The following is a 109,845-nucleotide window of genomic DNA, read 5'->3' as shown; positions in this document are numbered from 1 at the left end:
AGGGAGGGGTCAGGTTGCTGCCCATTTCCTGGGGCTGCCGTCAGAAGCTGGCACAGGTGGTGGCTTCCAGCAGCAGACTAGCACTGTCGCTGTCCTGGAGGCCAGAAGTCCCAAACTAAGGGAACCTTTGCCCTGAGAATCCTTCTCTTTTACTTCCCGGGTCTGCTTCTGGAGCTCCTGGGCTCCCATCCCTGCCTCTGTCTTCGCTGTGTCTCCAAGTCCTCTCCTCTGTGTGTTAAGGACACCAGCCCTGGGGTCAGGATGACCTCAAGACCCTTCACTTTCTTGTCCCTGCAAAGACCCTTTTGGCCACAGTGACAGGCAGTGGAGGGTAGGATGCACCTATCTTGTGAGAGGACATTGCTCGACCTCCAGCAGCCTCTTTCCTCCCACTCTGCAGGCCCAGACTCTTCCCCTTGGAGTCCCAGGCTTCGTCACCTCCTGTCTAGGGTTCCTCTCAGCTGCTGGACAGAGCTTCCTATGGCATCACCTCCTGAAGAGGCCAGAGCATCTGGGGACCCAATGGGGAGCCGCCTCTCTCTGTTCCTACCACCTCCTCAGCCTGCTCTGATGGCAGTCAGACACCACTGTAGGGACAGAGGACAAAGAAACTTTCTTCTAAGATGGGGACTTTATAAAAGCAGTCTTTCCTAAAAACTGTGACTCTTGGCCAGGCATATAATCCTAGCACTCGGGAGGCTGAGGCAGGAGGATTGCTGTGAGTTTGAGGCCCATTTGGGCTACATAGTGAGTTCGAGGCCAGCCTGTAGTGCATAGGAAGACCCTGTCTCATTTTTAAAAGAAAAGATCCTCTGGGACACTGATGTGCACCCGGGGTGGAACCTCCTCCTTCTCTGTGCTCAGCGCCAAGCTACCATCCCCGCCCCTCCCCCTTGTCATCTCCCTGGTGCCCCGAGCCCAGCTCACAGCAAGGAGACGAACAAATAACTAAGTGGGGCTGAGGGGGCGCAGGTCTTTCCCGGTAGCAATGCAGTCACACTTCCTGCATTTCAGGCCATGGATGCCTCGAGCTCCCTCTCGCTGCCCGACCCTGTGGTCAGTGCTGCAGTGAACCCGGGAGGATGGGCAGGAGGCGACTCCCTGAGCAGCCTCTCCCTCTGCTTCGCAGGAAGCCGCTGCCTTGCCCAAGGTTCACAGCCTTTCAGGACCACCCCAGGCAGAACTTGGCCACCTCCTCTGACCCTGGGCCCTCTTGGCTACTTCAGGGCTCGCTATCTGCAAGCCCCGGGCAAACCTGCACTCACTTCTCCCCAGCAATCCCACACCTGAGCACGGAAAGGCCTCAAAAAACCAGAAGAGGCCTTTGAGCAGTTCCAGCATGGTCCCTCATGGCAGGAAGCATGCAGCAGCCTGCATGTCTGGCTGTCAGCTGTGCCTAGCAAGGCCACACGACATAGGGAGACACCGTGGTGTCGGTATAAAAGTGCACTGGCCAGGAAGGAGCCCCGCTGGGGAAAGGTGTGTGCGTGTGTGTGTGTGTGTGTGTGTGTGTGTGCGCACAGAGCTGGAGGGAAACCAGGAAAGAAACAAAAAGAAAAGAAAACCAAAATGCTCACTTCATGGTTGCGGGGAGTGTGAGTGATTTTTGGTTTTGCTGGGATATTGTCTGTGCAATAAATATTTGATATGAGTGCATCATAATAATTAGTGTGATTAGGCCCATGTTCAGCGCTGGCCTTTGTTTTTGTTTTTGTTTTTGTGGTGCCAGGGATCAAAACAAGGGGCTCTCTAGTACTGGGCTACATCCCCAGGATGTTTTGTTTGAAGACAGGGTCTCATTAAGTTGCCCAGGCTGGGCTTGAACTGAGATCCTCTGGCCTCAGCCGACCACTAGCTGCCTCTCTGGGGAATTTGCATGTGAAAGAAGCCCAAGCTGCAGACACACAGGGTGGGGTGGCAGAACTATTGAGGGGAGCACCCCTTCTCCACCCCACACACCCCGTCAGCCCTCTTAGAGGGGTGCACTGTCCTTGTGGGGAGGCTCAGGCTCCAAGCCCCACATTTGCTGGAGTTGCCTTGTTCCATAATAAGAATATCTGTGGTTGGGCCCAAGCTGCTACTCAGTAACCAAGGGAGGATTCTTGCTACAACGCACTCTGGATCTAAGGGCACTGCTGCCTTGATGGCCGTCAAACCGGAAGAACCATGAAAGGAGCAGAAAGAGCCGGCGTGGCCAGGGGCCTCTCCCTGCAGCCTTCAGCTCCCCTGCCACCCGTACTCCCTTCAGTGGCAGGCTGCATGCGGAACACTTCCGGGCTGGGACAGAGCTGACCCACAGGCACCCCACTATCCTGCAGCCCGGGTGTAGGTGTTTCAAAGTTGTGGTCTCAGGAAAGACCTGTCCTCACCTGGCCCGGGAGCTGGCAGAGCTGGGAGCAGGAAGTGTCCCTGCAGGGCCGCCCTCCTGGAGCTCAGCCTGGCTCACCAGGGAGCAGCTTAGGTGGCCCATGAACCCTGTGACAAGTCTGGTCTGCTTAGGCGTGGAAGTCCTGTTTACACAAACATGTGCAGGGGTGAGGGTGCCCTTCACTTCAGCCAGAGGGTTTAAAGCATAACAGTAGGTCAAGTGTGGTGTTACACACTTATAATCCCAGCATTCAGGACGCTGAGTCAGGAGAGCAGCCTTGAGTTCAAGCCCAGCCTGGGGTACATACTGAGACCTTGTCTTACTAACTCAGGAAAAAAAAAAGCCATAAAAACCAATGCTTTCCAAGCTCTTGCCACAGGCCAGCTGCCAAGCTTCAGGGGCTCAATATCTCACCGAATGCTCAATGAACCCTGTGTGTACCACAGTCCCATTCACAGATGAGGTGAGACTTGTACCGGGTTGCATAGCTGGAATTCAAATCAGGACTGTTCCAAAGTTTGTGCTGTCAAGTGCAGCACTGAGTTGCTCATCTTAGAAATCAGAGGGAACCATCTGATTGTTCCTAAGTTAAAAATACATATGTGCAATTTTTCCCTGGGACCCATCTGCTCTGAGCTATCCTTTAGCTAGCATTCGAGACAGGATTCCTATTCACCTTCCCTAGTCAATTTGCAAGCTTCCATGGGCAAAAAATGATGATTATTGAGATAGCATTAGTAGCAGGCTTTTGTTGTTGTCGTCACTGAGGCAGGGTATCACCATGTAGCCCAGACTGCCCTCAAACTTGTGGTGATCCTCCTGCGTCAGCCTCCCCAGTGCTGGGATTACAGGCACGGACTACCACGCCCAGCAGGATCAGTTATGTTGTTGTCAAATTTGTTTTCCGATCAAGGCTGAGTGCCTCTGGTCCATTTCATACATTAGAGTGCATTAGGTTGGAAGGGGCCTGGGAATGTATTAGCCATTCTGAGTGTCAGAACTGAGAGGGCAGGTGGCTGCCTGCGGTCTCTCCATGAATCGCAGGCGCGGTCTGCATTCAGTGCCGCCTGCGCTCCTGGGCTTTCCTCCTCTTCACAGTTTTTGTGCAACTATCTTGGTTTCTGACACTTCTACTAGCAACTTCCTTCAGGTGCAGCCCATCTCCTGCCTACCCTGCAAGTTCTCCTGTGCTTTCCTACCCATACAGCTTGTTCCTAACCCTCCCCAATCCTCAGGCATTAATGATCTGGCCTCAGAGGAAACAGTGGAGGCTGAGAATCTGCCAACAGCAGTGGCCATGAACTTGCGTGCTGTTCAGGAACTTTTCAGAGCAAAATTGGGTTTGAGGGTACTCCTGAAATCCCTGCTGAATATTTTAGCTTGGGTGCGAGCTGCTACTGACAGGGAAGAGATTGTCGAGAGCTGTGTAAACCTCTCAGCCCCATGCAGGTGTCCTTGGTCACATCAAGTCCTTACCCTAGATCCTGGAGTCTGGTGACAAACAGCTTTCTCAACACCCCTGGATCAGGAGACACCCTGACCACAGCTTCTTCTACCTCCTTGAACACTGCACTCCCCTGTCCTTCCCTCCTTCCTTTCTGCCAACCTAGAGCCCCCAGGCAGGTCCCAGTCACCGGGGCCAAGTGCACTGTGGGACTGATGGCCAAAGATGGATACTTATGGCTGAAGGGTCTGGCAGCTGTTAAGTGCGGGAAGCCGGGACCCTCATTCACATCCGGTGCATTTTCAGCCCTACCTTCAGGTCTGCAGTGGGCCCCTAATGTCCCCCACTTTCCATGAGCTCAGTCCCCTCTGATTGCAGAGAGGGGACGCTGCAAGTCCTGCAGAGAAAAGGGCCAGGTAAGACCCAGAGCCCAGTTCAAGTCTGGACTTGTCTGGGCGGGTCCTGGGCCTCAGGGTCAGGCAGACAGGGCGGCAGCCGGCTCTGAGCTTGCTCTCCACCTCCTGCCCAGGCCCAGGCCACCTGCAGAGGCGCAGGAGGCTCAGAGCTGCTAAGCCACTTGTTCAAGCTCACACGCTTGACAAACAGCCGAGTCAGGACTTGGGCCCAGCGTCCGGTTCCCTTGGTGACCCTCACAGCCGGTGACTGTCTGATTGCTGGCCTGGCTGCCCCAGGGCCTGCAGAGGGCTCGGTCCTGCCCCACGGAGCCGGGATTAAGCTTCACCCGCCCACCCACACCACACCTGTGCATTTGCCGTGAAGGGCTAAGGTGCTGGGGACACTTGTGGGGTCTTGTCACCCCCAGACAGGGTCAGATGCCCACAGGTTGGGAGCAAGGCCTCCTCTGGCCCCTGGTTGCCTTATTTCTTTTTCCTCTTCTCTTCTCTTCTCTTCTCTTCTCTTCTCTTCTCTTTCTCTTTCTCTTTCTCTTTCTCTTTCTCTTTCTCTTTCTCTTTCTCTTTCTGTTTTTTTGCCCCAGACAGGTTCTCACTATGTAGTTCAGGCTGGCCTCGAACTCCAGTGATCCTCCTGCCTCAGCCTCCCAAGTGCTGGGATTTCAAGTGTGCGCCACCATGCCTGGTTTTCCCTTTTCTTTCACTCACTCATCCATTTTTATGCAGATCTTGCAGAGCACCTTCTTGGTGACAGGCTCCGTGATAAGTGACACAGACAGCCCCCAATTTCCTGGGCTCAGATTTATAATTGTTCTACCTTATGACGGTGTGAAAGTGACACTCACTCAGTAGGAACTGTGCTTTCAATTTTAAATTCTGATTTTCCCCGGTGACAATACGCAGTACATACCCTTGCTGGGTGGCAGCTTGGAGTCAGGCAAAACCATAGACCTTCTACAGGGTGCTGTGTGCTGAGCTCCGAGGTCCAAGTGCATCTTTTCATTAAAGACTGTTTCAACTTTCCATGGGTTTATCCAGACGTAACCCCATCGTACATCCTGTGGGTAGGGGGTCCAGTGGTCCCTCAGGTCTAATCCCCCGATGTGTGCAGATAAGATGGAGTTAAGAATCTTGAGTGGGAAGATTATCCCAGGTTATCAGAGAGAGCCGCTATATCCCCAAGGGTAACACCCTCACCCCTGAGCTCCCGTCCTGCCAGACCAGCGTGATTTCGATTCTCAGCAGCAGGGCCCCTCTGTGACCTGTGCAGGTGAGGCGCCTAGGGTGCATGCCTCCAGATAACCCCGAAACTACCAGCCCACTCCAGCCCGTCTGTGGTCTGTGAGGAAGTGAGAAAGCTGTCTTCCACAAAACCACTGTTCTGGGAGGCCCGAGTCCCTGGTGGGGACCACACTTCGAGAACCGCTGAAGTGGACCTGTTCGTTCCTGTGCTGACGTGTTTCCACCCGACTCCTCTTAGAAGGGCAGGTGCCTGAATGTAGGAAAAACAAATACATGAAGAAAACCAAGGAGACAAAAGGGGATGGGGAGAGCACCGTGGGTTTGATCCCCCATACCACACACAAAACGTTTAAGAAGTGTAAAGAAAACACCTGAAATTCATATAGCATCAGAGCCAGAAATGAGCCCTATTTGTATTTTAAAGTGATTTAGTATTTATTCGATATGCATATATAACACACACAGTTTGCCTTCAAATTTGGGGTAATACTGTTCATATATTTAAATGTCTTTATTTTACTTAATATGTTGTATTTACATAATTTGTGTATTTTTCATGTTATTTTGAAATGTAAAATGTAATGTTTTGAATTCTGGATAATATACTTTTGCATACATGCACCATAATTTATTGAATCAATTTCTTCTTACTGAGTATTGCTTCATTGAGGTTTTCATTCACATTCCCCTAATGCTGAGGATGCTCAGCCTCTTTCTGTGGTTAGTACTTATTCTCATGTCCTCAGTGAACTATCTGTTCAAGGCTTTTCCCTATCAAAAAACTTGAGGGGAGGCCGGGGATTTAGCTCAGTGGTTCCACTGCCTGCCTCAGAAGCGCAAGGTCCCAAGTTCGATCCCCGGTACAAAAAACCAAAAAACTTGAGGAATTTGTTTTCTTACTATTGAGTCCTTCATATATTCTGGATATAAGTCCTTTCTCAAATATATGATTTGTAAATATTTTCTCCCAGCCTGTGTAGATTATGCCTTATTTTCAGTGTCTTTTAATATTGATGGAGTCTAATTTAACATTTTTTCCCTTTATAGATTATGCTTTAGGTGTGGAAGAACTCTGCCTACCCCAAGGTCATAAGGATTCCCTCCCGCACCGGAAGTCTTCTAGATCTGCATCACACGTGCAGCCCTGGGGTCCACTGAGTTCCCCGTCATGTAAGGTTCGGGGCACATGAGGACCGCATTTCTGCTTCACTTTGAAGACAGTGTCCGCTTGTCCCACATCTGAGGATGTCACACGCAACTTGGTAACAGGATTGAGGAGACACACAGGAGCACACGCTTGTGTGCATGCTCACACACATCCACACAAGGTATGCACACACGTACGCACACGTGCACTCGCGTGCAACTTTCCTGTGCCGTGGGAAGGGCTCTCATTGCACTCTGGGGCTCCGTGATAACATCGGAAGGCGCTGTCCCTCAGCCAGGGTCGAAGAGGGCAGGTGGCCGAGGAGACAAGTGGGGGCTGCGGAGCTCCGCTCCCTGCGCTAGCGGCTCATGGGTCCCCGCCGGCCAGCAGGTGGCGCTCGCGCGCGGGCAGACAGCTCTGTAGCTGATCCCCTCTGGCCCCCACCCCAGCAACCCCTGGGTCTTTCTGCCTCCCATCTGAGACTAGGAAGCAGGCATTGAATGTCATCAGCAAACAGTGCGACCGGGAATCAGGGCAGTGACTCCACCTCTTCGTGGCCGGTTATGTGGGGGTGACTGTTAGACTCGCACGTGGTTTTTATTTTTATTTATTTAAAAAAATTTTTGGTACCAGGGATCGAACGAACCCGGGTCCCGTTTGCGAGGCAGGCAGCGGGAACACTGAGCTAAATCCCTGGCCCACGTGGTTTATATTTTTTACAAAACATCTGGTAAGATTTAATTAATTTTAAGTTTTGATCATTACTACTTATGATTTGTACTCTGCCTTCATGTAGTAGACAAAATTTAATACTCTAGGAGAAATAAAATGTACACTTTCAGAGTTTATTTTTACCATTGATTTGATTGAATTTACATTTCCATGGTGAAGATGTATTCTAACTTTATACTCAGAGCATAATGAATTTTATTTACTTATTTGTTTGTTGGTTTATTTTTGGAGACAGGGTCTCACTATTATGTAGTTCAGGCTGGACTTGAACTTACTGTGTACTTGAACTCAAGGTGATCCTCCCACCTCAGCCTCCCAAGTGCTGAAATCACAGGTATGCACCACCACACCTGGCTCATTTATTTACATTTTTAAATTACATTTTTATATTGACTGATAAAATTGTATATATTAACCATGTACAACTCAATGCTTTGAAATATATATATATATGACTAAATCTAGCTATTGAACATATGCATTACCTCACATAGTTATCATTTTTGTGGAGAACACACATACTCACTCTTGGCCTTTTTGTAGAATACAAACATGACCTGTAGTCACTAAGCTGTGCAATGTATCCCAGGGACACATTCCTCCCGTCTAACTGAACTTTGGGATCTTCTGACCAGCACCTCTTCATCCCTCCAACCATCTACCCTTCCACTGTCTGCTTCTGTTTGAGCAAGCTTCTTAGATGCCACATACAAGGGAGGTCCCCTGGTGTCTGTGACCTCACCATTAGCCAGTGAGGTCATTGCCTTCACCGTTTTATTTCCCTGTTTCAGAGAAGACGAGGCTGGCTCATTTCATGCAACACAATGTCCTCCAGGCCCAGCCCTGCTGTCATAATAGACAGAACTTGTCCGTTTTAGGGATGAATAATATTCCACACATACCACCTTTTCTCTGCTGAAGGACACATACGTGGAGCCCATATCTTGGCTACTGGGTACAATGCCGCATTGAACACGGACAAGCAGGTGTCCTTAACACACTAGTTTCATTTTCCTCGGAGGCACCCAGGGTGGGGTTGCTGGGTCTAAATATTTAGGCACGTGGTATGCGAGCTTCCATGATGGGACCCAGGGCCTTGTGCTGGTAGGCAGGCACCCTGCTGCTGGGCTGCACCCCAGTATCTCTACTTGTGCTCCTGTTCTAGGCCCCGGCAAACCTAGGAGCCAACCGGAGAGCATCAGGCCCCTCACTGCCTGCCCCAAGAGGCTGTGAGGCACCATGGGAAACTCCCTGGCCAGGAGACGCAGGGCCCGCCTCGACGCCTTATTTCCCCCCAGTGCCCATGAATCAGAAGAGGCCCTGCCTGCCACACAGCACTGCTTAGCAACCAAGTGATGCCAAGTGCACAGAAGGCCTCTTCATCACAGAGGGGACCACTGTCCCCCTGCCCAGGACCCCCATTTCCCTGCCTTTCCTGTACCCTAAGGGTCACCAGCTCACTCTGCTTCATTCAGTGGGCAGCAGGTGTGGGCAGCACATTTCATACCACAGACATCTCTTCACCCATAGTGGATCCAGAGGTGACCAAGAGACCAGTGACCTAGACTTCGTACACAGAGGTGAGCTGGTTTTGCAAATGGGAAAGGGACCAACAGACAGGGGTGGGAAGGGGAGAGAACAGGAAGTGAAAAGAGTTACGATGTACCAACTCCACAGTATGAATGTGATTGTTATATACTGCAAACACGGACTAATAAAAATTAAAAAACAAAACAAAACAAAAAAACCAAGCCAGATGTGGTGGTGCAGATCTATAAGTCCAGCACTCAGGTGGCTGAATCAGGAGGATTGCTGGCAGTGTGAGGCCAGCCTGGGATATATACTGAGATCTTGCCTTAAAAAAACCAATCAATCAATCAGAACAAGGATGAGCTGGAATAGAAAGGACATTTTATTTTTATTTATTTATTTTTTTGCAGAATACCTACTCTTTAATGTAAAGACTGATGTTTACTTTTTCAGTGGTTCAATCTCACTAAGCTCTTAGCAGACCCCAAGTAAAAGACCAGTTTGTAAAACTGGGCCATTTTAATGTTCTTACAATTTAATAAATAATTCTCTTGATGACTGCAGTTATAAAAGCTGTGGTAGTATTCACAGTAATGGTGGTTTTCCTCATTGGTCTGCAGTCTTCAATAAGTGTAAGAAGTTATTGTATGAAACATCTTTCAAACCAGTCAGACTGCACTGATGCATCCATCATTCACAGAATTGTTGGTTACCTGGGCATATTTACCCCAAATAACCTTGCCTCCTTGTGTCACAAGACCCACCTCGCTCACGTTCACTTCAATCACTGTACCTTTGGTAATAACACCCAAAATTGTATACAGTGGTGATGAAGGATTTTTTTTTCACACCAAGTATTGGCAGGCAAAAGGTGGCTTTCAGTTCAGGGTGTGTTACATGGGCCTTCTTGAAACGTAAGCCCATTGGCCTAATGGACGTTTCGTATTTTGGTGGATCTCTTGTAAAGCCGTCTCCAACAAGGCAGACTTTAGTAACCATCCTCTTCCATGCCTTCTTTTTTCTCTTTCCAGTTCGAATAACTTTCAATACTTCTGTCTCTCCCTGTGCACGAACTTTGGGCAGAGGGACTTCCCATTTTCCTTCCAGAAAGGACATTTTAATAGCACTACTTGTCTTCTCCCTTCCTTGGACACCCTGACCCACGTGCACTGAACAACTCAGTAGCACAGTGGGGCTCCCCTTCTGCACTGACCCCTCCCCATCACCCCATCTTTGTACTTGAGTCACCAGTTTCCTCATGGTTTAAACTCAGAAATAGCCACAAACTCTAACATCTTTTTCTTTCTTTTTTTTTTTTTTTTTTGGTACTGGGGATCGAACTTGGGCCCTTGCGCTTGCGCAGCAGGTGGCGAAACCACTGAGCTAAATCCCTGGCCCTCTAACGTCTTTGATCCAGTGCTTGGAGAAACAAATAGCAGGTTATTATCTGCTAGACATCATGAAAGAATCAAATATCCTTGACAAAATTCACAACAAAATGTGTGACCTTGGAGAGTGGATGTGGTCACCAAGGTCACCCAGGAAGACAGAAGTTGTCACTGGTGAAATTTGATAGTGACAGAAATGTGACGCGTAAACCAAATTTCTGATACAAAATGTAAGTGGAAAAGAACTGGTCCCAGTGAAAAGAGCACCAGTCGACTGGAAATGAAAAGGAGGAACATTGGAAATAGCTTAACTGACCTTATGAGATTGATCAAGGAATTAAATTGACTTAACAGAGTCCATTCCAGAAAACCCATTCCCAAAGAAAATCTATCAAAGTCACAATGCTTCTGAGTTATGTGTTTGTGTTAAAGATGGAGCCATGTGTGGTGATGCATGCTTGTAGTCCCGGCACTTGGGAGGCTGAGTCAGGAGGATTTCAGGGTGTTGGAGAGCAGCCTCGGCTACTTAGTGAGTCTCAAAAAACCAAACCAAACCAAAATAACCAAAATGGCTCTGTGGCTATTCTGCAGGGTCATCACCAAGAAAGCAAGAAGCTGCTCTTTGTGGAACTGAACCTGGAAGACAGAAAAAGTTGTATCATATGACAATCCAGGCTGGGTTTTATTATTAGATTGTTATTATTATTAATTTGATTTGGGGGCTCACTCTGGTCCCCAGGCTGGTGTAGAACTCGTGACCTCCAGGGTTTCTCCAGCTTCAGTCTCCCAAGTAGCTGAGCCTACAAGTGCCCCTGTTTCATTATTTTACTCGTTATGATTGTATACTTTTTTCTTCTGATTTGAAAGGGAATTAAAACATGTTTGAGGGCTCTTAAAAAGCACCCTGGGCCCTGAGCAATGCTATTAATAGATACATGGGCCCTCATGGGGACCCGGGTCAAGGCAAGGAAGAAAAGTTGGGGTGAACCTGGGGGCGGGGCTGCAGCTGGTTCCCCGCGTGGGAGGTGCAGCCTGTCCGCCCTCCCCAAGGCCCAGGCTTCAGGCATGGAGCCCTTTCCTGGGTGCATCCTGTTCTTGCAGCCTACAGCCCTCCTGTACAGACCCTAGCTCTGCTGGCCCCAGAACATAAGAGCCCCACTTCCGGGAGGGTGGACCCCACACCACTGCCTGCTGGAAGCGAGGAGGGGCAGCCTCAGCTCTGAGCCCTGGTGCTGAGACTGTTGATCTCTTCTGGTGCAGCTCCTGCTAGTGACCCTGTCCTGTGTCGAGCGCCTACTGCCGTCTAGCCCGCGTCCAGGGTGTCACCTGCCTCCGGCCCTGTAGGATGTTCAGCAGCTTCCCAGGCCTCTAACCTCCATGCCAGTAATGACCCCTCCCTCCAAATGGTGACCATCAAACATGTTTCTAGATTTTGCCAAGTGTCCTCCAGAGACAAGATATCCAGTGAGAACCACTGCTTGGGGAATGGGTGTTGACAAACCAGACAGAAGACTTGGAGTGGCTGTATTCTGGATACTGTGGAGCTGCTCCAGAAGACGAAGGATACAGAAGGATTAGTGTGTCCAAGATGCTTCAGAGCAGTGTGGTGAGTCACGTGTAGGACTGTCTGCCGGTGACTCCTGCTCCTGGGGAGGCTGAGGCAGGGGGATTGCAACCTGGAGCCCAGATGGGGCAACCCTGCCTCAAAATAAAAATAGTCAAAGAACTGGGGATGTAGCCCAGTGATGGAGCACTTGCCTAGTATACGAAAGGCCCTGGGTTCGATCCCGTGGGGTGGGGTGGGGGGAGAAGGGGGGGTGGGGAGGAGGAGGAGGGAGGAGAGGAAAAGGGGGAAGAGGAGGAGAAGGAGCACGAGGAGGATGAGGAGGAAGAGGAGGAGGAGACAGAAGAGGAGGGAGGAGAAAAAGGAGGAGACTAAATCTAGTCTCATATGCATTCTGTCTGGTCTATCTAGTAATAATTTAACTTTTGAAATGATCTCAGATGCTTCATATCATCATGGTTCTCACCATTTCTCATTATCCAGTGACATAATTATTCACTTACCACATTTCACCTTCCTGGTTTCTGAGGCGCTGGGTGCTGATGCATTCATATTTCTAATACACAGAAGATAATGATATTTCACTGGGGGTTTGGCCTCCCTCCAGGTGTTTGGATGAAGTTCAGAGCCTCTAGCAGCCCAGCATTCCTGGGCACAGACAGCACGGCTGGAAAGTCTCTGGAACTCCCTGACTAGGTCCCAGCAGAGCCCGGGTTCTGGGTCCTCCGAGGCCTCTGCTCCTCTGGGAAGAGCCCAGCAGGTGACCAGGGAATCAGGGGAATCAGGTGCAGGCCTGCTCTAGGGGATCAGGTACAGCCTGCAAAGTAGAGGCCTGGGTGAGCACTGAGCATCTTTTCCTCTTGGTCCCCTCTCACCCAGTGAGTTAAAATTTCTCGGGCCTTGAGATCTGCTCACAGCACCGGGAGGACTGCGGCTGTACCCAGGCTGAGCAGAGTGGGTGACTCCGGGAACCCCACCGGAAGCCCTCAGTTAGTGATTCCTTCCAACTGAGGACTCTGCAGGGCGGGATGCCATCCTCAGACCCAAACCCCTTTCCCTCCCTGGGCACTGGAATTGTCCTTTGAGACCCGAGGACACTAGGGCACTTCTAGACAATTCTAGCACCAGCACTGCCTGAACAGACCAGGGCAGACTAGGTTTTCTGCTAGCATCTCCTCACTACCATGTCTGCCCACCCCACTGATGCTCTGGAGTTTTTATTTTTTTCTAACTTTCTGAGACAGGGTCTCCCTATATAGTTCAGGCTGACCTTGAACTCACTACATAGTCCAGGCTGGCCTGGAACTCTCAGCAATCTTCCTGCCTCAGCCTCTCAAGTGCTGGGATTATAGATGTGCACCACTGCATCTGGCCAGAGCATCATAAACATAAAAATTGTAAAAAACCAATCAAAATCATGCACATTTGCCATGTGTTTGCTCATAAATGAGACCTCAGCCTAATCTCACTCCAGAGAATGACTTCTTTCTCTGGTCCTTGGAGACGAGTCCCAGATTTCCCTAACTGTTATGGTGGCAATTTGCCTAGGTGCTCTGAAGAAGGAAGCTCAGGCACACACAGCTCTTCCTGACTGGGCTCTGGCCACCCCCAAAGCCCCATCTAAACTGGGGGTTCACATCAGTTAGCAGGCAGTCCAAGTCGTCTTCCATGGGACGTTTTTTTCTGCACTTCCACCGTTCTTTCTGCTATCGCTCCTCAATGGCTTGCTTTGTAAGCCTGTCATTTTGCAAAACCTTTCTACTTCTGGAAAAGGATTAGCAAAACTACACTGCGTAGCTGCTATTTAACATTCAGGAAATGCAGCAATGCATATGCGAGTTATCAATCATCTTTACCAGATGGCAAAGGGATCTCTTTTCACCAGAAATTGAGCAGCAAACATCTGAATTCGTCACCAACACAACATCTAAATTCATATCTCTTTTCAATCTGATACCCTTAATGAGTTGGTATAATGGAAATCAGTGTCTTGGCCCTAACAGTTCTAAGAATGCAGATCTGGGATTGAAAAAATTGTCATAAAACAAAACCTCACAACTTCCGATTTCTTTCTTTCTTTTTTTCTTTTTTTTGTCGTACTGGGGGTTTGGACTCAAGGATTTTGCATTGAGCTATATTCCCAGATCTTTCTTTAGTTTTTGCTTTTGAGATAGGGTCTTGCTAAGTCACTGACTTGTCCAGGTTAGACTCGAAATTGCAATCTTTCTGTCGCAGCTTCCCAGAGGGCTGGGATTACAGGTGTGTGCCACCATGCCCAGCATGATTTGCAGTTTTCATGTACTCTTTATACTTTTTAAAAACATTTTTAATTTATTTTTTTAGTACCAGGGGTCAAACTCGGGTCCTTGTGCTTGTGAGGCAGGTAGTGGAACCACTGAGCTAAATTCCTGGCCCCTTTTTTTCTGCTTTTAATTCTTGAGAGTTCTATATTCAGAATGGGCTAATGGGTGAGAATAAAAATCTAGCAGTTTGTTGCTGTCTGTTAGCATCACCATTTAAATTTAGTGTTACCTTTCCTTTGTCTACACAAAGATCTTAAAATCAATGAGTTCTCTATTAGAATTTTTAATTTTTTTTGAGACGAGGTCTATTTCAGGCTGGGCTTAAACTCACTATGTAGCCCAGGCTGGTCTCAAACTCAAGGCGATCTGCCTGACTCAGCCTCTGGAGTGCTGGGATTATAGATGTGTATTACCATGCCCAGCTGTGCATTAAAGCTCATGAGGTAAAAGAATACATTTTTGATATTCCAGTGCCAAATTGTAGATTTCTGCCCAATTAATGTTTCCCAAAGATCTCTGAGATTTGGCCTTTGCCAGTAATCATCAAATTAAATGGCAACCCTGGCTGGTCCAGTTTGTGCACACTCAGGGCAAAGAGCAGTTGTTATGGGCTGAATTGTGATCCCCCCTCACACGTTCAGGTCCTAATCCCCATGGCTTCAGGCTCAAGTGTATTTGGGGAAGGGGCCTTTAAAGACGTGACTGAGGTAGAATGAGGTCACAGGAACAAAGCCGAATCCAATGTGTCCCGAGTGTCCTTCCCGGACTCAGTCGTCAGGAGAGCAACCTCGTGGGACACAGCCAGGCTGCCCCTGCAAGCCACGGCAGAGTGGCTTCAGGAGAAACCAACCCTGCGGATCTCTTGGTTTGACTTTTGGCCTGCAGAACTGTGAGAAACACTTGTGGCTTAGGCCACACCACTCTGGTTTCTTATTACAGCAGCCCTAGCAAAACTACAGTGGTGCAGACTCCAGAACCAGAGTTTAACTACATTCTTCTCACTAATACTAGCGAGCAATCAACTATTGATAATTATCCCTGTGGACAGAGGCAAGGGGAGCTCAGCATGGAGGGCTTGCCTCCTGTCCAGGCAATGGGGAGACAAGCCCAGGACTGCTGCACTCTTATGGCTACTTCCCCCTAAGCGGGTGGAGACCACCTGACCAGAGTGCTGACCAGAGCCTGCTGAAATCTGTACACCATCAGCTAGGTCCGTGATCCAATGGAATTCTGCCACATGAATGGAGGGAATGTGTGTGAGCCACATGATAACATCAGTGAAACAGAGAGAGAAGCCACAGCTGGTTCGAAGGGCCTGGGAACCGGAATCAGTCCTCTGAAAAGGAGGGGTAACGCGAATAATGCCTGCCTATCATTCGAAGGGGGAAATACAGAAAACACAGGAGGTGCGAACTCTCAAGAAATCGACACTGAAGAGTCGATGCTCCTTTCCTCCCCACCTTGTCCCATCCTGGAGCCCCAGTTTACGCTGTCTCTTCCATGACACCTCCCTGACGGCCACACAGCCCAGCACCATCATCGTTCCTGGCCCCGGCAGAATGACACTGTCACTCCTCACGGCCCCTCTCACACACCTTTGCTGTCCACTTTGCACACCTCAAGCAAACACCATTTGTTGCCTGAGTAGCGATCGCGAGTTAAACCAGAATGATGGTTAGAAATCCGCTTGCTGGGCTCAAATAACCTCAGAATAATTAAAGAAACGTGCAGCCAAATTCCTCTTCAGATAAAAACTTTATTGTACAATTTTATAAAGCAGCTTTACATTAAGCACAAACAATCCATTTACTTTGTATAGAAACAAAATACCTTTCCATCTGCAAAAATCAAGTTTTGCTGTATAGAAAACTAACATGTGCACATTGTGCTTAAACTGCAAAGTCTGTACAGCTTTACAAAGGACTACCCTTCAGAAGGGCATCCGGTAAACACTTTATTGCATATTTAACACATGGTGTAGATCCCACATGTACAATGGAGGAGGAACAAGAAAAACAGCTAGAGGAGGATGGAAATAGCAGCTTTCAGTGAAAGTGTGCATACAACAAAGAAAGGGACCACTGCATCTGGAGTGTTGTGCTTGGGTCAGTCCTGCAGGTGCTCCCGTACACTGGGGGGCTCTCAATGAAGCCTTTATGTACAGTGACGCCTGAAGGGTCAACCTGACCTTCTGGAAACTTTTGGCTGGTTTTGCAACTGAAGTGGCTACAGATTTAATATTAAAGCTAACTCAAGCAAAAAACCCCTCAATACCTATAATCTTAAAGAAACATTGAAAGAAACACAACTTTAAAATACCCTCCTTATTCTCTAAACGCAGAATAAGTAAACATTTTACAGGATTTGGAACCCCAGGAAAGGCTCTCCGTGTCTCGAGGCCACCATGCGGGGCATGATCCCAGGCAGGGTTCAGCCCGCCCATGGCAGTCTCCTGCATGCTGGTATAACAGGTTCTCCTGCTTGCTGGGCTCAAGTAAGGCCAGAATAATTAAAGAAGAAACAGGCAGACTCACTGGGGGTTGGGAGCTGCATCTGACAAGTTCACAGGGAACTCTGAGGTGTCCTGCAGCTTGACAAGCCCTGCTCCGTACTGATAATGTCGCGATGGGTTCAACTCATCCTCTCTGAAAATTCCAGATCAAAAGACAAACTGAGCTGCTGTTGCCATGTGGAAGGCAGTGTAAATCCATCAGCAATGCGCCGTTTCTGGGTCTAAAGCCTTTCCCTATTTGGTGGAAAAGGACAGCCGTACTGTTAAGGCACTGGAACCTGTCCCAGGAGCAGGACCACGCTGTCCCTACTGATTCCCCTCATCTGAAGACCAGCGCACAAACACAAAGCAGAAGTCTGCACTGTTCTAAGCAGTGACATACATGAAATCTAAAAGGTTCCAGGATTGGAGAGTTTACTTTTAATATCAATATTGAAAAGTGAGGGAGTCCTCATTTTTATAGTTGAGACAATAAAACGTGGACATTCAAATGCTGAGACATCTACTGTGTAAGAACTACAAAGCTCAATGGCTAGGGGAAACCTAACAACCCACAGCTGCTTGTGTTACAGGCAGAATTAAGAGTCATCACATAAACTGGGAGTTTAAGCTTATTTTTCTATGGCCAGCTTAGTACTGTCTTCAGTGTAGGGCTGTTTCTTCTTCACTCCTGCCCCTCTGGATGCTAATAAATATGTTTAACATATATACCACATACGTCTCTATGTATGTATTTTCTAGTTTCTAAGTAGTGCTTGGCAGGCTGAATTCAGTCATGATACAGTGTGTAGCAGGTAACTCTCCTGGCCCTTACAGGTACATCTGAGAGAGGTCACACTGTTGTTTCAGTCCCTTGAAAATGTGGGGTCTCATATTTCCAAACTGTATGTGACAGGATCAGTTCAGGTTTCTATTAGACCCTAAAACAAAAACCAGAGCAAATTCAGCCCCTGCTGGTTTGAACTTAATGGCTGAGGCCCGATAGCAGACACTGCCCATGGTGTAAGGGTTAGGAAACCTACTCACGTGAGGTTCAGTAGGATCCATAGCCTCAACAAAGATCTGATTATAAATGGACAGCAAATTAAGTAGCATTTCTTATTTAACAGCTGGAATAAATTAAAATTAAATTTCAAAGAAAAACAACAGAACCAGTGATGTGGAAAGTGATAGTCAAGAATAAGCTAGGCAGGAAAAACCTATGACTCATGTATGTGATATTTAACCCACTATTTTTCCTCAAAGGGGGAAAGTCCTGTCAGGGTGGCCTTAAAATTCGTAGCTCCTTCCCAAAATCAGGAGGGTAATAAACAATCCACGTAACAACCCCCCAAACGTTGGGGTTTTATCCCCTAAAGTGGATAAAACTCTCAACGCATAGTCTGAAATTAAATACAAAATCCTCAATAGTGAAAATCATCACTTTGGGGACAGACTGATTATCAAACTTTTACTGATTATAGATCAAGTTTCACAAAACAGATAACATTTTTGTAATTTCTTGTGCAGTCAACAAGTTTCATTTTAAGTTGTGCTTACGTTTATAGAACTGTGAAGCCTGAACACTGTGTTTTTAATTTACACATTTAAAAAAAAAACAAAAAACCCAACAATCACAATTCAAAATATTCTCTGTATATAACAAATTGAACAAATACTCATTTGCTCCCAAGAAACAAGTCTACAGGAAAGAAATATGTTTTTCCATAGTTCTACACAGTCCTCTATCCAGGCTACAAGTACGTATTTACTGTATTACAGCACATCATTGTTTTGAAGTCTGCTTTCAACATAAACATAAATAGTCACATTTTAAAAGAGCTCCATACTAGGTTTTCAGGTAAGTGCCGGCCAAGGAGAGCTACTTGCCCCCCACCCCTACCCCCAATCTGATCTCAGAGTAGTGACTGGACAGCGGGTAGGACCGAGAAGGGGAGGAGAAGGTGAAGACCAGACTAAACACTCTGTTCTAAATGCCACCTGCACTCTTAAACATCCAGCCACAGAATGCAAGTATTTCAGAAGAGTGTCTTTAAGGGTCACTTATCACTCTGCTATCATTCATAAAACCTAGCACACAACCTTTTAAAATGTGCCTGTGCTCCGCTGAGATAGAGCCCGCAGTTTCCACTCAGAGGAGGCTGAATGTGGTTTTGGTTGTGAGCTCTAGTTGTGCTTTGCCCTGCTGCCTTTAAGGTAGCTCTTCCACCTCTTGACAAATTCTTTGAAGATGGGGGACTCATCGATGGTACTGAGCAGCTGCAGCTGGTTGATGTGTGTGGTGTGGTAGTCCCAGCGAGCCAGGTTGGGTGCGATGCCCAGCATGAAGTGTCGGAGGTCGTAGATGGTTCCTGAGCCAGTGTCGTACAAAGGAAGCATGGCTTTGAGGGACTCCATGCCACGCTCATACAAGGACCTCGCTTCTTTGCCAAGCTTTTCCCCTGCAGTTTCTTTTAAGTCATACAGTCCAATTAAGGAATACATAAAGCCATTTAAAACGAAAGAGCTGGGAGTGGTTGGATATTCTTCATACCAGTCGTGTTTATTCATAAACACAGCTTTGACTCCATGCTGCTCGGATAGGAGCTTGTAAGGGGCTGTTGCCCGTAAAGCTGAATTGAGGAATGTGTGGTCTTTTGTTAACAGATAGGCCCTTACCAGTGTGGACATGGCTTGCCCTTGGGCCATTGCAGAGTACCACCCTGGCTCTAAGGACTTAAAGCCTTCCCCTAACTTTCGGGTCACCATAATGGGCCAGCCCCCCTTCTCATCCTGGTTCCTCACCAGCCAATCACTAGCAGCGAAGAATGCGGCCATGTGGGCTGTGGTAGAGATGGTGATGTTGTCCAGGAATCCCTTCCCCTTTGCAATCAACCTTACCACCTTTTTGGGCATTATTTTGGTAGGCTTGACAGCTTTTGTGTTGGAGAGACCCACTCCTTTCCTGAGGTCAGTGACCAGATCCCTAGTCACCGTGCTCCACGAAGTTCTGGGCCCAATGCCATAGTACACATCTCTTTCTTTAAAAGCAATCAGCTGCGTGTTTGAGACATAATGTACAGTGAAGAGCTGATTCCTTTCTGTGGTCTCCAGAACCAGGGACACACTCCCATTTGTCAGGAACTTGAGGTCAAAGGAAATAATAAAATCTTTCGTGTTTCCCAGTTGCAAGGATACACCCTCGCTGGTTTCTGCAGAGGGGAATATATCAAGGAGTCGTTAGAATCAAGCACTTTTGCATTCAATATAATTGCAATTTATCCCTGACAACACTGACTGTATGAAATTATAACGCTGGCAAGTTATATAAGTTCTCTAACTGGTTACTTTGTATATCAGATTATTTTTGCTAAATTATTCATAAACAAATGATAGAACTGGTGAGTTCATGATGGTTTCTTTTTTAAAAATTTTTATTTTATTGGTACATTTTAGGTGTACAATATAATGACATTCATCATTAGAAATGTGCGCCTTTACATAATCTCTCTTGGTTCTTATTTTTCCCCATTTCCCTGCCTTCCCTTCACCCCCTCCATCCTTCCCTATTTACAAAGACTTTGTTTCCATTTTTCATTTTCTCATATTAATTCCATTCCCTTCTTTCCTTTTCCCCTACCCCTCCCACTTCCCCTTCCACTTTGCCCCTTTTCTTCCTATTTCACCTTATCTATTATACCTTTTAGTCCTTATTTACACTTTCAGTTTCTCACACTAGAGAAACTATTCAGTACTTACACATATCCATCCTATTTATTTCACTTAAGAGGATCGCCTCAATGTGCATTCATTTAGCAATAAATGTCTCTAATTTCTTTTTTATTTTTATTTATTTATTTTTGGTACCGGGGATTGAACTTGGGTCCTTGCACTTGTGCAGCAGGTGGCGAAACCACTGAACTAAATCCCCGGCCCCTATTTCTCCTTTTTTATGGCTGAGTAGTACTCCATTTTATAAAAAACCCACATCTTCTTTATCAAGTTTCCAGTTGATGGGCACTAGGGCTGCTTCCAAGTTTTAGCTATTACAAACTGTGGGTGCAGATATATCACTGTGGTATGATTCTTCTAATTCTTTGGGGAAGATCCCCAGCAGGGGAATAGCTGCGTCAAATGGGACTTCCAGTCCTAGTTCTTTGAGGTATCTCCATACGGATTTCCACAGTGGTTGCACCAGTCTACACTCCCACCAGCAGTGGAGCAGGGTTCCTTTCTCTCCACATCCCCGCCAGCATTTGTTATTGGTTGATTTCTTGATAGCAGCCATTCTTCCTGGGGTGAGGTGGAATCTCAGTGTTGCTTTCATTTGCATCTCTCGAATGACCTGTGATGCTGAACATTTTTCATATGTTTATTTGCTATTTCTACTTCTTTGTCTGAGAAACTTCTGTTCATTTCAGATGCCCATTTTGGGATTGGGTCTTTAAATTTGGGAGGTCTGATTTTATTAAGTTCTTTATAGATTCGAGATAGTAGACCTTTGTCTGAGGAACAGCAGGTGAAAATTTTTTCCCCACATTGTGGGTTGTCTCTTCACACTGTTGGTTTCTCTTGCTGTGCAGAAGCTTTTTAATAAGAAGAGATCCCACTTGTTGATTGTTTGTGCTAGTTCACGGGCAACTGAGGTTTTGTTCATAAAATCTTTTCCTACACCAATGTCTTCAAGAGTTCTACCTAACCTCTGTTCCAGCTGGTTTAGCGTTTCTATTTTAACATTTAGATCTTTAATCCATTTCGATTTTAGTTTAGTGCATGGTGAGAGATACAGGTCTAGATTTAATCTCTGGCAGGTTGAAACCCAATTTTTCCAGCACCATTTATTAAAGAGGCTATCTTTCCTCCAGTGAGGGTGTTTGGCTCCTTTGTCAAAGATGAGGTGGCTGAGTGTGTCTGGAGTTGTTTCTGCGTCTTCTAATCTGTTCCACTGGTCCTCAGGTCTGTTTCTTTGACAGTACCATGCTGTTTTTATCACAGCAGCTTTGTAGTATAGTTTCAAGTTGGGGATTGTGATACCCTCTGCCATGTCTCCGTTACCTAGAATTGCTTTTGCTAATTCTGCGTCTCTTCTTGTTCCAAATGAATTTTTGGATGGTTTTCTCAAGGTCCATGAAGTATGCTGCTGGGATTTCAACTGGGATTGCACTGAATCTATATAGCAGTTTTGGAAGTATGGCCATTTTCACTATGTTGATCCTTCCTACCCAGGAGCAAGGGATGTCTTTCCATTTTCTGATATCATCTTCAGTCTCTCTTTTCAGAGTGCTATAGTGTTCAGAGAAGAGGTCTTTGATTTCTTTTGTTAGGTTTATTCCTAGGTATTTCAGTTTTTTGGATGCTATTGTGAAAGAGACTGTCTGCCCTATTTCTCTCTCTGTGAGTCTGTTGTTTGTGTAGAGGAAAGCTATTGATTTTTGTGTGTTGACCTTGTATCCAGCTACTCTACTGAATTTGGTGATTAAGTCTAGAAGACTTTTGGTGGCGTTCTTGGGGTCTTCTATATAAAGTATCATGTCATCTGCAAATAATGACAATTTGACTTCTTCATTTCCTATCTTTATTCCTTTTCTTTCTCTTGTCTAATTGCCATGGCTAATGTTTCCAGAACTACATTGAACAGGAGTGGTGATAGTGGACATCCTTGTCTTGTTCCTGATTTTAGTGTGAAGGATTTCAGTTTTTGACCATTTAGTGTGATATTGGCTGTTGGTTTTTCATAGATGGATTTTATCAGATTGAGGCAGACTGTCTATTCCAATTTTTTGTAGGGTTTTTATCATAAATGCCTGTTGGATTTTGTAGTTCATGATGGTTTCTGAGCATCAGACTGAGAATTCTTGAGACTGCCTCAAGAACATCGTGATGCATGGAATAAAAACTCTTCTGCCCTGCTGGTTTACACTAAAGGATTCAGAGAAAAGAACTAGGGTACCTATGATCAAACGTTTCTTCTCTGGATCTAAGGCCAGCCAATCAGTAAAATAGTCAGTGACTATTCCATCATTTCCATTCTGCACAAAGAAGGAAAAAGAGCCAAAAGCTGACTCGCACATAACATTATGAGAGACCAGAAGTTTTAGAATGTAAAGCTACATGTAGATTTTCACTTTATAATCTAATTCATATTTAATATGTGCTTATAACATGCTCTAACTCCTCCAAATGATCTTCACCACCAGGGCTGCTGATGCCACTCCCACCCAGAGGATGAGGATGAAGACACACAGAAGTAACTTGCCCAAGGTACAAAGAGCCGAACCAGGCTGCTGCGTCTGGCTCCACAATACATGTTCTTAATTTGATGCTGAAAATAAGTTTGTTTTTGATATTCCCTGGAATTATGAAAAAACTACTGGAAATGAAGTGAAGGGCTCATGTATACAATAAAAAGTAAGGAGGGGAAGGGGGAAGCACAGGCTATGTAGTAAAAAGCCTTAGACTTGGTTTCCTATTCTGCTACTAGTTTTTTTTTTTTTTTTTTGGGGTACTGGGGATGGAACTCGGGTCCATGCACTTGCGCAGCAGGTGGCAAAACCACTGAGCTAAATCCCTGGCCCTCTATACCAGTTTTGAGAACAGAACATACACTTCTTTGAGTCTCAGTTTCTTCACATATGAGAGAGAATATTACTCTGTAGGGAAATTGTGAGAATTTAAAAAAATACAATGGCTTGAAATACAGTAATAAATGACAGTGATTATTATCACTAACTATTTCATGCTAATAAAATAGCAAAAGCTGTTTTACCTGACAAGTTATTAAACAGGAAATTTTTCTTGCATAGCTAGATAGTACAATGATGGCTAACTCTCAGAAAAATGATTTTCTGAATTTTACTCATCTATAGCTACTAAGAAAAGAAACTGAACATATTAAAACCAAACAGCAGCAAGAACAATAACAAAATAGATAATACAAATCTGAAATATTAAGAAGTGTGAACACCAATCTTTATATAGCTTAAATTTCAAAAACATATACATACAGATTATCTCATTTGATCCTTAAAATCTGAGGCTGATAATCCCCGGTAACAACAACAACAACAAAAATCTGAGGCAGATAAAGCTGAAATTATTCTATCCAGTTTACAAGTGGAGATATCCAAGTGCTGCAAGGTTAAATGGTTTTCCCAAGGCCAAAAGCTAGAGCAGGGTCTAAAATCCAACTTTCCTGAATCTAAGTTCAAAGACTGTGGGAAAGATAACTGATACTGGGAGTGGCAACCTTAACATCAGCCGATGAAATGGTTACTTCTTAGCACGGCCATAAAACTGGACTTCAAGTTTGGACAGTTTTTGAGGAAGCCTTCAGTGAGTCACCTGGACTGTGTGACAGTGTGTGCACAGCATGCAGAGTGCCAGTGCGCTGAGCTGACCATTTAACTCTTACCACACTGGACTCCACACCTGTGGCCTAAGGCTCTTAATTTAGAATTACTTCATTTGACAAAGAGACAGTTATGAAAGCTGCCTCAAGAATGAGAATATTGTGATGCACTGAATAATGCTTTCAGTGACTTTTAAAAAATTGATTTCAGAAGAAAACTTTTAATTCAGTATCAACTCACTTTATCTGGCAAAATGTCAACATGAACTCTCTCTTAACTGGCATTTTCCTGCTTCTACAGTGAATGGAATCTGAAGTTCAGTACAGCATCCCTGAAACACTAAAGGATTCTGCACTGACTTATGAATCACTCCAGATGAAGTTCTATGCAGCAGAGCACACTGCCTCGAGTCTTCATTAAGGTAATGCCTCATTCATCAGACAGCATCATTAACAATGACATCTATTCTGACGAAACCGGATAACAATGACCCATCTTTAAAAGTCCAAATGAGATAATGTTGGAGAAGAACCCATTTCCTCCCAGAGTTCTGTCCTAATTCTCACTTTATTTATAAAAATTTAATGAAATGACATGGTTCAATCATCGTATTATGTCTTAATATATCAGATCAGTCCAAAGAATTCAGTAACAAATGATGTCCTAGGAGATAGCCTTAAAAACAAAACAAAACAAAACAAAAACCATTTAATTTTCCTACAACCTTAACACCAGCAGAGGGGGTTACTGAGTCACACAGCAGTGATGACAGAAGTCACAATCCTCAATTTAAATTAAGCAATCAACAATGGTAGTCTTCACACCAGTGTTTAATTCTTAATTTACAGATGTACATATGAGGTTAAGCGACCTGCCGACATTGTTCAGGAGGATGTGAAGAGTAGCAAATGGGATGGTCGACAACAGCTTGGAAACACCCGGCAAGGCTCTGTGCTCTCTGGAAACACGATGTTCTCTGGGGACCGCTGTTTCAAATCTACTAATACAGAACTTACATTTTTCTATTGTTTGAAACTCACAACCCCCTATCCTGCCTGAACAGTCATTCCCAGGAGTTACTATAGCTGTTTATTTTTGGTAAGTGTGGTATATACCTTAGGCAACAAAGGATGATAAACATTTAAAGGCAGTCTTGACACTGGTCTTGTCAATGAGTTTTTAATTTGACACTAAAAGCAGAAGTAGCAAAAGCAAAAACAAGTAAGTGGAACTACAGCAAAGTTCAAAGCTTCTGCAGAGAAAAGTAATCAACAAATGAAAAGATAACCCTCAGAATGGGAGAAAATATTTGCAAATCATTTATGTGATAAGGGTTTAATGTCCAGAATAGGGCCGGGGATTTAGCTCAATGGTTCCACCGCCTGCCTCGCAAGTGCAAGGTCCTGAGTTCGATCCCCGGTACCAAAACAAACAAACAAACAAACAAACAAACAAACAAAATTTGGGCCGGGGATTTAGCTCAGTGGTTTCACTGCCTGCTACGCAAGCGCAAAGACCCTAGTTCGATCCCCGGTACCAAAAAAAAAAAAAAAAAAAAAAGATAATATCCAGAATATATCCTACAACTCATACAACTCAATGGAAAAAAAATCAACTAAGAAGTGGGCAAAGGATCTGAATAGACACTTTTTCAGAGAAGACATACAAAAGGCCAAAAGGTGCCTGACATTCCCAATCACCAAGGTACTGCAAATCAAAACCACAATGAAATTTCATCTCACATTTGTTTGAAAGGACATCAACGAAAGCCAAAAGCTAGGGCTGGGGATTTAGCTCAGTGCTACCACACCTGCCTTGCAAGCGCAAGGTTCTGAGTTTGATCCCTGCTACCATGAAAAAAAAAAAAGCTAACAAAACACTGCTGAGGACATGGAGAAAAGGGAACCCTGTGCACTGTGGGAGACACCGGAAGTTGGCACAGCCATTACGAAAAACAGCATGGAGGTTGCTCAAAAACTAAAAACTACCAGCATTTCTGGGTATAAACTCAGAAGAAATGAAATCTGAGCTCCCCTGTTCATTGCAGCATTATTCACAATATCCAGGACATGGAAATAATCTAAGAATCTGTTCATAGAATGACTATATAATATGTGAATTATATACACAGTGGGATATTCAGTCATAAACAAGGAAGTCCTGCCATTTGCAATAGCCTGGATAAACTCTGAGCACATAATGACAGTGAAATAAGTCAGAGAAAGATACTGCATGTGGGATCCAAGGAAGGTGAAAAGTGAACTCAGACTGTAGAATGGTGATTGACAGGGTAGGGAGGTGGGGACAATTTTAAGTCTAAGGACATAGAACAATTCAGTTAAAACTGATTAGTTTTGGGGATCTAAAGTATAGCATGGTGACTATAGATAAGACTCCTGTACTGTATTTGACTCTTAAAATGGGATGAGAGACAAGATCTTCAGTGTTCTCACCACCACCACCCCCACCACACACACACACAGTGTAATTATATGAGGTGATGGATGTGTTGACTAACTTGATTGCGGTAATCAATTCAATATATATATATTATGAAGAAAATCTCAGTCGCACTGGAACTAGCACAAAGAATCAACAACTGGGATCTCATCTTATTAAAAAGCTTCTGGCACACCAAGGGAAACCACCAACAGTATGAAGAGACACCCCACAATGTGGGAAAAAATTTTTACCAGCTGTTCCTCAGACAAGGGTCTACAATCTAGAATACATAAAGAACTTAAAAAAATCAGACCTACCAAATTTAAAGACCCAATTCAAAAATGGGCATCTGAAATGAACAGACATTTGTCAGACAAAAATAGAAACAGCAAATAAACATATGAAAAAATGTTCAACATCATCGATTATCTGAGAGATGGAAATGAAAACAACACTGAGATTCCACCTCACCCCAGAAAGAATGGCTGCTATCAAGAAATCAACAAATAACAAATGCTGCCAAGGCTGTGGGGAAAACGGAACTCTTCTCCATTGTTGGTGGGAGTGCAGACTTGTGCAACTACTGTGGAAATCAGTTTGGAGATATCTCAAAAAACTAGGGTTAGAGGTCTCACTTGACCCAGCTATTCCCCTGCTGGGTATCTTCCCAAAAGAATTAAAATCATCATACCACAGTGATATATGTGCACCCATGTTTATAGCAGCACAGTTTGTGATAGCTAAAGCTTGGAAACAGCCCAAGTGCCCATCAAGTGGTGACTGGATAAAGATGTGTTTCTTTAAAAAATAAAATGGAGTACTACTCAGCTATAAATAATGAGAAACTAAAAAAAAAAAAAAAAAAGAATGAGAAACTAGAGACATTTATAGCTAAATGGATGTACATCGAGGCCATCCTCTTAAGTGAAATAAATAGGACACACATGTGTAGGTACCAAAATTTCTCTGGTGTGAGAAACAAAGTGCAAATGAGGACAAAAATGTATAATAGATAATGTGTAATAGGAAGAAAAGGTCCAAAGGGGAAAGGAAAAGGGAAAGGAAAGAAGGGAAAGGAAAAAATGGAAAACAAAGTCTTTGTAAGTAGGCAGGGGCAGAAGGGTTGAAGGGAGGGCAGGGGAATGAGGAAAAAATAAGAACCAAGATAGATTATGTACAGGTAAAAATTCCCAATGATCAACATCATCATATTGTATACCTAAAACGTACCAATAAACTTAATGAGTAAAAAATACATATATAAAAGCACTGCATTGTACGTAAAATTGTACATAAAATTTTGTTGATTATATCTCAATAAAGCTAGAAAAGCCGTTCAATCTGTGTTTTCACCTGTGACACAAATGGTCAGCACCCACTCACTAAGTGACAGTCTACGCTGCTGAGAGAGGAGGCCTGCACTCAGCCTCGCAGAGAACAGAGACGCGGCAGGCAGAAGAGAAGCACACAAGGAGCCTTCGAAAGAACAGCGGCTAGACAGAGAAGTAAGGTCACAGAAAGGAAACAGTGCTCTGGGAGAGGAAAGCTGATGTAATCTAATAGAGTAGGACTAGCATCATAATTTTTTAATTCATTCAATCTTACAAGCAGGAAGAGAAAACATTATTTAACAAAATAATAAAAAAATATGCTACAGACTCATATAATGGTTCTTTAGATGAGTTTTTTTCCTTTCAGGGAAAAAAACTCAACACAAAGAAATAAAAGAATAAAAGGGCAACAGCATTCAGCCCATGGTCCTCCAGAGCCTCACCTCACTAAGCCCATGCTTTTATGCACACGTCCTCATTTCTTTGGCAATTCAGAGTGGTGCCCTGAGCCCATCTCCAGGGAGTCTACTTTCTGAAAGCCTCAGCTTTCATGCCTGCTTCAGTAAAGCAGCCTGGCCTCTTCATGCCCTCTCCTGCTCTGCGGAGGGAAACCTCGGGGGACTCCCGCCCATTCTCCCTCCTGCCTTGTAGCAGGTGACATGAGCACACTCAGGATGTCAAAGCAAGTGGCCCTCTCCCGGCTAGCACACTTACAACACAAATCCAACCTTGGTTAGGTGTGGCCCACTGGCCAAGGGCTGCCACACAGGCCTCTCCTCTCTATGCTTCAAACCATCTTAGGCAGTTTTCTCTTCAGCTACTGGCCACAGTTCAATGAAGGGCTAACGTGAGGATCTCTCATGTAGGATGTGGGAATCTATCTTCTGTATAACCCAGGGCAACTAAGAGTCTACCATGAATACCACTGCTCTGAATAGGACAGTGTCCAAAAGATTGTTCTAAGAAAACCTCTCCCACTTGAGGAGATCAGGATGAGGGCTGCTATTTTCTACCCTAATCTAGGCCACATATTAATTAATATAAACTAAGCTTTTTGGGTGAACCCAAAATTCAAAGTTCTTTGGCTTGGTGTTAACAATTTCCTGCTGCAATAACCTCTTCGGTATCACAAGCTAAATATTCTTAAATGTTTCCTTGTAATTTCTCACTAGCCAAGCCTGTTGTTTTACAATAAGCAAAGATGCCCTATGTACTGGAATATCAGAATGCCACGGGGGAAAAAGAAGTTCTAGTCACAGAATAAAAACTAAAGGTCATCCATTATTTGTACTGCATTAAAAACTCATAAATTCTTTACTTAAAGCCATCTAAAATGAGTAGATTTGTATTGTGGTTTGCAAGGTCTGTAAGTTACACAGCCATCAATGAAGGATAAGGAGAGAATACAGAAAAGGTCTTGTAGCTTTTCTTCTTTTCTATTTACTGAATGTAGGGTTGGCGGAGAGGAGGGGATGAGTTCTGATCTCGACAACATTTCACCCAAATAGAATTAAACCTGAGGTGCTAAGATGATTTCACTGTCTTTTTAAGTAATGGAGTCATTAACTCTCATGGCTACTGATCAGCACAGAAAATACATTACATCCTAATTAATGAGACTGTCTCAGTAAAAGGGGAAATGTTGCATAAAGTTAATTTGATTTTATAAATGATCTTATTAATGAAAATGGTTTTATATGAAGTTTGAGATAATTTAGTACATTAGCAAAACTCAATATGCAAGCAGGCCTATTTGCTAATGTTACATTTTCTTGAAAAAGTAAAAAGCTTTTGGTATAAGATGTGCAAAGAAAAGGATAGCTCTCCATAAAAAATGTTCTACTTTGGTGCAGAACATTAAACATTAAACATTAACTACAATGGTACCTCGGGACCTGTCTATGGTTCTGAGAGGCATGACCAGTACCAAAGATCATGAGTACCAAAGAAAATAAAACAAAATAAAATAAAAGTGCTGGGACAAAGTTTTTGTCAAAATGTTTACAGTACCAAATTTGAGTCTATGGATATACCACCCTAAATGCACCCTACCTCTCTCGTCTGATCTCCAAATGTGACAAGTTTCAAATCAGCAGAGTACCAAAGTATGACTGTATCCTGTGCTGAAATATGACAATAAACAGAGCTGGGGGCAATGGTAGAATACCTGCCTCACATATGCATTGCCTTGAGTTTGATCCCCAGCACTGCAAAACAAAACAAGACAAAAACCATGGACTTACTCCTTTGGGATATGGATCCCTCACTCAGTAACCTGGATCATAAGATTCAATCTAAAGTGAGGCTCTTCACACAGTAAAGACTCCTGTTTTCTCCCTTTTTACAACCTTCATCTTTTAGCTGTTTCTTCTTTAGGGATTTCACTTGGGTGACACCATTTATTATGAATATAAAATAAATGGTCTGTTAACATGTTTTTAAAAACTGTATTAAAATTTTAAGGGAGTATCAGATGCCATAAATCAACAGAAAATTAGTAGCCACATATGGTATATTACTTACCTGGGGCAATGAACTGCTTAACATTGGTGAATCTAGACTTATCAGCCACACTGGCCATAAAACAGCCCTTGGGCACAGTCCAGTCATTAGTTTTGCTGTTTTTGTCCCTGTCTTCTGCTGTTTCATACACCTCGATATGAGGGGGTTTCTCAGTCAGATTTTTGCTGTAATGACTTAACCCATACTGTGCAATCTGGATTGGGTAGAAATAGCCTTGAGGTCCCCATTGTGTAGATAATGGCACACCTATAAAAACAAAAACAAAACAAATAGTCCTACTCAGACATTTACAAGCCTCATCTGAATACTACTTCTTACAATTTTACTACTGAGTTTTAGGGTTACCAGCAACTTCTGAGCTAGAAATTATTACCAAATTAACCAGAGGTTAGGTATTCACTCGTTCTCATCATTTGTTCAGAGCAATGCCACGTTATAAATTACCTTTCATAGATTCTCTATGTATGTTACTGTTGCTATTAGTTATAGTTCTTTCATATTCCTCTTTCATAGACTTAAATTTTGTATAATTTAGAAGCACATACAGGTCACGTTTTAGTCTAAATATTAATCCTGAATTTTTCTTTAACATTTGTACTTAACAATCATGGTAACTACTTACCTGACTCTCCCTCCAAGGTCAAGGTATGATCTAATAATGAAGTATAGCATTTGACGGTTAAAATATTTGCTTAAGTCAACAGTTATACCCAGTCAACCTAAAATATAAATATAGTTTGAAATTCTTTTTCATATCCTTTCTATCAAAATTTAGTTCTTGGATAGATATAGTGGCAAATGCCTGTAATGCCAGCACTCTGGAGGCTGAGGCAGGACGACTGCCATGGGTTCAAGGCCAGCTTGGTCCACATAGTGAATTTAAGGCCAGCCTGAACTACACAGTGAGACCCTGTCTCACAAAAACAAAAACAACCCAAAACAAAACCTTATGAACAAGGAGTGTTTTTTAAAAAAATTGAATTAAAGTTTTACATTTGACCATAGATTCATAATCCATTAATGGATTATCTGAAGATGAAAAGCAAAAATTTCAGGGTCTGGTATTACTGTTTTAGTAATTTCCTACTTGGGACTTACATCACTGAGCTGCACAGAGTAGTGGACTGCTGAATCATGTTGTCTGCTTTGAGGGATGAACTCTTATTGTAGTTCTACATAGAATTAACAAGTAACTGATAGGCACAATGGAGAATGGGATCTACAAAATTATAGGTGGTTTAATGCAACTTCAAGGAACTAGGGACAGCCATGGTTCTGGTATGGTGTAAGCCTATCCTCCAATGCCTCGTGTGTTGGAAGAGTGGTCCCCACCATGCTGGTGTGGGAGGTGAGGGAATCTTTAAGGCGGGATTCTCCCAGAAGGAGTTAGTGCAACTCTCCTGGGATCTCGGTCAGTTCTCTCAAAGGGTTGTTATAAAAGGAAGACCGGCTGTCCCTGTGCCCTGGCACTGTCTCACCCTGTGACTGCTCCCTCTCATGGCAGGCCCCATGCCACCTGGGATGTCTAGCCATGGGGATAGCTGAAGTCTCTACCAAACTACTACCAAACCTCGGTTCATGAACACTTGTTTGCAAGCAATTTGGTTTGCAAATGAAAGTGTTCAGCAAAATTTTGCTTCTGTTTGCAAATTCCACATTGGGTGACAAACATGACTATGGATGGCCGTCTTCCCCACACAAACACAAATGCAGTCATCTTCCCCAAAATTTTAAGACAAATTAAATTTATAAAGTGAGGTACCACTGCACTCTCCCAAGTCCTTGTGTGGGAAATAGTGTTAAAAGCAGGATAAGGAAAATACAAAAATGGTAATAATTATCTTGAGGAAGAGAGAATATAAGTGAATTTGTCCCCTTCCCCCTTCTAAACATTTCATAAATGTTTAAAAATCTGTATAAATAATAAAAACAAAGGGGAAACCCTGCATCAGAATATACAGACTTCAGTTTTCCAATGCATAAACATAGCTAACTTCAGACACACGCTGTATACCTTGGACCTGGGGGAGTCTGAAAACAGCCACATTTACCTGGTGAGGTAAGCAAACTTTATTCCAAAGGGAAAATATATAATTAACAGAAAGCTTGTTTTGACATGGATTTTATAAATAAATATTAAATCAAGCTTAGTATTAAAATGAAATTGAAATTAAAATCACTTGATAACAAAATAAGAAAAATGAAATAATTTCCCTGGTTTAATTGATGTCTTTTAAAGGCAAATTTAATTTTTTTTTCCTGGTCAATCCTATGTTTGAAAAGCAAATTCCAAAGTATACTAACTATATCCACAAGAAGCTCCAAATGTCTCAGGTTTTCAAAGATAATGAAAGACAGTATGTATAGACTATAGGAGGGTGGTATAAGTTCAGAAAAAAGTGCCTACATTTTGCCTGTCCTGAGGACTAGAAATCCTGTCCCAGGGATGACACTCATCTACCAGGGAACAAGAGAGCGCTGGGACATTAACTGTTCAGTGTGGTCTCTATACCTTTCCCTTCGCCTCTACAAGGGTAATGTGTTAGCTCTTTGTCACTGTGACCTAATGCCTGAGGAAATCAACTTAAATGAGGAAAGACTTACTTTGGCTCATGGTTTCAGAGGTTTCAGTCCATGGCAGGCTGGCTGGCTCCACTGCTGTGGGCAGCACATCAAGGCAGAGGGCATGGTGAAGCCAAGCTGCTTACCTCATGGCAGCCGGGAAGCAGAGTGGAGAACGCGAGAAGGGGCCAGGGACAAAATATGCCCTTCAAGGGTACAGACACATGACCCACTTCCACCAACCAGGCCTTGCCTCCTGAAGCCCATTACATGATGGGTCCATCAATGAGGCTGGAGGCCTCATGGTCTCCTCACCCCACAAAGGCCCAATCTCTGGATGCTATTGCACTGGGGACCAAGCCTTAAGGACAAGAGCTGTAGGGGGACATTTCAAATTCCAACCCTAACAGCTAACTGTACATTTACAAGCAAGACTTGTGGAAATGCTGTGCCTTGCCCTCAGTAGTGAGAACTCCAGATTCTGAGGCAGGGTAATGGAAAAATCCTATTTATTCAAGCACAGTGTTACTGTGACTCTTAAGTCATACCACCCAGAAAGCTGTCCTAGGTTCAGATCTAACCTATTCCTCCTTTCAGGGCTCTGCCCTGAAAGGTCTTCTGGCATTACCTGTGTACCTGTTGTGTAATTGGTAGTGACAGCTTCTTAGTCCTCAACACAAGCAGGCTAGAAACATGCAAGTGGAGCAGACAGATACTAACCTTCAACCCCACTTATGCACTTGACTCTGTCTCGGACTTCCACGTTGTAGCCTTCAAAAGACATGAACACACCATCGGGGTGATAGGGGGCTCTCTGTGCATAGACTTTGGAATAGCTGTGAGAGAATTCAAACCGCTCATAGCCATCATACTGAGCCACCTTTCCATAAACGTCAAAGTATTTCTCTACCCATGTGAATGGAAGAAAGACTTCATTTCCCTCTCGTCTCCCTTTAATTGTGTGTTCATCATTTATGAGACAGTCAATTTCCTCGTATTTGAGCCCTAACACTTTACTTCCCCTATTGCTATTGAAACCCCCGACGACAGGGGGCGCTTTCTGCTGCTCCTGGGGAAAGGCCTCCTCAGACTGCTGTCTGGGCCCATGGTTCACGTAGTGGTTACTCTCGGATGCTGCTGCTCTTTTATCTAATCCGTCCACTCGGAAGCCACTATTCAAATGTCGTGGGAACTGGATCGCTTTATCACTGGAACACTTATTCCACAAAAGTACTGTGACCAAAGTGAAGAGTGCACAGATGACAATCAAAGTCTTATAGTTGACCCGGGCTGCCAAGCAACGCATATTCAGACCATACCTATGGAGGCAAGAAGAAAAATTAATACAAAGATGTATTACTGACATTGCATAGGGTAAGGCTTTCTTCAATTTTATTCAACAACCATATTAATATTAGCTCAATTTTATTAAATGCTTGTAATCTTATCAGATTTAAAATTACTAACTCCACCATTCAGCGTGAACAAAGAAAAGATGTGTTCTACCTTTCAATAAAATGCTCAGGTAGCATAATCTTCTAAAGCAGAGACCACATTTTCTTAGTCTGCACTCTCTTGGTACACCGGTACTTTTTATAATGCCCCTCTAAGCCAAAAGAAGTGTCTTATTGTTTCCTTTTAAAGTAGTTAAGACCAAGTAATTTAAGGGTTTATGTCCTAACACCTTAGTAGCTGCCTGGAAAAAGCCACACAGACCTTTTCAAGGAAAAACACTGACACTCATGTTGCCAAACCCGACTGAGAGTTTTAGTGCTCACACTACGTGACCTCAGCAGCACGGCACCGGTGATGAACTGTTCCTGAAACTTTCTTCCCCTGGTTTCTGGGGAACCATGCTCTCATGGTTCTCCTGCCACACACAGGCTGCTCCCTTCCCTGAACCTTCCTTCCCATCTCCCTGCTCCTGAAACGCTGCAATACTCCTTAGTGTTCCATTCTCGGGTCTTTCTCATTCATTTCCGAGTGGTCTTGTTAAATACAGTTTATATTCTGACTAGCCCCACATTCTATCCCCAGGCCAGACCTTTCTCTGGAATTGCAGAAACATATATATCTCCAAGTTACTGACATCTTTACTGGGGTCAAACGGATCTCTGAAAAACACCAACTTCCCTCCTACTCTTTTCCCTCAACCATTCCTCCCTTCCTACTGCTCATGCAAAAAACCCTGACTCCTCTCTTGCTCACCCTCATCCAGTCAGGAAATCTTGTCAGCTCCACCCTCAGATTATACCTGGAATCTGAGCTCTCTTCATGGACTCCACTGTGACCACCATGTTGGAGCCACAGTCACTAAGCTGGAATCATGTCGTGATAGCTGCCCTCTGCCCCGCCTCTACCTTTGCCTTACTACTCCACCTCTAAGTCTAATCTCAACACAGCAATCAGAATGACACTTTTAAGTCACATGATGTCATTTCAGTCCTGATGAGAGAATCTGCTGACCTTGCCAGCCACAGGGTGTGTCAGGTGGCTATGATCACAGGGCAGGGGTTGCTGGGAATCATGAGAAATTATATCAGTTACCTGGGCAGCGTATGGCAGGTTTCAACCCTGCCGAGTAAAGGGAGCAATCCAGTTGATATTGGTCACACTCTCTCTATAATTTACTGTATGGTGTGAATCTATAGCTACTTACTGTATTGTATGCAATCCCTTCTTATTCTCCCTACAATAAACATTTTTGACAGTAATGAGATAAAAATACAAACCTCAAATGACAAAAATATTTTTGTTTTTTTTTGAGGCAGGGTCTTGCTATGTACTTTATGCTGGCCTTGAACTCACTATGTAGCCCAGGCTGGCCTCAAACTCTCAGCGATCCTCCTGCCTCAGCCTCTGGAGTGAGGGGATTACAGGCATGCGCCACCACATCAGCTTCAAATGAAAATATTTAATGAAACGTTACATGCTGAATTTCTCCCTCCCTCTGGGCCTTATGCATCCTAGGCAAGTGCTCTATCATTGAGCTACACTCCTCAGCCCCTTTTTATTTTTATTTGAGACAAAGTCTGAGTTGTCCAGGCTGGTCTTGAACCTGCCAACCTTCTGTCTTAAGCTTCTGAGCTGCTGTTATCACAGGCATGCCCCATTGTGTCTGGCAAAATGGTGGATTTCTCTGTTCCTTAAGAAAGTTTCTGGGGAAGTGAAATTCACTCATTTCTTTTAATGCCAAGAGAAGGTCAACTCTGAGCCACTGACTGTTTGAAAACAACTTTATTCTGCATTCATCCTTAAGTAGCATGGCAGGATACAGATTCTTTGGTTGGATATTTTTTTCCCAGAGTGTGTTTGTTTTTTCTCAAGCTTTACTGTCTTAAGGCCTTAAGGTTTTGATCTCCGTCTGGTATGGTATGTGCATGACTTTTGAATCTTTTATCTTACAGATTCTGCCCTTTTGAGAGGCTGTGTCACGGTATGTCATTGGATTCTCTCATTTCTGCACATGGTGTGCTCTTTCAAGCTGACAGCCTGTGTCCTCCTACTTGTGTTTAACGGGTGTGGCATTATCTTGTGTCCCTGAGTTCTTTTTTTAAAATAAAGTTCTCTCCGAGAGTGTTTTTTTTTTTGTTTTTTTTTTCCATTGGCAATGTTATTTTTCTGGGCATTTGGTCTCCTGTTCCTGCCATTAGCCCCTCACTTGCCTGGTGATTTTTGGGCTGCTCACTCAAATCCAAGGCAATTCACAAGTGACTCATGAGGCAACTTGGATCTCCTATTTCCTGGGTGGTGCACTCTCAGGGGGATGACAGGGAGAGCTCGTGCTGTGTGTAGGCTGACACAGGCTGACGGCAGTGCTCCAGGGGGAGTGGGTGGGGAGGCAGTGGGTCTAAATGCCAGAAAGAAGACGGCTTTTTCTCTTTTGTTCTGGGAACAGAACATGTACTTTAGAAGCCTTAACCTTTTCCAATTTTTCTAAAGAAAACCTGCCTGGTGTTTTGCCTGGGATTCATGCCAGCTACCTATAGTCCAAGTGGAAGGATGAAAGAAACAGATACGGTGATGTGAGAGAGGGCCTTCTGGCTCCCAAACAAAGGTCCAGAAATCTGTCTAACTGTCATCCTTTGGTAGTCCTCCTATTTATTGTTATTGATTTCTTCATTTCTCATTTCTGTATGTTTCATTTGAATGGGCATTAGGAGGGAAAGGAACCAATTTGGGTTCAGTCCATCTTGAAAATCATATATAGTCCAGGTATGGTGGTGCACACTTGTAATCCCAGCACTCGGGAGGCTGAGGCAGGAGGATCATTGTGATTGTGAGGCCAGGGTGGGCTACATAGTTCAAAGCCAGTCTGAACTACATAGGAAAACCTTGTTTCAAAGAAAAAAAAAAGAGAGAAAAAAAAAACATACATAGAAACCCAATATTGGCTGGGTATCTAAAACACTTTTAGATTTCTTCAGATTTTGACATATCTGCACACGTATAAATGAGGTATTTTGGGAATGAGACCTAATCTAACTAATTTGTTTATGTTTCATACAAAAAGCCTAGAGGTAATCATATACAATATTTTTAATACTTCTGTGCATGAAACAGTTTCAGGGCATCAAATTTCCATTTGTGGCATCAAGTTATTGTTCAAAAAATTTCAAATTTTGGGGCATTTACGATTTTTGATTTTTGGATTAGCAATATTCAATCTACAATGTTTTATCATTTGCATTATTATTATGAGAAAATGTGTTAAATGCTAAAAAACCAAAATGTGGTACAAATATAGGTCATATATTTACCCACTGAGGATTTCCTTATAGAGGCAAGGTAATATTTCAAAATTATATTTTTTTAAAAAATCCTTTACCAAAAATACTGACGTGTCAACATTTGAATAATCAGTAAGCTATGCCTAACATTTTGACCAATTAAAATAAAAATAAAAACCTCCTAGTTCCACCCTTGAGAAGTACAATTCCTCTAGTACTTGAGAGTAACTGTGCTTACCAGGCTACCTTTATGAGGAGGCACATGATGGGAAAGTGAAGAAAAGTCAAATTAAAAAACTTTTAAGAAGGCATGCTGGTGCACACCTGTAATCCCAGCACTCTGGGAGCCTGAAGCAGACAATCCCAAATTCGAGGCCAGCCTGGGAAACTTAGTGAAATCTCCTCTCAAAAAAAAAGAAAAAAAAAAAAAAAGAAGCCTGGAAATACAGCTCAGTATGAAGGCCCGGGTTCAATCCCCAGTACCTACACAACCCATCCACCAAAACTTCCCATAACCCTATGTCAAGACTTGTATCTGCTATCTTTCCTTATAAAGGCAATCAGGGCTTCTAAGAGAAATGGATGCTGCCGGGTGTAGGGCTGGGAAACCTTTCCACCCTAGACAACAAAGAAGCTTTCAAATACCAATGGAGTCACAATCTAGGGGTCAACAGAGCTGTGGAATAGAATAAAATTGGAAAGTACTGAAAACTATTAAATCTCACTGACAGGTATACTGGAGGTTCACTAAATTCATTTTTTATGTTTAAGGATTTCCATAATTTAAAAATATGGTTGTCAAGCAAAGAAACACAGGAGTCAGTCTGAACAGTCCCCTTCCCTATTGTCAAAATTGTAAGGATTATGTCTGAAGCTGACTAAAACACAATGAATCAATAATAACCAAGTCCACAATGATATTCAAAAAAGGAGAAAACCAGACAAAAGTGGGGGCAATCTTCTGAACTGGTAAAAATCGACAAAATTTACTCATTTGTCCTGGCTCTGAAGAAACAATTACATTTCAGAACAAACCAACAGCCCCAGTCAATAAAGTACTCTATTTTTATAGGAGGCTACCTAATAATACAGAAAAAGAAAAAAACTGGAAAATCAGAATAATGCAATTCTTCATGAAATTACTGATTCAGGCAAGTGTTATTCAGGTGTATGGTTGCTATGACTTAGGGATTCATAATGCATAAAAAATAACATCAAACATTTTCTATAAAGGAGAGGAAACTCTATGTGAAGGGATCAGTACATTACCCCATATCAATATTCAACTTCAGTCTCATTAATGGTGATGAAGATAGATATTATATCTCTTGATTAAGTTGTAATAATACACAACATCATGTATTGCAACCAAAACTGTTTAATATGGTTCTGCCAGGATTTAAGATTTATTTTCTAGATAACAGGAAATACAAACAATAGGGAAGAAGTCAAATGAGGAAGCAACAAAAATATATGGAAGGTAAGACTATCCTGGTTTGCTAGCTGGGCTTGTTCCTCCATTAAATCAGCAATATGGAAAAGACTGGGTGAGCTTTTCTTTTTTGTATCGGGGATTGAACTTGGGTACCTTGCGCTTGCAAGGCAGGAGGTGCCACCACTGAGCTAAATCCTGGGCTCTGTTTCTTTTTTTTTTAGAGCCGCAAGGATAAGATGTGAAAATCTCAAGACTAGGAAATTTTGATGGATGGACTTGATAAGAAAGAAAGATACTAAGATAAAGATTGTTAATTTAAAAAAGTTTACAAAACAGCACATTTACTATGATCTCACTTTAGTAAACAATGCAAATAGAGGGCTTTATTTTCTAAATTTTAAGGATCACACTTACTGTTTTTCAACTATAAAAAATTCATTTTCATTAAAATATTGAAAGAAATATAAATCTTACATTTAAAATGTCTAGGTATATTTAGTTTTCAAAATAGGCACTTTTCGGGGGGAGAAGGAAGATGGATAGAAAAAGAAACTTTGAGTGTCCACGTGGAAGTATTCACACCACACAGGCTTGGTCAATGACAAACTCAAGAATTACGTTGCCAAATTATGGGAAACAGATCATAGGTATTTTCAAAAGAAAAATTTTTTTTTTGAGACAAGGTCTCGCTAGACAGTTCAGGTTGGCCTGGAACTCCCTGTAATCCTCTTGCCTCGGGCTCCCAAGTGCTGGGATTAGAGGCATGCATCATCATGCCTGGCTATTTTCAAATTTTATAAGTAAACTAATTGTACTGACATTCTAATAAGTGATAGTAGCTTTTAAAATTAAAACTAGGGTTTTCTAATGAGTAGTGATTTTCCTACCTAAAGCTTTGCCCCCTCTATAAACCAGATTTAGATAAATAAAATCCATAAAATAAAAAACCATGAAACCTTACCTACTGAGACCCTATGGATTTATTTCTTTAAAAACACAGTTCAATAAAAATTGGTTTTAGTAACTTTGGAGATCTAAACATAAAATAACACTCAGTAAATATCATAAAATAACTAGAATAACTTCTTTGCAGAAATTATAAAAATTAAGGAAAGTAAAATACAATTTTTAATTTCCTTTAAGGAGAGCAAATTAATAATCTGCAATTCAAAGAGTTTTTCTGTGATGCCTTACTTTTCAGATTCACTTTTCTAACTTCTAACTATTTAAGGGCAATTGACTAAACATCAGGAACAGTGGAGCTCACCATGAGTTCTCAAAGCATGAAGTCATGTTTCAGTAAAGAACAACATTTTAAAAAGAACTTAATTTAAAAAGTTATTACTGGCTTTTTTTCCCCCTCTGAAAACAGAGAATAAGACTTGCGTGCTTACGATTTTCTCTGATTTACAGGTCTAGTGATTTATATTTTTCATAATAAGTAAACAGGAGGAATAGTATTTGCTCAATGAATACACAGACTGGCCTAATCAAATCAGCATTTATTCAGCAGCTACTTACACGAATGGCATGTAAGGCATGATCCACGTCCTGAAATGATGAATTAATGTGCATAAAAACAACAATGCTACGATATAAGAACTGTAAGAAAGTTGCGTAGAGTATGCTAAGGAGAAGAAAGCACTAAACTCTGCCCTAATCAGGACACCGTACCTGCCATTTCCCCCACGTGGCACCTCTTTCCCCAGACATTGTCTGGTCTGTTCCTATACCTTGTTCAGGTCACTGTTTAAGCGTCTGTGTGTCAGGAAGGTCGTCCCTCACCACGCTTTCTAAAACAGTTCTCACCCCCTCATTCTTTCCGTCTTTCCTCAGTTCAGCATTGCACACTCCGATTACTAGCCACCTCCACCCACCAGCATTTCTACTGCACAGGGGCTCGGATTCTACGTCTCCTGCTCACTGCTGCCTAGAAACGTGCCTGGCTCACAGGAGGCCTTGGGTGAAGAGGGGTTGAATGAACAATGTTAAATATGCAATTAAAAAAACCCAGATATTTGAAGTAGGGAATTTTGTTTCCTTTCATACATATGGGTATTTGGAAATCATAATCCAGCTTAAAATAACTATAACTGACATAATGAAATATACTGAGATGCTGTATCCTGGCAAACTCTTTAAAGTAGATTTATAATTTACTGATGTTACTGCTTGATGGACCAAGATTTAAATTATATTTCAATAGGTTAAATCTTCAGTGATAGATCTAACTTAAAAAAGAGCTGAATAATATTTTCGGTGGTCAGGACCCTTTAGGAAAGTAAACAAGTAGAATTTTCTGGCAACTGCTCACAATAATAGGCCAAATGGGAAGCTAATTTTGTTAGTCTATTTTATTTTTTTAGTAATGAAATTAAAATCATCTCTGACACAAGCAGCTCCTAATGCTTCAAATAAGCTTACATTTCTAGGCAAACATTTCAGAGAAAGGAATATTTATAGTGTATGTTATACTATTCCCATTTTACAGATGAAAAAACTAAGATATAACAGCCCAGAAAACAAGAGGACTGGGACAAAGCCAAGATGAGAACTAAAACATGATATAATAAAGTTTTCTGAGTTTTCCTTATTTTATAAATGATGAGCCTGAAGTGCTGTGATGTTAAATAACTGACTGAGGTCACATGATTATATAACTGGTATTAAGGGATCTGACTTCGAGTTTGTTGGCTGACTTGAAAGCGTGTGCACTAATGTGTCAGAGTATCTCTGCATGACACACAAATCCTGTATTTAGAACCTGAATGCTCCCCTCCTCAGAACATAATCTGTAACCAACCACCAGACAGCAAACCTAGCTCAGACGTTAACAAGTCTTGTTTTAGATGATGCTGAACTGTGATTGTGAACAAATAGCTCATGCAGTTAAAATACAAGTTTCCTGCAAGAACAATCTCAGGCCAGTTCCTTCAGTGAGTAAATGTTGCATGTTTGCTGGTTTCTCCCTGCATGGAAGCCTAATGATGACCATGACTTGAGTAAGGGAAAGCGCCAACTTTCTCCCGAACAAGTGTAGTTGTTGGTCCCTGTCCACGCAATGCTCCCGGTGTCTGGCAACAAAACTATTGAAATTGCAGACTTGGGTCATCCTTCATCTCACAAGTTCTTTCCCATTGTGTTTAATAATTGTTCCTGTTTGGTTTGTTCTGTTCTTTCCAGAATATCATCTCTGTATGTTGGATCTCTTCATTCTTTATGACTGCTGTATCATCTTTTTCTTTAAACATCTTTCCCATCTCCTCTTCTCCCTTCTTCTGAATTCTGGGAAAGTGTCTCAAACTTGTATTTCATATGACTAATTAAATATTCTAATCTATTGTTTTTGACGCATAGTTTAATTTGGGTATTGCATGCTCAATTTCTGTTCATTTATTTGAATACTGCATGTTTTAGTTCCTTTCCTATTGCGCGTCTCTCTTTTATCCAGTATTCTTTCAATTTATGCCTTTCCATTAACCAGCTTGCCCCACTTTCACCCCAGTCCACTGGCTTGTGAACTGATTTCCACAATTTATCCCACCATTTAAAAAATATGTGAACATATAAAATACTTCCTAAGATTTCCTTGACATTGAGGCAAACTGTCTATCAGGAACATATGCTTTTGCCCTGTAGTGAGTGCTAGGTTCCTTGCTTTGTTTTTGGTTGCAGAATCTTCAGACTCTGGCCCCCGACTCAGTCCTTCCAGCATTTGCTATTAACCTGTAGACAGATGCAGAAGTTTGATAACAGTAGTGTGAACTTTCATCAGGAAGTTCATGCCTTGTCTTTTTTTGTGATGTTAGGATGAATCCTATGTTCAGGCACTGTCAGCCTAATCCAGCCACCACAGAGTGCTCCATCAGTAGCTCACGATAGTTCCATCAGTCCTTCTTAGTGTCACAGTTGGAATATTTCAGAAAGAAAATCTTGCCCTTACCAACTATTTGGTCACCCTGAGATTACATAGTTATACAGGAAAGAGAATTAATGATTAATTTTTTCATTTACCAATTTTTTAAAATAAAGAATTTGTTTTTCAATAACCAATAATGAGTTTTTTAAAAAAGTGACAATAAGCTTATAAGCTTTTAAACATATCTGATGTTTCAAGCTACTGCAGTTATTGCTTTTTTAGGTTCAAATGATCCTTTTGCCCCTGAGAATCTCTTCCAATTGGCTCCTAAGTCCTTTGCTATAACTCCTGTGGTTTTTGATGGCTTTCTTGCTAGGTTTATCACATACACTTCTGCCAAAGACTGGAAACAGCCATTCTCAGAGTTCTAGTTCCTTTTGGTGTGAACACCTAGATTACATCTAATTGGAGTCGACTAACATTTCTGTATTTCATGTATATTAACACTTTCTTTCCTGTCTCTAGTGCTGGTATACTATTTTTAGCTATATTTATAGTCATTTAAGCGGTGACAAAAGGTGGAGTTAGAAGGAGTCAGATGCTTTTGCCCACCCACACTGCTCGCTGTATCTATGAGTGTTAGGCTTGTTGCTAGATACAGGCGCCAAAAATAAAGTATTCTGTGTTCCGGCCATTGTTATTTTTTGCTCATACAAAAGAAACTCACAAGCAAGCAGCCTGAATCTTCAGATGTGGCTACATGCTCATTGAGAATACAGACACTTTATTTCTCCATGACCCTATGACCTAAGAAAGCTACTGAGGCCTCATGTTATGTCTGTGTTGTAGCCCAGAAAAAAGAGGAAAGGCACAGGGGTGAAAAAGCACATCTTTCCATGGAATTGATATACTTTAATGAGGCTTTTCTGAAGCTTCACACTACAGTTGTAGTATTTCAATGGTAGGCTGGGAAATACCTTTTGTGCCAGTCAACAATGTGCCAAGTGAAAAATCAGGGCTTTATTGTTAAGAAGGGGAAAATGGATACCAGGTAGAAACCGGTATATTCTATCAGTCATCTCACCAAAGATCCTTCTCAATGTACAAATTTCTTTCTTTCTCTTTCTCTCCGTCTCTCTTCCTTTCCCTTCCTCCATGTAGTGCTTTACTTATACCTCAATTACACAAATTGAGGTCTGGTTCAAACTTGTTATGAAGAACTGTTATATTGTGTTCTTCCCTAGATTGAGTTCCCTGAAGGTGCAGGGCATATTTTATTTACATATTATCCATATCAATGTTTATCACAATCTCATCCAATGTAGGTACCTCATAAATAATAAGTTGAAATGGGCCTTATTCAGAAACACTGAAGGCACAGATTCTGCCGAAGTGTGTAGAGTTCCATACATTGTCACCTTAACCTAAGGCTGTGTTACCTGCATGGGAATATAATTAACCCAGTCTTCCCAGAACCTACAGCTTGTGCTGGGAATCAGTAGCACTCCTGTATGTCAATCCTGCTACCCTCATCAATTCTCAAAACTCCATGGGACACAATTTAAGTTTAAAAAATTTCATTCAAATGAAAAGGGAAGTTCTTCCTTTTTAGGGGTTGGGGTTGAGGAGGGAAGTTAAGAAAATAGAAACATTTAATGAGCAGTTTTACCATATGCCAAATGCTATATATACTTTCATACTAAAATCATATTCTAAGAAAAAGGACTTGTTGCTATCAGCATACAGCTGAGGAAAGTAATTTTTAATTCTGCTGAGGAAAAATTATTATGGAACAAACAGAATTTAATCCTACATTTGGCTTCCAAGTGTTTATATCAAAGACCACAATATCATATAATCTGGTTCCAAATCATGATATATTTTCTCACAAACTACCAAAGAATGATGTGCTTATGGTTTGTGACAAACTACTAGCATTATACATCAGCTCCTAAAATGAAAACCTGTTTCTAAAGAGAGCTTTTATTTTATTTTTTTTGGTACCTGAGATTGAACTCGGGACCTTGTGCTTGCGAGGCAGGCGCCGGAACCACTGAGCTAAATCCCCGGCCCAAGAGAGCTTTTAAATTATTCAGCTTAATTTTCTCCAGCAGCAATAATATAAAGAACTAGGACAGAAATGACTTTTTTTTCCTGGTACTGGGGATCAAAACTCAGGACCTTGCACTTACGAGGCAGGTGTGGTGCTGCTGAGCTAAATTCCTGGCCCTAGAAATGATGTTTTTTATTTATTTATTTTTTATTCTTAAGTTCTTTTATTGGCACATTTTAGGTATATAATACGTTTACATTTATCACTGGGTGCTTGTACCTGTACATGATGTATCTTGGTTTAGAAATAATGTTTAAAGAGCAAAGAGCTGCCTTGTATCCAGAAAAGCTTAACAATTACAGTATAGCTGAAATGTTCTTTGACATATTATATCATACTTAAGGAAAAAAGGTTCTTCTTGCTTCTAAGCAATGTGTCAAACTAAGCATATGCTATATAAATAAATCTGTTTAGAAAGGAGTGCTGGGCTTTTCCAGCTGTGTGAGAATCCTCCATTTGTTAGGAAAGTTGAAAGAACCTAATGATGTGTGTATTTTACACAGATGATGTGTAGGGGACTTCACAGTACAAATTGGTAGTGTTACTATAAGAAGTTCTGGACAACAGCTGTTGACAGTCAGTTTTCATGGAACATCTTCTTTATCAAGTTTGATGCCATGGTACAATATGGGAAATGTAGAGACATGGGGACTAGCTCACAGTCACATGGAAGAATCTCCACGTGGAAGAACAGAGTGCCCAAACTGATTTTTCAAAGTGAGGAATTACTGGGATAATTTTTGATACAGACATAATAAAGTAGTTTTGAGCTACTCCAAAGCATCAAATGAGAAACTCAGTCCTGTCTTTGGCTTTATATTACATTTTTCCTGTACTTCATTTTCTACCATTTATTTTTCTGCTACTACAACATGTTAATGTCATGTATTACCTTCCAAATTTTGAAAGCAGTCAACAGTTCTTCATCCTCAATTTCTAAGAGAGGGCTTTGAGCCTTCAGGAGTCTCATATTTCAGATTATGTAAGACTGAGAGCCCTATGGAACTAGGCACTCATGAGAATGCCACGCTAACCTAGATGCTTCAAAACTAAGCAGCTCACGAACATGGATGTGCATATTACTCATCACAGTTTCTGAAGTGGAGACAACCCAAATGTCCACCCATTATCAACTGGATAAAGTGCAGTTCATCCACACAGCGGGACACAATTCAGTAACAAACCGACACTGCTATCTGTAACGGCATGGAAGAACCTCAAGAGCTATTGATAAGGAGCAGGACCCAAAAGGATACTGACTGTGGTTCCATTCATGTCACATTCTGTAAAAGCAGACTCCAGAGACAAAGGTTAACTGGCAGGAGCTGGGAGAGAGTGACCATCAGGATCATGAGGGACGAGATGGCAATGGAAATGTCCCACAGCCTGATAGATGTGGTAGCTAAATGACTGCATACACCCACCAAAACTAAACTGTATACATTTTATTATATAAAAATTGTACCTCGATAAATCTTGACTCTTAAAACAACTAGTAAAATCAATCTAGAAGATGTCCTTCTATGCTTTGTTTTTTTGAGTAATAAATGCTATGAAATATAGGAGAAACTAAACAGATTGAATAAACAAGAGGAGGTAGTATATTTTGAGAAAACCCTTAGCTTTAGAGTTTGACACACTTAAATCTGAATCTTGGTGAGCTGAACAATCTTATACAAATTAGATGCCATTTCCAAAATTCAATTTCCTCTTCCATACTTCCATCTCACTACTTTATAAAGTAGCTGTAAGGTAAAATGAACACTTAATGCCTACCACACAGATGAAAAAATTGATTATGAAGTTACATCTTCTAAAGCCAATAAAAGGGAGTAATCCTCATTTATTCCTATCAGGTCATTTAAATGACAAATATTTACTAAACATCTATTAAGACACAGTAACATTTTCCAAATAAGCAATCTGAAGAAACAAAGTACTGTACATATTCTCCTAAAAGAACAACTTCCTCTAAGCTTCTGTAACTTTTACCATCTCATAAAAGTTGGTAAGAATAGCAAGCAAGAAATAAGTATGATCTGCCTTTCCACAGAAGGACATATTGGTCAGGAACATAAGTTGTGTCAGCAATAAATGTGAATTAAATAAGATTTAAACTAAGACTTCCCAGGTGGACAATTTTCTAAGCAAACAGGAAGATCACTAAATTGAATTAACTTCAGCACTCCAAGTTGCTTTCATTTACCTCCCACTTATGACCTGACTACACGCTGAGCAAAGGGTATACTTTCTGTTGGCTTTTAAACTTGAGGTGAATACAAATTGTAATACAGAAATTCCATTTAACTAAATAAATAAGGCAGCTCAAGGAGAAATTAAATTTTATCCAAAAGAGTACTTCTTAAGGTATAGAAATACTTTTTTTCTGTATGTATTTACACACTGTTTAAAGCCTGAAGCTTCACTGACATTTATATGAACATTCTGAGATCTTGGGGTTAGGATTATTTATAAAGGTGAAACCTGAACTACAGGTATTTGGTTAAAAAATTATATTTTCTGTCTCTCCCTTTCCAAATTGAAATTCTCTACTCCTTAAACATATATGTGTGCATCACATGTATTTCACATATGCTATACAGTGTATACACTATTTCATGTTTTAAAAATTGCTCTTTCAAAGCAGAATTTAAATTATTACTTGGCTTGGTGATGTAACTGAGAGGTGGTGCACTTGTCTAGTATGTGAAAGGTCCTAGGTTCCATCCCTAGCACCACATTCACACCCACACATGCACACGCCCACCCACACACATGTAACTTATTACTCATTCCATAACCTTTAGGTTTCAAAATGTGCCAGACAATAGTTAGTTAAGAAATTAAGATGACACACAAATCTTTCCTTCTTTATTAAGCCAACTACAAAGGAGCTTCCAAACAATCCAAGAGGACTCTGGGTTTTAAAGTGAATTACTTATCATGTCTCTTTTTCCTTAGTGTGGAAACTACCCCTTTCAACCCCCACCCCTGAACTTGGAATTCTCTCAGCTCAGTCTCCTAAGTAGCTGGGATTACAGGCATGCACCCCCACACATGGCTCCAAAACTCTGTATCCAGCATAGAGAGTGAACTTAACAAGACACCTGACAGTATACACTAACTTCGAAGACATGGCAGCAATGTCTTCCACCTTTGCACTGTTGCCTAGTACAGACAGGGGTCTGTGTTCAAGTATGTTATTGCTGCTACCTATTTCTTGATTTAATATTTAATTTTTTTCTATCAGTTTCTTGGAATAAATTTATACAGTCTGAATGCAGAGATGAAGCAGAGAGTTTTACATACAGTCAGTGAAATTACACCTCTGTCCAAAAGTTAAATATAGCAACCTTAACATACTTTGCTTTAAGGGGCTCCTTAAGGTGACTCATGAGTTCTACACTAGTACACCTCTTAGCCACTGCAGGAAAACAGGAAATAACGTAAAGTACTCAAATATAGATATCTCACAATCTTTAATAGACAATGCAAATTTTCTTACATTGTTAGAAAATTCTTTCTCAGTTTCTTACTTTCTGCCATCTTTCTTATTGCCAGATGCTCCTCCCTAAAGAAGACATCTTCTACTCAAACAGAAACTCTCTCATCTAGTCTATGATTTTAGACTAATCAGAAGTCTGTAACTCTCAAGGATGTATTTCTTATATGCCCACGCTGCTACAATTATACCAAAAAATAAGCTGGGTGTGGTGGTGTGCACCTGTAATTCTCTGGGAGGCTAAGAAAGAAGGACCTAAAGTTTGAGCCCAGGCTGGGCAATTGTAGCAAGACCCTGTCTCAAAATAAAAAATAGAAAACAGGTTGGAGACGTAGCTCAGTGTGAAGGCCCTGGGTTCAATCCCCAGTACAGAAGGTAGGGTATGGGGCAAACACCTCCTTTAAGGCAGAAAACGTGTGAATGGATTTTTGCTCCTCTCAAAGTGCCTTGGACAACACTGGCTTTGTCTTCTTTGTATACAATGGTTTATTCCTGGCATGTATGAAATATTAGATATCCTCTCAAATTCTACTTTGCTATCCTAAACAGTTATGTTTTTCCCCTGTAAAAAGAAACAGTAGCTAGTTTAGAAATGCAAAAGAATCTCAAGCTCTGTGATAACGAACATTGTTTAGAGAGCAAAGCATCAATTAAAGCACTGAACTCTTTAAGAAAAATGTCAGAATAAAAGTACAACTCAATGGTTTCTATTTTCATGACCAAAAAAACTGAAGAAGGAAAAGGAGGGCACACACAAGTGCACACAGACGTATGTCAAGTAGTCATACCAATCTCATTGTTCTCAAGTGACAGATCAAGATCTTCTTTCCTTGGAAAACATTTTATACTATAATACAATATTATCGTCTCATCTTAGGTACTGTTACCTAGAAGTATCACTGACTACTAAGAACATAATATTAGCACTGAGTCAGCCATAGCTGTTAGAAGAGCACTAATGACTATTCTGCTATGCTGTAATACCAGACTGGTATTACTGGTTGACCAATCAACATGCTAAATTTTGTGAAGTTGTCCTCTAGCTCAAATAATGAGAATTATTTTCCAGCAAATAAAAGGGAACCCTAATCACTCAGAGAGCAGCCTACTTTATCCAAAGGTAGAGGAGACCAGCTTGAAACTGCACTGGGCAGGCTTTAGATATTATTCATTTGGCTTATGAATTTGGCTATTAAAATTTTGAGTGACTCGAAGGCTTAAGTGTGAATTGCTAATTGAACTAACCTTTTGGCTGGTGTGTGGAGACAGATTTCCCTATGCCAACGGTCACAATTGAGGTCTCAATGATCGATGAAGTTGTGATATCTCTAACAGCAAGGAAACACTGCAGCAGAGGAATTAGGACTGTGCAACCATTCTCTAAGATCAAACGTTAGCGAAGATAATGCAGGTGGCTCATTAGCTATGACCTGCAAGATAGCACAGGTTCCTTGTTAACTGTGACCTGTCCTTCATAAGTATGCATAGTTACTCCGCTTTTACAGCCTAGCTCATTAAGTCCATTAGTTCTGTTATTCCTTACATCTGCCTTCACATCCCCTTGCTATGTTGTATAATCATAAATACTGACTAATCCTGAGCTCTTGGTCTTTAACCAGGAGAGAGCTAAAGATCAATTCCAGGTCCCCCAGAAGTAATAAACTATCATTCGTTATTCTCTATTCCTTGTTCTTTGTATATAATTCTTTCATCCCTTGCTGTCCCCTCATCATGCAGCCAGGTATCCCCTGGTAACTGGTGGAGCTATCACTCCAACATCAAACTGGTTGGGCTATTACCTTGACACAAAGGTTTGTATAAGCAGCAGAAATATATGCCCTAAATGAGAAAAGCAAAGGCATATATAAACATATGGAAAAAGTCTGGAGCTAAGAACAAATAGCAACAAAACAATGGCCAGGAGGCATTTGCTGGTTATGTTGCAAGTGCTCTGTGAATATTATATCAACTCACCTGATCTCCGATTTTTAAGGAATGGCTGGACAAAAAATAGTGCATTGAAGGGAAGAAGGGAAAGGAAAAATTATGAGAAAGAAGAAAAGAAAGAGAAACAAAGTCTATGTAAATAGGGAAGGGTGGTGGGGGTGAAGGGCGCATAGGTAATGGGGGAAAAAATAAGAACTAAGATACATCATGTTCAGGTACAAGCACCCAATGATAAATGTAAATGTATTGTTTACCTAAAATGTACCAATTAATATATAAATAAAAAAATAGTGCATTGCAAACAAAACTACACACACACACACACACACACATTTCTTTATATTTCCATTCATCCATCCATCCATCCCTTGGCTGTTTAGAAAAACCTGGTAAAATTTACATATTTTTGTCTTCAGAAATCTAAAGGATAATAAAATCTGTCTTATTCCCCCTCACCCACAACTACGCCAGAGTAGTAAGAGAAAAATGGGTTTTTATTAGAATTGCCAAGGTGATCTGAATTCTTGATAGCTTATTTTTAAAAAAAATTTACTTTCATGGTCTTGTTTGGACAATCCACAAAGTGGCTTTATCCACATGATAAACTCTGTATGTCAAATATTCCATCTGAAATATGGTCTTTTTTGCTTCTTTAGAAGGAAGTTATGAGCCAAGGAATACAGAGAGCCCCTTGGAGCTGGAATCCATGGAAGACATCTCCTGGAGACCTCCTCAGGACCCCGGTCCTGCTGACACACTGACGTTAGTGCAGTGAAGCCCATTTTGGACCTCTGACCTCCAGAGCCAGAAACCAAATCTGGCTCTTAAGCAACTGAGTTTGTGGTGATTTCTTATAGCTGCAATAGGACACTAGCACCTATATATACTAAGCAATTAGTAAGCACCAATAAATACTATTTTACTGAGTCCTGGTTGTTGGTACTTAGAATGTGTCCTTCAGTACTATTTTGATAACCAGGACTGGCAGGAACACTCTTTGGGCTAATGAGAGAGCAACTCCCAATCACGAGGCAAACATTACAATGAAAATAACAGGGATAAATCAGGTCTCTTGTCATAGACTACAGTTCAACTGAACTGACCAGTTAATAAGAAAGAACACTGAAGTATCCAACTGTAATTGTGTATTTGTCTATTTGTCCTTTCAGTTCTAATATTCCTCATCTCTATTACTAGCAGCCTACACAGGATTGTTATATCTTACTTATTTTACATTATAGAATGTTCCTAATATTTCTTGCTCTGAAATCTACTTTATCTCATATTAATATTGGACTCTAATTTTCTTTAAATCCGTACCTTAGAATACCTTTTTGTATGTTTACTTTTAACCTGCATTTTTCTATTCAATGTGAGTTTGTAATTATAAATTGTAAATTTATAAATTTGTAAATTATATGTACAAACATAATTTAATCTTTCTTTTTAAAAACCTCTTAAAATCAAGCTCTTTTAACTGGAAACTCTTAGCCTTTTCTATTTGATGTGATTACGGGTACACTTGCCTTTAAATCTAACCTCTTGCCAATTGTTTACCATTTTCTCACCTGTTCTTTGCTTACTTTTTCTTTTCTTTCTGCCATGTCTGGTAATTTTTGATTCCATTTTATCTCCACTACTAGCTTATTAGCTATACCTTTCCTTAAGTTTCTATTTATGCTGTAAATCTCACAATATATTATTTTTGCATTTAAAAGATTCTCAAATAAAGGGAAATGGCTTTTATATCTATTCAAATATTTACCATTCCCAGTGCTCTCTATTCCTTAGTGGAGAAACAAATTTCCATCTGATTATCATTTTCATCCTGTTGGAACAATTGCTTCTAACATTTCTTGCAGTGCAAATTCTCTGAGCTACTGTTTATCCTCAGTCTTTATTTTGCCTCCATTCTGGAAAGATCTGTGCAGGCAGAGCTCCAGGTGATGCAGAGTTCACTGTCATCTGGCACGCATGGTTTCTGACAAGATGTCTAAAATAATTTACATATACTTCTTCATCTGTTATATAAAGCATCATTTTTGTCTCTGGCTGCTTTCAAGATTTTTTCCTTTGCCATCGGTTTCAACAATCTGATCTTTGTGCCTTGATATTGTTTTCTTCATGCTTCTTCTGTTTGGAGTTTTGTCAGGTATAACCTGTGGGCTTACAGTTTTTTTAAAACTTGGTAAATATTTGCTCACTACTTCTTGAAATATTTTCTCTACCTTCTTCTAAAATTCATGATGCTTGTGTTAAGCTGCTTAACAATGTCCTGCAGCTCAGTGATGTCATGTTCCTCTTTCTTTTTTCCCCTTTCAAGAGTTTTCTTCTCCTGGTGTTTTGGGCAGATGCTATTGTCATGTCTTTAGGTTTTAATAAATTGTTTTGTCCTGTAGTATCTAGTCTGCTGTTAATTTAATTCCAGATGCTATATTTTTCATCTCTAGAAGTTCTATTTGGGTCTCTCTCTTTTTATAAATAATTTCCATTTCTCTCCTTGGCATGTTCATGTCTGTTTGAATGTCCTTGCCTATTAATTCCATCACACATTTTATTTTTCTTTCTTATTGGTTTATTTTTGTCCTGGCTAAAGATCATATTTTCTTGCTTTTTTTTGCATGTCTGGTAATTTTTTATTGGATGCAGAACAGAATTTTGCACTGTTGGATACTGAATTTGTTTCAGATTTGTTATGAATATATCTTACATGCTTAATCTTTACTACATAGATATGTTACATATTCTTTAAAAAGTAGAAAATGTTACTGCAAATTTGAATGGATAAATGAATCTTTGTAATTTTTTAACACTTAAAATTTTAAGCATATATTATTTGTTAACTATAAGCACAATGTTGTATAGCTCTCTAGAGATTTTTCATTCACTGTAACTGAAACTTTATACCCTATGAACACTAACCCCCAATTTCTCCTTCTCTCCCAGCCCTTGCCAACCACCATTCTACGTGTTTCACCATTTTAAGTAGCCTTTCAACACTGTGTCGCCAGATGGTGGAAGGGCAAAAAAGGTCTAGCTAGGTCTCAGCAGCTCTTCAGTAAGGCCTGTAGGCTATCGCAGTGGATACATCCTATAGGAGGTGATTAAGTTATGAGGGCTGAGCCCCCTTGAACAGCTAATTATTGAGTCTAAGGAATAGAAAGAAAAAAGAATGATGAAAAATGAACAAAACCTAAGGAATCTCTAGGTATCATCAAGTGGACCAATATACATTGTGGGACTTTCAGTCAAAGAAAAGAAGTTGAAGAAATTATGGCCCCAAACCTACCAAGTTTGATGAAAGACATAAATATAAACATCCAAGAAGCAATAAACACCAAGTAGGATGACCTCAAAGAGACCCATACCAAAAAACAAAAACAACCCCCTCAAGAAAACCAAAAAAACTCAAACTAAAACAAAACAAAAGAAAAAAGCAAAAACAAACAAAGCACACAACACAAAAATCCAAGAAAAAAGCCAGGCATGGTGGCCCATGCCTATAATCCCAGCACCTGGGAGGCTGAGGTAGGAGGATTGCCACAAGTTAGAGGCCAGCCTGAACCACAAAGCAAGACCTTGTCTCAAAACAACAACAACAAAACCCAAACCAAACCAAAAAACAAAAACTCCCCAAACCAAAAGCAAAAAGACCCATACCCAGACTCGTAATCAAATGGTCAAAAGACAAAGACAAAGAGATTTTTAAAAGCATCAAGAGAGAACTGATTCATTAACACCATGGATTCTCATTATAGTTATCATCAGATTTTTCATCAGAAACTTTGGAGGCTATAGGCAATGCGATAATATATCCAAAGTGCTATTAATATCCATCAAAACTATTCTTCAGGAGTGACTGGAAGAAGCCAGGCTTGGAAGTACATGCCTGCAATCCCAGCATTCTTGGAGGCTGATGCAGGAGGATAGAGAGTTTGAGCCCAGCCTAGGCAACTTAGTGAGACCCTGTCTCAAAAAAATGCTGGGGACATAGCTTGGTACAAAGGGTCTAGGTTAATCAGCAGTATTGCTAAGCAGAACAAACATAACAGAACAAGTAAGGGTAACATCGAGCACCAAGACATTCACAGATAACAATAGCTGAGTGAGTTGGTTATTACTCTACCTCCCCTGCAAGAAATGGTCAGGGGAGCCCTGCAAGGTGAAGGGAAGGAACAGCAGACACTTGAACCTGTATCAAGAAAGACAGATCTTAATAAAGGTCTTACATGGGCAACTGTAAAAGTTATTGCTGCAACTATGGTTTATAACTTCATGTTTGTTTGATGTGCAACTTAAAGAGACTACTGTGTCTAAAAAAGCTTAACTTTTTGGGCAAACAATACCGAAGGATTATGTATAAGAATATAATTTGTGAGTCACCAACTGACCAGAGTTGAGATAGAGTTTAGACTACCATAAACTCAATACTGGGTGTTCTAAACCGAACATTAAATGTAATCCCACAGTAACCACAACATAAATATACACAAAAGAAAGTGAGAAAGGAATTTTTTTAATAGAACTGCTTTAGCCTTCTTATTCTGGTATATTACATTTATTTATTTATTAATTTTTTTTTCTGGTACCAGGGATTGAACTCAGGACCTTGGGCTTGTGAGGCAGGCGCTAGAACCACTGAGCTAAATCCCCGGCCCGTGAGAAAGGAATTTAAACACTTGAGTACCAAAATCCAACTATGAATGTGACAAAGGAGCAGGATGCACAGTCAACAAAAATCAGTTCCATTTGTATAAGCTAACAATGACCAAGAAATGACCAAAACAATTCCACTACTATAGCATGAAAAAATAAAATGCAGAGGAATTAACCAAGAAGGTAAAAGACTTACAAAATGAAAACTATGAAGCATCCCTGAACAAAATTTTAGACATAAGTGAATGGAAACATATCCCATGTTTATGGATTGGAAGACAACATTGTTAAAATGGAAAATGGTACAGTCACTATGGCAAACAGTATGGAGGAACCCCAAAAACTAAAAATAGGGTTACCCTCCAATCTAACAATTCAAGTTTCTTAGTATGAAACTGAAAACAGGCTCTCAAAAAGCTATTTGTGCACTTTTATTTATATGAGCATTATCCACAATGGCTTAAAACATGGAAGCCTATATACCTGTCAATGGATGAACTGACAACATACATTCGAATATTAATCAGGCTTTAAAAGAAAATTCTGACACATGCTCCAACATGGCTGAATCTTATGGACATTTTACATTAAGTGAAATAAGCCAGTCTCAAAAAGACAAATATTGTGTGACTCTAGGTTATAGAAAATACTTAGAATACCATAGTCAAAATCAGAGAGACAAACTTAAGAATGGCAGCTGTCATGGCCTGGGGAAGTTACTGTTCAATAGGTACAGAGTATCGGTTTTACCAGACGGAAAGTTACAGAGATGGAGCCTCAGTATCAAGAACATATTTAATACTACTGGACTTTATACTTTAAAATGGGTCAGATAGTAAATTTTATACGTATTTAACAACAAAAATTAGACACAAAAAAGAATCATAGCGCTAAAAATAACCTTTGAAGGAGCTGGGGATTTAGCTCAGTGGTTCCACCGCCTGCTTTGCAAGCACAAGGTCCCGAGTTCGATCCCCCATACCAAAAAAAAAACACCTTGTGTGCACAATGACTAAGTGTGTATGTGGAATCACAGTGGCAAATAATTTAAAAATAACCTTTGAAACTATAACTCTTAACTGCTTTATAGGCTAAAAAAATATCTACAGTTTAAAGGTTTTCAGTTACAATCAATTTCGGCTGGACCCACATTAGAACTCAACCAACTCTTCTGATTATAATGGTTGTGCTTTCCATTATAACTTATTTGCTTTGATAATCCACATGCAACATTTGAAATAAATACACAAACATACTAAAGTAATGCTGTTATATCACTCCATGTAGTATTGCAAGATGCTTTACCTTCCAATTTCACAAAAGAAACACTGAATTATTAGACTTTTCCTTACTAAATGTCAACTAACATGTATTACCTTGCTTTTTCTTTTCTTTTGGAGACAGGGTAGTTCAGGCTGGTCTTGAACTTGTGACAATTCTGTCTCAGCCTTCCAGGTGCTAGGATTACAGGCATGTGCTACCACACCCAGCCACATTTATCACTTTGTAAACAGAAAGTCTACAGTTTGACAGCTTATCTACACCAAGAAACTTTTCCATACAGATTTATCATACTTGAGAAATGTTTTCTGTATTTACTGATTTGGAAATTTTAATATGCTAGATATAAATATCAAACAACTGTGCCTGGTCTATGGAGACATTTACATTAAGTATACAATAAGGTCACTAATATAATAAGATTATTAAGAGAAAGCTCTTACAATGCTCTGATAATGGTCCATAAAGTCATTAATCTTGACAGTACAACATTACTTTAGGGTAAAATATCACTAAGGACACAGACAGTTTAATCACTGTACAAATAGAGCTTACTAATCCACTATAAAATGAGTTTATTAAAAAAACAGTTTAAAGCATTATTTGCAGCTATACTAGTCTGTCTTGCAAATATTATACTAAGTATCATTTCTAAGAGTTTAGTTAGACTATCAAAAAGTTACTGAACATGTGTTGATTTTTTGAGATGAGTATTTTTCCTATTAGTAGCAATGCAGATGTGTATTACTTCTGATTCATAGGTGAGTTTTGTTTGCGAGAAAACTTCTGAGATACTAAATGTGATTTAGCCCAACAGTTTAGCATTAATGATCATGCTGGTGATGCCCTCAGACAGTAAGTTTTCCAAAAGTGAAGCTCCCTTGAGGTTGAGAAAAATTAACTGAAGAATGAGACAATCTCAGTCTTCAAGTTTTCCTCCCACACGTTTAAATCTAAAAGAAGTTTTCTAATCACTTTCATTATTTTTTTAATTTTAGAAGCAGCAGCTGGGTGTGGTGGCACATGGTGCATGGCTGTAATCCCACACTCTGGGAGGCTGAGGCAGAGGATCACAAATTCAAGCCCAGCCAGGGCAAACTTAGCAATTTAGCAAGACTGTCTCAAAATACAATATATTTTAAAAGGGCTGGGGATGTAGCTCAGGGCAAAGCCCTGGGTCAACCTTCAGTACTGGGGGAATGGGGCCGGGGTAAGGGGCAGTATAATATAGTGGAAAAGTGTTTGGAGGTAGAGGTGACAAGACAAATGATCCAATCCTGGCTCTACACTGTTAGCTACATTAGCTTGTGCATATATTTTTCTTGCTTGTAAAATATGGACAACATACCTACTTTGTGGTCTAATTATAAAGATTAAATGAAATAATATGGGAAACAAAGTGCCTGAGTCAGGGTGGACCCGAGAACAGCTGCTTAAAAAGAAATTAGACTCAGGGCTGGGGATTTAGCTCAGTGGTTCCAGCGCCTGCCTCACAAGCGCAAGGTCCCGAGTTCGATTTCTGATACCAAAACAAAAAAAAAGAAATTAAACTCCATCCTTCTTTACCCCCCCCCCCCATTTCAAAAAACACTTTCAACCATGGAAGGCGAAGTATATACTGTCGCTGTCAGCAACACACACTGGTTGGGCTGCCACTCGACTCCCCCGGTGCCAGGCTGTGAAGCACAATCCAGTCATGGAGGTCACCTTCTAGTCTATAATAAGGAAACAGATGCCACCATGACTAAAGCCAAACACAAACCCACACCTTGTCATCCCTCACTCCCTGCTTTTCAGAAGAAGGGAAAAAGGAAATAAAATGAAAGCATTTCTAATATATATGGACAGCCTTTCTTTTGCTTTTACCAGGCTAGGAAAATAGTCTCAATTATGTCACATTTACAAATAGGGCCTGAGATATGTTATGTTGCAGGCAGTGTAGAAAAGCCTGCATTCTTTAATTTAGAATTAACTTCCTTCCTTCCGGGTTTTTTTTTTTTTTTTTTGAGACAGGATGTAATAAACACAGATAACTAAAACTTATATATGGAAGTGTGTGTTTTATTACAAAATATAGCCAAAGAGCCAGCTATGACAGCTAATTCAATCAAAGATACTAGAAAGGTTCTACACACCTGATTGATCATAAAAGCAGAAAATAAAGAGAAATAAAAGAGACCACATAAATATATATGGATGATATATAAAAAGGTGTTAGTCATTAGTCACTAGGGAAATGCAAATTAAAACTGTAAGATACCAGTACACATCTATGTATATCATGGCTCACATACATTAAATCAGCTAAAAGGCCAAACTTGACAATTGTTGAGAAGAATGCAAAGCAACCAGAACCCTCACAAACTAGTGGTGGGAATCTAAGATTGAACATGTAATGGAAGAACATTTGGCAGTTTCTTTTTTTTTTGGTACCGGGGATCAAACTCGGGTCCTTGCACTTGCAAAGCAGGCGGCGAAACCACTGAGCTAAATCCCTGGCCAATTTGGCAGTTTCTTATCAAGTTAAAAACACATTTCTAATAAGGTCCATAAACCCACTCCTAGTACCTACATACACATACTTACCCTTATTTAGGACTGGCCCATACCAGAAACAACCCAGATGTTCCTCAATAGGTAAATGAATAAAGAAACTGTGGTACATATATAATACATTACTACTTGACAACAGAAAAGTATAAACTAATGATTTAGACAAGTACATTTTTCTATGTGAAGGAAGTCAGATCTATGAAGTAGTATATTGTATGGTTCTATTTATATTAGATTCTGGAAAAGGGTAACAAAAAGGCTGGAAAACACATCAGAGGCTGCCAGGGTGTAGAGGGAGGACAGGGGTGGACTACATAAGACCATGCCAGCACAGGGGAATTTGGAGGTCAGGGGACTGCTGTTAGCAGATGCACGACTTCGCATTTTGCATAACCCACAGGTCTCTACAGCACAGAGTGAATCTTACCATGCACAAATTAAAAGCAAAAAATGACCAGGATGTCCAGGAGACTCAAGATGAAATATAAACCGTGACAAACGTATCTAATCAAGGTAGAAATGAATAACACAGCAGACTGACAGGGAAATGAGAGAAAAAGAAAAAAAACCACTGGACTTTCAAAAAGAACATTTGGCAGGATATATAAGAATAAAGAAGCCAAGTATGGTGGCACATGCCTGTAATCCCAGCACTGGGGAGGCTGAGGCGGGAGAACTGCCATGAGTTTGAGGCCAGCTTGGGCTGTATAGTGAGTTCAAGGGAAGCCTGGACTGCATAGCAAAACCCTGTCTCAAACAAACAAACAAATAAACAAAAATCAAAAACAAAAGAATAAAGGTAAAAAGAAGTATAGATAGGCACTGTACTCTATTTGGTAAACTCATTCTCGCAGGACTGTGTTAGAAGTTCTATAGGTAATGTGAGTATACTGCAGAAAATGAGAGTAAGTGCTCTTCCTGTGGGAGGAACAAGTTACAGATAAGCAAAGGCAGAAAGCCAGAACAGCCTCTGTGGTACCACAATGGAGTTGGAGGCATCAGTATGAGCTAATTTTTTAAATATATCATCAGACAGTAGACAGAAGAAATATAGAAGTGTGTAGTGCAGATCAGTGGACACATGTACACTTCCTAGTTCTGACAGTTAAAGGTGGGAAAGTAGTAACACCTCAGCAGCAGTGAGACTACATGCTACTACTGGATGCTGGTTTGTAAATATTGCTTTGCAGGAAGATGGGAAAAGTGGCTGACACAAGGGCTTGAGCGGGGAATATACAAATGAGTCTTGGAGAGCCAGAAACTGCTTTTTAAAAAAGACAACACATGTTGAAAGGACACAGAAGCAAACTTGAATGTGTTTCCAGTGGCTGGAAAAATGTGAGTAACAAATCAGATAACAATAATATTGGTTCTAATCCAGAGAATATTCATGAGTTCACTGTGATATAAATAAGCGATTACATAAATGTGGGGAAGGACTACTATTTCTTATAGAATTATAATTGATGAATGAAGAAGGAATGAGAATAGGAAGAATACCATAGTAATACTGCTGCAGGCAAGACCCACCAGTAAATGCTATAGTGGCTGTAACATTAAGGAGAAACAGTATCTGTGGAGCCTCAGAATGTCTTCTCCTAAGAGAAGAATATTAACTTTACAACGGAAGAATTGGGCAGACACCACTATCATCTAGCATCACCACTACCAGCACATGTAGATGTCATGCAATCCCTGACTGCATGTACTAGAAAAACAAACATGACCTCTGTGGTATTTTTTCCAAAATCTCTCACCTCAACCTAATTATAAGAAAAAAAATAGAGAAATCCTAACTGAGTGACATTCTTCAAAGTAACTAACCAAGGTGTGAAAGTAATGAAAGATAAGGAAAGACTGGAGTTGTCACAGATTGGAAGAAAGCAAGTGAATATTAGATGTAGCAGGTAACTAAATGTCACAGGGGACTCAGGAAAAGGATTAAATGTAACACAGGTAACTAAAGTGTAACTAAATGTAACACAGGACTGGAAAAAAGACATGGTAGAAAAACTAAGTTCGTAGTAACTCAGCATCAATTCTTTAGTTTTGATCATTTTGCCACCTTAATGTAAGATATTATGAAGGGAAGCTGAGTCAAAAGACAAAAACTGCACTATGTTTACAACTTAGGTGTACATCTAAAATTATCTAAAGACAAAAGCTTGTTTTAGGAAAAAACAAGTTTTAAATTTGCTTCCTAAGAACACAAACAAAGAAACCTTACACGTCTATTTAGGCATGACAAACGAGGCTGGTTTTCAAATCAAATGATTTTTTACAAAATGAAGATCACAAAAGCTTACTTTGTTTTCCTTATGGTTCTCCTGGTTTAGCCTCCCAGAGAAAATTCTTTTACTTTGATATAGGTTGGAAGTTCTAATCTATCTGGTACTCTTTAAAATAGGCTGTTTTCTTCAGCCAAGAGATTCTGAAATCTGCAGATGCTGAGTTTCCTATATAAAATGGTGTAGTGTTTGCTTATAACCTACACACATCTATCCTCCTATACACTTTAAATTGTCTCTAGATTACTTGTGATACCTACTACAGTGTAAATGCTGTCAAGAGTTATACTGTATCGTTTGGAGAATAACCACAAGAAAATTAAGTTTGTACAAAGTTTTTGCGAATGTTGTTGGTTCAAGGTTGGTTTAATCTGCCAATGCATAATTCAAGGATTCAGAGAAATAAGTGGTTAAATTTACATCTCAGAGAGAAACATAATAGCAACTTTAACCACTAAATGTAGTCTGGTATTACAATGTTCTCATTTAAAACTTCACATACTGCCCGGGGATTTGGCTCAGTGGTGCCACTGCCTGCCTCACAAGCACAAGGTTCCGTGTTCGATCCCTGGTACCAAAAAAAAAAAAAAATTCACATACTGTTATCTGCTTATTTTACTAAGACAGATATGAAGAACACATAATAATTACTGTTTAAATTTAGTAGGAAAGATGAAATACAATTAATTTGTGGGAAAATTTTTTAAGAACAGGGACAAGACACCTTTTTATCACATAAATTTTTATTTTAAAAATCTAAGCCAAGTGGAGAGTTCTATTTAGTAATGAACACTTAACACATAACAGCTCACAACACTAAGTTTTATTTTTAAAGTCAATTATTTCTGAAACCTAACACCTCCTTCCTCTAAGAAGTAATATACATCTTTCACTTTGGGATGTTAAGCTTGGTATAGGTACATAAACATTTATATTTGAATTTCTAATTAGTTTTATATGACAACTCCTACTGACAACTAAAATCAGCTATCAATTCACGTACTATAATTACACAGCAGAGGAGGCACCCTGACTCAGACTCCTAGGAAAAGAGTAAGCAAACTTCTAAAGGGCCAGATTTTAGGCTTGAGAGCCATACAGGTACTGTTGCAATTAATGACCCCTGCCACTATAGTGCTAAGGAAATGCACTTGATAAGTAATGATTGGTTGTGGTAAATACAACTTTATTTACCTACATAGGTAAATAAATAAATAAACAGCCACAGTTTTCTAACTTCACTTTGGGCAAATAGTTTTGATTTTTTTTTTTTTTTGGTACCGGGGATTGAACTTGGGACCTTGCGCTTGAGAGGCAGGCGCTGGAACCACTGAGCTAAATCCCCGGCCCCAGATTTGATTTTTTTAATATACAACCTCTTCAGTGAATTGTGTTCCCTTGCATCTGACAGTTTATAAAAGAAACATTAGCTATTTAAACAGTAAAGGAACCATGAACAAACATATTTTCTTAGGTCAGAATCTCCAGTTAGACTGAGAAATTAAAATGTATTAATAAAGCACACATCAAAATATAAGTCTGAAAATGTAAGAATATGATTATATTTTATTCAATAATCTTACCTTAATCAAATGAAAGAATCTAAAGCCTAGCACATTTCTGGCTTCAATTCAAAATATGTTTGAACCAAAACTTCGGTTTCTTGTTAAATTCCTAGAGAAACAAAATTAAAAACTTTTCAGTCAAGATCCAGTTGCAAATAAAATGGAGTAATCACACTTCAATGTGTCTCTTAAGTGAATGTAGCTAGCAGGCCTGCAGCAGCTACTGCAGAACTCTGAAAAGGAAGTAGCAGGTAGGCTGAAGGAAGCCCAGAACCTGAAACACCACCTAAGCAACGATGAGTTGACATTCTGCTCCCTTTTGGTGTCACCCTCTGCCCAGAATCTCATACAGCTCACATGAAAAGCCTGAGGAGAAGCACTCTCTCCTTGTGACTGGAGGAGAGGGAAACGGGTCTTCTAGTACTCACAAGAGTGTGGAAATCTCCTACCTTTTCCCTCCATTCTCAGCTAGGCACTGGTGGCAGCCACAGTAGTGGGGGCCATCTGGAGCCCAAAACTCTGAGGGAGGAGAACTTTCCTTTTTGGTCAGAGGAGTTATGGTCCCAAAAAGATACAGCGAATCTCTACTGCTTTTTTCTCTCTTTGTCCTCTGGCCACTTGGCCCAGGAGACAGGCGTAGCTGCACATGTGCATCTTATAGAGGGACAAATAAAGTCCTACCCTTCTGATCAGAGAATGGAATAGGGGAGCCCCAGTGAATCAGAGACAACTGGGAGATCACATACAGGAGCTTGGAGAACAATACCTCAAACACCTCAAAGTTGTTCTTTAACAACTAAGCATCCACAAGCTGTGAGAACTGAACTATGGGACAGACAACCTCCCAAGTTCCATTCTGGTGATGGATGGTGCATACAGAAGACAGAGCCAAACTACACAGCAAAAGCTTTGAAAACTCAACCGATGATGTAGTCAAAACCCACAGGACTTCCAATTTGAACATAACTGGCTGACTGCCTACTAAAATAAATATGAGAATATTCTATGTTGGATTTAAATGACATCCAAAGTCTCACAATATGGAGTCAAACACTCAGGACATAATCCAAAATTGCTAGGTATGCAAGAAACAGGAAAATCTCAACTCGCATAGGAAAAATGCCAACACAAAGAAAAACAGATACTAGAAAATACCTGAAATGATATCAAAGTAATACAGAATGCTTCAACAAGTAAGAGCAAAAAACCCTTCAAACAAATGAAAAGATAGGAAGGCTCAGAAAAGAAATGGAAGACATAAAGAAGAACCAAGAAAATTTGGAAGTGGAAAAATATCAACAACCAAAATAAAAGCTCATTAAAAATGAGCTCAATAATATAATAGAGATGACTGAAGAAAAAACTCAGTGAATTTCCTATATGTGACTAGAAATTATCCAATGTGAAGAGAGAAAAAATTAGGGAAAAATAAAGAAATTAATTTATTTGTCATACTCAAATATCAGCAAGAAAAAAGGGTTCAGTGTAAACTAAAAAAATTTTTTTAAATTTCCCAAATTTACTGAAACAATCAGGAGGCATCTTGCTCGCCTCCTGTACTTCATGACTTCCCTCCCTTCGTGCCCTGATTTACCCTGCTAAAATAGCCCAGAATGCAAGAAAACGTTCCTTGTACTGTTTATTGTAGTCCTAGCTGACGTGGTCCTAGGAACAGCAAGCTTGCATGTCCCTGTTCCCACCAGCCTCATCAGTCAGCTAGTCTCAGAATGTATTAGGTACAACAAATTACCAAGGACACCTTGCCCCATCTCCTTGTTTGTACTTCACCTCCTCATGCCTTAAATAAAGTGACACGCAGGCCAAAGTGGTCTTCTCCGGTCAGGAGGTGGGGAGGCCCCACCTGGTCCTGCTTTAATTCTCTTTTGTTTTCTGCATCTTCTGTGGCCCTACTCAGACCCTGGACCCTTGCCATGCAGGCCATGCCACCCCAAATAGGATAAACACAAAGAAATACATAGTCAGACATATCTTAATTAAATTTTAAACATCTAATTGAACAAAAGAGGAAAAAAAATCCTGAGTGCAACTAGAAAAATTTAGTCATTACTTTTAGGGAAACAGAGTTTATATGATTATGGGTTTATTTTCAGAAACCATGAAGGCCAAGAGAAGTGAAAACGTTTTAAATGCTAAGAAAAGAACTGTTAACTCCGATTTCTATATTTAGCAAAAATGTTGAGATAAAGGTGAAATAAAGACACTTTCAGATGAAGAAAACTAAGAATGACATCGAATCACTTGAAAAAAACTGCTAAAGGAAATTCCTAAAAAAGAATTTGATAACAGAAGAAAAAACTGAAATATTAGGAATGAAGGAAGAGCAGCAGAATGTTAAATATCTCAGCAAACATATCAGATTTTTCTTAACTCCCCGAGTTCTTTAACTTTTGTTTGATTGCTAAAGGCAAAGAGTGTCACATCTGATGGGCTTTCAATGTATAAATACTAATACACGCATGTCATACATTTGACTCACAGTATCCATGGATTCTACAGTGGCAGATTCAACCCACTAAGTATTGAATGCAGCTAAAGCTGTATTCAGAGGATAATTCATAGTATTAAAATTATTTACATGAGAAAAAAGAAATTCTAAAATTAGTTATCTATACCTCCATCTTAAGAAACTAGAAAAACAGGAGAAGAGTAAACACAAAGCAAGCAGAAGAATGAAATAATAAAGAGCAGAAATCAAAGAAATTAAAAAGAATGAATTCAGAAAATAAAGCAAAACCAATCAGATAAATATAAACAATACTTGTCTTCTTTGCAAGGCTGTCAAAGACAACAAGGGAGAAGACACAAATTCTCTGTATTGGTACAGAGAATTTAGAATGAATTAAAATTCATTCTAAACCCCACAAACATTTAAAGGGAAGAAAGGATGTATGGTGAACAACTCCATGCACATATAGCCAACAGCTGAAATTAAATGGATCAACTCCCTGAAGCCACAAAGTGCCAATATTCATTCAGGGGAGAAGTTGCATAGTTCTCTATCAAATATAGTGAAGCCACAGATAAAACCTAAAAAAAAAAAGAAAAGAGTTCTATAGGTCCAGATGGTTTTACTAATGAAATACATATATAGTAACACCAAACTGACAAGATTGGTAAGGGGAAAAAAAATCACTATTTGTAAATAATATGATTATTTATAAAGCTAATTTCAAGAAATACAAATACACAGACACAAAAAACCCTCTTGGAACTAATAAGTTTCATAAGGTCAATGAAAACAAAGGCAACATCAATCACATTTCTAAATACTGGTAATTTGGAACCACATTTTTTTTTTTTAATTTTTAAATCATACCATTGAAAATAGCTCTATAAAAATGAAATACTTAGAGACAAATCTGAAAAAACATATACAGGATCTATATGGTAAAAAACACCCTCAAAACTACAAAATCTTGATGAACTAAGTCAGAGGAGATCTAAATATGAGATCTGTATTCACATATTGGAAAATTCAACATGGGTAATAAAAGATACTAATTCTTCCCAGACTACGGATGCAATGCAATTCCAATCAAAACCCCAGGACTTATTTGTAGTTATAGGCAAGCTGACTCTAAAGTTAATATGGAAAGACAAAAGAACTAGAGTAGTCAAAATTATTTTTAGAAAAATAAAACTGGAGGAATTACACTATCTAATTTTAAGGCTTTAAGCTGCTTATCAAGACAGTGCTTGGTACCAGTGAAAGTACAGACACACAAATCAATGGGATGGAACAGCATACACAGACAGCCCCGTAAATGTGGCCAGCTGAGTTCTGACATAGGGACAAACGCAACACAAGGAGGAGAGGACAGTCGTGTCAACAGAGGTGTTGGAACTAATGAGCATCTGTATGCTTGGAAAAAAAATGAAACGTGACCTGAACCTCTCACCTTATACAAAAAATTAACTCAAAGTAGACCATAAACCTAAATGTAAAAAATAAAGCTATAAAGCTTTTACAAAAACAAAGGACAAAAGTTTTGTGACTTGAAACTATGCAAAGAGTTACTGTGCTACTACAACAGAATCCATTAACTAAAAAGTAATAAATTGGATTTTATTTGTTCAACATTCAAAGTAAAAACAAAAAAAGTATGGATATGCTTTCACAACATCATAAAGTGGAAAAATCATTAAAGTCAAGCCATCATCAACTGGGGGATATTTGTATGGATTATAAAGAACGTAAAAAATTTTATGTATATAAAATATATTTTAATATTTTAAATATATATTTATATATATGCTTCCTCCCACAAGAATATATCCCACCTATAACATGAAACTTAATCTTTCTACCTCTTTGAGTGTGAACTAAAATTAGCAATTTACTTCCAAATTACAGAACCAAACAGCAACTCATTTCCAAAGGATGGTAAAAGAAAAACGACTAAGTCGCAGTGGAGAAACCAGGAAATACTACCTTACCCAAGTAATGATGTCCTCACATATTCCCTGAAAAGATGTGAGGAAAAGGATACTTCATTTTGACCTTATTCTCTAAAATCCATGACCTCCATCTAACCACAAGGAAAAATATCAGACAATGCAAATTGAGAGACATTTTACAGAATACCTTATTAGTACTCAAAATTATCAAGGTGATGAAAAACAAGGAAAGGCTGAGAAAGTGCCACAGACTACAGCACAGTAAAGAGATATGCAGTGCTGAATCCTGGACTGGATCCTGGAATAGAGGAAACTAGTGAGAAGTCTGGAGCAATTTCGGTGACCATTCTATAAATCTAAAATCATTTCAAAATTAAAAGTTTGTTATTTTTTAAAAAAATGGGCCAAAGACCTGAACAAACCCATCACCAAAAAAGAATATACTGTATGTATGACAAAAAAGCACAAAATAAGATGTTTACCTATTTGTAAAATACAAGTTAGAAGCATTATCAGATATAACTAAAAATTAGTATGGCAAAAATTAAGAAGACTGACCATACCAAATGCCACCAAGAACACAGAACAATTAGCACACTCATATATTGCTGACGGTGGTACAAAATGGTATAGCCATTTCAGAAAATGGCTTGGCATCTCTTATAAAGTTAAATATACACTTATTACATGACCCAGCAATCCCAGCCCTGTGTATTTTTATCTGAGAGGTTAAAGCCTACTCATAAATGCTTACATAACAATATTCTTTGCAGAATAGCTGTTTTACTTTCTCATTGCTCAGACAAAATAACCAACACCCAAAGTTAAGGAAGGAAAGGCTAAAAGAATAAACATTGTACATTCTCTCTTAAAAAAAAGAAAGGAAAGGAAAGGCTTATTTGGCTCACAGTTTGTAGAGCTCACAGTTCATAGTCAATGGCTGCAAGGCAGGGTAGCATGGAAAACAGGCATTGCAGAGGAGAAACAGTTCGTGGTGGGCAGAAGGTAGCAAAGCAAGCAAGCAAGCAAGGGATGACCACAGCTCTTTCTATTCCTTACATCTTATCCAGGCTACTTAGGGTGGGTAGCACTCACACCCTTAATCCTAGTGCCCGTGATCCTAGTATGGCACCATGAATCAATCCCAGTGTCACACACTCTAAGGCTAGCCACCTCTGAAAAAGCCCACCCATGACTGCATGAGGCTACGGGGGGACATCTAGACACAAGCCATAACAATAGTCAAAAACTGCAAACAACTAAATGCTCTTCAATTAATGAACAGATAAACTGTGGCACACCTATATAACTAAACACTATTCAGCAATAAAAAAGAACGAAATATGGACACACAGAGTAACATACAGTCTTCGAAGGCACCACCCTGGGTAAACACATATGTATCGGTCTCACAGGGCTTGATATTACAAACTCCATTTAATGACCATTTCTAAAGAGACTAGAGTAAAAGGACAGAATGGCTGCCAGGGAAAGGGGCCAGGAAAGGTGCAACTGCACACAGATGGCATAAAGGAGTTTTGGAGCCAATGGAATTATTCAACATAGAGACTGTGATGATGGTTAAGTGAATCTACACACAGGCTGAAATCCATTAGCTGTACACAGGAAACATTAGTTTTACTGCATGTTCATTAAAAAAAAAAATTTCTGGTATTTAAGAAACCTGTAAGTCATCAAGGCTTTTCTAGGATATTTACTTTGGGTTCTACAATCTGTAAAAATCCTCTTGTTTTTTCTGCCTACTTTTTCTTTTTTTTGAGACAGGGTCTCATTTTGTATTTCAGGCTGGCCCTGAACTCATTACGTAGCTCAGGCTGGCCTTGAACCTGAGGCAATCCTCTTGCCTCTGCCTCCTGAGTGCTGGGATTACAGGCAAGAGACACCACGCCTGGCCAAATATTAATTTCTGTCTTAATTGTATCGTGGTTACAGAGCCTGGTTTATGTGATATGAATCTTTGAAATTATTGCAGTCTGAATTATAGCCTAGTATAAGCACTCTTTATAAATATGCCTTGAATTTTTTTTTTGGTACCAGGGATCGAACTCGGGACCTTGCGCTTGTGAGGCAGGTGCCAGACACTGAGCTAAATCCCTGGTTTTTTCTTCCTACTTTTAAAGTGGAGCTGACAAATTTCTTGGCTCATGTGAAATCAGTGGGGATCAATAGCCTACATATCAGCTCCTCCAGGAAGTGTGTCACCTGCAAAGGTGGCTGATCTGCTAACATCCATAATCTCACCTAACTGAAGAGCAAATCCTGACATCTTCTTAGTGGCATCACAAGAGAACCTGCATTAAAAACTTTTTTTAAAAAAAATGAATACTGACTTCCAGTCAGTAGAGAATACCAAAGAGGAAAGAAAATGTAATTAGTTATACCTCAACTCCCTAAAGAACATCCTGAAAATGAAAAAGTAAAAACAATCATTTGTTTCCATTTTTGTTATTAGATTAAAAAAAAATAGTTGCTTTATTTGAATAAGTAGGATGGGGGAAGCCATATGTAAACCAGAAAATACAGTATTTCAGAAGTAATTCTATTCTTCTGCAAGAGCTTAAAAAATTGTCCTATTTCAACTAGTATGGTGGTAACATAAGCTTTCAGAGAGTAATTATTACACACATGTAGTCATGAAACTGTACAGGGTATGCATGAGAGTAATTAATTTAAGTAAAAGTAAGCACAAAGATACTACCTCCTTCTCTTTTATCAGATTTTCAATCTATTTGATTCCTAAATATATTTGAAGTATTATTTTTAAAAGTCACATTCAGCCAACTACTTCTATTTAAGTCCAACTCAATTTTCAGTTAAGATAGTAAATAAGTTAGCAGTAATTTCACACAGCCATATCTTATTTAAAAGAGCCAGAGATTTTATTTTTTTAGAAAGCCAATCTGCAATTGTACTATTCTTTTTTTTTTTTTTTTTTTTGGTACCGGGGATCGAACTCGGGTTTACACAGCAGGCTGTGAAACCACTGAGCTAAATCCCCAGTCCCTGCAATTGTACTAATTTCAGGTAAAAGACAAAAAGCCTCTGTAAGAAAATTTTAGAATTAAGGCCTTTTGTTCTCCTAATATTACATTTAATTAGGAGTGAAATGGTCTGCTTGAGGAATTTAGGTTTATTTTCTCCAGAAACACATTCGGGGAAAAAAACACAGCAAGTGGTACCATATGCTTCCTAAGTGGAGTCATCTGTGTGCTGCATCTACCACAGTTCACTAGGTCTGTTAGAACACCCACTGCAAACCCAGGTGCTTTGGCTCCCTACAACCTTCTCACTACGGCCAGTGTTCAGTGTACTAAACAAAGGCTGCTTTGATGATCCAGAAGTGACTGCAACAGCATTCAGGGAGTCAGTGGATTTCATCTGTCCCTCGGTGTCACTGTATTTAAGTAATTCCTATATTTTAATGTTCATAACCACAGAGGAGTTTTCTTCTTCTTAAAAGGATCCGGATGGGCTGGGGAGGTAGTTCAGTGGTGCTGCATCTGCCTGGCAAGCAGGCAGAGGGCAGGGAGCATCAGGAAGACTTTTCTCTCCCTCTGTCCCTCTCTCCCCTTTCCTTCCACACATTCCAAGAAACAGGGTAAAAACCCTGTCTTTAGTGCCTGCAATAATGCTTGACATATAATAGGCTTTCAAATGTGTTTTAATCAACAAATATTTATTGAGTATGATATGCTAGGCAATGTTCTATATCCTTGGACTATAACAACACATGAAGCAAGACAAAATTCTGTTATCATGGAGCTTACCACATGCTTGGCCGAAAGAAGAGAGAACAGGAAGACAAACAAGCAGCTTCCAAAGGTGTGTAGGGCAATTAAAAGAAAGGAAGATCCCAAGAGTCTACAGAACTAACAATGACCTAAGATTACTAGGTAACTGCTTTCAGCTCAGCCTATGACTTTTTCATTTTAGAGCCAGAAGTGGAGGAAAACACCAGCTATTATGGTGCATGCCTGTAAGCCAACAGTCAGGTGACTGAGGCAGGAGGATCGCCATGAGTTTGAGGCCATCCTGGGGTACATAGTGAGTTCAAGGCCAGCCTGAACTATATAGTGAGACTCTGTCTCAAAAAACAAAAGAATTGGGGAAGACCAAGCAAGAACAATCAAAAGTCATGGGTGTTCTGTCACCTCAGTTGTCATTATTACATTCACTGATGGGATACTACACTTCCCTAGACATTGAGATATTGAAAAAAAAGTTCCCCAAAAGCAACCTTACCTATTAACATTTTAAAGGTTACAGAACAATTAAAACATTTACTTCAATAAAATAAAAGTAGATATCACCTTCCTTTGCCCAAGTTAATATCCTAACAATAACACAACAGCCACTTCTATTTAGGCAAATCAAATGAACTCCTCCATTCCTTATTCCTAAAGTTTTTTCAGAAGTTAAGTTTTGTATATAATATATTTCAGCTATCTGTTTAGAGACATAGAGTCAGATTGATAAAAAAGTACCTATATGGGAAACTGCCAAAGAATCAAGAAGGGATCTCAGTTTGTATGCACTGAAATTGAGAAGATAACCTAAAGGCCCCCACCATGATATTTACACTTTGTAGCCCAAACTTGTGCTGTAAGTATACTCAGCCACTGAGAAAAAGTTCTGTGATGACCACATTTGAAATTAATGCCTGGGAAGATTATCTATAAATCTCACAAATCTACACTTACTCCAATCCATCATTACTAAAGTCCCCTAATGGTGCTTTGGAACTTACATACTACAAAACAGTAACCTTGACTATTACTGAGAAAATGAGGAATAACTGTCTTTAGGGGCCTTTGAAGAATTGCTAAGAATCTTGCAATTTTCCACAAAAAGTAGGTCGATATTCAGCACATAGTGGGAGCATAATAGAATAGTATGTGAGAAAGACTGATATTCTAAGAGTATTAAACAAGATATACTAAATCTGTTCCATTATTTTAAAAGGCCATCTATCTGCAGAAAAGCCACACTGAGAAGTTTATTTTAATCTGCTTCTGAGTTGGCAGTTTTTCACTATTTATGAATACTGGTTTAAAGCAACTGCTTTTTTAAAAATTGGGTAATTACTTCTTGGCCACTGAATCTAGGTGGGGAAAGCAAAAGTTTGCCATTATAGAAAATAACTGTATTTGTCAAGCTGCCTTTAGCACTTTAGAGTCTTTACTAAGAAGCAAAATGTAGCACATGATACTTTTTAAGCCTTCAACAAAAAACTCCTCAGTGGGTATCTGATTAGATCTTAAATTATCCTGAGTCTGGATTGTTGAACTCAAAATTCCTCATGGTTTTTAGGGTAGAAAATAGCTGAGAAGAGAGATAAGTCAGGTTCCTAACTTACTGCAAAGGGAAAACAAAGTTAGTAATATCTGTTCAACATCTATTATGAAAAACATTATTACAGAATTGAGATGAGGAAAGAGCCAAAACAACACTAGTACATTGTGGCTTTCATAAAAAAATACTGTATATGTTTTTCTTGTTTTTGTAAGTACACTGCCCTATACACATGAGGAGGGACCACCTTGGGTTCTATTCATCATGATTGCCCCCATGCCTACTGCATGGCCTAGCACTCAACAAGCACTCAAAATTATTCGTTGAATAAATGAAGACTTTCAACAGCTATGTCAATACTGACACCTGGCTTCCTTTAATCCAGTGACCTACCCCCACTCTCTCTGACAGGCAAAATGATGGCCTGATCTACTTCCCTTATCCCTTGGAGCCTAGATTACCTTAAAGACAAAGGGGGCTTTCACTGGTAATTAAGGTTAAGGACCTTGAGATAAAGGAGATTAATCAAGTGGGTCCAATTTTATCACAGGAGTCTTTCTAAAAGGAACAAAAGACAGAATGTTGACCTAGAAGGTGAAATGGAAAGAGGAGGAGATACTGGAGGCTTCACAGGGACCTGAGAGGTTGTCCGGGCTTTGAAGGTGGAGGAAGGAGGGCCAGTAGGCAAAAACTTAGGGTGGACTCTAGGTATAGAGAAGGACCTCATTCTACACCAGGAAAGCAATTGGGAGCTTCATGCTGCAAACATAAGGAACTGAATTTTATCAAAAACTGGAAAGAGCAAGGAAAATGATCCTGCCCTACAGCTTTGAGAGGAGACCTATGCTGGCCGGCTGACCCATAGAACTGTAAGATTGAAAACTGCTGTTGAAGCCACTAGGTTTGTATTGATCTGTGATGGGAACAACTGAAAGAAAACATATTCTGTACCACTTCTACTCTGGCAACCCAAATACACAGCTTCTTGTCATTACCCTGACACTGCTTCACTGAAAAATCTAAGATTCTGATTCCTTCAGACTGATCATAATCTTCTGCTCTTAACTCTTCTACTTCACACTCCCACACCTGTCACTATGGGAGAAAAATGATGTTTAAAAGAACAAAATGTCACTTACCAGTCATGAATTAGTATTTTCTAGTTATAATGTCTTGTCAGCACTACCCAGAGTACATGACAGTGCCACAGAACAGTTAGAACAAAACTGCAAATTTCCTGTTTCTCATATAGCATGCTGTAGCAAGGCCGTGCATAGAAATGTATTAAAAAGCCCTAGATTCAAATTTTGATTAACTTCTTTTCAAAGGAAGAGCCTTTTGTTTTTAAATCTGAAACTATTTCTTTGCCTCTGTATTTATACACTTGCTCTAAAATATTAAAAACAACCCCATAAACAATCTGTTTAACAGTAATTAGAATTTTATCTAGTTAAAACAACAGCAGAACAAGCCACAACACAGATGGCAGAAGACTTTCTCCTTGCCTGATCAGTGTCAAAGAACTGTTCTCCTATTTCATGATCAAGGAGAAATTTGCCACAGGCTATCTCGTTTACAAAATACAAACTAGTGAAAGACAGTTTTATTAAGAAAGCCTTTGTTCAGCAAAAATCTGGTTATTTCTCAATGTAAAAACTTTTCTTACTACCCTGATAAAATCTAGCCAAATATGTGATGAAGAAACCAGAATGGATGCAAGTCTATGCTATTGATTTCACTCTGGTTTCAATCACTTAAGTACAATTTCCTGTGGAGCAAGGTTCCCAAACTATGCTGTATAGTGGACTCACTCCATGAGTGTTTAAAAACCTCAACATCCAAATCCCACACCAATCATATCAGAATGTCGGGAAGAGACAGGTGTGTTTTGTTAAAGACCTCTAGGCAGTTTCAGGATGGTTTATTACTACAATCTGACATAATATAGGGCACTGAAGAGAATCAGGAGGCTTGGGATCTTGGGATCTGGCACTGACTGGCCATCTGGAAGCCTGGTTACCTCTTTGGGTAGCTATTCCCTCACCTAGAAAAACATAAGGTTGGACAAGTTATTTCTAATATCTAACATGTTGTAATGTAGGATGAGATTCGTCAGTTCTCTTTTAAATACTGAATTGCCTTAACATTTAAACTGTGCCAAAAATAAAAATAAAAACACAACTTGAAATCCAAGCTCTGATGCCTATTTCTGCATAACAACTTATTTTTATAAGGTGTATAATAGGTATAAATTCAGTTCTATTTCAATTGCAGAGATTTCTTTCTTTCTTTCTTCCTTTCTTTTCTCTCTTCTTTCTTCTTTCCCACTTCCTCCTTCCCTCTTGTAGTATGGACAACTGAACACAGGGCTTTGCACTGAGCTACATCCCCTGTCATCACCCCCTTTTAATTTGAGGCAGGGTCACTAAGTCACCAAATTGAACCTGTAATCCTCCTGCCTCCCAGAATGCTGAGATTACAGGCATGTGCCACCACACCCGATTTGCAACCACTGAGATTTATGTTGATAGACATAATTCTCTAATTATATCCATATCAGGGTCATATTAACCCTAGTTAGTTTGCACTCACCTGAATATACACTAATTGGGAGAAGAGTAGTCCAGAATCATCTTACATAACAAGTAGTAATCAGACTGAGTTTTAAAAGTAGCTTTCTATAGATAATCTGAGGTGGAAAGTCTATATGCAACATGGGACAGAATCTACCTGTTAAAGATTTTTAAAGCCCAGGAATAGAAGGGAGGGTAAGTAAATTTTTCAAATTTTATTAATAAAAAATAAGGAGATTTCATAAATTCTTTCATAGGCAATTTATATTCTCTGCCTAAGATATCATGTGTTTCCATCCATTTTCCAACCATGACATTTTTCATTTTTCTTTTTCTAAACTATAAAAGAAACAAATATTTATACATGGAAAAAAAACAAGTCTTCAAAAGATTAGCTAGCCTGCCGAAGGTCATGAACCTCCATGTAGATCAACCTGAACTACAACTGAGCTTTTCATAAACCCAAGTCCACTGTTTTCTATTATAGCATTTTACCTCCCCCAGTGATTAAAGAAAAGCACCATTACATATGTCCACAAAGATTTGCCTCTATCAGCATCTTCCTTTAAGACTGGAGATTTTTACATTCCAATTTATTATAAAAATGCTTGGCAGCTGGTGCCAATATGCTAATACTATTTTTCTTTTTTTTGGTACCGGGGATCAAACTTGGGTTCTTGCACTTGCGGTGCAGGCGGCGGAACCATTGAGCTAAATCCCCAGCTGCTAATATTATTTTTAAAAAGAAAAAAAGGGAAGCCCAAGAAGTCAATAAAATACAGAAACCAGTGTCCAAAGCAGTAGAAACATGAGATTAATGGTTACTTTCTGCATACAAGATGAATGTTTTAGAACCTTTGAGCTATCAAACAGATATCAAATATCACTGTGTCAGAGGGAGGTTTAACAGAGACCAATTCAGGTAAGATCACTTTTTATTACTGCTAGAATTCACATTTAGATCCCTATCTAAATGGTCCTGGTAATCTTGACTGAAAACAGTAATTTTTTTCCCCTTCTCCTGAAGATTTAGCTCAGGTTTAGAGAAATATATGGTTCCATGACTTACTTTATCCGGACTTCTTTCTGGTCTCCTAAGAGGAGGAAAGATTCCTTTATCACTCCAACTGCATGAATACCCTAAGCATGAATATCCAAAAGTAGGTCAAGAGTCAAAAGACTTCAAAAAATACATTTCACGTGAGATCAAAAGCCTTGTTCTTCCTAACATCATGCTCATTATCCTATTAAAATATTAAAATTCCTCTTAGTAGAAATCTAGATTCATTTCTGAAAGCTAGTCTAGCTAATGTAGGACTCTCCAACTGTAAATATGGCTGCAAACCTACTGGGCAGTGGGCCGCATGGAATTAATAGAATCTGGCTTACGTGGAGAGAGGCATTCATTTCTAGGGCCAGGGCAGATGAAACTAAAAATAGACAAAGGTTCAGTACCTACTGCTTTGGCTCTGTGGAATAGTATTTGTTCCTCAGATATTCTTCTTTCTTTCATTCCTCACCCAGCAGTGAGGGACTAACATGTTATACCAGAATTTATTTTAGTGTCTTCAAAAAAACATATAGCTTGAGAGAAGTTAAGGTAATTTTAACTGTGAAGGTGAAAAAGACTCAGACTCACTCTAAAGGAAACATGTGATCAGTTAATGATGGTTTGGGATGAATGCCATAGGTAATGAAAGTGACCTTTGCTGAAATATTACTGCAATGCCTGGACTACAGCAAGGCAAGGCCAACACCCAGGGCACAAGATTTAAGCAGGCACTGCCTCTCCAGGTAGTGCAAGTATAATACTGACACCTGACAGTGAGCATCTCTTCCAATGTTATATCCTAGGTGACCCTGTAGAAACCCAGATTCACAATGACATATAGATATTCATCATAGGCAAAGCAGATTTTGTGGCTGTGGAAAGTGGCCTGAGCAGTATCTGAAGTCTGAGATCCTTATCACATTTATCATGGCTACCTCCTGAACATAATAAGAAAAAAAAAATAGGAGAGGCTTGACATTTCACATGCATTATGAGATAAAAGTTACTTTAGAAAAGGAAAAGTTTATAGTGAAAATGGAAACATTTGAAGCGTTTACAGGGAGATTTCAAAGGACAAAAAGGGTCTGAAAATACCCTTCTGCCTGAACAACTAGAAATTGGACAAAATATAGGGAACAATTATTTTCTGACACTGAACAAAGGTAGCACAAGGCTATTGTTCAGCAAATCTATAATCTCAGACAACTGTCCAACAAGGGCAGAAAGAGAAGCTGCCAACGTTCTACCTAGAGGTAATTTTTGACAATGGTATAGGGAAGGGTAACCCCAAAAGAACCTAGCAATGTTGTGAGAGAAGAGATACATACCAGAATTTGGGGAAGGCAAAATGGTAGACCTTGCATGAAGAAGGAAGCTGAATATTTGAGGAGTGTGATCTAAGCAAAGGAAGGGATTTAAAAAAGCATAGGAGTCCTACTGGATCTTTGGCTGAACACAATTCATACATGTGGACTGTAAAAACCCAAGAGGCTGGACAAAATCAACCTTAGAGAAAGAAAACTACCAGGAAGCTAGAAGATAAACAATTGATTTCACAAAGGGCCTGGAACTGTTCCTACTATTCAAAGTAGAGAAATCTCGCCAAACAGCAGGGTAGCCAATAGCGATTTCATCAGAAGGACCATGATTTAGAAGTGGTTATATCAGTCAGAGTAATGCCTACTTTAGATGTGCCCTGAAATTGCTTAAAAATAAGTCTTTCAGGGATCGAACATATCTGCAATAATGCAGTGCCTTACCAGGAAAGAAATTCCAACATTTTTAAAGTAAAACAATAAAATTCACAATGATGGACATCAAGTCAAAAACAACTGACAACTCCACTGGGAGAGGACTCTTAGAAACTGGCTTGTTTTTGTCTTAATTATTTTCTCATTGCTGAGAAACCATACTTGACACCCACATACTAAAAGAGGAAAGGTTTATTTTGGTTCACAGTTTATAGAGGGTTCGGACCATAGTCCACTGGTTCCAACACAGGATGGCATGGCAGAGTGGCACAATAGAGGAGAAGCCGTTCACCTCATGACATCCAGGAAGCAGAGTCAAGGGAGGACCTGGGAAGGGAAATAAAATCTTCCAGGTTTTATCACACTCACCGTGATTCACCTCTTTTCACCAGGCCCCAATTCCCATCGGCAAGTCAGCTATCACACCCCTAACAACTCGACCACTTTCCAAAGGTCCGGCCTAGGAGCACAGGAGGCTTTAGGGGGACATCCAGATATAAATCATAGCACTTTCACACTTCCCCTTTGCTGATCTGGTTTTGTATATTTTTACCACAACAAGTCCTAGACATGAATTCAGCTATCTGCTGAGTCCTGTAAGTCCTCTCAGCAAACGACCAAATCCAGAGGTGGTATTGGAGACTTCTGACAATACTAAAATTTAGTACTCAGTAAAAATCTCTTTCCAAATGTTGATGAAATATCTTTTCAGAAAAATAGAAGCAGAGAGAATTTGTCACCAGTAGACTTGCAGAATAAAAAATGTTGAGGAACACATTTGTGGAAGAAAAAAAGTGATACCGGACAAAAACATAGAATGAAGAGCACAGAAATGAGTAAATATGTAAATATAAAAGATACTTTCATTCTTTTTTAAAAAAAGCCTTGAAAAGATAACTGTCTAGGCCCAGGGATTTAGCTCAGTGGTTCTGGCGCCTGCCTCGAAAGCGCAAGGTCCCGAGTTCGATCCCTGGCACAAACACACACACACACACACACACACACACACACACACACACACACAAAGATAACTGTTTAAAGCAAACCACACCAGTTTATCATGGGGTTTAGAATAAATGTAGAAGTAAAATGTCTGGCAATATTTACACAAAGAATGGGATGAGAGAAATGAAAGTACACGATGATTAACTGTACATTTTATGTGAAGTGGTATATTATTTGTAAGAAGGTTGAGATAATCGAAAGATGAATATTACCCTGCAGCAACCACCAAAAAAGAAATAAAACAGGGAGAGCTTATAAGACAACAGTGGAGATAAAACAGAGTACAAAAAGTACTTAATCTAAAAGAATGAAGGAAAGGTAAAAAACAGAACAGATGGAACAAACAGAGACAGCTAGATGGTAGACACAATTCCAATCCCATCAGTGATCACATTAAATGCAAATGCTCTAGCATCCCGATTAAAATAGATTGTGTGTGTGTGTGTGTGTGTGTGTGTGTGTGTGTACAGAGCAAGGTCCAATTATCAACTGTCTACAAGGAACCATTTTAAATTTAAAAAAATGAAAAGGTTAAAGGATTACAAAGATACTAGGCTAACACAAATCAAAAAAGAGCTATGGTAGCTATATTAATACCATATAAAGTACAGCAAATAATATTACCAAGGACAGTTATTTCATAATGATAAAGGAATCAATTCATCAAGAGTATGTATACAATATCCTACACTAGTAACAACTTCAAAATATAGAAAGAAAAAACAGAATTGCAAGGAGAACAGATAACTGTCATTATTGTCAGAGATTGCAACAACTCTTTCTCCATAATTGACAGATTAAGTAGACAGAAAATTAGTAAAGATTGAGCCTTGAGATTCTATACGCACATGTATTAATTCCCTAAGAAGAATGTAATTATGATGTAGGGCAAACATATACTTTAAAAAGACATTATTGACAGTCCTGGTGGCATATGCGTGTAATCCCACCACTTGGGAGACTGAGGCAGGAGGATCAGCCCGAGTTAGAGGCCAGCTTGGGCTACACAGTGAGCCTCTGTCTCAAAACAAACAAATCAAGATTTAGCAGACCCAAACACTAGCAACCAACTTGATTTAAATAACACTTACAGAACACACCACATAACAGCAGAAACAGATTACACATACTTTCAAGTACATGTTACCCAAGACAGACTTCATTCTGAGCCATAAAACATTCTCAATAAGTTTTGAGTAGTTCAAATTATCCAAAGCATATTCTCTGATCACAATGAAATGACATAATTAAAATCTGAAAAACACTTAAAAAATCCCCCAATACCTGTAAAGGACACATCTAAATCTTAATAAAGAATAAAGATCTCAAAACAATGGCCTAAGCTTTCACCTTAAGAAACTGAAGAAGACCAAGTTAAACCTAAGCAGTTGAGTGTAACCTCTTCTTCTGTAAGGGGAGTAAGTAGAAGAAGAGATAAACTAGAAGAACAGAAGTTAAACAAAGCCCAGAAAAAATGGAAGAAAAGCCAATGAAATCAGGAGCTGGTTATGTGAGACAGGTAAAATGCACACTTCCATGCCATGGCCCACCAATCATGCTCCTCAGTATTGATCTAAATGAGTCCCAAATTTGGGTTCTGATGATTACAGTAACTTTATTTACAATCGCCAAAACTTGGAAGCACTCAAGACCTCCTCCAGAAAAACTGTGGTCAACCAGGTAATGGAGATGGCTCAGTGTTAGAGAATATTGTGTCATGAGAATATGTGGAAAAGCCTTCAACGAGTACTATCAAGTCAAAGAGGTGAACCTGAAAAGCCACATTCTATATGATTCAAACTCTGTGATGTTGGGGCAAACCATGAAACAGTGAAAAGATCAGTGGCTGCAAGAAGTTGAGAGGAAGGAGGGGTTTGGGGGGTGTTAAACTATTCTGTACGATACTGTAACACTAGATACATGTCACTAGACATTTGCCAAAACCCAGAGAATGGACATCAAAAGTCACCCTAATGTCAACTATGGACTTCAGGTGAGAATGATGTGTCAATGTGTTCACTGACAAATAGATTACTCTGGTGCTGAATGTGCAGTCAGGGAGGCTGCGGGCAGGGGCAGGGGATATAAGGAAACTGTGTTTTCCCACGAACCTAAAACTGTTCCAATAAAGTCTACTTACATTTTTTTAAGTCAATGAAAACAGAAGCTGGTTTTCTGAGAAGGGCAAAACTGATATATAAGTAACCAGACTAAGCAGGAAAGTAGAAGAAAGATATACTATATGGTTTAGATCTAGAGGGACCCCCAAAGACTCCTGTGCTCAGAGGTGGGGTTTCGGGAAGGTGACTGGATTATGGAATGGTATAGATCGCTTCTCAGCCTTTTGGCTAAGATCAAGTGTGGAATGGTATAGATGACTTGCAGCTGGTAGGTGGGTCCCTGGAGGTGTGACCTAAAAGGGTGTATCTCACTCCCTAGATCTTCCCTTCTCTCTCTGCTTCCTGCCCACCACGATGCGGGCAGCCTTCCTCCACCGTGCCCTTCCTGCCTTGGAGCCAGCCAAGCATATGTACACACCGAGACCTCTGAAACTGTGAGCCAAAATAAATCTTTTTTCCTTTAGGTTGTGGGTTAGGGTATCCTGTCTCAACAATGGGAAAGTGAGTAAAACACACACATTACCAATATTACGGAAGAGAGATGAAATAATAGATAATAAAAAAGAAAATAAGGGGCAGGTATGGTGGCAAATGCCTGTAGTAACAGTACTCTGGGAGGTTGAGGCAGGAGGATCACTAAGTTCAAGCCAAGCCTAGGCAACATAGTAGACCCTGTCTCAAAATTAAAAGGGGCTGGGGATGCAGCTCAATGTGGGTTCAATCCCTAGTACAAGGGCTGGAGGGGCTTCTAACCCCCCAAAATGATATCAGTTTAAGAAATATGCATGCCTCATTTCACTAACAGTTAAACTATATTTAATACTCCTAATTTATTAACATATTCAGATCAACATGAACATTAACCTAGGATATATTAATTGGAATTTTTATTTTTTTGCCTTAAAAAAATTTATTTTGGTCCTGAGAATTGAACCCAGGGCCTTGTAGGCACTCTACCATACAAAAAATACTCAATAACTAAACAAATAAATGCATCTATCACACCCTGTAAGCAAAAATCACGATAGCTTACAATCTACTTCATGGCCAATTCCTTTAAAAAACAGCTTTAACCATAATCAAAACCAAAATAAAACAAGGTAAAACTCTGAAGTCAAAAATTTCTGGAAAATACTTAAGTGGCTACTAGAATACACTAACTAGAATTAAGCATTCAAATAGTGCTCCTATCATAAAATTTCTTTTATTCCTTAAGCATCTAACTCCAAAAAAAAAGCAGCTCACATTCTCTTTTTTTTTTTTTTTCACATTCTCTTTTAATAATATATCTTAGAGGGGCGGGGATTTGGCTCAGTGGTTCCGCTGCTTGTCTCCCAAGCTCAAGGACCAGAGTTTGTTTCCCGGTACCAAAAAATATATATATATATAATATACCTTAGATACTCAGAATTGAAACTAATTCTTTACTTTTTAGAATCAATATATTCAGTTAGGCTTGTTTCAGCCTTAAGTATCAAAAAGCCTAATTCGTTTAACTGCCTGTTCTTTGATTAGTATAATAATTAAGGCAATTTGAAATTGTGTGCTATTCTATATTTTGCAAGTTTTTTCACATCAGCTTATTTAACTCCAATAAAAAACAACTTGGTGGCAGGTAGGTAGTTCTCCCCAGCTTAAACAGAGGTAAAAGCAGGTCTGAAAGACAAAATGACTTGCCTTTGATCACACATAAACTGGAAAGCCGCAGAGCTAGAATTAATTAGAACCCTAATCATAACGCAGTTCACTTCTTACTTTACCACAGTGCTTCAGGCAACTTTTGACAAAAAGAAAGGAGATAGAAATCAAACCACTATGGCCTCTATATACATGGTAGGTAAGTCAATTATCTGCAGGTAAAAGTTAAAAATTATTGGTAACAAGGAGATACAAATTCAGATTTGTTCACTATCTCAAAACTTCTCACTACTCCAATAGTTTTTCTTTATTTTTCCAGGAAGGAATGCTTAATAATTGCTGACTGTATTGCTTTACATGACAGAAAGCTCTGCACATGGCAATTAAATGAACAAAATATGAGCAAGTATATTGTAACTCATTAAAACATGGATTAAAAAACTCCAGAGCAAGCCAGTGTGGTGGCATGGGCCTGTAATACCAGCGCCTCAGGAGGCTGAGGCAAGATCTGGCTAGCCTAGGCAAAACAGTAAGACCGTCTCAAACAAAAGTAAAAACCCACCGAGCACCCTAGTACAATCAAAGCAGACACTGCAGCAGTATTCATCTTGTCCAATATCCAAAACATAACTCTGAGGGGCAGCAACTTGGAGAACTGATGTAGCTTTAGGGTAGGCCTAGCATCACTGCCAGATCTTGATTTGGAAAGGAGGAGGGATCAGCCAGTGAGACATGAGAAGAGATTTACTTCTGGTTAAGCTTGTCCTTTCTGTTAGGAGGAAGCTAGACTTTTTCATCCTTATAGAACATATGGTTCCTTCCTGGCAACCATTATCCAATTACAAAGAGAATCCTGCCTTGGAAAAAAGCCAGCACTATGCGAAACAGAGTGGAACAATGAGAGAATCCGAGTCTTTGGTGTCTTCATTAAGGTACTGACTAATCAGGAAGCCTACTTCTCCTCTCAACTTCCAGTAATGTTCAGCTAATAAACTTCCTTATTGTGTAAGGCTGTTTGAATTGGGCTTTTTGATACTTAAGGCTGAAACAAGCCTAACTGAAACAGATGTTGAGATTAGATATCTACCTGGTGGATATAAAAGTTGCCTATAACCAAAATGCTCTCTTGGGTTTTTGAAAAAAAATTTAAGAACAGTTTACATTAGTAAATATTTAAATCTAACAATGCAAAGTAAGTGAAATAAATTATAGAACAAACTTTAGAAAAGAAATGGGCCAACTCTAAGCTTATTTATTTTTCTGATTTGGACATCCCTGAGAGACAGACCTAGAGAGAGGGGTGACTCAGAGGGAGGAGAGGCATCATTATTCTATACTACAGGCCCACAGCAACAACTGAAGTGAGGAAGTGGTTGAAGATCTCTAACAAAAATTATTAATGGTCCAGGATCAGCCCTGGGAAATAGTAAGGCATGGTCCACTAATCTCAGTCTTGGGACTGATATTTATTTTGGGGAAAATTTTGGGGTGCTCAAATGCAGAGAATGCTTATAAATTCTAAGTGATACTAAAAGGGATAAAGCCACAAAGACATCAGAGAGAGATGAACCCTAAATTCCAAACTGCCCTACAGTTTTTGCTATTCTCCGACACCAACCATTAGATTCTATGCCTCTTTTATGGCATTTGTCCTAACTACAACTTAGTTTTCCCTTCCCATCACTTCCCCCGAAGCTTCTTCATGTGCTATGCGTTTCTCTCCCAATTCCTCATACTACAGTGACTGGATGCTGGGAAGGCTTCCTCCTTGCTCCTCCTGACCTAGCCCAGACCATTCTTCCTCCCTCTTCCCTAAAAACCCCATGACGGAATCTACTGTCATCGGACCATAGCCACTCACCTCCTCCACTACAGTTATCAAACTCTCCACTTCATCTCTTGAAGATTTTAGTTGCATGCTCATTACAGCATCTCCAACATTATTGCTGTCATGATGCTTGGAAATCTCAGCATGACAGAGTCTGCCCAAATCCCTGCTCATCATCTCCTCGATAACCTCTCTTCCAGCGAGCCCACCCCAACCCTCACTCTCATGGTCAAACCTTAGACCTTCTTAATTTTAACAAATACAACTCCTTCAAAATGTATTTTCAAGCATCACACTCTTGACTAACAGCTATTCCTAACTCCAACACTCCTCTGACTCAAAAGATCTACACCCCTCAAATCTCACCACCCTTTCACTTCCCTTCATTTTCTCACGTCTTCCTTAATCCCTTTCCCACCCAAATTAAATCCATGTTCAATCCGTCTAATCACTCCCACCTCTTGCACAAACTCTTAACTACTTGTCTTCTTTCAGACTTTGGCAATCTTGCTTGGCTAAACTGGTACTGATCTAATTTTCTGCCTATTCCATGTTAGCACCTCCACAGCTGAACACGGCTGCAGGGACACAGAAACATCTACTGTCTGATAACCGAGTTCTCCTTAAACCCAAGACCAGGAACCTTGAATGAGTCCTCACTGACGCTTAACAATGTTCTTTACCTGGTTCATTCACTCTGCCACTCTCATACATGACTATTCCATACTTTTCCCTCCTTAATCTTCTGTCACCTTCCCTCCTGTTCTTGTTTTCTCCTGCTGACCTTGTTTCCTATCTTACTGGGAAAAGAGAACCAACACAAACTTCCACAGCTCTCAGAAACACATCTACTAACTACAGCTGTGGCCAAATATTCAGATCTTTCTTTCATCATCAGTATGAGCCATTTCTGCTACACACAAAGCTCAGTCTTCTACTTGTCCCCTCAATCTCCATTAACCCACCACCTTCTTACCACCGAATTTTCCATTTTCTCAGTCTCTTACAAATATCAATTTTCCCATCTAAAAAACCAAAACCAAAGTCTTTCCCTTTTTTTGGTACCAGGGATCAAATTCAGGACCTTGTACTTGCAAAGCAGGCGCAGTGCCACTGAGCTAAACCCCCGGCCCAACCAGTTTTTCTTGAACATCTCCTGCATGCTACTGACCTGTTTCTCTTCTTCCTTCTTTAGCAAAATTCCTCAGAATGATTCTTTCTGCCTATTTCCAACTTCCCTTTCACTTTCTCTTGAATCCATTCAATCAGACATTTCCTTCAGCATTCCATCAACCTGGTCTTGTCGCAATCCCTAATGAACTGCAGCTTGCTAAATACAGCGATCAATTACCAGTCCACTTCTTATTTTAACTATTAGCATTTGACAGAGGTTCACTACTCCCTCTTGAAACACTTTCTTTGGCCTCTAAGACATCTTAAATCTTTGAAATCCTTAAATACCATCTATACATAATTCCCAAACTTAAATCTCTAGCCCGTTCCTTTTCTTTGAACTCTAAATTCAGACATTTAGAAGTCTTTTCAATTAGACACCTAGTATTTATCTCAAAGTCACTTTATCAAAACTTCTCTCTTCTAAAATCTTTTCCTTCAGTTCTACTCATTGTAGCAAATGGGTAACTCTATCCTTCTCCGTACTAAGGCCAAAAATTCTGCAGCATACTTAAGCTTTCTCTTTCCCTCACTCTCTCTGCCCTCTTCTTTCTCGCCCTCTGTCAACAAATTCTGTGGGCCTTCCAAAGACCAGTTAGTTAGTTACTACTTCTACTTGGCTGAAATCCTCACCTCTCTCTCATCTGGATTACAGCAACAGCCTCCTGGGTGGCTCCCTGCTTCTGCCCTTGTTCTCTTTCAGTCTTTTCTCCACACAGTTGCCAGAATTAATCTGTAAAAGTAAGTCCAATCACATAACTCATTCAATGTCTTTCTGTATCACATAACATTTAGCCCAAATGCCAAGGTCCTTAAAATGACCTCTGTAACAGCCTGCTCAACCTAACTAGCTCCCCCATCACCACTATTATCTTCCCGACTTCCTCCTCCATTACTCTGTCCTTTACTCCACTCCAGTGACAAGGCTGTTCAAAGGTAACTGCTTCAGGTCAGCTCCAGCCCCAGGGTTTTGGCATCTGTGAATCCCTGGGCCTATGATGCTTTGTATTCGTCTGCATATCTCACTTACTTACTGTTTTCATGTTATTTAAAAGTCCATTTTCTCATTGAATTTTGCCTCGCTATCCTTTAAAGAAGTGCAACTCTTCCTATACCTACCCTGCTTTATATTTCCTCTTTTATTACTTATCATTGAGCATGCTGTATATTTACTTACCTTTTTCAACATCCTACATAAATTTTTTGGGGTACTGGGGATCAAACTCAGGACCTTGAGCTTGTGAGGCAGGCGGCGGAACCACTAAACTAAATCCCCAGCGTCCTACCTAAAATTTAAGTTTTATGAGGATAGGGATTTTTGTTTGTCTCTTGTGTTCGCTTACATATTTCCAAAGCCTAGAGCAGTGACTGGCAGAAAACGCTCATACAAATGCTTGATAAATAAATGAAGTCATAGACCCCCTTCAAAGATGATATAAAATTAATTTTTCACAGAATCAAGATTATATCAGAAGGGACCACTGAAAATTGTCAATTTTATTTCTATTTAGTGATTATTAATGCAGGATCAGAGTTAGAGCTAATAACTACACTAATGTTCTTCCTACAAAGACTTTTCTGATGCTTCCTTTCTAATAGTTGATCACTTGGAATTTTCCAAGTAGTAAATTCATTCTGATATTCTGGCACCTGCCTCATGCCATGGTTTGGACATGTCCCCTAAAGTTTGTAAGTGTTAGAAACCTAACCACCAACACAACAGTGGTAGGAGGTGAGATCTTTAAATAGTGATTTACAGTGAACCCTTAAGTTATGAGCAGCCTGACATACAAACAAGTTGGGTTACAACTGGAATTTTAGTTTTAACTTATGAACAAAGTCTTGAGTTACAACCCAAATACCAGCCACTTGTGCTTCCAGATGGTCTCCGATACCGATTTAACCCTTAAAGAGTTCTGGAAGGAACACTACAACATCCTTTCCTGTGTGCGGTTAATTGAGAAATCCTGGGCCAATGTCTTTCTAAGGACACTGAGATGTGCCTGTATACAGGAGAGACTTTGAAGGCTGTGTAGAGGAACCTGAGCCTTCAACTGACCAACCTGAGTTATAACCAGCCCTTGAGAACGAACTGAGTTCCTAAGTCAAGGGTCCACTGTATCTTCAAGTGGTTATTAACTAATGCCTTGACTGCTGGAGTGGGTCCTTGATAAAAATGAAGGGTTTGCCCTCCCCTGCCCGTGTGCTCTTACCCTTCCACTGTGGCATGACGCAGTAGGAAGGACCTTGCCAAGGGCAGGTTCTTCAGCTTTGGCCTTCCCAAACTCCAGAGCTGAAAGAAATAAATATCCATTCCTTACAAACTACTCAGTCTCCTATATTCTTTAATAGCAACATAAAATGGACACAACGCAAAATGCTCTTTGTAGAGGACTGTTTATGTATCTCTATTATCTCCTCTAAGACGACATGCTTTGTAGGCCAGGGGTTAGGCTGCCAAGGGTTAGAGGGATGGCTCTGAATATAAAGGGACAGTAGAGATGTTTGTGGTGACAGAACTGTTTTGTAGTATCTTTTTAAAAAATGTATTTATTTTTATTAGTACATATTTGCTATACATAATGATCACATTCATCATAGGGAATTTGTACCTGTATATATGTCTTAGCTCTTTTTTTCCTATTCCCCTCCCCTTCCTTCAACTATTCTTCCCCTCCCCATTTACAAAAGCTTTGTTTCTATTTTGTTCCCTTTCATTCTTTTTTTAAAAATCCCTTTTCCCTTCCTTCTCTTCCACCTTCCCCTCCCTTGTTCTCCTTCCCACTTAAACATGTTCTTCCGGACTTCCCAGCATTATTTTGCTTGTTATTTACCCTTCAGATTTCTCACACAAGAAACAATATGATATTTAAAGTTGCGTGTCTGATTTATTTCACTTAACAGTTCTGTAGTATCTTAATCATGACTACACAAATCTATGTATTTTGATAAAATTGCAAAGAGTTATACACATAAACAGTGAGTATATGTAAAAGTAGTAAAATATGAATAAGGTCTGAGGGTTGTGCCAAGGCCATTTCACGGTTTTGATGCTGTACTAGTTATGTACAATGTCACCACTGGGAGGAAATAGACTAAGGGTATGTGTGACCTCTCTGGATTAAATCTGTAGCTTTCTAAGACTCTCTAATTACTCAAAATTGAAAATTCTCAGTAATACATTCTACACACACATGCATGTGTGCGCGCATGCACATATGCACCCCCCAGAAGCAATGTAAAGTGTACACACCAAACAAGATCTGACTTCAATCCCTCACTCCTTTTTCTCAATCCCTCTCCAGAAGCAGCTACTATTCCTTTTCCTGTATACCCTTCCATACATACTGAAGCATCAATGCTTGTTAGTGTGCGCATATGTGTATTTACACCACATATACAAAACTTACTTTTCTACAGTAATTTCAGCATACCATAAACACTTCTGTGACTTTTTTTCCCCACTCAATAACGTGTTTGAGAGATGAGCTCATGCGTCAGTGCTCTTTTTTTCTGTTTATACAACTGTGTGATATCCCACCGTGAGGCTGTAGTATCATTTACTTAACCAGACTTATATGAAGAGTTATTTAGGGCTTTTGGTAATATAATTAGCAAAGATAAATTCCTTCAGATGAATGAATCAATAGTATGAAGAGTTATCACTTTAATAAGTTAATGTCCTCCAAAGAAATTGTACAAATTTATTCCTCTACCTATAGTACAGAGGAGTGATTCTACAAGTCCTTGCTATTATTATTATTGAACTTTTAAATCTTTATCAATCTGACAAGTGAAAAATGCTGTTTTGTTTAAATTTGCATTTGGATAATGATAAAAACTAACATTCACAGACCACAGTAAAACTATGTGTCAGGTACTGTTCTGAGAATTTCACATATATTAACTCAACTAATTCTCATAACCATCATTTGAGGTGGGTGTAATTATTCCAATTTTACTGATGAGAAAATTGAAGCACTGAGCAGTTAATTAACTTGATATGTACGATCACATTTATGTGTGAGAAAATATATGAACCCAAGCAGTCTGGATCTAGAAGTCTAAACTTTAAACAATATGTTATATTTTTTATTTAGCTTTCCAGGAACCTTATGTTTAAGGTCATTTGTATTTCTTTGAGTATGAGCTGCACCCTTATGTCTTCTGCCCAGTTTTCTGCTGGGTTTTAGATGTTAGTCCTATTGATTTATAAGGTTTGTTTGTGTATTAGGAAATCTGGCCCTTTATAGTGAATATGTAACTCCCCTCAAAAGTTAAAACATACACTTACCATATGATCTAACCATTCTACTAAGTACCTAAGAGAAATACAAACATGTCTATACCAGGCTTATACACTAATGTTTACAGCAACTTTATTTGTAAATAAAATTGCAAATAACTTAAATGGTCACTGACAAATGAACAATTAATAGATTTTCATATAACCTGATAATGGAATACTACTACTCACCAACTAAAAAGGAATGAATTATTGACACATACAGAAAAGAATCTCATTCATAGAAAATGCAAAGCAATCCACAGTGAGAAAAAGCAGATCAGTAGTTCCTCTGAGGAGGCTGGATATGAGCATGTGAAAGAGCATGAGAAAAGATTACAAAGGGTCAAGAAGTAGCTTCTAGAGATTGATAGATGTGTTTACTATCTTGAATGGTTTCAGAGATACTGTGTTAAAATTCATTAAATTGTATACTTCAAATATGTGCAGTTTACATTTTAATTGTACCTCAATGAAGCTGTTTTTAAAAAATAGATTCATAATATATTGTGCTATTATTTTAGAAATATCAGTGGTGCTTCCTGTTTGACTTTGTCATAAGGAACACAAGCAAGTGTGAAATAATGAGTTATCCTGGAAACAGTTTCTACTTCTCTTTCAATGTTAAAGTTCAACTTGACCAATGAGTGTCCTGATTCTAAGCTGTCTCAGAAACCAATCAGAACAACTTTCCATTTGTGACAGGACATTGCACAACCAAGATAAAACCAAGATGTAGATTTAAAGAAGAGACTCACAGACTACAAACATCAACCATTACTCAATTTTCAAATTCTTGGGTACACTGAAACGGTTTCAGTCATTCATTCATTTACTTACTAAGATACATCTGACCTCTGCTATGTAGCAAGCACTGGTAAGTGCTGAGAATAAACAGTGAGCAGCAGAATTTTGTGAAAACAAAGACAATTTAAGTGTCTATCCTCAATGTACTGACTGTGTAAGTAATAATTGTGTACTTAAAATTATAAAACATGTTATTTTTCATTTGTATTCTAAGCTGCAGTGCCACCTGTGTCTGAAAAAAATAATCCCTTGAAAACTATTGGCCCACACTAGTACTTAACTCCCTTTCACTGTACTACCATACATAGTAATGCAAATGGCATCAAGCTCCATTCCACAGTGACTTTGAATTGTCCAGTTTCCATTTGTACAATTATTTGAGAGCTATAGCATTAGTATATAATGGATATTCAGCTTCTAAATGAACAAATGAACATAGCATTACATGACTTAGTGCAATGCAAGACTTCCTAGCCAGCACATCCACTTCTGAGTCATCATCTGATGTTTTTCTACTCAAGGGTTCTAAGGTTATGTTCAGTAAATTCACACATTTCCTGATTATCTTCAGAAATTTTATTTTTTAAAATAAGTAAAATACTAACAGGAAAGTAGCAATTTACATTGTGGAGAGGTCCCCGCATGAAGTAATGAAAGCCTATCATCATAATGGAAGTCACAGTTCCACTGAAAAATGCAAAAAGATGTGATATGGATGGACTACTTCCCCTGAGTGAAAGCCAATCAAAACACAAGATGACAATGCTGGCTTGATTCTAAAGCATACTAAGACCAGATCACCTACTGGCTATGACAAAGATTTCATATGGAGAATATTACCAAGTAAAAAATATACCACTGGTGAAATACATTTATGGTATGTAGCTTCTAATTTTACTTTATTTCTCATGAGAAATTTCATTTTGAAATAACACTTTAAAAGTGCCATGCTTTGAAGGCCAGTTACAAAGAAATTGGCATATGTAGAAAAACCAAGGAAGATCCAAAATTTGACGATGGTAGTAAAAATGTTAGGGTGAATAAAAATTGTTTCTCTTCTTATTTTTCAGTGTTTAGATGGATATATTACTATTATAAATTATAAAATTTATAATTACAATTGTAGATTTATAATATATTGGATAAAAATAAATGTAAAGATACACAAGAAATTAAAAATATGGAAGTTTTATATAGACTTTTTTTTACACCACTGTTTTGATACTAAAATTCAATCACTGAATCTCTTATTTTTTCTTTTTTTGGGGGTAGTGCTTCATCTACTTTTAATTTCATTAAATAGTTTTCAAGTCCCAGTGAAGGAGTACTCCAAGGGCTCCTAATCTTCTTGGTTTATTTTTTTTTTAAAGAAAACACTTACATATTACATATTATAAAGTAATTAGTAAGCATGTTAGATAGAGGAACCTAAGGTGACTCTAGGGCACAGACAGGGAAATCCTAAAGATGGGACTTTACATGGGTTTAAAGAAAGGGATTTTTTTTTTTTTGGTACCGGGGATCGAACCGGGGATCTTGTGCTTGAGAGGCAGACGTCTAAACCACTGAGTAAATCACCGGCCAAGATAGGGATTTTTAAAAGCCTCAGGTTTGTTAAAGGGACAGGGAATAAAACAGCTTATTGTTTCACTTTGGATTTTAAAAAACTGAATCATTTAGCTGTTAATAACCTTTGATTTCATTTTTGACCCTAACATGCAGAAATGCAGAAGAGATAAAATGTGTTTGAACTTAATACTTATACCACATTTCAAAAAATGAACTTCAAAGTTTGTGACATTTCTAAAAGACTGAAATCTTGTTTCCTTTTGAATTGTAAATACACTTTTTTATTATTTCATACTTAATTTCAGAAGTTGACAAAGCATCATTTTCCCTATGAATATCTGATACTAACTGTTTTCTTTTCTTTTCTTTTTTTTTTTTTGGTACTGGGGATTGAACTCAGGCCCTTGTCCTTGCGCAGCAGGCGGCGAAACCACTGAGCTAAATCCCAGGCTATCTGATACTATCTGAAGCTGTAAAGTGTTAAGAAGAACTGAGAATAAGTGCCCAAGAGCAAGTCTGCCAACTGGAATGATAACTAATGTGAGATTTTTAAAAGGGTGGAGTTGGAAAAGTTCTTAGATGACAGTTTGGTTAAACCCTACTCCATATATGCCTTAATGCTTCGAGAGGACAATTTCCACTTTCACTGGAGTTGTTAGAAAGGCTTTTTTCATTACAAGCCAATACTTCCCCTTCCTCTAACATTCCTTCACTGTACCTAGTTTCAGCCCCTGGGAAGCAAGATATGTTTAGTCCTACTTCTATGCACCCTTCCTTCAGGTTTTTCACAGAAGCACAGACTTCAGTCAGGAAGTACATTAAGGATCATCCAACTACCCCGTTTGAAAAGGACTAGCATATACCCCATTAAAGTCTTCTTTCTTCCAGGCTGAACAACGTGAAATGTTTCGACTACTTTGCAAGTATCTGTTTCAAGAAGCTGCTTCATTCTGATTACTCTCCTCTGAATACATTATTTATCAATGTCCTCCTTAAAAATGTGGAAAACAGAATAAAAAATACTAAGATATAGAGTGAAAAAGAACAATGTACTGTGGCTTGGACAACATGCTTCAAAATAATGCAGATTAAGTAGGTTTTAGCTTTGGGGGAAGTTAACCCACTGACACACCAACTTCAAATAAGAAGCCTACCCAGGCAAGCAGACACGACCTCTGCTTAAAAAAACAAAAATAAAAATAAATGTCTACTGCTGTTAGCTCTCCAAGTTTCCCACCCTGCATCTGTGCAGACTTTTAAAAATAATCTTCAATTACAGGGCTTTGTTTGTTCCTATCAATTATCTAGACATCAAATATAAAACATTTACAACAAACATATTCTTAAATATAGCCTGCCATTCTAATAATTTAAAAGAAAGGGATAAGGGTAGGTAAGGATCCCAACTCCGTATTTACACTAGCACACCTACAATTTGAGGAAGAACCGATAGAAATCTTAAATGGTACACAGAGAAAGCATCTTCAGGTACACAACTAAGAATGTACTGCAGTTTAATTTTAACATCAGCCCATTAGCAAAGCTTCAGATATGGACTTTTAGTTAGTTATCAAGCCACCTACCTATGTAATTTTTTAGGCAATATTTCTCTATCTTATCTATAAGGATAGCATAAAGAGTTCTCAATTGCTATGTGTATAACCTTGAGGGCTCTTTTCGTCATCAAAAATCCAATAAATATAACCATAATTGTAGATATACTATGGCCAGAGTATTTCCTGATGTTATCTACCAGTTTACTTACCCTGTAAGAAAAGAAGTGGGGCTAGTGTCCTGACCTGTTCTTTGTGAACTTGTGCCAACTCATATTGATTGGTGCCTTCTTTTGCAAATATAACAACATATATGTTCAATAATTTGAGAACTTGTTCAAAGAACGACACTAAGTTTACCTATTATTGTTACCTGCAATCTTTACTTATTCTCCAACTTTGCACATAAACTTCAATACCTAATGTTCTTTATACATAGTAGCCATGCAAAAAAAAGAAAGGTTTTAATTCCTTTTTTAATTTTTTATTTATTTTTTTGTTTATTTGATTTTGGTACCAGGGATAGAACTTGGGACCTTGCACTTGCACGGCAGGCACCGGAACCACTGAGCTAAATCCCTGGCCCTAATTCTTTTTCTTAAAAAAAAAAATCAGAATGATTTCCTAGTTTCAATAAATGTAATGATTATATAAGACATGAACATTGAGGAAAGCTAAGTGACGGGTATATGCTACTTGGGACTTCTCTGTACTAGTCTACAATTCTCCTATAAATACATAATGATTTTTTTAAAATCAAGATGGTTTCGTTCCACCTCTGACAAATTCTTTCCTAACCCTTCCTCCTCCAAGATATCATCAACCACTATTAAGTATAAATTCTTTCAGCAGCCCAACAGCCTTCTAATTAGTCTTGAATGGAGACCTGAATTAAAGTCAATAGGCCCCCTTATAATATTCCTCCTTATTTGGGTCACATAACCAGTTAGCTTTGGTAAACACCAGTCCCCCCTAAATCTTATTTTTGGAAATAATGGTTTTTTTAAAAAAAATCTATCCCAAAAGCAAATATATTTTCTCTAACCCATTAAAAACTCTGTAGAAACCAATTAAAATCTCTGGCTGTTATTGCTCAAACTATTTATTCAGCAGTCACATTCAAGTCAAGCTCAAAGAGGATCTTTAATGTACGACACAAATTACTACTATTAGCATGAAAATCTTTAAAATACATACACTGTAAAATATGTTTATATCTAGGCTGATTAGTTTTTAAATTAGGCAAATACGAGTTTAGGAAAATGATGAATTTTATTTGCAATTCTTCAAGCTCAAACTTACACTGTTAAGCAACAAAATCATGAGAATTCTGCTAAAATTCTGTCAAACAAAGAAATACTAAAATGCCTAAGAATACAGTATCTTGCTTCTAAATACTTTCATAGCTTTTATACTTTAAAGAATTTCTTTCGGGTATCAACTGTCTAATTTTCAAAAACTTGACTTTGCTTTTTAGAACATTACTACAGAATCAGTACTATAAACAGAAGTGCTATTGTCAAAGAACTGATCCGATAATAAAAAGAGCTAAGACCACTTGTCTTATAGAAAATTACTGCCAAATGCTGCCAGATCCTGTTTTCCTTCCTCTGGGCCAGTAGCCAGACACTAACCATTTTCAGAATCTTTCTAATTTTTAGTACACAGTATAGTACATGACACCACATCTAAACCAGACAGTATCTTAATGAATGTTCTCCACAGTGCATCTACTGTTCTGGCATATGTATACACACTCACACACACACACACACACAATTACATATACACAAATTTACACACATGCATACATGACAGCCAGCCCTCCATTATCATTCACATTTCTGGATTCAACTAAGGGAGGACTGAATATATTTGGGGAAAAAAGACTTATTCCTGTACTGAACAGGTAGACTTTTTTCTAATTATTATTCCCTAAACAATAGAGTATAACAACTATTTACTTAGCTTTTAGTTGTATTACATATTATAAGTAATACTAAAGCATTTAGGAGGATGTGCATCAGTTAAATACTATACCATTTTCTATTAGGGACTTGGGCATTCGTACAGTTTGGATCTGTGGAAGGTCCAGAAGTAATCTATTATATATACAAGTATACATATGATCTATAATGTCATTAGAAGTAAACATAAGAAACTGATAACAGTGGTTAATCTAGGACAACTGTTTAGGTCTTTGAGTTTTGAATGTTTTTGTAATAACTATTCAAAAATATATCTATTAAAAGGCAAAACTACAATAATACAATATTAATTCTAGTTAAAATATCTTCTATCTTATGACACAATCCATGAAATGTTCTTTTAAGAATTTCTTTATAAATATTTTAACATGATTGCTTATAAAACAATACATAAGATGGGCACAGTGACATCTATAATCCCAGCAACTCAGGAGTTCAAGGCAGGAGGATCACAAATTCAAGGCCACCTGGGGCAACTTAGTAGGACCCTGTCTCAAAATCAAATAAATAGGGCTGCAGATGCAGCTCAGTGCTAGAAAGTACTTGCCTAGTAGGCACAAGACCCTGGGTTCAATGTTCAGTGGTGCAATTAAATAAAACACTTCACAATGCCTGTCTTCATTTATAATCAAGAAAATACAAATTAAAGAATGACCTTCGGCTTATTAAATGAAAAAAGGTTTTTTGGTTTTTTTTTTTTTGGTACCGGGGATCGAACTTGGGTCCTGTGCTTGCAAGGCAGGCGGCAGAACCACTGAGCTAAATCCTTGGGGAGAAAAGGTTTTAAAAACTAACACTCAAGACCAGGAGACCTAGCTGGAGACTGAGCCAGTGAGGACCACCCCCACCCCACCCCCCGGCACGCCCACCAGCTGCCAGCTTAGCCGTTCAGGCAACTGCAACAATAAGCCCTCCCCCCCTCCCCCCCCCCGCCTCTGGCCTCTTGGCTGTGCAGCTACTTGGATCCACACTACAGAGGCACAGAGGGGCATAAAGGCCATTGTCCTAAGCTGAGAAGTGAACAACAGAGAGAGAGGGCCTCTCTCAGGCTCCCTGATGAAAACTGAAGCCCACTGGTAAAATGAAGAGAATCTCTGCAATTAAGGCACACCAGATCACCGTACTTGGTAAGCTGGAGGGATCATCACCTCCCATCTGAGCCTGGACTATCTTCAGGGGAAAGGCAGCTGGAATCTGCAATAGTACCTTGCAGAGCTCAACCCTGCAGGAGGACAGAGAGCTCAGCTTGACTGGCTTACTGAGACTCATTGACTTATAACTGCACACTGCTGCCCACGTTGTCTATTGTGACAGCAGAGATATAAACTGAAGGAGGCCCTTCATTTTTATCTTTTATTTGTTATTTTCAAAATTATCACTATTATTTTTAACTCTTATTTTTAACTTTTTTTCTTCTTTGCTACTCTTTTACAATTTTAATTTTTCTCTTTTTTCTGTCTTTTCTCTTTTCTCTCTCTCTTTCTCTCTCTCTGCCTCATTCCTTTGCTGTCCCACATTGTTCTTCATCTCCCTTTGTGTTCCTGTTCTGGCCCTAATTTGTATTTCCTCTTTATCTTTCTTTTCTTCTCTTTCCTTCTCTCGCCTGTGCCCTCTGGCCTCACCGGTAATGCTCCCGTATCCTTCTACTTACCTATTCCTCCCTCCCCAACTCCTTCTAACTCCCCATCACGAAGGGTAAAGTTACTATATTGAAGAGTTTATTCACTATAAACATATGTTGGGTTGGTCCTTGATTTTGATTTAATTCACACAGTTAAAGGTGCCAGATTAATAACTACCACAAATTGTCATTTTCTAAGAGGTACTTGATGCTATTGTGTTGCTGATTGTATCACTTGGGCTAAGGTGTTGTGATTGATCTGATCAGTTGTCCTACCTGTTATAACGAAAATGAGACAGCCTCAGTGCCATTAGAGACTCAAAACCTAAAGACCAGCTATATCTGGAAGACACCTCTAAGAAGCAATCATTCCATAAGTGTTCTAAATATATCAACAAAGATACTTACAATAAGCAACTTCAAAATATCAACCCAGGAACTAAACGGAGGACAGTACCAAAAAAAAAAAGAGAAGACATTTAAGTAAGGCACAAACTCAGACTTCCACCCCACAAAAGGCAAATTCGGGGGGAAACAAGGTGGAAAAGTCTGATAATCAACCACCTGGACACCCTGAACTGATAGCACAGGAAGTAACAAAACAGATGAATGAGGCTCTAGAAAAATTCAAAACAGAAATAATCTCCCAGATAACTACAAAGATGGTGAGCAGAGTGAAAGACATGATTAGAGGCTCTAGAACAGAAACAGATTAAAAAAATAGATGAGCTCAGAAATGTGCTGGAAGCCATGAATGCCCAGCATAAGAAAGAAATGGAAACCATGATCACCTGATATAAGAAAGAAATGGAATTCATGAAACAGATTCAAACAGATATTCAGGAGATTAGAAACTCCACTGAAAGCATGCCGAACAGATTAAGGGAATATGAAGATAGAATATCAGATACAGAAGACAGGATTGCGATTAAGGATCATGAAAACAGAGATCTCTTCAAAAATAGTAAGGGACCACGAGAAATCAATCCAGCAGCTGCTAGATGATGCAAAGAAGAATAACATAAGACTGTTAGCGTCCACAAAAAAACAGGAGAAAGTACAACTGACATAAAAAAACTGTTCACAGAATAGTAGAAAACTTCCCAGACAGAGGTGGAGAATTGGACATACGATAAGTGAGGCATATAGAACTCCAACTAGCCATGATCAAAAAAAATCTACACATAGACATATAATAGTCAAGATCCCAGAAACCCAACAGAAGAACAAAATCCTACAAGCAGTTAGAGAAAAGAAACAAAGAAAAGCCCATCAGAATCATGGCAGAATTCTCAACACAAACCTTCAAATTAAGGACAGCCTGGAGTGAAGTATTTCAAGCCCTAAAAGAAAATAACTTCCAACCTAGACTGTTGTATCCTGCAAAATTATCTTTCAAAATTGATGGGAAAATTAGATACTTCCACGACAAAGAACACCTGAGAAATTTCATGAACACCAAACCAGCCCTCCAAACAATTTTAAGCAATATCCTAGAAAAAGACAATGAAGGTCACAACTCCATGAGGCCCAACAGAGGGAAGCCACCAGGCAAGTAAGAAACTAAAGGGAAAGGGGGAAAAAATAAGAAATAGAAGAGCCAACAACAGCAAATCATCATGACAAGGATGAGTCAATATCTATCAATTATAACTATCAATGTTAATGGCCTCACTTCACCAATCAAAAGCAACAGACTGACAGAATGGATTAAGAAGCAAAATCTAGCAATATGCTGTATACAAGAAACACACCTAACTCAAAAAGAAATTCATAGACTGAAAGTAAAAGGATGGAAAACAGTTCTCCATGTGAGAGGAACCCAGAAAAAAACAGGGGTAGCAATCTTATTTGCAGACAAAGTAGATTTCAAACCAAAACTAATTAAGAGAGACAAAGAAGGTTACTACTTCCTTGCGAAGGGAACAATCCAAGAGGAAGAGATGACAATCCTAAATATATATGCACCAAATAGGAATGCACCCAACTATATAGGACAAATATTAATGGACATGAAAAACCAAATAAGCACTAATACAATTGTAGTGGAGGACCTCAATACCCCACTATCACAAATAGACAGATCATCTAGACAAAAAATTAACAATGAAATTCTAGAACTGAACCAAGCTATTGAACAAATGGACTTAACAGATGTTTACAGAGTGTTCCACCCCACAAAATCAGAATACACATTCTTTTCAGCTGCACACAGGTCATTCTCTGAAAGAGACCACATGCTAACTCATAGGACATGTCTAAGTAAATGTAAATGAATTGAAGTTATTCCCTGTATATTATCAGACCATAGTGCAATAAAATTGGAGATCAATAACATAAGAAATCGCAAAACTCCCACAAACACATGGAAATTGAAAAACACCCTCCTGAACAACCAATGGGTCACAGAGGAAATTAAAGAAGAAATTAGACAGTTTCTACAAATAAATGATAATGCCAGTACAACATACAGTAATCTATGGGACACAATGAAAGCAGTTCTATGTGGGAAATTCATAGCAGTGAATGCCCATATTAGGAAAAGAGAGAGAACTCAGATAAATAACCTAATGCAGAACCTCACTCCTAGAAAAAGAGCATAACAAACCGAAAGCTCCTACAAGAGAGGAAATTATAAAGATCAGAGCAGAAATCAATGCAATGAAGACTAAGAGAACGATACAGAAAATTAATGAATCAAGAGTTGGTTTTTCAAAAGAATAAATAAAATCGATAAACCTTTAGCCAACCTTATCAAAAAAAGTAAAGAAACGACTCAAATCCATGCAATTAAGAACGAAAAATGTGAAGTAACAACAGACCCAGCAGAAATCCAGAGGATCATCAATACCTACTTCCAGAACCTATACGCCAATAAGATGGACAACACAGAAGAAATGGACAGATTCCTAGATACATATAAATTGCCAAAGTTAAATGAAGAAGATATAGAAATTCTAAACACCCCAATTACAATGAGTGAAACTGAAAATGTAATAAAATATTTACCAACAAAGAAAAGCCCAGGTCCTGATGCCTTCACTGCTGAATTCTACAAAACATTTAAAGAAGAATTATTGCCATTACTCTTTAAACTCATCAAGGAAATTGAAAGGGAAGCAAAGCTTCCAAATTCATTCCTAGAAGCAACTGTTACTCTGATTCCAAAACCAGGGAAAGACTCAACCCAAAAAGAGAACTACAGGTCAATCTTCCTAATGAACATAGATGCAAAAATTCTCAACAAAATACTAGCAAACAGAATGCAGAGGGTCATCAAGAAGATCGTATACCTTGACCATGTTGGATTTATCCTAGGGATGCAAGGATGGTTCAACATTCGTAAATCAATAAATGTAATACACTATATTAACAGAGTCAAGGACAAAAACCATATGATCATCTCAATAGATGCAGAAAAGGCATTTGACAAAATCCAACACCCATTCATGATAAAAAAAAAAACAACCCTACAGGTAATTGGAATAGAAGGTCTTTATCTCAACCTGATTGAGGCTACCTATGAAAAACCAACAGCCAACATCATACTAAATAGTCAAAAACTGAAAATGTTCACACTAAAATCAGGAACAAGACAAGGATGCCCACTATCACCACTCCTGTTCAATATAGTTCTGGAAACATTAGCCACAGCAATTAGAAAAGAAATAAAAGGAAGATAGGAAAGGAAGAAGTTAAACTGCCATTATTTGCTGATGATATGATACTTTACATAGAAGACCCAAAAAACTCGGCCAAAAGACTTCTAGACTTAATTGACAGATTCAGTAGAGTAGCTGGATATAAGGTCAACACTCAAAAAACAATGGCCTTCTTATACACAAATAGCAGACTCACTGAGAGAGAAATTAGGGAAACAATTCCTTTTACAATAGCATCCAAAAAAATGAAATATCTAGGAATCAATCTAACAAAGGAAGCAAAAGACCTCTACACTGAAAACTACAGCACTCTGAAAAAGGAGATTGAGGAGGATATAATGGAAAAACATCCCTTGTTCCTGGACAGGAAGAACCAGTATAGTGAAAATCGCCATACTTCCAAAACTACTATATAGATTTAATGCAATGCCAATTGAAATTCCAACAATATACCTCACAGAACTAGAGAAAACAATCCAAAAATTCATTTGGAACCAGAAGAGACCTAGAATAGCAAAAGCAATTCTAGGCAACAGAAACATGGCTGGGGGCATCATAATCCCCAACTTGAAACTACTACAAAGCTACTGTGATTAAAAACAGCATGGTACTGGTAAAGAAACAGACCTGAGGATCAGTGGAATAGATTAGAAGATGCAGAAACAACTTCAGACACACTCAGCCACTTCATCTTTGACAAAGGAGCCAACCACCCCCATTGGAGGAAAGATAGCCTCTTTAATAAATGGTGTTGGAAAAACTGGATTTCAACCTGCCAAAGATTAAAACTAGACCCATACCTATCACCATGCACTAAACTAAGATCAAAGTGGATTAAAGATCTAAATATTAAGACCGAAACACTAAACCTGCTGGAAGTTAGGTAAAACTCTTGAAGACATTGGCATAGGAAGACTTTATGAACAAAACCTCAATAGCACGGGAACTAGCACAAAGAATCAACAACTGGGATCTCATCTTATTAAAAAGCTTCTGGACTGCAAGAGAAACCACCAACAGAGCTAAGAGACAACCTACAATGTGAGAAAAAATTTTTAGCAGCTGTACCTCAGACAAAGGACTACTATCTAGAATATATAAAGAACTGAAAAAAAATCAGACCCCCCAAATTCAAAGACCCAATTCAAAACTGGGCATCTGAAATGAACAGACATTTCTCAGACAAAGAAGTAAAAGCAGCAAATAAATACATGAAAAAATGTTCAACATCACTGGTCACTGGAGAGATGCAGATGAAAACAACACTGAGATTCCATCTCACCCCAGAAAGAATGGCTGCTATCAAGAAATCAACCAATAACAAATGCTGGCGGGGGTGTGGGGAGAAAGGAATACTTCTCCATTGTCAGTGGGAGTACAGAGTGATGCAACCACTGTGGAAATCAGCATGGAGATACCTCAAAGAGCTAGGGCTAGAGGTCCCATTTGACCCAGCTATTCCCCTGCTAGTTATCTTCCTAAAAGAATTAAAAGAATCATTCCACAGCGATATATGTGCACTGATGTTTATATCAGCACAGTTCGTAATAGCTAAAGCTTGGAAACAGCCCATGTGCCCATCAACTGGAAACTGGATAAAGAAGATGTGTTTTTTTTATAAAATGGAGTACTACTCGGCCACAAAGAACGAGAAACTAGAGACATTTATAGCTAAATGGATGCATATTGAGGCCATACTCTTGAGTGAAATAAATAGGACACACGTGTAAATACCGAATAGTTTCTCTAGTGTGAGAAACTGAAAGTGTAAATAAGGATTAAAATGATTAAAATGAATAACTGATAATTTGAAACAGGAAAAGGTTCAAAGGTGTAGGGGTGGTGGGAGGGGAAGGGGAAAGGAAGGAATGGAAAGGAAAAATTATGAGAAAAGAAAAAAAAATGGCAATGAAATCTATGTAAATAGGGAAGGGTGCACAGGTAATGGGGAACAAATAAGAACCAAGATACATCATGTACAGGTACAAGCACCCAATGATAAATGTAAATGTACTGTATACCTAAAATGTACCAATAAAATAATTTAAGGAAAAAAAACAACAACTAACTCTCAATACTGGCATCTTTGCACAGAGCTCTAGTTGAGAGCTGGCCACTTTTCCCTAAACCAGGAGTGAGAGTCTGGGATGCAAGACTCCTCCCTCCATGTGGACACCATCTGAATGCTGCAGGAGACCCTGCTGGTGGCACTCAGGGGACACCTGCTTGAAACAAGCATTACCCGATAATCCTGCAGCTCAGGATCTTGTACATGTTTGTAATGTGTGTCCAAGGGTAGAGTACGAAGATAAACACATGTGTGTATGGGACAGATAAATGTGAACTCCTAGTTATTATCCACGAAAGGAATTCTTATGCCCACCAGAACTCATGTACAAAACTGTTTAGAGGGCCGGGGATTTAGCTCAGTGGTTCCGCCACCTGCCTCGCAAGCACAGGGACCAGAGTTCGATTCCCGGTACCAAAAACAAAACAAAGCAAAACAAACAAACAAAAAAACTGTTCAGAGCAGCTTTATTTCTAAGAGCTAAAAACCGGCAACAGACCAAATGTCTATCAACAGTAGAACAAATAAATATCTACTCATACAATGGAATATATAGCAGGAAAAAGAATAAGCTACTGCCAACTTAAAACATGGATGAATATCACAGACATCATGTCAAACAAAGAAAACATGAAACAATGACCTGATTTCATTATACAAAGTTCCGGAATAAGCACTAATCAAGAGCAATGGCTATCAGAAAAGTGATTATCTTTAGGAAGTACCAACTAGGAGAGAATATGAGGGAATTTTTCCAAAGTCCTAGGAATGTCTATACTTTGATCCAGTTGATGGTTACATGTTTACATATGTGAGTAGTCATTAAGCTAGGAATATGAATTTATTTCTTGGCTAGTAACTAGGATTAAACTGCACTTAAATACATACACAGACACACGTCAAGCTTCTTCAGGGAAGTGATGAGATTTTATACATTTTTGTATTCCTATTAGTTGGCACTTAAATGATTTCTGGTAAGACTGACTCCAACCAGTAAACCGTGGATAGATTTTTAAAAGAAAAAAGTAGAGAACCACATAAGCAAAGGCACTGAGGCACCCATATATCATGATCCAAAGTCAGGATTTTCTGTGAACTTTGTTCTTAAGACTCTAAGATCTTCAACATCACTTTTCAGAAGAACAAGAACAAGAAAGAGGAGAAGGAAGAGGAGGAGGAGAAAGAAGAGAAGAGAAGGAAGAGAAGGGAGGAAGGGAGGGAAAGAGAGAGGAAGAAGAATAAGAGAAAGAGGAGGAGGAGAAGGAGGAAAAGGAAGAGGAGGAGGAGGAGGAGGAAGAGTGAACTCCTAAATTTTTTTTTCCTTTGGTGCAAGGAAAACCCAGCATGTAATACTCCTTTCAAATAAGTTTAACAATACCAGGGTTTGCAACTAGCTTAACAAAGAAAATCATACAGATGAACTAACTCTGATCTGGAGCAGGCTATAACCACTCTCAAATGTCAGTTTCCTCAAGAAGGTAGAGGGTTAAATGGTCTCCAAAGTCCAATCAATCTCAAATTCTTCACTGTAGCTTTTTGGGGGTAAGAAATGAATGTATGGACCTTATAACCCACCTCTGAGAGGCTGAGGCAGGAAGTCAGGAAGTTTGAGCCCACTCTGGGCAACTTAGAGAGATCCTGTCTCAAAAAAAAAAATTTTTTTTTAAGTGCTAGGGATACAGCTTAGTGCTAAGGCCCTGGGTTCAATCCCCAGTACCCACCCCTAATCCCACAAAAACTCTACAAACACTGATACTATCATTTGCCAAGTAAAAAGCAGCCAAGGTAAAATATCTACCAAATTACTGAGAGCCAAGCCTTGAAATTGCTAAATTAGTTAATATCTCTCCTAGCAATTTTAAAGATATGGATTAGTGGGCCAGGGATTTAGCTCAGTGGTTCCGTTGCTTGCCTTGCAAGCACAAGGACCCGAGTTCGATCCCTGGTACCAAAAAAAAAAAAAAAAAGATATGGATTAGTGATTGCCTCAAAATTCTACAAGACTTTTCTGCAAGTTTAACTTCTATTGTGAGGAGAATTTCCTTAATATGAGGCTAAGAACTATAGTTCTATTATCAGTTTGTGGTCATGGGGCATGAGAATAATTTAGAAACTTCAAAGTTTTCGGAAAATGGGACAAAACTGAGATTATTTTATCTCCAACATTATGAAGCTATTAACCTTGGTATTGAGAGTTCAAACATGTAATGAGACAACTATGTGCAAACAAACAAATGGGGATTAAAAAGGTGGTAAGACAAATATGAACCTGCCTTTGAATTCAGGGAGACATAATTATTAAGGAACATAAGACACTGGGCGAGTGCACTCAAGCACACAGGAGACCTAAAAGGCAGAGTGTTGTGTCTTGAAAAATCGGTTGATTTTACAGCAAGACAAGAGAAGAAAAGGGATGTTAAGCAGTGGGGAGAACAGAGCAAAGGTTGAGTCAGGAAACAGTATGGTTCATTCAGTAAACTGCTCCTATTAGTAAAACCGGAGCTCGAGATTTATGGTGGGAGAAATACAGACAAGCTGGATGATGAAAGGCCTGGGAAAGGTAACAAGACTAAATTCTTTTTTTTTTTTTTTTTGGTACCGGGGATCAAACTTGGGACCTTGTGCTTGCAAGGCAAGCGCCGGAACCACTGAGCTAAATCCCCGGCCCCAACAAGACTAAATTCTGCAGGTAAAGGAGAAGGATGGGTTTTCGGAAAGAAGCAATGAATAACCCTAGCACTCTGGAAGGCTGAGGGAGGAAAATCGCAAGTTTAGCCCTACCTGGGCATTTAGCAGACCCTGTCTCTCAAAATAAGAACTAAAAAAGGGCTGAAGATTAGCTCAGTGTGAAAAACTGGGTTCAATCCCTAATACTGAAACAAAACAAAATAATGAACAGATTTGCATCTCAGAAAAATTACCTTGGCAGTAGTGTAAGAGACTAAGGAACTGTCCAGTCACATTGTTAGAGTACAGTAAAGACTGGAATTCATGTCATGATTTCTTTTCTAGAAAATGCTTTCGTGCATCACATTTATGAATGTAGAATTCTGAATAATAATTCAAAAGACACTTTGGAGCCAGGCATGGTGGTGCATGCCTGTAGTCTCAGCACTTGGGAGTCTGAGGCAGGAGAACGGCAGTGAATGCAAAGCCAGCCTGGGCTACACAGTGAGTTCAAGGCCACCCTGAACAACACAGTGAGACCTGGTCTCAAAATAAATAAATAAATAAATAAATAAATAAATAAATTCAAAAGACATTTTGATTCTGTCATTAACTATATAATAATGAAACTATAAAATTATTTTTATGGTTTCTCTGCCTCACAAGAAAAATATACCTATTAGATGTACATATGTTTGACAAAAAAAAAACCAACTCTAGCTAAAGTCTGTGCCACAAAAAGAACACATACTGCCCCACCACAAAAAGACCCGCAAACTTCTCCAGGGGTCTAAAATCTTCCTTTTTCAAATTCAGGAAACAAATATGAAAGTAGAGCTAAGATTAATTTGTGTTTATATACTCAACATCTTTAACAGATTTTAACAATTTCCTTCGTCCTACATCTTTTCTTATGTTGTTGTTCTCCACCTGCCCTTACTCTTTTTCCTTCACTACTACAAACAGCTGGGAGTTGCAACATTGACAAAAAGCCTTAAAAATATTGTATATGTCACAAATTTTGCAGTGTTGAAAATATTTTAATTTTTGGACTTTTCTACTTTGCACCTGTCATGTCTACTCACTGAAACTGATTTAAGTAGCATAAAAAATACATTAAACAGCTTTCTACCATGTCTCTGCAACTCCCTCCTAAAGAGTCCTCCAAACATGGATAAGTTTGATGTGCATTCTTTAAGACTTGTTATGCTTACATAACAGAAGCATCATCAAAGAGTCAACATATAGTTAACAGCAAAACTCTACTGATTATTAATCTTTCATTAGTAATACAGAAGGTAGAGCAGGAGCATGCTTGGTTCCTGGTTATCACAACCCATGTCAATTACATTATCACTCAGGAGTTATAAAAAAAAAGAGCCAAATCCCAAGTACTTTTTGTATTTCTTCCTTAGCAGCATCACAATTTTGTTTATTTTATTTATTTATTGTTTTCTACTTCCTCTTGATGTAGGTTAAATGATTGCTGGAATCACTGTTCTTCCAATCTTGCGACATTCAGCAGATAATTATGTATTTGTTCACTGATCAATCTATGCTTACTTAGAAATCTTGAAAGCTCTTTTATAAGAATTTTATTTATTTAAATTCCACTTAAGTCCGGGTTAGACACCCAAACTGATTAGCAAGATTTTCTAAAACACCTCTAACATTAGCCATCTTTGTTTTTTCCCCCAGTACTGGAGATTGAACCCAAGGCCTTTGAACTGAGCTACATTCCCAACCGTCTTTCAAAATTTTATTTAGAGAAAAGGTCTCAATAAATTGCCCAAGGTGGGCTGGAATCTTCGATCTTCCTTTCTCAGCCTCCCAAATCTATTAGCCATATTTAACAGTTTGCAGACGCTTTTGCAGAGATTAAGCTCTAGGGCTCCCAATTGCACATTGGAAGCTAAACTGGAAGTTATCCTTCTCCACAAAAGCTTTTCAAAGGAGAGAGGAGCAAGGACACTTTCTAGCCCTACTTGACTCTGCCTAACACTCAAGCAAGACTTCAGGGCAGATCTAGTAACGCGGGATCAGCAAAGCAAACCGCCTACGAGGAGAAGCCAAACCCACAGAGACTTCCCCAGCCTGACAGCCACCAGTTGCCGCGGACACTTGGACACTCGCCTCCACGGGGACTTATAGCCCACACGCCCACGCTCCCAGAGCTCCCGAGACCGGCGCGCCCCCACAGGGATCCCGGGGCGGAGGAAAGAAAACTGCTGAACAAACCCACTATTCCTCCAAGTAGGAAGCAACACGGATCAATCCCCGAACTAAGCACAAAGCCTAGAGTATCTAAGAGAGTAGGAGACCAGACTCAAAGCGGTGCTGGACAACTACAGTTCACGGGGCTGGCTCGGGAAGCCACTAAAGCCCCCTCGCGCCACCAAGAGACCCACGCCCACCAAGCCGCGCCCACACTGCCAGATCACGGAGTAGGGGCGACCCTAACTCGTCCTGTCGGCCCCAAAACGACTAGGGAAGGGACCATGCCCGGCTACCGCTCCCCTCTGAGCAACCCCAGCACAGACGCTAGTCTCCACTGTACCCCCCCAACGACCCTCAAGACAGCCGCCCTCCAGGACAGACACATCGTCCTAAGACCCCGAGACCCCCCCAAACAGACCTCTGTCCCTGGAATCCCGAGACTCCGCGGCTTTAGCCCAGGCATGTGGATCGGCCGCCCATCCCCACTTAGAGGAACCCCAAGACCCTAAGGCTCTGACCCCCAGCACTTAGGAACTTGCTCCTCTCACCTGTTCCTCTGCCCCCCAGAAGCCCGGACCCCGGGGTGAGGTTCCCTGGTCCCGGAACCCCACCACCCACCTCGACCCCGAAGCCCTGGGGCCCCCTTCCACGCACCCCCTACCCGAAGCCTACAGAGCCTCTGGACCCCTACACGCCGCCGCGCCCCCCGAACCTCTCACCCCGAGCCCGCGCAGCTCCGGAGCCGCCCCCGCCGGGAGCCCGCCCACCCCCACGCGGAGCCGCGCTCCAAGCTTCCTCACCTGGGCAGAGGTGAAGAGCGAGCGGACCCAGAGCCCCGAGGACGAGAGCGGGGTGGCGCGCGAGCGGCGGCCCAGGCCTGCGGTGCCGCGGCTCCGACCCCCGCGCGAGGAAGCGCCGTTGTGAGGAGAGCTCCACCGCTCCGCGCGCACCCGGGAGACCGAGCGCCGCCGTGCCCGCCTCTTCCCGCGAGATCCCAGCCACGGAGGGGGCGGGCCCGCGGGGGCTCCTCGAGTGACAGCCCGGCAGCCTATCGGCGGCGGAGGGGGAGGCGGGACTCGGAGCCCACGATGACCACTTGTAAAAGAGGAACGATGCTTCGCCCCGCCCTTTATCAATATACTTTGAGCAGAGTAGTAGCGACCTGCGGGAGTCAGAGGCGATGGACGTTCGCGGCAAGGTAGCTTGGGTGACTGGGTTTGGCTGGTGTTTGGTCCTGATCGGCCGCCGTAGATGCACGAGGTTTGGGGATGAAGTCGGTTTTAACGCTGGTGTCAACCGAGGCTCTCTTACCTTTAATTACAGTACTACCTGTAGTTCACTAGGAGCTCCCATCTCCCGGGTTAAAGGCGCACTCGCCTCCGGTTACCCCCGTCTACACGTCCATTTACTGTAGATGCCCCCTTCCCCCTCTTTCGGCCTCTTCCCTCTGCACTTCAAACAGGGCGACATTGTTAAGATGCCCATGTGTTCCAAGCTCCAACCCAGGACATCTGGGGCGACAAAAGACTGTTCTGATTCGTGCAAGTCTTCTAGAAGAGTAAAAAGTGAATCGCACTTGAGTCACCAACGTAGCAAATTCCAAAAAGTCGCGAAAAGTCGTGTCTTTGTGGACTCAGCGTCCAGTGGTGGTCAGCACACGCAGGGCGCTGAATAAATGGGAAAGGAATGAATGGAGACTGTGGTGTTTAAATATATGAAATCTAGGCTTTCCTAGCTCTTCCTGTATGACAGCCAATCCCTGTACACTCAAGCCCAGTC

At 39.9% G+C, this 109,845-nt stretch overlaps 1 protein-coding gene and 1 long non-coding RNA gene across 9 annotated transcripts; one reads left to right on the top strand and one right to left on the bottom strand.

Annotated features, from left to right (window-relative positions):
* Positions 1-8,166: 8,166 nt before the first annotated feature.
* On the top strand, positions 8,167-11,989 carry LOC110344169 (uncharacterized). Its single transcript, XR_002386519.2, has 3 exons — positions 8,167-8,332; positions 8,512-8,926; positions 11,525-11,989. It is a non-coding gene; the product is annotated as an uncharacterized LOC110344169 (long non-coding RNA).
* Positions 11,990-15,867: 3,878 nt separating this feature from the next.
* Positions 15,868-109,052, bottom strand: Glce (glucuronic acid epimerase). Of its 8 annotated transcripts, XM_013076231.3 has the most exons (7): positions 108,867-109,050; positions 87,843-87,922; positions 86,263-86,362; positions 62,777-62,867; positions 33,550-34,148; positions 30,268-30,513; positions 15,868-19,834 (listed from the first exon to the last, which is right to left on the bottom strand). In XM_013076231.3, the coding sequence occupies exons 5-7, from the start codon at positions 34,133-34,135 to the stop codon at positions 18,810-18,812; spliced, it is 1,857 nt and encodes a 618-aa protein (XP_012931685.2). In that variant the 5' UTR covers positions 34,136-34,148; positions 62,777-62,867; positions 86,263-86,362; positions 87,843-87,922; positions 108,867-109,050; the 3' UTR covers positions 15,868-18,809. The 8 variants fall into 8 exon arrangements, with proteins under 8 accessions (XP_012931685.2, XP_021092664.1, XP_004855629.2 ...); XM_021237005.2 differs by lacking the exon at positions 33,550-34,148 and having other exon boundaries at positions 108,867-109,052; XM_004855572.3 differs by lacking the exon at positions 62,777-62,867 and having other exon boundaries at positions 108,867-109,051.
* Between the last annotated feature and the right edge of the window lie 793 nt (positions 109,053-109,845).

The sequence above is a fragment of the Heterocephalus glaber genome, unplaced genomic scaffold (assembly GCF_053883595.1).
Source record: "Heterocephalus glaber isolate CG9 unplaced genomic scaffold, H.glaber_assembly_v1.0 deba00001689, whole genome shotgun sequence".
Lineage (NCBI taxonomy): Eukaryota > Metazoa > Chordata > Mammalia > Rodentia > Bathyergidae > Heterocephalus > Heterocephalus glaber.
Note: the sequence above shows the minus strand (reverse complement) of the source record. Positions and strands in the feature narration are given on the sequence as shown.

Coding starts and splice junctions, on each gene's coding strand:
- Glce (XM_004855572.3), bottom strand. Junction 30,514..33,549: donor GTGCATAAGTGGGGTTGAAG/GTTAGTATCTGT, acceptor TTGTTTTTATAG/GTGTGCCATTATCTACACAA. Junction 19,835..30,267: donor TAAGCAGTTCATTGCCCCAG/GTAAGTAATATA, acceptor TCCCCTCTGCAG/AAACCAGCGAGGGTGTATCC.